The 144,179-nt window shown below is 37.1% G+C and overlaps 1 protein-coding gene across 1 annotated transcript; it reads right to left on the bottom strand.

The window, feature by feature from the left end:
- Positions 1–45,592: 45,592 nt before the first annotated feature.
- SLC7A11 (solute carrier family 7 member 11) lies at positions 45,593–121,149 on the bottom strand. Its single transcript, XM_047857392.1, has 12 exons — positions 120,543–121,149; positions 116,647–116,773; positions 111,715–111,830; positions 103,683–103,808; positions 100,084–100,183; positions 92,449–92,493; positions 64,805–64,928; positions 62,805–62,908; positions 61,807–61,903; positions 60,150–60,299; positions 58,716–58,893; positions 45,593–46,317 (listed from the first exon to the last, which is right to left on the bottom strand). Exons 1-12 carry the CDS (start codon positions 120,817–120,819, stop codon positions 46,250–46,252), a joined length of 1,512 nt encoding a protein of 503 aa, XP_047713348.1. The 5' UTR covers positions 120,820–121,149; the 3' UTR covers positions 45,593–46,249.
- Between the last annotated feature and the right edge of the window lie 23,030 nt (positions 121,150–144,179).

The following is a 144,179-nucleotide window of genomic DNA, read 5'->3' as shown; positions in this document are numbered from 1 at the left end:
GAAATATGGATTAAGTAACTATTTGTGTGATAGCATTTCTTTATAATAAACTGATTTGGACTGCTTCAAATATAGCCTACAAGTTTAGCCCCAAGCATGACATTTAAGCTTTTAATTTCATGAACTTTCACATGTGTGCCCTAATCAATTATAGATAGAAATCTAGGCGCCTGGGTGACTCTGTCAGTTAAGTGTCTGATTCGTAGTTTTGGCTCAGGTCATGATCTCATGGTTTGTGGGTTCAAGTCTGACAGTGCAGAGCCTGCATAGAATTCTCTCTTTCCCTCTCTCTCTTCCCCCCTCCACCCCACTTGCATTCTCCCTGTCCCTCTTCCTCTTTTAAAAATAAATAAATAAATAAACATTTAGAAAAATAGAAATATAGCCACACTGTGAGGAAAATTAACTTTTGATACATTACTTCTCTGTTCTAAATTGATTATTGGGGTGCCTGGGTGGCTCAGTTGGTTAAGCGTCTGACTTTGGCTCAGGTCATGATCTCACTGTTCTTGGGCTCAAGCCCCACATGGGGCTCTGTGCTGACAGCTCAGAGCCTGGAGCCTGCTTCGGATTCTGTGTCTCCCTCTCTCTCTCTCTCTCTCTCTGCCCCTCCCCACTCGTGCTCTGTCTCCCTCTGTCTCAAAAATAAACATTAAAAAAATTTTTTAAATAATTGATCATCTTGCAGATATAAGAGAATAATAGGAGAATAACATAATGCAGGAGAAAAATACAGTGCCAGTAAATATAATTTGATATTAAGATGAGATTGTTTTAAATGACTCACATTGTCTTTGCCTTTACAGTCTATATAATAAATAATTGCCAATCCACCTATTTTTCAGTTATGAGATTTTGAAATTGGTATGTAGATATTTCAGTAAAGTTATTGGGGTAGCCGAAACCACCAGAACATCCAGGTGAATAGCTTTATTACAATGAAAAGTTGGAAAACTACCAAAATGATCAAGGGGAACATTGAGAAAGCTCTCTTGCCTTTTTTTTCCTAAGTTTATTTTGAAAGAGATAGCATGAGCAGGGTGGGGCAGAGGAGGAGAGAGAGAGAGAGAGAGAGAGAGAGCGAAAGAATCCCAAGTAGGCTCTGTGCTGTCAGCACAGAGCTGGGCTTGGGGCTCCATCTAAAAAACCTTGAGATCATGACCTGAGCCATGATCATGACCTGATCCGAAATCAAGAGGCCAATGCTCAAGGTGACTGAGCCACCCAGGTGCCCTGAGAAAGTTCTCTTATATTAACTCCACCTTTAGACTATTCATCTTATTAGTGTTTTCAGAATACTGCAACCACGGACAATTAAAAAGGTAGCACTTGAAGGGGCCATAAGACGATCTGAGTCAGTCATTTACAAACGGGTAAGAATGCTTCCTTCCAAAGCTACTGTCAAGGTGCTAAGAAGAGAGAGCAGGGGGTTGCCCACACCTGCTTCACTCAGAGCCACTCCCACCGTTCTCCTCCTTTGTGTTTTGTTTTCTTTTGTTTTGTTTTGTTTTAAGCAGGGTCCTCTTGGAAAAATAAAATAGTATCACTAAGGGAAAAATTAAAAACCATGGAACCTGAGGATATTATGGCAAGTGAAATAAGCCAGGCAGAGAAAGACAGATACCATACGTTTTCACTCATATGTGGATCTTGAGAAACTTAACAGAAGACCATGGGGGGAGGGAGAAGGGGAAAAAAAGTTACAGAGAGGGAGGGAGGCAAACCATAAGAGGCTCTTAAGGACTGAGAACAAACTGAGGGTAGATGGTGGGTGGGGGAGAGGGGAAAGTGGCTGATGGGCAGGGCGGAGGGCATTGTTGGGATGAGCACTGGGTGTTGTATGGAAACCAATCTGACAACAAATTATATTAAAAAACAAAACAAAACAAAACAAAAAACCATGGATCTTGTCTAGGGTACTCCTCATTTTATAAGTGACTAAACTGAAGCTGAGAAAAATGAAATGATGAGGCCAGTGTCACCCCCCCCCCCCCCCCGCCCCGGCCCCACCAGTTAACGTCACCACCCCCCCTCCCCCACCCCCTGCCCCACCAGTTAATGACCAGGTCAGAACAGTAGCAGCTCTTCCCACTTCTGACGCTAGAACCCATCAGGCACTTTCAGAAGACCACGGCTTTCCTCGTGTTGTTGTTTCTTCTGTCTACATTTCCCAATCCTCTTTTTCTCCCGGATGCACCCTACTCATTTTTCCAGCATAAATCCACAGAGCCCTTTTGGAACCCCAGCCAGTTTTATTCACTTACCAAAGTCTGAAGCAAAGTACTGGAGGGATCTTGCTTAGGTGTGAAGGCAAATCCAAGGCTAGAGTGAAAATGTCACTTCATTTCAGGATCACCAGTACTATTGTGATCACCATGACTGCGTCACCATCAACATCTTCATCATCGTCCCCTATGTTATACTGCACTCCCTAGTGGTTTATTAACATGGATGTGACTTCACTTGATGACGGTCAACAAATATTTTTAAGTATCTTAATAAGCCAAATGCTAGGAAAATCATTATTTGTACTTTTATATTTTTTTTAATGTTTATTCATTTCTGGGAGAGAGGGAGAAAGAGTGAGCGAGGGAGAGGGAGACAGAGGAGCCAAAACAGACTCTGTCCTGACAGCAGTGAGCCCAAGGTGGGGCTTGAACTCACGAACCGTGAGATCATGACCTGAGCTGAAGTCAGACGCTCAACCGACTGAGCCACCCAGGTGCCCCTGCTTTGTGCTTTTAGACTGCTTTGTAACCAGCCACAATTTGTTTGGCATGTGCAATGGCTCTCATAAAATAGATTTTTAAATCTTTTAAGTCATCCGTTGTTATGCCTCCTGTTGCTTTTTTTTGAACAGGGATGTGTTTATAGAAAACAATCTGCAGATTACTGGTTAACAAAACTAGACATAAAACCAACACCCTCAACCACAGAATCCAATGGCAAAAAGTTAAGAGCTAAAAGCAGAATCAGCTGCCGGCTGACTGCAGGAGTGCTATAGCCTTGAGTGACCTCCCTGCAGCTCTTGATGCTAATGATCATGCCCTCCTTCCTGAACCTTCCATCCCCTTTGTTTTATATATCACTGCTCTCTTCGTAGCTCTTTGAAGCTTCCTTCCAAGTGCCATTTTATGGCTTTTCTGACCCTCCACATATTTTCATACTTTTGAGTATTTGCTCATGATCGTCTTTCCTTTCTTCCTCTCTGCTTGAACGTCTCATCTTCCAAGATTCATCTCAGATCCCACTTCGTTTCTAAAGTCTTTCCTGACCATCCAGACTGGAATGATATGTTCCTTTCTCTTTTCTTTTTTAAAAACGTGTTTAGTTTTTCAGACAGGTAATGCATTCATATGATTCAAAAACCAAAAATATAAATAGGCGTGCAGTGAAGAGCCTGTTTTACACCACCGTTTTCTGTCATCCAATTTTCCTTCTTGTTGAGTTTTGTGTTTCATAAAATACTTATGCATAAATAAGCAAAGATAAGCATAATTTTCCTCTGGTTTTACAGAAATGCTGCATACTATACAATATGTTCTGCACACTGCTTTTTTCTCACTTAATGATAAATGTTTTGGAGAGCAGTAGTTTTATATTAATACATAAAGTACATATTAATACTTCATTTTCTTACAACTGTATGGTATTTTACTGCAGAGTTATCGCATGATGTACTTAATCTGTCTCCTCCTGATGGAGCTTTGTTTCTAATTTTTGCTATAATGAGCAATAGTCCTATAGCAATTAATAGCCTCATAAAATGTCATTTTGCAAATATGGACTATTATACCTACAGAATAAATTGGAACTGATCTACCAGACAGTATGAAATTTTCATAAACATTTCCCATCGCCCTGTACATACGTGTGTATAGCAATTTATACCTTCTCAAGAAAGACGTGAAGTACATATTTAACCCATATTTTTGATAGCACAGGGTTATCAGACTTCTGTATCTTTATCAATCTTGATAGGTAAGAGATCTTACTTCAGTGTAACACTAATTTGCATTTCTTTTATTATGATTAAGGTTGAGTACCTTTGCACACTTCTAAGGATCATGTGTATCTCCTTTTTAATTAATTGTTTATATGATTTCCACATTCTTCTGCTGGGTAATCTGGCTCATTTATGGATGCTCTTTATATATTAGGGAAATTGGATCTTTTTCTGTTATATGAGCTACAAATGTTTTCCAGTTTGTGCTATTTGCTTTTAACTCTGTTTATAGTAACCCCCTTCATTCTCTAGCTGCCTATTAACTATTCATTTATTATTGAGCTCATTATATTATGTCATAAATGTTTCCATGTTTGCTATTATATAGGCACAAATATTGTTGCTATTAGCCTTTGAAAATCTCAAGAGCAGATATCGTTTCTTATTCAGCTGTCTTATTCAGGCCTCTCTTCATTACCACAATGCCAGGTGCCTAAAATTCAGCAACAAATTTTCTGTGAATGAATCTTTAGTGTTTGCTTATTTTTTTTCTTCTGAGTTTAAACTGCTGCTAAATTGGAATGATTAAATTGGTGTTAGCTACATTTAACAGCATTTACAGCACTGCTTTGTTGTGGCTCTACATCTCCTTTCCTGATTCTATGATACTTGAAACAATTTTTTTTATATTTATTCACTTTTGACAGAATGAGAGAGAGAACAGGGGAGGGGCAGAGAGAGAGGGAGACACAGAATCCAAAGCAGGCCCCAGGCTCCGAGCTGTCAGCACAGAGCCTGACGTGGGGCTCGAACCCATGAGCAGCGAGATCATGACCTGAGCCGAAGTCAGACGCTTAACCGACGGAGCCACCCAAGCGCCCTCTGTTCTGTGATGCTAAACTGAATAATAGCAAGCAGCGATTATTTAGAAGACTGACTTCTATCTGGAGTACAATTCAAAAATGTCATGACTGTGTGTGCGTGTATATATGTGTATGGGGTAGAGTGGAGGAGGCAGGCCCACATAACCATTTATGGTCCTAAATTTCTTTTTTTAGTCTATAAAATAAAATAAAGTTTCATTTTTTAGTCTATAAAATAGGCTTTACCAGAGTAAAGCCTCCTGGCTTGGCCCTTTGTGCCAAGATCCCTAGTCCCAGAAACCTGTTTAGAAATGATATCTTTGAAGTAAATTAATAGAAAATTCAAGAGAGTAAGAGACCGGCCTTTCAATGAATCCAACATCAGTTAGAGCACATCTGTTTGTTCTTTGTGTTCTTCCTGGCGTACCCTAAATACAAATTTTAGGATATCTTTTTATAGAAAAAAAGTGAAAATTTGATTTTTTTTTTTTTGTATCAGCCACTTCTTCTCATTTTATTGCTTCTCAAGTGTTTCTACAGTTGATTGAAAACACAGCAACTCCTCAGGCTGTCTCTAAAATAAAGGCTGTTATTTTAGCAGGGGTGGAAAGAAGGTATGGAGCCCCCACGCACATAGTCATCCATAATTGTCTCTTTGGTTCAGACCTCGATGAGGAGCCAAGATGTCTGCTTGCTTTGTTTGGTTTTTAGGTCTCCGTGCTAGCCTGCAGTGGCATAAGAGCGTTCACCCTGACTCACCTTCCCTTTGTGTTTCTCTCTTTCTTTTTTTTTTTCCCGCCACTGATGAGTGCACAAAAAATAAACAGTTTTCCTATGGTGCTTGATAGCACTCAAATGTGCCAGGGCGAGGACCCCTTTTCTAGAAAATGAAATAAAACATATGGAAGGAAACTAAGAACTCTTGTCAAAATTATTCCACTGTGAAATTAGTTACATTCCACAAGAAAATATAATCATGCCAAGGGTTTCTGTCTTCAGTGACTCTCATATAAACTGCAGCAGGGAAAAAAAAAAATCTGGTGCTCGGCTTCATAAGCTGTCAGTGCCATTGGCTACCTAAACCCATTCATATTTGATTATTTTCAGTCCACTGCAACTTCTATACAGCCCTGGTGGATATTTCTTTGCTTCATTGAATAAAACATTCACATCAGTCTATGATTGTGTTGCCGTTGTCCTTGCTATAATTAACACAGCAGCAGATTAAAAAATACTACTTAAAATAACTGGTGTACAATTCACTTCCAAACAGAATACACATAAAAAAAGATTATCCGACAGAGAGCTGCCAAATGTACTGTAAACTGGAAGGGTTTCAATATCCTTTAAACACTCGGCTAGAAGCTAACTGAACCACATCTCTGCTGTCAGTAGAGCATGAAACTCTGAGATTTGTTTCAGTTTCCATCCAGTCTCTGCCAGTTAAAACTAAAGACTTCCACCGCGTAAATACATGTTTCCATTTTTGCTGGCATTGTCTACTCTCTTTTATAAGCAATACATTTCCCTTTCAAGGATGCTTGAACCTTTTATGAAGATGACACTCTGAAAGGCACTGTGGCATAACAAACTTCCTCACTTTCATCATCATCCTCATCACCACAGTCTTTCTGGTGCACACACAGTTGTGAATGGCACCGTAAAGAAAATCTAATAGACCCCATCCTTTCCCCTATAAGAGCGTATCATGGAAAACACGCATGCACACACACACTCACACACGCACACATGCACCATCTAGAGAGGGAGAAATGCATGCAAACGGTAGACCCTGCTCAAAATCCTCTGTTGGACTCCCATTTCTTATCAAATCAAATACAATTTCCTCAGCCTGTCATTCAAAGACTTCTACTATATGAACCTAGATTATCTTTGCAGCCTGTGTTTTACCAATCTCCTGAGTGAATCTCCTATTCCTAGTAAACCAGATTACCTGCAGTTCCTGTATCATTGGTCTGGTTTCCATTATCTGGTCCTGCCTCCCAGATAAGCAGAGAATCAGAGTCCCAGAGTCAACTCATCCGAAGTATTGGTGCTGGCTGCCTGCTTCAGGGGAAGATGGGGAGAGGGATAGGGAGGAAGAGGTGCTCCTTGTAGTCTTATCACGAGGCAGCTAGCATGCCACTAAGAGCATGATCTGAGTCAGATCATCTCTCAGAGCTGCTGATAAGAAAAATCAGGCAGACATCTAAATAAGTTATTGGTTTAGATGAATGCTACAGAAATAAGGAGTCTGTGGTGGACCCGGGAGGACAGACATAGGACAGGAGACATGTTTCAAAGTGGAGAGATTGAGACGCAGTCTAACACTGTACAAAGGAGCGGGGAAATGAAATGTTTTTTCCTACAGTGGCTGCTTCTCTGGGTGGCTCAGGACAGAGAGGTAAGAATGTGAGTGGAGCTAAAAGCCACTTCAGTGCTTGATACATTCTTTCTGCATGGAACATTGCCCCCCACTAGTCCCACGCACATCCGTGATTCAAGACCCACCTCACATATCATCTCTTCCATGAAAACCTCTTCTACCCTTTCAAAAGAGGCCCTCCTTGCCTCTCTGCCACTCCATCAGACACATTGATAATACTTGGTGGCCTTCCTGAGGCAGATTGTGGATCACAGTCTTTGGCGTATTTGTCTCATATCTTTACTATATTATATGCACTACAAATTATAGAACTGCTCTTTTTAAATATCAACTGTAGCAACTACAAACTCTGACGTATAATCGTTGCTCACTAAATACTGTTAACATTAACTAACATCTGGATGGGGAACAAATATTTGCATGATCTATGGAACAAGGAAAAAGGTATCAAGGTCCAAATATTTCTCTGGATGTTTTCCTAGTTGGCCAGTATCATTGGCATTCCTACAATATGTTTTATAGAGATAGCTGGATACATTTAGCTTATATTCAATATTTACTTACAGTTCCGCAGGGGCCAGTTTGCTAATTTGTCAGAATAAAATTATCCACCACAATCTTAAGGGATATGGAAGATGTTGGAATAAATATTACCACAGATATATAGTAATGTCCACTTTCATATTCTCTTCAGTTTTTCTTGGCACAGCCAAGAAATCATTTCATCCCAACTAAAAGTCTGATACCAAGACTAATTTAGGTTATGTTTTCATTAAAATTTAGTTTGCTTTTCTTTTTTTTTAAATTTTTTTAATGTTTTATTTATTTTTGAGACAGAGAGAGACAGAGCATGAACAGGGGAGGGTCAGCGAGAGGGAGACACAGAGTGTGAAACAGGCTCCAGGCTCTGAGCTGTCAGCATAGAGCCAGACGCGGGGCTCGAACTCACGGACCGCGAGATCATGACCTGAGCCGAAGTCGGCTGCTTAACCGACTGAGCCACCCAGGCGCCCCTAGTTTGCTTTTCTTAATGTAACAATCTTTTTTCACTATATTATCCCTTTATTAAGTTCACCATTTTGGAAGTATATGTTTGAAATCTATATTTTAAGGAAGGAAAAATCTCGCAGTATCCAAAATAAAATGATCCTTGAATGCTCCTTGTGTTGGTTGCAGAAAGATTAAGGATAAAATTTCAGCCAAGCTCCTAGCAAAGTCTATTGGGTATTATAAAATATATTTTATGATTAAATATTATCCTCAAATTTATCTCATTTTTCCTACTTACTTTCCCATTCTCCAATTTTCTTAATTAATAAAAATGGTATCTTGGGGCACCTGGGTGGCCTAGTCAGTTAAGCATGCGACTTCAGCTCAGGTCATGATCTCACAGTTTGTGAGTTTGAGCCCCGTGTCGGGCTCTCTGCTGACAACTTGGAGCCTGGAGCCTGCTTTGGATTCTGCATCTCCCTCTCTCTCTGCCCTTCCCCCACTTGCACTCTCTCTTTTTCTCTCTCAAAAATATATAAACATTAAAAAGTTATAAAAATAAATAGTATCTTATAAGCCCCATTCAATACTTTTTATGTTAACAACAGTATTTATAATAAATACATAAAATTAAAGTGATCCACTGTTATTTACATTTTGACATCCTGAAGTCAAATATGTTACACAGAAGTATAATATTATTATATAAGAAAGAAATTTACCCTTTTAAGTACATTTTCTTGAAAGTACAATGAATTCAAAACCGGCTGAAAGGTTCAGGAAAAATCTGTTGGTCTCCTAATTTGCTCCTAACATTGAGGGAATCCATTTATTAATTTTATCTCTTACTTTCTCCTCTAAAGGGTAAGATAAATAAACCTTTCATCTGCCCATCTACCTTACTTTCATAATTCTAACATAAAGTACATATAAAGGTGAGAAATCTTGACTTTCAAAATACTTTGTAATAATTACAGAGCTGAAAGATGGTAAGAAATGCAGAGTGGTCATATTCATTATAGAACTTGCTTTCCAAGGCTATGGGAGTGCATCAAGAAAATAAACCATAAATATGACACATTCTTGGCTATGCAGCACTTAAAAGACCCTTTATAATATGTAGTTATTCCACTAAACTAAGATGAAAACTTCGGATGTGGAGCTGATTTACAGCATTTTGTCAAACCTTTTTGACATATATTTTGCTTTTGTTAGTTCACATTTAATGGCTAATTCATTTCTAATTAAAATGTTCAAAGATGTAATATTTTGTCTAAAAACAGTCATTGGAAGGCCAGCGCTAAATACGAAATTTCACAAAAGCAAAGTCCATCCTTTTTTAATACGTGCAAACAAACTCTCCACGAGCCTGTTTATGAACTGGTTATTTACATGTGTGGAAAGTGAGCAAATGTTATATTACTGCTGACTCTGAGGAAGGCACTTGCTGTGTGGGCAGAGAACATCGAAGCCATTTGTGAAGGGAAGAGTATGTCACCGAAATTAATGTAGTAGACTAGCCTCATAAGTCATCTCTGCCATTCTGCTCCACCATACTGCTGGCAAGAGTGGAGGTCAATATTCCATGCATTTAGAGCATACAGAGCCTATTTATTTACTTCGGGACTCACATTCCCTCATGTAGTCAGGATACAAGAAGACTCAGATTAAAAACTTTTTTAAGAAACCCATTATTCAAAGCAATGAATTAGCCATTAAACTTGAACAAGTATTTCAAAATTTTCCTTGTTTCTGAATGCCATGAGTCACCTGCCTATACAGAGGAGGTGGTCACCTACGGGCTCAGACTTTAGTGCCCTCGTATATGCCCCTCATCCAATGTGATAAATTGTTTTCTCTTCCATGTGTTCATTGAAGCGTGCGATCTTTTCATTTTTTTCCCCCAAATCCTTAAGAAGGGAACACGCCTTTCCTTTGCTCAATTAGACTTAAGATTTAAACTCCAGGGCATCTCGTTGGCTCAATCAGTTAAGCATCCAACTCTTGAGTTCAGCTCAGGTCATGATCCCATGGTTGTGGGATAGAGTCACACATTGGACTCTGCACTGAGCGTGAAGCCTGCTTAAGATTCTCCCTCTCTCTTTCTCTCTCCTGCTGTCCCTCACCTCCTTCCCTCTGACTCTAAAATAGTAATAAAAAAAATAACTCTTTACACAGAAGAAGTACTTTAAGCATTGCGGCCATGCTCACAAAAAGCAGAAAGTGAGGGTAGTACATGAAGAATGTTAAAGAAAAGGAGACAATGAGAGTGTCAAAAACAAACTTCAAGTGATCAGTGTTTTGTTTCTGTTTTGCTTTTTACTAAAGGTAATGTGGACCCAGGATAAGGACTGGAGAATTTTTCGGGATACTTAGATTGCTAATTGTCACTTACAGAAAGTGATTATGACTGCTCATAAAAATAACTGATTATTGAACAAACGGACACTTTCTGGCCCTGTGAACCAGTTTCCAACAATGAACATATTCTTCGTACTATTTTCTTCCCCATAGATGCACAAAGAGTTGCTGTTTCAGTCTTCTTGCCCAGGGAATCAGTCATTCAGCACATCCATATGGTGCCCTAGATTCTATTGAAAAGTCAATGAATCATGTGGGTAAATGGTGGTGGACGACTTCTATGTCCTCATTTTCGCTCCTTTTAGTTGGGGTTTTAAAACTTCGGGTTGAGTTAATTTTGATTGCTAATTATTAGGTCTCTGTAGCTGGTTAGAATTGTCGGGAAGGAGCTGAGAGGATGGTAGAAAAAAATAAAGCTGGGAAAAACTCAAGGCTGGTACAGGGATGCAAGGTTCCTAGTGCTCTACAGAGATCTATGCATGTGAAACCTCTTTCGCAGAAGTCTTTGCTTCAGAGTCAAACCACTCCTCTAGCAACTTCTTTAAGCTGATTTAAAAAATACTCATTGTAGCCACCATATGTTTTCACTCTTACATGGATCCTGAGAAACTTAACAGAAGGCCATGGGGGAGGGGAAGGAAAAAAAACAGTTAGAGAGGGAGGGAGCCAAACCATAAGAGACTCTTAAAAACCGAGAATAAACTGAGGGTTGATGGAGGGGTTGGGCAGGGAAGGGATAGTGAGTGATGGGCATTGAGGGGGGCACCTGTTGGGATGAGCACTGGGTGTTGTATGGAAACCAACTTGACAATAAATTTCATATTAAAAAAATTAAAAAAAAATACTCATTGAGCACCAGTTACACGGGAAGCACTGTGATAGATTTTCAATTACGAAAATATTAAAAGAATATGATTGCCATCCTCACAGAGCTCAGGGTCCCCGTGAAAGTCACCATGAAAGCTGTATACCTGAATACACACTACTATAATAACTGATGGAAGTTTACGAGTGCAATAGAAGAGGCTCGGGGCTCTAGATGGAAGGGCCAACTGGAAGAAGCAACAAAAGAGACAGTAAAAAAGGTAACATTGGAGAGGAGTCTTAAAAATGTGATTGGGAAATATAACGTGATTCTGACGTGTGAGAACCAGGGAATCCCTTCCAGTGCCTCACTAACTGAAGGTACCATAATACAAATCTGGGTTTAGGTTTCCATCCCCTGTGCGTGTAGCTGCTTCATGTTTCTATTTATGCCCTGTTAGCTCGTTGGATGGAATCTTTGCTGCCGTGCATTCATCATCCTTGCACTTCTTTTATTTCTTTATAATAAATGATTCAATTTCTGTAAACATATTTTCTCATAGGGCTCTATTTCCCTATCATTTTATCATCTTTAGGCTCTTCCCTGACCATTTGTAAGCTCTTTAAATTCAGTGTAATGATGCTCTCAAAAGGGCAGAGGGATCAGACCCGGGGCAAATCAAAATTGGTTTTTCTTCTCCCCTATAAAGTATGGTTAAAATAAACATCAAGAAAATCTATGAGGAAATGAAACAGAGAAGAGATCTCACAAAGCCAACTGAAATGAAGCAGAGAGTAAGCCCTGTTTCTCCAGCTTGTTGAAGGAACACTATCATCGTGGAAAGGGTGGGGACCCTTCCACTGGGAGTCTCTCCCACCTTTTCTTGTCCCTTGGCTTTTTATGTTAAATAAAGGAGCCAACTCTTGGCGCCCACCTCAGGCCTGTAGTCAAGTTGCATCCATGTGCTTGTCAAACTCCATTCCGACGGAACACAGGGGACTAATTTAGCTGCCGCAGCAGACAAGAAAGAGGAGTGGAGTTGCCGGAGAGGCAAGAACACATGAGTGTGTGGAGAGCTTCCAGAAGCAGGGACCAGAAGGAAGCAGGCAGAGCACAAATGTCACAGTCTGGCACAGAATCATCTCTGCATGTTCAGCGTGCATTCACGACCCTTCCCTTCTGGCTCATCTATTCTTCAATAACTCCACTCTAGGAATTGATGCTGTATCACTTCCATTAGTTGTATTTTTATTCACCCAAAACTACTTTTGCTCTCAACCCTCTCTTGGCATAAGAAACAGGATAGTAAAATGGCCACTATTCTCCTGAAAAATTGATTCCATCTTCAGTAGCTTGTTCAAAGGCTGACAATAATTCATTCCTAGCAGCCACTTCTAGGAAGTCAGGGAAGGAACAGCCTATACCGCTAAGAAGAAAGAAAGGTAATTTCTCTGTGACTTTTAAGTGTATGAAAAGAACAGTCTATTGCAGCATTGACTGTAAGCTGCACAAACAATACATTGTTTTGAAGATCGATTAAGCTTTCGAGTGTTGCTATCACTATTATTAATTGATGGCATTAGCAACTTACTACTTTACATGACATAAACCGAGCAATAGCAATAATCTAATAAGCACAACTAAATTCGGCTATAATTTGTTCAGGCGATCTTAGAATGCTCATGAAAATGGAAGAAAAAATGGATATTAAATGGCACAGAAATCTAGGCAGCCCGATTTTCATTACTACTACCCTAGCAGAGTTGGACTTTAAATTGTCAAATTGTAGGGTAGACTTTGGTTCCTAATGTGTTCTGGTTTTCAAAAAGGTAAAATTTTCTCATGCTAAAATAGTCTGCAAATACTGGAACCCCCCCCCATCTTTATGTATCTATCCTTCACACACACACACGCACACACTCACACACACACATGCACACCAAAACAAAAACAACCAACCAAGTTTATTTAACCCCTTTTCACACCCTTTGTTTTTTGCTGCCTACTGGCACAAATTTGAGCTGAATTTTTAATCTATCAACTTGAGCAAGTATTTTCAATCATTACCAAGCTAAGGTGAAGGTAGCTGAATGTGACACAAGCAAACAGAATGGAATAGTAGAAGCACCTGAAACTTCTGTCATCCTAAAGCAAAGGGGTCCACTCTCACCCTATTTGTACCTCTTCATATTGCCTACTACTGTCTATGGCATGTAAGAATTTCTCAGAATTTCTGGGTGAAATTGGTTGAAGGTAAGTATTCTTGTGCTGTAAAGATATAGTAAATCACAATTTGTCCCCCACCCCTTTCAATACAGTCTCTTGGGAAGCAAGAGATCAACCTCCCTCTTAAGACTAAGCCTTGAGAAGTAGATTTGCGAAGGTAAATGTCAATAAGGCTAGTTACAGGATCAAAGGGTTTTAAGTATGAGATCTGACCAGTAGTTTAGTCAAAATGTCTCTTCAAAGAGGAATAAGGCTGAGCAGAAAGAGCCCTGAGGTAGGCGTCGACTGATGGGACACTGCCCCGACTGTCATACTGAGTGAATCTCTCAAGAACTCCGGTTCTTAATTTACTCATCTGTAAAATGAAGCAAAAGTTGAACCCCAAAATCTATACATGTCAGGGTGGGATTTTCTAACTCATCTATTACTTTTCATCTAGTAAACCCACAAACAGAAGAAGTATTTTAACAGAGAGCTTTAAATTTATTTAAATTTAATAATTTAATTACTAAATAATAATTTAATTATTTAATTAAATATTTAATTATATTAAATATAATTATTTAATTATATTATATTTAATTATATTTAATTATTAATTAATTGTTAATTAATTATATTTAATTATTTAATAATCTCAATAACTGAAATAAAAATAAAGTGAAAATGGGTACCTTCATTTGACTCTTTGCCCATGGTCTTTTCTTTCTTCATCATTTCTTTCTCCTTTTTCTTTTTTCACCATTAGAACCTATGGCAGTGTGTGTACGAGCACATCTGGTCCCATTTGGGCTACCAGGAGGGGTTAGTTTCTTGGGCTTCCTGCAAGCGTCAGTCTGTCTGCTTGTACCCATACTTTCATGCTTTTTAGTAACTCCTTCTCTAATTCTCCAACATCCCTCTTCCAGAACATCACTCCCTCAGCAAAGCCCCCATATTCTTCCATAGTCTAATTTCTTCTCTAAATTCTACTAAATCCTTTATGCCTAACTGAAAACCAATTGGTACAATGGCATTATAGAGCATGTCGGTCTCCAAATAAAATCTCTGACCTTTTGCACCACATTTAGTCCCTACCTTTAAATCTCTTTATTCTCCATTTACTTTGAACTTCCCTGACGATGTAATACATGCAGAATCACTGCAAACCTACACATCTATTCTTTATACCACGTGGAAGACAAGGTCTTGAAGACTGCTTCCTGCTAAAACGAGTACCTCACCCATTCTGAATAAGAGAACAGAATTAAGTATGAAATAGAAACACTTCTGGGAAGTTGTCTTCTAGGACCACTCGTACAACTATTCTGGAAGGAAGGAAGGAAGGAAGGAAGGAAAAGAAGCCAAAAAATGGCCATGATGTGGAGCTCCTGTAAATGTCCCCAAGATCTTCACATCAAAACTCATTCTTTCTCTTCTAAGAAAAATTATAATGAAATGCGGAAAATTCTAGGAAACTGAAAAATAGCTATGAATAAAATAGGTGGTTAATGGAAGTCAGTGTAAGAAAATGTAAAATATATTTAAGAATAAAGCTAACACTGTATTTTGATTGGCAAATAGATGTCAAACTGTTAAATGGCACAGGAAACATAATCGCTGGTGGAAGTGAGGGAAGGTATGACTAACTACTTTGAAAGGCACTCTTTGACTTCTTTGTCCTATTGTTTTTCTAGTCCACTTCTAAATGGCAATACCCTATCAAATGCTCAAGTGCAAAAATCTGAGTTCAAATAATTGTCAACACTCATCTGGATTCTTTTTTATTTCATCTTACATTCCTAAATCACATTTATTTCATAATGCTAAACTCAAGCCAGATGAAATCCCTTGACAAAAGAATCGAACAAGTCCAAATTGATCTCTTAAGTGGATCAATAGAAACTTAACTGAAATGGATTGGGGATTTTATCAAACTTGATGTACTAGAACACTAATAAGATCACTTCCAATTCACACATATAGAACTAAATTTTCAGCACAAGTTGATCTGATTACTAAGGATGAATGGTCACCTTTAATAATGGATTAAGGTGGTAAAGAATTCTCTTTTTATACAAAAACACTAGTTTTTTTTAAACTCTTGGAGATTGCAGATTGCTTTAACTTTTCTTCTCATCCCAAATTTTACTCACTTCTTACATGGTCAGATTCAACCTTAGAATTGTTTTAATTTTCATAATTTCACCTGACTATTTTTGTCAGAAATATTTTCTGAAGCATTTCAGAGGAAATTGTGTAAGAGCCAGAGAAGCCAGGATGATACAGATTGCTCCAGTAAACCACAACAGCCCTAAAAGCAATTTGTAAAATAATGCAAGTATTAGCAAAGCTGTCATTATGGCAGAGGATTATATGTTTGAAGTGTTAAGTGTGTCCATTTTATGATCCTTAATTTGATAATTCAGATACATATTCCTCAGAAGATCTGTTACATGTTAGGATTTATTAATATTATTCATAAATTGTATGCATGAAAACTTGGTAATAAATCTTCCATTTAGTTGGGGTAAAGATTTAATGTTGTGACGAATCAAAGCCAAAGATTGTATCTCTATGAAAAAAGACCAGAATCTACCTCCAACCCATTTGAAATATTGGAAGATTCATTCATTTTAACTTCTATTTCTTCATTTCAACATTGGGTGACTAGCTTCTACAATTGTGTCAAGTTTTGACTACAGACTGTTTTGAACAAGTTTTACTTTTCTTCAAGAGAAAGCGTTGTCATGAAGTGCTCAGTTCCTGGGATATTTTATTGGACATTTTATTAGTGAACCCACGTGGGTATACCTTTCCTAGAGCTTTTTTTTCCAGGATCATAAAATAATGTCCCATAACCTAAAACCCTTGAGAAAATCAGTAACTCCTTCCCTTTCACTCTCTGTCTCTCTCTGTCTCTGTCTCTCTCTCTCATGCCCCCCGCCCCTTCTGTGTGTTTTTCTTCGGGTCTTTGACTCTATTGACTCTATCCCTCCTTATATTACCTCTGTTATGCAAATAGATACAAAAATAGAAAACTTCTCTGTGCCTAAGAAAACATTCAAACAAGCAGCCAAGTCTTGGTATGTTGTTTCCTGCACTCTCTTCTGCTGACTGGTGGGTATGCTTTTGATTACAAATTCTTAAACACATTTTATGCTTCAATAAGCAAGTAAGAAGAAAGGACAGGTAGTCTACTTTACTTCTAGGTTCTAGAACCTAGATAGTTTAGCTGGACAAACCACATCTAAAATGTTCAACTATTTGGTTCAGGATAACTCACACAAATTCTATGTTGGAGTGTGAGTCTGAAGCCCTGTAATCTCCAGTATTGTTTTGTTTTGTTTTGCTTTTTTCCCCTGGTGGTAGCTTCTCTGTTTATCTTTCCCCAGAAGTGCAAAAAAAATGGCTGATTTGTCTAGTGTAGATTTGGAGTATTTCTTGAGTCTGTCCCTAGGACTATTACCACCATAAGATCACATGAATATCTTTCAACTTTGGGAATTATGAAAAATATAAAAATGAACTAGATATTATATATACCCAGAAATGACCTTGAATTAGTTCTGATTGTCCTGATGCCAGTTTCTCCTAGCAGTACTTTTTTTTTTTCTTATGTTTTTTTTTTATAATTTTATTGTATTTTTTTAAATGCACAATAATTATTATATTTTTTTTCTGAATGTGACAGTAGTGAGGGGTTTGTTGTAAAGTAAAATTTGGAAAACTACAAAAATAAGAGAAATGAAAGCTCATGTATAATGCCACAAGACAGAGACAATCACGACATTTTAGAGAGAACCTACTATGTGTTAAGTCTAAAAGTTCTGCAGCTAAAGTGTTAAATAGGAAAATAGGAAATTTCTTTCTACTTCTAGACCAAAGCACAAATAATGGCCACATGTTTTGCACAGTAAATGTAGGGAAAAGCCACCATCTCAAAAACAGGCAGAAAGATATTCAAGAGACAAAGAATAGTTACCTCTATTTTTATTAAGGATAATTGGTTCTATCCCATTTCACACGCCTATCCTACCTGGTTATGTGGGGAAAAAATCCAAAAGGGGGAGAGAAGGTAAATCTAAATGGTCCAGCCATCTATAAGAAAGAAGATGCTTGAGTTGACCCACAGCACCAAACCACTCTAGTTCAGCACAAAGAAATCCCCTAACCATTTTCAAGTGGATGATAACGCATCTTTGGCTTCCAGCAACAACCCTCTAGGGGCTCATTAAATGAAGTATTTCCATCTCTTCTTGAATCAGAAGTTAGGAGGTTGTGTGGCTAAAGAGGATTTGAGCTCCTTTGAGAGGCTGAAACCATAGCATAGGATGCGACTTGAGTATGGATCATTAAAATCGGAGTCGTGGTGAAAGTTATTTAATAGGAGATACTGGAAGAAATGATAGACGAGGTCGCTGTTTACTGTGAGATCAAATGTTATTACTTCCCTTTTTTCAGTGTCCTTCTTGAAAGAGTGCTTCACATACTCACTCTGCTGAGCTTGGACTTTTTTTTGGCCAATTAAGTGTGCATGAAGTGATGTGAGTGGATGAGATGCCAAGGCTCTAAGAACCTGTGTGTGGCTTGCCTTGTCTCTTTTCTCTCTGCAGTGACAACTTTCCAGAGAGAGATGTCTCCATCACTCTGAGTTCCAGAGGAAATACAAGAATACAACTAGTGCTAAACAGTGAAGGAGAAATAAACAGTAGCATAAGAGAAATAATAATTTATCATTACAAGTTAACAAGATTTTTGTGTTGTTCATTACCGCAAGGCAGAATAACCTCTTCTGATGGACACAGGCCAGGTGCCAAAGCTTTCACAAACCGATGGGGGATGTAATAGAAGACACCAATAATAAGGGATAGAGCAAAACAGAGCTGTAAGAACTGAGCCTGCCAAAAAAGATTTTCTTTTTTACATAAGAGTGAAAGACACGTTTTTGGAAGCTGCACAGACTCGGGTTTTGCACTATTTGATTTTGATTCATACAGTACTCTTATTCAACATAATATTATGAGAATTCTTCATGTTTTAAATACTTTGGGAAAGCAACATTTTTAATGGTGATGTTCTGTATCATTGATTTACTTATTGTGCTAAAGATATTTAGGTTGCCTCCTATGATTTATCATCACCAATGATACTATAAAACATCTTCATTTTGACACTCAAATTTTGAATGTAATTTTATGGCCTTAGTTGACTCTAGATTTCGCTTATTTAAAATATCTTTTTGTATTGTCCTTTGCATGAGACTGTAGCTCCTTATATGCACATATTATGTTCATTATTTTCTCTTAATTTCCCTTGATACTTATTCCAGTAAATTACACAGAGCTAATACATATAATAATTATAACTAGCCAACTAACGCAATAGAGCAAAAACATGTTTTTCTCTGACTCTGATAGGGACAACTGAAAGGATGGTGGACTGTTTTCTTAACAGTAGCTGCTAAATGGGTGATCTAACTGCATAAATGTTTACATGTATTTGAGGAAAGCTAATTCCAGCATGTGGACTGAGTTTTACTCTACATTTGACATAGATGGCCAAGGTCTCATCAGAATTCTTTGGAAGACAATTGAAGGAAAACAGTAAAAGCCAATATTTTAATATGTCCAATTTCCTATTTCTCTCATTCAATAACTTAAAGCTATTAAACAAAATGTGATTTCACAAAACCAAGGTCACTATGAATTCAATTGTGAAACAGAAAGGTAATGTAAATAAAAGAAAAACTAAGGTCTCTAAAATTAATCACCTGTAAATGGTACATATTTATGCAATCTACATAATTCTAAAAGGGGGTCAAGGGAGATAATTTAGCTTTGCTCAACTTATCTTGTATGCTATACAATTAAATCTACAGTCACCAAATGTAATGTATGTAGGAGACAGAGTGTGGGCAACAGTCAAAAATGATAGCCAAATTTCTGACATGAGCAATAAGATGAATGGTTATGTCATTCTCTATGAGAGAGAAACCCACGCTGAGGGGTTTAGTTGAAGGGAGAAAAGTCTCATCTAGTTATGGCCATGCATAAAAATGTGTTTGACAAATGGATAAACACACATATGCACATCAGTGTGATAGCAGTTTCATACACTTATCAATCTAGTTGGTGTAGGCTCTCATTCTGTTCATTAGCTGGTTCCATCCTGAGGTTTAAACTTACAAGAGAACAGAAAAAGCAGTGGACAAATAGGAAACTGTTTACCAAGGCAGTAAAGTAGTGAAAATAAATGCTTACACAATAATATGCTTTAACTCATTTGGAGTAAGTGCTGGCCATTAACTATAGTCAAAACAGATACCATGCTGTGAATTACAGGGTCTTAAACATCCCTTTAACTGATATTTGACTTGTTAGAATGTAATGGTGGGTGGAGAGGAGACTATCACAATAAATAATAGAAGATAAATTCTAGGCCTGTCAGCAATGATTTCCTATGTGTTATTTTCACTTAAACACTGAAGGAAATGACAAAGGCATAAATAGAATGAAAGCCAACTTAATGAAGTCTTTTTTATACAGTTAGTAACACTGAATTTAAACCAGCTTCCAGACAAGACAATTTTGGCACTTAAATCAGACCTCAGGACTGGTTTCCTGGGATCAAAACTGAGATGCGCTTCCAGAATTGTCTTTCTTGGAATGTGTCAAAAGGGTCAATGTCTTCATAGCATCTACTTTCTGCATTTTTCAACTTGATGGTGTCTGTAAAGTCTTTTTCAATTTATAAGGTTTATTCCATAGTTTAAGAAGATGTGCTCTAGATTAGTGCATACTTAGTTACTTCAGAGTTTTGAAGGCAGCAGTAAATCTAACATAAAGAAACACTATAGACTTCCAAAGGTTAAGGGGCCTCCAGTACAAGGTTGTCTGCCTTTCAGCTTCTAAAAGTAATTCTATCCGAACTACCATCAATCTAAATTTACACTGTCACTGCAAAATGAAAGCAAGTCAAAGATTAGGTTGTGTTAACCTTCCATACACTAATAGTTGTCTATGAACAAAAGTTGCTTCAAGGAAGGCAATTAACTGGTACTGGATTAATCCATTTATTCAACCATTTTATTGAGGATTTATTTAATGCTAGACACCTTGCTAGACATCATGTGCTAATATAATCAAAATATTAAATCCATCTTCCTTGTGCCTCTTAGGAACCTGGATATATGGCCTGAATCACAAATTCTACAATACTAGTAAAGTCAAGGTCTTTCTCACAATTGCTAGGATTCCAGAGCCTTATTTTTTCTTGGTACCATCTACATCCAGACCGATCCATATCTGAAACTTAAACTTAGTTGTTTTAACAGGAAATACACACACACACACACACACACACACACACACACACACATTGGCCTAGTCTCAAGTTCAGTAATGCTGTTAAACACGTAGTGCCCACAAATATAGAATGATATGGCAGAACATATAGCTTCACCTGGCTCCCCAATTCCCTCCGTCTCTCCCCATCAGAACATTCCCCTTTCCTGAACCTTCCTTCATCTCTCAGAACCAAAACAAATTATTTTTCTTGTTACATTCTTAATATCTCTGCCTATTTTACTGGAATGCTCTAACTAAAAACCAAGTTTCTAACTTGTGACACTCTATGTCTCAATCATACCTCTAAGTTATAGAGCAGTGTTGTTCAACAGAACTTCCTGCAACGTTGGAAGTGCTGGATATTCATCTTGTCCATAGAATAGCTACTAGTCATATATGTCTATTGAACATTTTAAATAAGCCTAGTAGTACAAATGAAGCCCTGCATTTTTATTTAATTTTAATTAATTACAATTTAAATAGCCATCTGTGGCTAGTAGCTCCCAGGTAGGACTGCACCACTCTAGCTGAAGTAAGCTCTGCCAAACAATCAAGTACTTGCTTAATAATTAGGGCTGTATTAGCAATCAAGTTATTAGGCATATCTTCATAGACTTCATTTTCTCCATATTAAATATGCTACCCTCTTAATGAAAAAAAAATACAAAGGGCTGAATTATCAAACCAGACTTACATGAATTAGCATTTCAAGCTTCAGGGGCACCTGGGTGGCTCAGTCAGTTGAGCGTCTGACTCTTGATTTTGGCTTAGGTCATGATCTCGCGGTTAGTGAGTTCAAGCCCCGCATCAGGCTCTGCACTGCTTGGGATTCTCAGTCTCCCTCTCTTTCTGCCCCTCTCCCTGTTCACTATCACTCTCTCTCAAAATAAATAAATAAACATTAACATAATTTAAAAAAAAAAGAATTTCAAGCTTTAGTAATAATTTTGAGTTTTAAAATTACCCATGGCATAGGCAAAGCAAAGTGAAGTCTAAGATCCCTAGTGTGGCTCCCGGTGCTTCCTCATCATATCAAAATAACTTCTGGCCTTGATTATACATGAGGTCACTACTAATGTATGTTATGACACTGCTTACACAGAAGGAATCTATTTTAATTATGAAATATCTGCATTTTATACTAAATAGCTTTTTTGACATTTCCTTGAAGCCATGCCCACACATACATAGATTCCAATCTCTAAAACTCCACAGACTGCCATAAGCAATCATTGACAGGCCAAGTGGGAAAACGACAAAGCACCATCCAAGATGCAGTTCCAGAAGAGAAATGAAAATGAAATCTTAATATTGGCTGCAGATTACCTATATTGTGGAGACCTAGAGTTTTGATGTCCAATATGGAAGCCACTAACCACATGCGACTATTGAAATACCCCTTGGAAGGCGGCTAGTTCAAACTCAAATGCACTGCGAGTGTAAAATGCCCATCAGGTTGTGAAGATGTAGTCCCCCAAAAAAGTAAAATATTTCATTGATAACTCTTATAGTGATTGAATGCTTACATGAAAATATTTTGGATATATTTTGTTAAATAAAATTTATTCTTGAAATTAATTCCACTCTTATTGTTACCTTTTCAACGTGACTACAAGGACATTTAAAATTACATATGTGGCTTGCTTTTTTAACTCATATAACACTTTTATTGGGCAACACGGGTCTAAAATGTCCCGTTTCAAATACCCTTGGCCTATTATAGTACAAAGCCTCTTCGTGATAGCTTCAAATTCTCAGTATATTACATTTTCGTGGCACTTTTTTCAAATACCTCCTCCGCACACACTGTTTCTATTTTGGTTTATATTAGCTCAGCCAAAAATTCATAGCTTTTATCAGTTATTGAAGAGAAGGGTTTATAAGCATCGAAACATTATTGACAATTTAGGCAATTGTATGACAGAGTTGTGTCATACAATCTGCCTTCTCTTTGCGATCTTTCTTTCTTCCTTGATTCTTTGTTCTTTCTTCTTTTCTCTCTCTCTCCTTTTGCCTCAGGAACAAGACATTTATCTCTCTTTCTCATGCATAGCAATTTAGGAAGCATCCTATTTTGCTCGAGCATGCTTATGAGGTCTGTCGTCTCTGCCTGAAGACAGGCAGTGTTCTCCTTAAGACAAAGTCTAGTGAATACATTTTCCTTCATCTTTTTACACTTGGCAATACAAAGGTGAAAGTCACTGGTATGATGTTGAGTGTGTTTACAGAGTAGAGAGGGATACACAGAGGAGTTAAAACAAAAATGAAAATAGAGTGTGAAAAGGACCATGAGAGATAAAGATGCTCTGAGAACCCAGGGGACCAATAGCACTCACCATCAATTATCCAGATTGATAAAAGTAATCAGTAGCCACACTGTTTTTGGCTACATTCACAGGATGCTCAGCCAAACAACCATGTGACATTCATCATTCACTCTACCTCAAACTCTCTACTCTAGAGGTTTTCCAAACATAAAGGCAGTTTTATCACAAAACCCCTTACTTAAATTAAACCCCATGAAAAAATATTGCAGACCAATAACTCAAATAAAAGTAGCCTCTCTGATTTTGGTGACAGGCTTGGAGTCCCATCTACTCCCTCCTCTCTCTACCATGAAGTATAGCGACACCTAGTGGGACTTTGGGGGAGCACAGTGTCAACACCATTGCTCTGATCTCTTGGCTGCCGAGATACTCTCTTCTCCTGATTTTCCGTTTCTGACAAGTCCTCCCCAGCCAACATGGAGAGCTGCCCATTTTCCAAACACCTCTAAATGCTAGCTTCTCATTCTTGTGCTTCTCATTCTCAATCTCTTCCTGTGTATTTTCATCCAACATGAATCCAACCCTGCTCTCTGAAGGCTGGGAACATGCAAATCTAAACCTCCAGTGCAGTTTTCCTCCAGGCTTCGGGTTCGGAAAGCAACATACCTGCTGGAAATCTCCTGTTGGCTTCCACAGGCACCTCAACCTCCACATGCTCCACGTGGAGGAAAAGGCTTTTCCTCCAGTATTCGCCATTTTATTTTATTAAAAAAAATTTTAATGTTTATTCATTCTTGAGAGAGAGAAAGAGAGACAGAGCATGAGTGGGGGAGGAGCAGAGAGAGAGAGAGAGAGAGAGAGAGAGACAGACAGACAGTATCTGAAGCAGGTTCCAGGCTCTCAGCTGGCAGCACAGAACCCGACTCGGGGCCCAAACCCATGAACCGCGAGATCATGACCCGAGCCAAAGCCAGAGGCTTAGCCGACTGAGCCACCCAGGCAACCCTTGTGTTCTCCATTTTAGTTGGTAACATTTCTTAAAGTGAGATAAGTTTAAACACCTGAGAGTTTTTACTTTCTTTTTCATTCATCCCACACCATGTTCGTAAGAGACCAGTCCTCCTCAATACTTTTTTAACGTGTTCCCTGCAGTGGACAGAATAAGAGTCTGCCAAAGACGCTTGCATCCCAGTCCCCGACACCTGTGAATATATTACCTTACATAAGAAAACGGACTTTGTAGATGCAATTAAGTATTTTGAGATGAGATTATTCAGTATTATATGGGGGAGCCAGATCCAATGGGATCCTAGTCCTTACAAGAGGGAGGCGGGAGTGTCACAGCTGCAGGAGATGTGACAACAGAAACAGAGGTCAGAGTGATGCCGAGAAGTGGCGATGAGCCAAGGAATGCAGGAAAGCCAGGAAAGGCAAAGAAACAGTCTTCCTTAAAGCACCAGGAAGAACACAGCTCTGCTGACCTTGATTCTAGCTCTGTGAGACCCATTTCAGACTTCCGATCGCCACAACTGTAAGATAACACGTCCGTGTGGTTTGAAGCCACTAAGTATGCAGTAATTTATTATAGCAGCAATAGGAAACGAATACATCCCCTTATCTCTATCTCTAAGTCCTGCTCCTTGGCACTATACATGTTGCACGATGGCAGTGCACATGCTGAAACGTTTTCCACAATCCCAACCCTCCCATGACCCTTTGTTCACGTCACCTTTAATGCTCAGTTTATAAATCAATCCTCCAGGATTTCATCTCTATTCTCCCTAACTGGAATTCGGTGTTACTATTAAATGCTCCCCTAATGCCCACGCATGCCTCTAAAAGGCCCTTAAAATACTGTCTTGTATCTGTTTATGGGTCTCTTTCATCATCAGACTCTTAATTACTTGAGAAAAACTGTGCTTTATCTTTAACTACACAGCACTCAACCTGGCACATTGTGGTTGCTTATTCTTTGTTGAATGAATTAAATTTTTGAATTAAACTACATAATTTGCACATTTATAAAAATCATTTTCTAGCAAAGGGAAGGGACTTATTTAACAGCAAATTGAGGAACTATGATAGAACTAACAATATTGAGGAACTATGATAGAAACATATGCCACCAGTAAAAGAAACTTTAATGTATGTTATAAAACATCACAATCATTCATTTATTATAACCTGGAAAATTCAGCTAAGACAGGAAACGTTGTATAAAGCAAATCAGGGTTGCAATAGTCTATTTCCAGTTTAAAAGCGTAAATTACCTTTGCACTTGTATAATGGAGATAAGACTCCCATTTGGTGAATGAAGGAAAAAGATTTTATTGGATAAATCAGTAATTTAAAATCCATATTCATATTGGAACTCAAATGAAAGTCAGTGAAATGATCTTCCGTTGCCACATTTATTTTATCGTGTAGCTAAAAGGTTATTAAAGGTAAATTGTGGAGAATATCTGGGGTACCTGAGTGGCTCAGTTGGTTAAGCATCTGACTCTTGGCTTTGGCTCAAGTCATAATCCCACGTTTGGTGAGATCGAGCCCTGCTTTGGGTTCTGCACTAACAGCACAGAGTTTGCTTGGGATTCTCTATCTCACCTTCTCTCTCTTCCTCTCCCCTACTCACTCACTGCCCCCCCCCCATCAAATAAATAAATAAACTTCTAAAAACTTTGTGGAGAATATCTTGTGATTCATATGACATTAGTACTTAAAAATCACACCACATGGAAACTTCCAATTATTAGGTCAGAAATTCTGCCAGGCAATCTGAGAAGCCAGAAAGGTTGTTATACACTTGGTTTTTCTCTGAATCCTCAATATAGTAGTGAATTCCCTGGACAGTGAAATAGCAGATAGCACTAATCTATGGATAAAATAGATTAACCATCCTTATTCTTCTTTATTTTATCCTCTCTTTTATGAACCTCAGATGCATAAATGACTGAAAGAGTTGGGGTATTTTGCAACACGCCTTGACAATGATCTCACTGGGACATGCCATTCTGTCAAGTGCCTTGACATCATTTAAATTTCTTGTTAAATAACTTCCCTTCCTTTTTAAAAACCGATTTTAGTGGAACACATTGTTGCCTTATTATGGTTAATTCACTCAAAACTATTATCTTTTAAAAATACGATTGGGCTGGTCCTCGGTTCATGATCCTTCACCCAATCAGTGGGTGCAGTTCATCTCCTGTTTTTGTGGCTGCTGTCCTGATGTACTGTGCTTGTTATTTTCTGCTGTACCGACATCTACATTCCCCTCGCCTCCTAAATTTCCTGCTTAGAATGCTTCGCTGCAACCCAAGAGGGTTGGATTGTTGTTTTCTTCGCTATCCTCTCCTTCCAAGTATTTCATACATGGCTTCTACTCAGGAGTTTCTTAGCAGGTTATTTTTAAGATATACAAACTTTAAAAAAAAATGTGTATTTACTTTGAGAGAGAGAGCATGAGCAGGGGAGGGCCAGAGAGAGGGAGAGAGAGAATCCCAAGCAGGCTCACACTGTCAATGCAGAGCCGGAGGCGGGGCTCCATCTCAGAAGCGTGAGATCATGACCTGAGACTAAATCAAGAGTTGGTGGCCTAACCAACTGAGCCACCCAGGTGCCCTAAGATACACAAACTTTTTAAAGCTATCCATTTATTATTGATTTCCAAATTTGCTATATTATTGTCATAGTCTCCAAGATATTGATTCCTTGAGATTTAGTAGGTTTTCATTGAGTCCCAATAGAAACTCAGGTTTTATGAGTGGTCCATGGATACTCAAAAGTAATATTTGCCTAATGGGTATTACACATATATAATTTTATATATAACATATAAAACTAATTATATAAATATAATTATATGTAAATATATGATTACTTATATACAATTGTGATTTTCAAACATTTTTTTAAAGTTTATTTATTTTGATGGGGAGAAAGAGAGAGAGAGAGAGTGCACACATGAGCAGGGGAGGGGCAGAGAGAGTGGGATAGAGAGAGAATCCCAAACAGGCTCCATGCTGTCAGCACAGAGCCCAAGGTGTGGCTCAATCTCCCGAATGGTGAGATCATGACCAGAGCCAATATCAAGAGTCGGCTGCTTAACTGATTGAGCCATCCAGGTGCCCCATGATTTTCAAACATTCTGTATCTTAATGTCTTGTGGGTTTGAACTAAGTAACTTCTGAGGAAGTGTTAAAATTTCCCACTAAAAATGGCAAAATAAGAGAAAGAAAGAAAGAAAGAAAGAAAGAAAGAAAGAAAGAAAGAAAGAAAGAAAGAGGGAAACTCTGAGACCAAGAAACTAAGAGGAATCTGGAATCGTTAATTAGAAATAAAGTCATTTTGGGGTACCTGGGTGGCTCAGTGGGTTTAGCCTCCAACTTCAACTCAGGTCATGATCTTGCAGTTTGTGAGTTCAAGCTCCACAGCTTGAACTTGTCAGCTGTGCTGACAGCTTGGGGCATGGAGCCTGCTTCAGATTCTGTATCTCCCTCTCTCTCTGACCCGCCCCTGTTCATGCTCTGTCTCTCTCTCTCAAAACTAAATAAACATTAATTTTTTTTTAAAAAGAAGTAAAATTATTTTTGCTAGCTTCATGAAAGGATGTAGAAATGATGCCTGCAATTTGGCCTGAATTGCCTTACTATTAGCAGGACTTTTCAGTGGTGAGAGAATGCCACAAATTATGCTTCTACTCCTAACATCTCCTTGCAGCTAGGTAAGAATTGTCCAGATAAACCCTAGTATGTCCCGCGACCTATGGATATCCTAAAGAATCAGTAAAACTCATCATCAATACTCTTATTGATGGAAGTTTCTTTGCTCTTGCCCAGTAAGCAAGGAAATTTCAATACTTCACAAACAGACTAAAAGATAAAACTTTTGGCATTTGGAGAATAGGAATAATTTTCAATGTTTTTGTTTCAAGACATCTAAAATGTGCCAAACACTTTGTATGTGACTTTCAACAAGTTATTTGACTGCAACTTACCTCAGTTGCTTCCTGATAATGTGGACCTCATAAAGTTGTCATGAGGTTTAAATGAGTCGGTATATACTTAATGCTCAGAGCAGTGCTAAAGGCACACAGTATACGTTTGTTAAGCATTAATTGTTTTTATCTTATCTCTGGCTGCATTTGATTTTACTTCTAATTAACTTCCTATTTTTTTTCCAATTTCTTGATTTATTCATGCTCTATACGCATGTACATCTGAGTATGGGAGGGGGACCAGTATATATGCATCTACAGGAAACCTTTACGAGTTGGTACAATCTCTGGGCATTCTGCTACCTCAAAAACCATTTACCCCTTCACTTGTGAAGGGACTTGAGGGCTATTATTGAATTCTTCTTGGTGTTAAATTTTACAGATGTTACCTATAATTGTGACAAAAAGACTTGTGGCTTCTCAAGGTACCTGGCCAGACAAAAGATTTGGGTCTCTGGTTGGGTGGAGGTAGAAACTATGTCCATCAGTTAAATGGATGCTAGCTCGCTTTATTGTCTGAGTGGGGCAATAGAATATGCTCTGCCACTGGGACGGCCTGATGGCTTTGGCTCCAAACTGGGCAGAACTGCTGACCGAGCTCCATGGCCAGACAGGACCACCAGCTTGGGTCTGCATATGCTCACCTCTGCCAACAGGAACACTGTCTGCCAAGGTCTGCACGCCCGTGACTAGGAGCCTTGCTCCCCTTTTCCATCTCTAGCAGGTTTCCCTGGTGATCCCTCCCTGTGAGGCAAGACCTAAATGGGGCTCATAGAAAGCGTCTTCAGAACGCTGGTGAAACTGGGTGTCCACTTTGGGTTTTCCTTTTCCCACTAGAGAAATCGTAGGCTGGGGCGGGGGGCGGGGGGACCCCCTACGTGTGGTGTGGCACTGACAACATCTATCGGAAAGTAGATGCAATCAAAACAAAATCAGTCCTCTTACCTTTCTCACGTGATTTTTCTTGGTTTTGGTCATCGAAGGGGCTGCATCAGCCCCAACCTCAGGTTCTGGGATCTTCATAAATGTGTCTTATCTATGGGTCGTTGCTAGTTGTTCTTTCTGTGAAGAGAACTTAAGTTGGGGCCACCTGTTTTACTATCTTGCTCTAATAAACATTTTTCACACCCAGGTTTCCCTTATCTGAAGTTTCATTACCAGATGTTTCTCTATGCACTTATGGTGATATATTGATTTCCTTAAAAGAATAATTTGATATCATCCAGGTGTGCCTGATGATAAGAAAAGGTTAATGTAGAAAGTCTATGATTATTAGTAAAACGCTTTCTCAAATTAAAGCTCTCAGATTTTAGCGAGAGAATATTGAATCAAAGAACTGAAAGGGCAGAAGAAATTGAACAATGGTTCAATTTTGTAATAGGTGTTATTTATCACTTTTATTAAACTTTGTATTAGCCATGTGCTTTGCATTGACTAGGATACTCCTCACCACTCTTTATGAATAAGACCGATGACAAGTCTTATTTCCATTTTGTATTAAGAAAATGCATTCAGGGGCGCCTGGGTGGCGCAGTCGGTTAAGCGTCCGACTTCAGCCAGGTCACGATCTTGCGGTCCGTGAGTTCGAGCCCCGCGTCGGGCTCTGGGCTGATGGCTCAGAGCCTGGAGCCTGTTTCTGATTCTGTTGTCTCTCTCTCTCTCTGCCCCTTCCCCGTTCATGCTCTGTCTCTCTCTGTCCCAAAAATAAATAAACGTTGAAAAAAAAAAAATTTAATAAAAAAATAAAAAAAATAAAAAAAAAAGAAAATGCATTCAGAATTGCTAAAATGACTTGCCTAGAGCAACACAGAAAGTCAAAGAGGTCAGAGTAGAGATTCTGATTATCAGATCACTCTTAAATTTCAGGCTATTAAATCAAACCATTTCTTAGGTGAAGACAGGTTTGTTTTTTTTTTGTAAGTTAATCAGTCATTAAATATTTATTTTGTATCTGCTGTATAATTAACAATAAATGTTATGGTATGGAAAATATACAATGATTCTTCAGCCTTAGAAACTCATAGTAATTCAGCTCATATAAAGAAGAAAGATAAGCCACAGAAACATACAATTTAATACAGTATGTGGTTAAATGTAAAACTATGTGTTATAACTGTAAATGCACTAAAGGTCAAGAGTATTGGGCTTTGCATTGGTCCTTCAGCATCTGGAGGAGATGGTCCAGAGGGTAGAAGTTGATTTTCAATGATGTGTGTATGTGGTTTGCAATTTGAGAAAAGACATTTATGCTAAGCATACCATGCTTTTGGTTTACAAGAGTTAAGTCTGAGTAAATTCAAGGCTAGTAAATACAGAGGTGTTGATTGCGTCATGTCCACTTACAGCAAAGCCTGTAAGCCAGGAAAGTGAGTCTGATCTGAATATGGAAGCCATCGAAGGTATTTCTGAAGGGAATAATATCGTCAAAGTGGCTACTGAGCAAGGTTACATCATTAGCTCTGCTAGAGTTTGAGAGGAAAAGTTTGGGATCAGCAAAATCTAGCTGATGAGCTTTCCAATAATCCAATAAAGTCTAGATTAGGATTGGAGATAAAAAGGCAGATGAATTAGAAATTCAGGAGAAAAAAACAACAGGTGTTTGTGCCTGGCTTATGGAGGATGATGACGAAGAAGAATCCTAGGGAACTCCTAACTTTCAAGCCTGAATGAGCTGATGAATAAAGGAGCATGGGACTGAAGTAGGCAGGTTTGGTGGTAAACTCCTGATTTCTTTTTATGCAAATGCTCTACCCCTGAGTTACTACCACCCCCCCCCCCAATTTCTTTTGATGAAATGATTGGAAATTTGAGCGCATTTACATTTATGAAGTGCTGAATTTGAGGTAGTGAAAGTTCCATCTGGATACAGCCCCTAATCATTAGATTACAGGCAAGAGCTCAGGTGAGAGGAGAGGATTCGAGACACACATTGTTAATATTCTTGGGGAGGCTGATAAATACCACTTCTCTTCCCCACCTAAATTAATAAATCAAGAAAACATAAGTCAAGATTTTAAGGCAGATAAGGGCACAAAAACATCATCTTTATTGCTGATAGAGCTAATGTAAAAGAATGTGATTCATAGCTAAGGGCCAGTAGACGTTCTAATATTGAACTCTAGGATTAGAAAGATTTGCCCATCCCATTGCAGGCATTGTACCATTTTTGGCCTCTTCCCAAGGATTTCTGACTCTGTAAGGGCATGGAGCGGCGTGCGGAATTAATGCCCTCTGAGATCAGGATGGCTCCCAAGAGAGAATAGACACACACGTAATTAGTATTGTTTTGTTTTGGTTTTTGTTTTCCTTTCCAAGCTCACCAGTAAAATTAGGACACGACTCCTTTAGAATGAGGCTAAGAGTGTTTCCCTAACATGGCTCCTTCCACATGGAAGTAAATATAAAGTATAAGAACAAACCACCTCTTCTCCCCTACCCCATCACATTTAGGAGTACTCTACATAGAAATGAAACTTGAGTTCAGAAAACATGTCTTTTGCACTTTGCACCCATAATCTAACTCAAGCATGGTGCCTAGAAAATGTCAGTTACTCAACGGATACTTTTTGATTGCATGAGCAAATAAAATTGGCAGTTGAAGATTATGTGAATTGATGGTTTTCCATTGAAGAATATGTAAAAGGGAAGAGCATAGTTCCAGGGAGCAAGCTTGCACGAGCTGAGGAGGAATGGAATGAGGCAGGAATTAAAAGGGAAAACCACAATGGGAAACTACTGAGACTTTGGATCTAAGACGAACGTCTGTTTGGAACGATGACCCAATGTATGGTAGTCCATTGATGCTAGCCTCTATTTCTCATATTTTGTTCAAGTTGGCAGCTACCCTGGACTTGTGGTTTCAGGTATGTGGTAATTGAAAATATGTCCGGCGATGATTGCTGTATTGTCTTCTGCTCCCAGAAGCAGTCAAAAACATACTTTTCAGCCTTAAAGGTTGTGATGATGTATTATATCCTAGTATCTAAAACTCTTTGGGCTGCAAGGAACAAATACTAATTCAAGTAATTAAAGAGGAAACATGATAAGGAAATAACCATGTCTTAAAGAATCTTTTATCAGAAATGCAGTTTGAACTGGAAACTACAAACTTTGAACTGGAAAGCTACAGGAAACCAGGCAACATTCTCTCTCCATTTCTTATCTGTGTGCTCTGTGTGACTATTATTTCTTATCTCTGTGCACTGTGTGACTATTATACTATTATAGTTCTGTTCTTCCAGGTACTGGCCTCTGCTATACAATACCTAAATTTATACATCTCTTCCAATCAAGAGGAAAACTCAAAGACTTAAATCTTTTGTTGGGGTACTGTGGAAACCTTCAGGGCACATCCTAGAGCCCTCCTAGGCAGAGAAGAAAGTCAGTGCCCAATCCAGTTGCTGAGAATAGTCTCCAATCCTGCCTGACCAGCAAGCCTGGCCAGACACTCTGGGCAACTGTGGAGCCCATCCTAGGGCCTTTCTCAGGAAGAGTCAAACCAGCAGACTTGCCCAACTGCAGAGCTTAACCTCTGGCTTTGTCCGCAAGGGAGCCAGCGACCCCAGACAGACTTGGACCTGAGCCAACAGTATTTACCCATATAACCTGTGGTGTCTTCCAAGCACAGAGCCCAGCCAGTAGCTCCACCCAATCATGGAGCATAGCCAACAGTCCCACCCAACTATAAGGTACAGCTGGGAACCCTGCTTGACTAGGGACCCCAGGCAAAGGCCTTGCCAAAGAGTGGATCACAGCCAACTGACTGCCTAATCACAAAGCCCAGCCTACCGTTCAGCCTGAACACAGAGTCTAGCTAGTGGCACCATCTGGCTGGGGAGCCTAGCCTGATGACCACAGATTCAAAAATTCTCAACAAAATACTAGCAAACCAAATTCAACAGCATTAAAAGGATCATACATAATGACCAAATTGGATTTATTCTTGGGATGGAAAGACAGTGTAACATAAGTAAATAAATAAATGCCATAAACCACATTAGTAAAATTAAAGATAAAAATCATACGATCTCGATAAATGCAGAAAAAGCATTTGAAAATTGAACATCCTTTTATGATAAAAACTCTCCACAAATTAAGTGTAGAAGAAACATATCTCGGCCTATTAAAGGCTGTAATGTGACACACCGTAGCTGTCACCTTTAATGGTAAAAGGTGGAAAGCTTTTCTAAGACCAACAACCATTCTCACCATTCTTATTCAGATTGGTACTGGGAGTTCTAGCCAGAGTAATTAGGCAAGAAAAAGAAATGAAAGTAATCCAAATCAAAAAGAAGTAAAATTTTCTTTGTCTGATGATGACACTGTCATACATTCAGCAAACTCTAAATACTCTGTCAAAAAACTATTAGACCTAATAAATGAATAAAGTTGCAGCATACAAAATAACATAAAAATCGGTTGCATTTCTATGTACTAACAACAAATTACCTGAAAGAGAAATAAAGAAAACAATCCTATTCACAATAGTATCAAAAACAATACTTAAGAATAAGTTTAATCAAGGAGATGAAAAATTTGTACACTGAAAACCATAAGACAACGATTAAAGAAACTGAAGAAGACACAAATAAATGGGAAGATACCCCGTGTTATTGGATCAGAGGGAGTAACATTGTCAAATGACCCTACAACCCAAAGCAATCTATGATCCCTATCAGAATTCCATATCAAATGGAATCATATCAAATACAATCCATATCAAAATTTCAATGGCATTTTTCTATAGAAATAGAAAAAAATTCTAAAACTTGTGTGGAACCAACCATAATAGATCTTGAATAGCCAAAGCAATCTTGAGAAACAAGAACAAAGCTGGAGGGACAACCCGTCTTGATTTCACACTTTATTATGTAGCTTAGTAATCAGACCGTATGGTACTGGCATGAAAGCAGTTGCATAGACCAATGGAACAGAATCAAGAGCCCAGAAATACATCCATGCACATGCGGCCAACTAGTAGTTGACAAGGAAACCAAGAATGCTCAATAGGGAAAGACAATCTTCAATAAATAGTGCTGGGAAATCTGGACAATCACATGCAGAATGATGAAATTTAACCCCTATCTGGAACCACTCACAAAAATGAAATCAAGATGGATTAAAGACTTAAACGTAAATCTTGAGGCCATAAAACTCCTAGAAGAAAACAATAAAAAATAATTCTTGACACTGGTTTTGGCAATAATTTTATTGCCAAAAATAAAGTGACAAAAGCATATTAAACATGTGGGGCTCCATTAAGACAAAAAAGCTTCTGCACCACATAAGCAATAATCAACAAAATGTAAAGGCAACTTGTGAAATAGGAGAAAGTGTTTGTAAACCATATATTTGGTAAGGGGCTAATATCCAAAATATGTAAGGAACTCCTATAAATAGCAAAAAAAAATCCATTTTAATATCCATTTTTAAAATGGGCAGAGTACCTGAATAGACATTTTCCAAAAAGATACACAGATGGCTGATGGGTACATGAAAATGTGCTCATCATTCATCATCAGGGAAATGTAAATCAAAACCACAATGAGATACCACCTCACATCTGTTAGAATTGCTTTTTTCAAAGGGACAAGAAATAAGTATTGGTGAGGATGTGGACAAAGTCCTTGCACACTATTGGTAGGGATGTAAATTGGTACAGTCACTATGGAAAACAGTGTAGAGATTCCTCAAAAAAAAAAAAATAGAACTATAATATGATCCAGCAACCCCACTTCTGGATATAACCGAAGGAAGTGAAATCAGAATCTCAAAGAGATAGCTACACAACCTGGTTCATTACAGCATTACTCACAATTGTTAAGACATAAAAACAACCTAAGTGCCTGATGGCAAATGAATGGATAATGAACATGTATAGTTGAAATTTGCTAAGAGAGTAAATCTTAACAGTTGTTACTGCGAAAAAGGTGGTAACTATGTGAGGTGATGGATGTGATGCCTAATGTTAATGTGATAATCATTTTCACAATATATACATATATCACAACATCACATTATATACATTAAACTTATACAATATTATTTGTTAATTATATCTTAATGAAGCTAGGGTGGGAGGGATATCAGATAATTCCCTGTTTTCCATGTAAGCGTTTTTAAAATGATATCAAATAATGTTTATTTCTCTAATTCTTTAAACAAAATTCAGGTTATCTTGCCAGGAAAGTCACTTGTCATACATTGTGAATTATGAAGAGTAGAAAAAAACTAAAAATTCATTCTATTTCTATAGAACCAGGAAAAAAATGAAGTAATTTACTTTATTGGCATTTTTCATATTAAAACATTACATTCAAATGAAGAATTTTTTTCTTCTAAGATAGTAACTCTGTTTAATAATATGTCATGCAAGATATTTTTTTTAATATTTTCATTTGGGCAAAAAAATACATTTTAGAAATTATCACTAGGTTAAAAAACTATAGCACCAGAAAAATATTTCTCAAAAAAAAAATCACAGCTTGTCCTTGAAATAAATGTTGATGAGCACTCAGCAATGTGGGTCAGATGTAATCTAACTTGGAGGAGAGGAGGGAAAACATGCTAAGGAGAGAAAACAATAAAATTTCTGGAAAAAAAAAAAGATTTCCTGTATTTGTTGCTTATGTAATTCCTGCAAAGTATATGTCTCAAGCTTATTATTTGGCGATATAAACTAATTGGATAGAATAAAACAATAATAAAAAAGAAGTAGGGGCGCCTGGGTGGCTCAGTCAGTTGGGCCTCCAACTTCAGCTCAGGTCACGATCTCACCTCTCCTGAGTTTGAGCCCCGCACTGGGCTCTGTGCTAACAGCTCAGAGCCTGGAGCCTGCTTCAGATTCTGTCTCCATCTCTCTGCCCCTTCCCTGCTCGTGCCTGTCTCTCTTTCTCAAATATGAAAAAAATAAAATGAAAAGAAGTAAATGGAAATGATTTTTTACTATTTGAAATGATTCTTTTCAGGGATTTTAGGAGAGGATAAGATTTGAAACTTTGGTAAACTTGAACGCTCATATTATAAGTGAATTTCATTTGTCTCTGCCATCTCCATCATACTGGGTAAAAACCAAAATCTTGAACATTGACAAATAAGTCCTCCACAATTACTTCTCTCTTAGAGGTGCATTATTGATGTCTCCGTGCTCTGGTTGCACTGGTCTTGCTTTTATTTCCTTAAACAAGCCCTATTTTTTCTGGCTCAGGCCCTTTATCACACAGTTTGCTTTGCCTACAACATTCCACATCCAGCCTCCACTTTACCTGGTTAACGCTCACCCATCCTTCAATATCATTTCATACTGCATCTTCAGGAAAGCCTTCCCAATGTCCTAGGACTAGATCACATCTGGGTATACTGTTTATGGCACCCGAGGCCCTAATGTTATCAATACATTTGAACGATTAGGAGAAAAAAGTGGCGCCCCAACTTCATGAAGCAGACACAATACAAACTGCTAACCGTTTTCTATCTCTAGCACCCCTTACCCATTATATGGCTGGGGAGGTGCTTCTGCTTTCACTACTTCCTTAAGCAAGAAATTCTGAAAGAAACGTAGCAATGTGGGAATAAGAAGTAAACATAAGTTTAAGGCAGAATCCAGAAAATGAAACAAATCTTTATGGTGCCTTTAGCTTTTAGGAAATGGAAGGAATGATGATCGTAACATGTTGTTGTGTAATTACAATGTTAATTACTGTGACAAAAGCAAGATTTTCTTATAAGAAAAATTAAAGTGAGAGGAAAATAACTGGCTTGCTCACACTTTTCTAGGGTTATACTCATTTATACTTAGTTATTTTATTATAGCCAGAGGGTATTTCAATTTTTGTAGTATTTAACCTGAATTAACAACTTTGAAGTCCTGCTTCACATCTTTCAGAGATTAATAAATCTTCAAAGCTTAAGTTTTAAAAGGTAATGAATCCTAATTACATTTTTTGTTTCTGAATTCTTTCAGACATCAAACATTTTTTGAAAGCATTATCCCATGCCTGCTGGTGACCAGGTGTTCTTAGGCTTAAGACTATAAAAACAACAAGATGGCTATGAAGACTTGATTGTCAAAGTCAGAGCTCTAGGAAGTCTGCAAATATAATCTTTAGGGCATGTGGAGGCAAAAGCAATAGTAGTTATCCATGGCTCACCCACCCCATCCCAGCTTACGTAATGCTTATTACAGCTTATAAAGATCTCAAATCTTTATAAGTTAGACATAGGCTACAAATTCAAGTAGAAAAATTTTAGATGTGTTTCAGCAGCAAAAGTGTTTGTGAACCTAAACCAGCATATGTAACAGCCTAATGAGCGTTTAAAAGCAAATTATTATACATTATGTATTCTCTCAATTTTCCATATATTTTATTAAACATATATCCAGTCATATTCATTAATTTTAAAGTAAGTACATCTACATATCCCATAGATTATATTTCTCTTCAAAATTGTTTAAATTTAACAGGCGCCAAAGTTATTAGTTTAATATTTTTATTGTTTTCCCAAAGCATTTCACCAGGGAAAATGTTACTCAATCTCCTGTGTCTACTTCAAAGAGAGTTTTGGTCATCAGAACTTTAGGTTCCTTTTGCTCTACATGTCTGAGCATTTTTTAAGTTATTATGAAAATAGAAACACATAAATAATATATACATATTATTGAAAATATAAAAGCCTAAATGTCTTTTCATAGGAAAAGTTTGTAGTATAGGTCATTTCACTGTTTATTTCCTCCATCAAGACTCACTTACATGAACTGGGGGTGGAACAGGGGGAGAAGAGAGAAAAAGAGAGAATGGGAGGGGAGAGTAGGGGATGATGAGATGGGAGAAGAGTGGAAGAGGGGACAGAGACTGAAACTCTCTAGTTTTCTTACATTCTGAAGTTAAGGTATTCCATAGAAATATTCTTTCCATAGAATCTAATGGATTACTTAAATTTAGAGGTAATAAAAAATGCATTTAAGAAAAGCTTATCATGAAACCTAATGAATAAAAGTTGTTCATTCATTCATTCACTGAATATATTAATTTAATTAACATTGAATACCTATTTTGCTTTAGTCAGTGAAAGACAAAAACACCACACACACACACACACACACACACACACACACACACACACAAACACCACACACACACACACACACACACACACACACCCCATTTCAAATTTAGGCAGAGAAGGGAGTCAAGTCTATTGATTACACTGGTGTAATGAGTTCTACAAAAAAGGTTCATCCAAGATGGTGGAGGTATTCTGGGATCAGTCTTGGGGAAGGTTTCTGGAAGAGGTGACTTTTGGACTCAGTCTTGAACATTGTATAGAAATTTGCTATGTGGAAAGCAGAAGATAGGAATGGGGGAGGAAAATATAATTCCTGTAAGAATCCACAGTATGTCGAATGAAATAATAGCATCTTTTTGTTGCTGTTCAACTACTGACAAAACATTTAATATGGCTGCAGAGAATGTTAGAAGTGGTCATTTGTAGCTGGAGAAAGAAGGGTGGAAGATTATGGAAAGTCCTGCACTGTGCAGAGGCTTTTGGATTTTATCCAGCCAGAAAAATAAATACGTAAATGTGAAACCATGGAAGACTTTTAATATATTTGTGTTTCAGAAAGAACATCCTGGGGCAATCAGAGTCAATGATTGATAAATTCAATCATTAAAATGAAAGCCTTCAATTTATTGGGATGTATACTGCTTTAAAATTACAAAAAAAAAGCAAAGCAGGACTTTTATTATTCAAACTATAAAATGTTTATTTCATTTCCATTTAAGATATTTTCAAGTAAAAATATGGACAAAAATACATATATGAAGGTTGAAGCAACTAGAAGCATGACTGGTATGCATATACATAAATACAATTGAAATTAAATTCATTGCAAAATTGAGTGACATCATATTGCACCAAAATTTATTCCATCCAAAACACATGTTTCAAGACATGTTTCTACCAGATGAAAGCACTCTTATTTCATAGTATCTTACCACTTATACAAATAGCCCATAAACATCATCTGGCAGTGTGATTGCTGCAGCAGAACTCTCCCCAGAGGGAAATCATTAAACTATAGAAAAATCCATTTTATTTCACATCTGATGCTTATATGATGGCATAGGCATCAGTGCCAGAGAACCGTAAGCAACACAACACAATTCACACATGAAAGTCCCTTTACACCATTTATATTTTTATATCAAATATCTAAATAAATCAGTACTCCTAATATGGTTGGAATACAGATGCAGAAAAGGAATTTTGTTATTTAAGAATTTATAAATATAAGATGTTGTATAAAATTTGTATAAAAGATGCACAAACCCCTCTACCAAGTTTTATCATCATAACGCCAGAGTGAAGAAACCCCACCACAGATGAGGACCATTTAGGATATTGAGGCTCATTCTTCCTCAGCTGGATTTCTCTGTTCTTGTACTTTAGATCACCAGACCAAACCCTGTTCCCCCTGCTCCTTACTTAGGGAAATGGTACAAGGTCATGACAGATGAATTCCAGATTCAAGTTAAGGGACAGAGCTGGTCTGTAAATTACAATTTAAGCATAGATCAAAGAGATGGCTGCCAGCACAACCCTCCAGAGTACTCTACCATTTTTCACTGGGCTAATTGATTCCATGAGTGCAAATTATTGATGCTTGCCATAGAATGTCAGGCATTTAAATACATTCATATCCAGTACCTAATAATGTGTTGATACAAACATACCACCACACATATTTTCTACCCCTTGATAATTGAAGAAGAAGTCACCGTTACTAGGTCAGATTTTAACACAAAGCTCACTAAACCCATTTCCTATAAAGTAAATACAGATACACATACAATAAGAAGACGCAAAAAATTCATCATGAAATGAATTCTGAGTCAATAACTAAACACTATCTCTACCAGTGCATCACTACCATCTAATCCACTCTACGATAAGTAGAAAAAAAATAAGTTCTATGAAATCTAGAGTCAAATCTTCGTCAGAAAAGTAGGACAAATTAAGTTCGCCAAGCATTCAGTACGAGAGGCCATTTGTCTTGCCTTTTTCTGACTTGTACTTATTATAAAACCACAGGTAGCCAACTTCAGCATTAGTAAAACACAACTACATGTCTGCTCACCAATTTGGCACAGAGAGAAGACACTATATTTCATGATACTAAGCAATGCGCTTTTAACACGACTGATGCGTACATTTGCAAAGTTCTCAAAATGTTGAGGGTACCACTGAAAACTCATTACTATTGTATTGCAACCCATCTACAAAGGAATAGAAACTTGAGGCCCATGCCTGTGTTCAAAATAACATTGGCCCCAAATATCCTAAAAGAGTAAAGCCATATCTCAGTCTCTGTACATGGATAGTGTCAAAAGAAGAATCTGTTTTTCAAGATGTAAGAATCAAAAAGTTTAGATCCAGATTTACAGCATTAGTAATAATCCTAAAGGGAAACTATTAGCTAAAAAACTTCTCCAGGGATAGGATAAAAAAAAAAATACAAGACTACTTAAATTTTTTGGAGGATTCTTGTGGTTTGTGTAATAACCCTAGATATATATTGTTCTTTTGCTTCCAAAGCAATTCAAAAGTGCTATACGGTAGTGTTTGAAATCATTAAAACACACAGTTTCATGTAGATCACCTCTATTCTGTGAAAAGCATACATTCATTTGAAACAATCTGTTTTATTTCCCCAAAGCACTATTTTACTTGAATATAATATTTCTTTATATTGCATTAGTCAGTATATGGAAATTTGGAATGAAGGAGAAATTCTATGGAAAAAATAAATCAGAAATCCTTTGAAATAAGACAGTTCAAACCTAGAACCAGGGAACCACATTGCATTGCCTCCAGGTGTGATTACAAATGAGCTTCTGAGCAAGTGCTGAAGACGGTTAATTAGTAGGGTAAGTGAGGTCTATCTTCACAATCCTCATGCAAGTCAGATCCCTCACAACCCAACCAATTATACAGATGCAACACCCAAAAGCCTAATGTTTTCCCACAAGACTCTGTGCAAAATACACTGTCGCCCAAGGTGCTCAAAATACAGTCACTTCTGCAAAAGACGTAACTGTGCATTAGTCTTTTTTGTTTCTCTAGCGTTCGGCATGACCTTTAGAGGCTTCAAGAGGTAATAAGGACTCGGCAAGCAAGCCTGCTAACCAATAAATTAATTCACTTGAAAGTCATGCTTTGAAAAAAGTCAGTAGTGTGTATGTTGAGGGAAAAACAAGTATGTTCACTTTCAAACCAGTGCACCCATCTGCATGGCTCTCAGATGCCTACTGCTCCACAGTTTTCTTGAGAGATTTATACCACAAATGTACCCTTGATCCAAGTAGTTGAAATACACACATGTAACAGATAACTATTTCATATAACTACCTCCCAGTGATATTTTAAAGCCAATGGTAACAAAGAGATGAGAAATGAGAACTTCCGGAATGTAAGCCACGTGGTAGTTTCACACTAAGCATATCTAGGTAATTGTATAAATTCAAACTAAGACTCACTCCCATCAAAAGGATATCATGCCAAAATGTGACAAAATAAAGGAAATCATCGATCCATTAAAAAAACCCCAGAATGATTCAAAAATATCAAGCTAATATCCTTAGGAAGTTCTAAAGAAGGACAATATCTCACAACATGGAAACCTGGAGAACTTTCTGTGAGACCATGATTTATGACTTTGTGACTTTGAATATGATCTAAATATAGGCCAAACATTTTTTAGAAACCAAATAATTTGAAAATGCAACAAAAAGAAGCAAGGATTATCTTCAAAAATTGGCTTTTAAAATACCTTTTTAAGTGCATTAATAATACTACCTAGAGGTTACACTTTTAGGTATTATATATATTGAGATACATGTAAAATACTGTTTATGAGAAAATAAACCTAAAATACACTTATAGGTAATCAATTCTTTTACCTTATGTGTAAAGTATGTAAACAGAAGCTGTCAAGATGACTCATTATCTACTCTATATCCACCACAAGCTTCTTGCCAGTTACACAATGTCATACTTTAATTCCTGACTTTGAATTTTTAGCAAGTAAAATGCGACTCTGTAAACATCATCAGCACCAACATACAGCATATCATGTAGGGTAAAATGAAGCAAGATTACATTTAAGTAAAATCAGTCTTTTACTCATCTGCACTCAAATCCCAAATCTCTCGAGAGTTCTTTCCTAAGAAAGAGAGTTACAATGAAAACCCCACTCATTGTTTTTCTATCACTCAGAACTGAAACGTAAAAAAAATGTCAAAAATGAACTCCCTCCATTTATATCAAGTAATATATATTATAAGAAACTCATTTGTAGTTTTATATATAGATACTTAAATTAACTCAAAACTTTATTTAAAAACATTCTACAAATGGCCCATGTTTATTTCTAATAGAAAAAATAATGGAAGTTATTTTACCTTACTCACAGGGATAGATGCAGATTTTGTAGGGCCAGAAATGTATATACTTTTTCTGATCTCCGTCAAGAAAATTAATGAGAAATTCTTAATGCAAAATTAGGTACAGACTTGAAAGGGGCATGTCTAAGGGCACTGAAGCTACATCCCATTAGCTACTCAGGATATCCACCTTTCCACAACAATTAACATCCAACAGTTCTCTGACTATGCTGCACAATAAATTACACCAAAATATCATCACTTCCAGTCACGTGCTATCTGTCATTTCCTGCTACTCTGACGTTCAGTATTCTATCTTTTCATAACCTATACCTCAATCATAAGAAATCCACTATCAGTCAAAGATTCCCCCTTTCTTGGTTAGCACTACATTCATCTATAAATAGAGAGAAAATAATGAGTTTCCTGATGACTGATTACAGTTCATAAAAAATTATGTTAAGTAATTATACTCGCGTTAACCATCTGTTAATCTATCAAATAGCAACTGGAGAAACAACTCTACTAGACACAGAAAATAATCCCGAAATTTGTTTCAAGGTACATATTTTAGTGTTCAAGAAACCGCTATGCATTGCTAACGTAACCTAAGAACCTGTCCTACTTTTGTGCCAGCAAGGATGGGGCAGATACAGTATAAACACATGCGTGTATTTGTGCGTGTGCATACTTAACATTGATGTTCGGTATGGAGTCTGCCATCTTTTCTATTCCAAGTCTTTAATCTCCTAGAGACAAGAACAAGGTCTACTTCTAGGTAACCTAATCATTTACAATAGTCAAGTTTTCTTCATTTGATCCAAGAAAAATCTCGGGAAAATAATCCAACATTTTTAAAAATGAGTCAAAAACATTTACTGAAATATTCATAATTATGTAAGGAGAATCAGTCCATTTTTTAATCAAACTGTTTTAGTTTTAGGAGTCTTCACTAGATCTGTTTAATTCATAATGAAATACTTGAGACTATGTTCTCCAAAGAGTATACATTTGAAAGAGAGTATATTAGTTGTCTTAAACTGTATGGGCCACTTTGAGTTTTTGCGTTATAATAAATTCATAATATGTATATAAACATTTGAATATCCACACGGGTATGAGTATATTGCATATACTGGTTTATATATAATTCTCTCTATATATAATTTTAAATATATGAGAAAGAAAATTTTATTTACCACAAATAAAAATATACATTTTAGTGCGCAGGTGAGTTTTCAACTAGAATTGGCTTGATGTGATACCATCTGAATAATAATTAATGAATATCAATTTGCTGATTTCGGAAACCTTGCATCTTGCTGTGATGTATCTTAACAGTAAGCTGAAGAACAACTTAATCTTCATCACTTTTAAAAAAACTACTGGCTGACTTTCTCTGTGGTTAAAACGTTATGACGGTAGCATTAGAAATTTAACAATGCAAAAATCAGTTTTGAAAATGATGGAAAAAATAATGAATATGTATCCTAGTCAGTTTGTATAATGTTATATTAAAAAAATTTTAAAAAAGATAAACAAAATGAGACCTATATGCCACAGTAAGATATAGGCACATTATTCTCAAGAATAATCAAGAACTACGCAAACCTCTCCATGAGATTTTATCAGTTTTCTTTTCATTAGGGAAAAAAAAATCTCAAGAAGAGTTTGGTTTATATATATGGGCCTAAACTGTAAAAATAATAATAATAATAATAATAATAATAATAATAATAATAAAGGAAAATAAAGAAAACGTGTTTTTACCTCAGTAACAATATAGTGGGGAGAGATTCAGACAAATGGATACAGGAAGCAGAGACTACAGATCAAAATTTGAAAACCATATGGTAAGAGAAGAAGGAAGGAATTTTTATGAATTCACTTAGAGACCCAAACACAGGTTTGGCTGAAAAAAAAATGTCCATCTTGGATGTGTATTAAATGTTATCAAGAGCAAAAATTGAAATTAGTGAATTGGAATTGCCTCATATTATAAATCATAATTTCTACTTTGGTCAATTGTTTATGAACTATCAGCTCTTGATTATCTTAATCAGTGTAATTCTTTCCAAAATTGTTACTTTTAAAATTAAAGGATAAACATACTCAGGTATGATGGACTACTTGATCTCGGTTGTATGTAAATAATAATTTATGCTTTCTACCATTATTTGACACTTATTTGAAAATTACAATATTTTCCAAACTTAGCATTAAAACACCTGTCTGAATACACACACACACACACACACACACACACACACACACACACACATACACTTTCACCTTTCGGTGAATTTGTTATCAGTTATCTCTTTTGCAAGTTGAATGATAATTAAGGTGAGGAAATTACTGACAATGTTGAGATATAGAATGGGAAATTTTAGAAACATCAGTTGTAAAACTTATTTAACTGTGACATTTTCTTCCTCCATTTTTATGTAAATATATGCCTTTTCCTAATTAATCTGGACAGTTATATCTGAAGAGATATTTTAACAGAATATAAAATATATAAAGGAAAGGTATAAACTGTCAAAATTTATCACCATGTAAAAATAACTATGAAATTTTTAAAAAATGTTCATAATTACTAACACTGCATATAGATGGGATTATAGTGTTGGACATAATATTTTGGGTGTTTTCTTTCTTGGTGATTTCTGTCTTTCATGGACATGGCAATTTGAAGATTCAAAAATGCACATGTTTAGATATGTTATCAAGGGGCAAATTATTAGCGAAACAAGTGACTGTGCTTAAGATGATTTAATACCAAACTGAGTATTGCTTAGTATTAATACCAAACTGGTATTTAATACCAAACTGAGTATTGCTAAGAAAGATGCTACATCCTTTCCTGATCAAATGGGCTGCCATGAAAATAAAGTGGCCCATAACCATGGAGCTTCCTGATAATGAGTGAAAACACCCTAACATCATCAATTATCAATAATTTTTAGACATAATTCCTGGATTTTTCTCATGAACAACAGCCCCTAGAAGCTCTTTAATGTATTCATTAAAATTGGGCATATCGCCCCTGCCCTTTGTTCAAAATGCTCTGGGTACAATTCATTACAAGATGGTATCTAAGTTAGTATCTATGGGGAAGCAATACAATGCTGATGTGAAATAAATTTCTTCCTTTGCTTGGTCCATAATGATGACGCGTGCCTTTTATCCCCCAGAAGAATAGAAAACACTTTTCACAGTATAGTCAACTACAGTATGCAAAAATTGTCTGTTATAGATCCCATGTATACAGAAAACATCTTGGTGTTCAGTTTGAAGGTTCTTAGCCATATGTTATAAAGACCACTGAAGTAATGTGTCATGCAGTAGTCTTTTTCCTCTAACTTCATATAGGTATCAGGGATTCAAAGATCATGTGAGCTCATGGAAGGCTTGCATATCCACTTTCTATAACTACATGGAGTTATAACTACATTTCTTAGAAACCAGTTTGAATACACTAAAAGATACGAATAGAAATAACTGATTCCTTTAGTCCATCACCAAAGTTGAAATCTTCTGGATTTTCATAAAATGAAGTGAAGATCCACATTTTGTTTCAGCCCTTTGGGCAGAAACAAGGCCAAGCATAGATTGCCAAGATTTCAAATGCATTAATTCATAATTTATGACAATCTTCTTCTGGTACAACTTCCAGTATTATTTGCAATGTTCTGGTTATTCTGTCTACAAAGGAATAAAGAAGAGAAATTAAAAATGTACAGAAATCAGAAATGTATCAAAACAGCAACATGAGAATTATTTGGGGTTGAATACTGAAAATACACAACCGCCTATTTCACAGAGCGCTTTCAAGAATTATTTACTTCATTAGAATCCCATCATGCTCAATTAATTTATTTGTCACTTCTGCAACTTCCCATGATGGCTTCTCGGCAAGAATACATTAATATTTTGTATTCAAATAGGAACTTTAATTCATAGACCAGGAAGCCGAAAATATTTTGAGGCAACAGAAGGAAGATATAAATAAACATTCAAAACTACACTTCATATTCGGTTTCAAATTGTTTTGTTGTTTTAGTACCTGTGACATTACAACCAATTCCTCAGCAAAATCAAACTGACTCATACTGTAATGTCCAGTCTCAAACTTGTAGACTATTATTGAGTAAAACATCTTATGTCTCAGGGCTTTATTACTTCATCTGCAGAATGAGGGATTTGGGAGTGCCATCAGCAGCATGGAGGGCTAGAAGTCCTAACACTTGCCTCTACACACACACACACACACACACACACACACACACACACACGCACGCATGCACGCAAACTGAAGAGACCCAAGAACAATAAATAAACAGCTACAAACTGAGGAAAACAGCTCAGGGAGATTTCCAAACAACAAAGAAAAAGGAACAAAAGTGTGGCAGAGCTCAAAAATTGATGTCTACATAGAAATGTAGCATTTTGCCTGTATCACCCCATCCCCAGTCAGAAGCTGGAGGACCCCAGCAAGCCTCATCCTGTGAATGACTGCAGCTTTTGCTACTGAGGTCTCCCACAGTCGTCAGTGATGCTGGTCCCAGTTGATGCAGCATCCTAGAGTGCCCCCACTCCTCATCTGCTCCCTGAGGCTGGGGCTGCTGCTGAGGTAAGACTTGCCTTTGCGGGCTTTGGCTGTTGATGTACCTACCCTGCTGTCAAGCATTGGGTGCCACGGCACAGCACCATGCACTAAACTGGAACTGCCACTTTTCTTGGCCCACTCTAGCCCCAGAATGGGGCTTTATCCCATCATTACTCAGGCAAGCTCCCCTCCATTAAGCCCCAACCTCAGAGTCCCTAGCTACTTTTTGGCTATCATTATTGGGACTGTGCTATTGTAGCCCTGAGCTCTCCCCTCACAACTCGCCCAGGTCAAGACTCTGAACTGTCATTGCTGCTCAGAGACGGACTCTTACTGTGCTGCCCCCTGCCCCCAGGTTCCAGGTCCTGGCTCTGATTCATCATTGCCAGGGGCACTGCCACTACCCTAAGTGTCACTCACTCCCTGTGTCCCAAGTCACACTTTGGCTACCATTACTGGGGCTGTTCCACTATTGCTCTGAGAACTCCCATCCCAGGACTCTGAACTGTCATTGCCAAGATGGGCATTTGCTTCCCTGACCCCTGTCCTGTGGGTTCCAGGTCACAGTTCTGACCTATCATTGCTAGGGCCACTGCTACTACCCTGGGCCCCACCCCTCAAGCTTCAAGGCAGAGCTCTGATCCATCACTGCTGGAACAAGGCTACCGCTGCCCTTAACCCTACCCCCCAGGTGTCTGGTTGTAGTTCTGAAATGTCATTGCCAAGGCAGTGTTGCTACTGCTCTGTGCCCGGATCCCTGGGTCCCAACATGTGCCTTTAACAGACCACTATCAGAGTTATGCTGTTGCTATTGTGAGTGCACTGGTGCCAGAGTTGAGATTTTCACCACATCCTCAGGCTGTTCTACTACCACACTTTGCCCCTCTGGGCCCAAGCCACCACTGCACTCTGTTATGCCAGGACCTTTGTCACTGCTGCATTCCCTCCTGCCAGCAGGAGCCACGGTGGTGAACTTTTGAGACCCAGGCACCAGCTGCATGGGCTATCTGCAGATGCCCACACTGTAGACATCAGTGCTACAGCCACGGCAAGCACACCTATGCCTCAGGTTCCAGGCACAGTGGTCTTATCTGAGGATGCCAGCTCCAATGCTACTCTGGGGGCTCTGAGTGCCAGCATGTCAGACCAGGTGCCAAGGAGGGACTCCTTAACTAGAATTTCCTTCTGTGGGCAAAAAATCCCACTAAGGCTATCAGCGGACTTCTTAGCAGAAAACTTACAGACCTGAAGAGAATGGGGTGATATATTCAAAGGCCTCAAAGGAAAAACAAAACAAAACAAAACAAAACAAAAACAAAAAACAAAAAACTGCATCAACCAAGAGTACTTCATTCAGAAAAGCTGTCATTCAGAAATAAAGAAGAGTAAATATTTTACGAAACAAAAGCTGAAGGAATTTATAGCTGATAGACTTGGCTATAAGAAATGCTAAAGAGGGTTCTTCAAGATAAAAAAAATAGTAACATGAAAACATATGAAAGTGTAAAATTCACTGGTGAAGGTAAATATATAGTCAAATTGAAAATACACTCATATTGCGATGGTATTGTGTGAATGACTTGGAGATTTGCAATATGGTTAAGAGACAAAATTGTTGAAAGTAGCTATGGGTACAATATTTTGTTAATGGATACACAATGTAAAAGATGCAGATTGGGACATCAAAATTAATTGTGTGGGGGAGGCAAGTAAATGGGTAAAACTCTAATATGCAATTGAAGTTAGGTTGTTACCAGCCTAAAATAGATGGCTATAAATATAAGATGTATTATGAAAGCCTCATGGTAACCATAGAGTAAAAACCTATAATAGATACCCAAATGTTAAAGAGAAAAGAATCAAAACAAACCACTACAAAAATATCATCAACTCATAAAGAAAGCAAGCAAGAGAGGAAGAACTAAACATAGGAACTACAAAACAATCAGAAAATAATTAACAAAGAGCCAGTAGTAAGTTTTTATTGATCAATAATTACTTTAAATATAAATGGCTTAATCTCCAATTAAAAGACACAGTATGGCTAAATGGATTAAAAAAAACAAAACAATATTTGTCTACATGCTACCTCTAAGAGACACATTTAATTTTTTTTTCAACATTTATTTATTTTTGGGACAGAGAGAGACAGAGCATGAACGGGGGAGGGGCAGAGAGAGAGGGAGACACAGAATCGGAAACAGGCTCCAGGCTCTGAGCCATCAGCCCAGAGCCCGACGCGGGGCTCGAACTCACGGACCGCAAGATCGTGACCTGGCTGAAGTCGGACGCTTAACCGACTGCGCCACCCAGGCGCCCTGAGACACATTTAAGCATAAGGCCATTCACATGCTGAAAGTAAGGGGATGAAAAAAGATAATTCAAGCAAATGGAAACCAAAAGAGAGCAGGGGTAGCTATGCTTATATCAGACAAAATAGACCTTAAACTAAAAGTGGTAAAAAGAAACAAAAAAGATGATTGCATAATGATAAAAGGATCAATTCATCAAAATATACAATAATTTTAATCATATATGTACCCCAACCTGGAGCACCTAAATATATTAGGCAATTATTAAGGGAGAAATAGACAGCAATAGTAGAGAAATTCACTACTCCAATTTCAACAATGGATAGATTATCCAGACCAGAAAATCAATAAGGAAATAATGGATTTGAATGATACTTTAGACCAAATGAACCTAACAGACATATATAGAACATTCCATCCAACAACAGCAAAATACACATTCTTCTCAAGCACGTACAGAACATTCTTTAGGATAGATCACATGATAGGTCACAAAACCCTGTTAGCAAATTTAAGAGGATTGAAATTATACCAAGTATCTTTTTAACTGCAATGGCATAAAGATAAAATCAATAACAAGAGGAAAGCTAAAAAATTCACAAATATGTAGAGATTCTCCTGAACAACCAATAGGTCAAAAAAGGAATCAAAAGGGAAATCAAGAAATATAGTGAAATTAACTAAGAAGAGGACTCAAAAATTAAAATAATAAAGAAAGAGGGGGCATTTTAACTGATACCACAGATATACAAAGGATTATGAGAGACTTCTATGAACCATTATATGCCAATAAACTGAATAACCTAGAATAAATGGATAAATTCCTGGAAACATATGACCTCCTAAGATTAAACCATGAAGTAAAAGAATCTAAACAATCTAAAGAATCATAAAGTAAAAGAATCTAAACCAATACCAAGTAAGGAGATTGAGTCACTAATAAAAATCCTCCCAACACAGAAAAGCCTGGGAATAGATGGTTTGCACTGGCCAAACATTTAAAGAAGTATTAACACCAACCCTTCTCAAACTGTTCCAAAAAATTCTAAAGGAAGGAACACTCCCAAATTCATTTTATGAGGCCAGCATTATGCTGATACCAAAGTCAGACAAAGACATTATAAGAAAAGAATACCACAGACCAATATTCCTGATGAATACAGATGCAAAAATTTTCAACAAAATATTAGCAAATAAAATTCAACAACCTAATAAGAGGATCATTTACCTATCATTAAGTGGGCTTAATGAGATGCAAGGATGCAAGGACGCATTAAACATAGTACTGGAAATCCTAGCCAGAGCAATTAAGCAAGAAAAAGAAATAAAAGGCACTCATATCAGAAAGATATAAAATGATCTCTGCTCACAGATGGTGATCTCATATATAGAAAACTCTAAACACTCCACTAAAAATCTGCTAGAACTAATATATGAATTCAGTAAAATTGCAGGATACAAAACCAACATATAGAAATCAGTTGCATTTCTATACAGTAACAACAAATTATCTGAAAGAGAAATTAAGAAAGCAATTCCATTTACAATTACATCAAAAACAATAACGTATTTTAGAAACAAATTTAACCAAGGAGGTGAAATACTTGTATACTGACAATTATAAGACATTGATGAAAGAGATTCAAGAAGATACAAATAAATGGAAATATATCTCATGTTCCTATACTGGAAGAATTAATATTGTGAAAATGTCCATATGACCCAAAGTAATCTACAGATTTAATACAATCCCAATCAAAATTCCAAAGACATTTTTCACAGAAATAGAAAAAAACTATCCTAAAATTTGTTTGGAATAACAAAAGACCCTGAATAGCCAAAGGAATCCTGAGAGAGAAGAATTAAACTGGAGGCCTCAAAATACTTGATTTCAAGCCATTTTACAAAGCAACAGTAATCAAAACAGTATGGTAATGGCATAAAAAGAAGCACATAGGTCAAGGGAACAGAATAGAGAGCCTATATATAAATCCCTACATATATAGTAAACTAAGTTTTGACAAGAATGCCAAGAACGCACAATGGAGAAAGGAGAGTCTCTTTAATGAATTGTTCGAGGAAAACTGTATATCCACATGCAAAAGAATGAAACCCTAGCTTGGGCCCCTATCTTACACCATTCACAAAAATTAACTCAAAATGGATCAAAGATTTAAGCGTAAGACCCAAGATCATAAAATTCCTAGAAGAAAACATAGGGGAAAAGATCCTTGACATTGGTCTAGGCAATGATAAGTCACTAAAAGTACAGGCCACAAAAACTAAAACAAGGGTGGTTATACTAAACTAGACAGCTCTGCACAGCAAAGGAAATAATCAACGAGTTGAGAAGACAACTTACTGAATGGGAGAAAACATTCACAAATCATACATCTGATAAGGGACTACTATCCAAAATAAAGAACTCCTACAACTCAATAGCAAAAAAGAAAATAATCCAAATAAAAACCTGAATAGACATTTTTTTCAAATGTCATACCAAGGTATAGGAATGGCTAACAGGTAAATGAAAAGGTATTCAACATCAATAATCACCAGGGAAATGCAAATCAAAACCATAATGGGACATTACCTTACACGTGTTAGGATGTTTTTTTTTTTTTCAAAAAGACAAGGGATAACCAATATTGGTGGGGATGTGAAGGAAAGGGAACCCTTATACACTACTGGTGGCAATGTAAATTGCTATACCCACTATGGAAAACATAATGGCAGTTCCTCATAAAACTACCTATGATCCAGCAATCCTATTCCTGGTGATTTGTGCAAAGGAATTGAAGTCAATATCTCAAAGGAATATCTGCATGCATACCTAAGTTAATTGGAGCATTATTCACAATAGCCAAGATATGGAAACAACCTAAGTGTTCATCAACAGAAAAACGGATAAGAAGATGTGATTATACACACACACCCACGTAAACACACACACAATGGAATATATTCAGCCATGAGAAAGAATGAAATCCTGCCATTTGCAATAACATTATGCTAAGTGGGATGAGTCAGAGAAAGACAAATACTGTATAATATCACTTATATTATAGAATCTAAAACACTGAACTTGTTAAAATAGATGGTAAAAGGATGATTGCCAGAGTTTAGGGGGTCAGGGAATTGGAGAGATATTGTTTAAGAGTACAAACTTAGTTATGGAGATCTAATGCAAAACATAGTGCTTATAGTCGACAATATTGTATTGTAAAAATTTCTAAGAGACTAAATATGAACTGTTCTCAATAACAAGAGGGAATGACAAAGATGTGGCATGATAAAAGGTGTTAATGCTAGTGTGGTAATATTGCAATATATAAATGTATCAAACCAACACATTCTACATCTGAAATTTATACAATGTCATAACGTCAAGTATAACTCAATTAAAAAAACAACTTAACTAAAAGAAGAAGGGGCTTAGATTAGAAAGTAGTTCCCAAAATGTAATCACTGGACTGGGATCACTAGCATAGGCTGATATACCAGAAGTGCAACTTTTCAAAGCCTTATTCCAGACCTACTAAGTTGGAAACTGAAGGTGGGGCCCAGAAATCTGTGATTCTACTAGACACTAAAATATAGAAACTAGCGGGCTGGATGATCTCTAAGGTTATTTTATCTTGGCAATCCTAGAACTCAGCAATGCTAGTTTCTCGGCGTGTTAGTTCTTGTTCATCTCTGATCTTTGTAATCAATCCCTACAGAACCTCTTCAAACTGTACTGATGCTGGAGCCTCTAGAGCCTATCTTCTTGATAGTTTCAGACCCACATCGTCTCTCATCCAGACATACAATCTTTCTCCCCTTTCATGACTTGTCAACTGTAATAGTCCCTTCCAAGCACTATTTCATGTCACTGCAAAAGGTATATTTTTTATCCTTTGCTTTGCAATAGTGTTCTTCAAAGTTGTTTTCCTTCATGCACTAATTTTTATAATATACATTAATTATAAAGAGCCCAGCACAGTTCTGGCAAATGGTAACCTCCATGTAAATTTTTCTTGAATAAATTACATTTGTTAACAGCCTATTCTACACTGAGATGTGTGTGGAACACAAGGGAGTGCTCAAGGGTAATAAAAATCCATGTTTACAGAAAAGGGAAGTGGTAAAATTACCTAAGAAAAATAGATTGTGGGAAGGTAAGTATCCATCAATAGAATGGGATATATGGCTTTTGTAAGCAGAGAAGGAACCAGGGCTATCTGGTAGGTTGAAACAGTAGGAGAGTTCAGGCATCTGCAATAGTGGATTGCAAAGCAGTGAGGTTAAATTTACATCCTCTCCAACTCTTCCTCCCATGACTGGCGTGTGTGTGTGTGTGTGTGTGTGTGTGTGTGTGTGTGTACTCACTTCCATGCATGGGGGGGGGATGCAGGGGGAGGGTCGCCTACTCACATTTATCTACTGAACAAAAGCCTTTTCCAAAAGTCTGTTTCTGCATTCTGGGACCCCCAGCCCTTTGCTTTCTTAGACCTCTTACTTACCCATGTCACAACACAGCATCAGTTTCAGAGAAAAGGAGAACAACTTAGAGATCCTGATGCTTTGCTAGTGTGACATTCTCCTTTCTGAAAGCTCAATTTAGATCTTCTATTCAGCAGCACACAGAGGGGCAAAGAATCTGTCTACTGGTTCTGCACACCCATTCCCTTCTTCCGTGTTCAATCAGTTCTGTTACATTCTCTCTTCTGACTCTCATATTCTCTCCTGGCATCTCAAAATTTGAATAATTGTCATCATAAAGGAGGTTTGGGCAGAAGTGACTGATTTTGGCCTGAGTAAGCTGTTAGAGCTAAACCATCTTTTCCTTCTAGGTCATCTACATCCATGGGGTCAGACAGAGGTACTCAGCAGACCCAAGTAACCCGCTATAGAAGCTTCCTGCTTGCCCAGAAAAGCTGCAGAGCACGTGGAACTCAGCTGCATCCATGCTCATTTAAGGCTTTTGCCTTTGGAGATAATAAACTCCATGACACTATCCTTTCAAACAAAGTTGGGCCAATGAGTCTGCATTGGGTGTTTTCAGTATCTGCAAGCCCCAAGAGCAAATAGCAATTGCAGTATTTTTAGCTTTACTTTTCACGTTCAGTCATTTTTGAAATCAGCTGAAACAACTAACCTTGCAAAAGCTGATTTACCCAAGAACACTTGGTACAAGTATGGGGACCTGTAGCCAAAACGGGCTAAGTCTGTGAAGTATTAGCACAAAACCAATCTTCTCCACAAGCCATAGTAAAAATAACAGTATGTGTGTTGTTGTTTGTTTGTTTGTTTATTTGTTGTTGTTTGTTTTTGTTTAAAAAAAAACAGCTTCCAAAACATTTCTCATGCATGGTTTCATTTCAGCCTTACAGTGAAGATGGTCTGGGCCCCTGAGAAATGTAGGCAAGCTTAACTAATTTAAAATATGGCAATGCAGTCTTCTTGAACAGCCAGTCAAATGCATTACACAGCTTTCAAGGAGGTATCATAAACGAAGTTATCGTGACAGACTGTAAGAAGCATATGCTTTTAGGACCCCAGAATTACAAAGTCCTTGTCTACAAAGATGGACTAGGATCATTTTGCTGGTGCTCCCAAGTACCCTTCTTCGTAATCAAAGATGTTGCTTAAATACAGTCGCCCTCCATATCTTGCCCTGACAAGAGGGACCAACTTCCGGTCACCCCACTCATCTCAGCCCTGACACAGTTGGGCTGATAAATAGGGGCAGCCAAGTAAAACAGCTGTTGCTGGCCCTAGCCAGAGCTGGCCACGTCTAGCTACCTCTGTGTATTTGAGTATGTCAGTGGGGTGTCTGCCCCATTTTCCTTGGGTGAGAAGCTCATGTTTCTATAAATACATTTAAAAAAATACCCAGAAAAATTCACTACTCTGTCACAGATGGCAGAAAAATGTGTTCTGTGTATCTGACTATTCCCTTAAGAGCACATTTTCTTTTCACCCTAGGAATGCTATCAAACAAAATGTGGTTCAACACTGGCATCCTGTGGCCAGAGAAATTCATCAAATCTCAGAAAATCTCAGATCCTCTGGTTCTGAACATTCCTGGCTATCTGTACCGTGTGGCTTTTTTCACCATTTTCTGAAGGCTGTTCGGTTACCTCACACTGTTTGCGGAAGCACCTTACGCAAGATGTATTTTGGTCAACTATCATTTCGGAAGGCTAACCTGTTCATGTATATTAGGGTGAAAATAAATGACAACAGAAGGTCTAAAGAATGTTACCCAACAACAACAACAAAACTTTGATATCAAATCACAGATGCTCTCCAAGTTCACACTGAGGTTTTTTTTTTCCTAATGAGGAGGCAGTTGGGAAAAGAGGCAAGGTAGTGGGCAAGACTCTGCTGTTTGTGTGTCTGTGTATGAGTGTTTTGTTTTGGCCAAAGGCGAGGAAAATACTTGCTATCGCAGCAATAAATATTATGAATTTTCTTTATTTTACTACAAGAATGCCGCCTAAGAGGAAAATCAAACAAAATTATGGAGGATTGTTGTTTTTGCTACTCACTTTCAAGGCAGCTATAAAGATAAAGGGTTACAAGGCTCACAGTTTAAAGGCAGAATTGCCATGCTCCCTGGTAAGACTTAATGGCATTTTTGAGATCCAAATAACCATTAGGGGACTACTGCATGGCGGCTGCTTTCACAAATGGCTACACTAAATTTGGAGTCCTTGGAGATGTTTGAAACATCATTAGAGACAGAAAAACAACAAAAAAACTTCAGCATCACATGAGCGTGGAAAACCATCAAAGAGGGGTCAAGTGTGAAAAGTGGGGAGCTGGTATGCACTGACAAAGAAATGGTGCAAAATACGTGCATGTTAGCAACAGGAAAGGGCACTGAGAGTTGCCTGCCTCCCAACAGGAAGAACACAATCCCTACTATGTGGGGGAAAGCATGGAGTTGGCTCTTTCATCATGCTCCTTCTCATCATAGCCCAACTGTAGGAGTACTAGCTCTTTCTTCCTCAGTTCTCTGGCTTTTCCATGGTGCTCAGGGGTTTGAACTGTCTCTGGCCAGGATCTGAGATAGACCCAGTCCTCACAGTGATGAACGCTAATTCGTCTTAAACGTTGGTCATCAGGATGGTAGTTATTGTTCAACAAGATTCTTTTTCCTTTCAGAAAAGTTTCTATATTTGCTGCCTACCATGGAGAAAACGGAACTAAAAATATCCCACAGAAAACTGGTGTGATCTAACAAGAAATCGAGCTTAAATACCCTGCTAGACAATCAGTGTGCCCGTGTTAGCCTTGAGGAACCCAATTTTTTTTTTTTCAATGTTTATTTATTTTTGGGACAGAGAGAGACAGAGCATGAACGGGGGAGGGGCAGAGAGAGAGGGAGACACAGAATCGGAAACAGGCTCCAGGCTCCGAGCCATCAGCCCAGAGCCCGACGCGGGGCTCGAACTCACGGACCGCGAGATCGTGACCTGGCCGAAGTCGGACGCTTAACCGACTGCGCCACCCAGGCGCCCCGAGGAACCCAATTTTTATAGTAATACCTCTTCAGGGAATAGTGTTACCAGCTAGAAAACAAAATTCAGATATAAATAGCAGTGTATGGTCTAAATATACCAAATACCAATTAAAAGCTAATAAAGAGTAGTATCAAAAGTCTATTTTAAATGGCTGACTTCTAAATGAGTTTCTGTAGCACGCTAGAGAGTCAATATGTAGACATATTATTGCAGGGGTTTTGTTTGTTTGTTTGTTTGTTTTTGAGTTTTAGTAACACTGACATTATTTGTTCACAATTTTATCAGAGATATCAGAAACCTCCCTGAACTTTTTACCAGGTTTTTAAAAATTAATTACAGTAAAAGAAGTAAATTCAAGCGGGTGAGAACAAAAGTTGTTTTCTAAACTCCCCTAACTCAGTAGCAAGAACATGGTTGTTCCTCTGGCTATATTTTTTACTTCTCTCGTGTCCTTCAGGTGCCCACTCTAGAAAGACCGTGGACTTTGACGTCCAGCAGATGTGGGTTCAAATCCTGGCTCAATGGTTTAAAATCTTTACACTCAAAAATAAATTCTCCGTCTCCCTGAGTCCTGTTTCCCATCAGACATAGGACTAATAAGCACCATCTCACAAATGGAGCTTGTGCAAGACAGAACAAGATGAGGTAAGGAAAAACCTCACTCAGCAGAGCCCTGACAGATAGGTAGGCTGTCAACAGAGGCTGTCCTAAGCACCCTTTCTATCTACTCTCCCCGATATTTCCTCTCCTATATTTCCTCTCCCCGCAATTTACCTGGTCCCTGAGACCTTTTAGGTTTTCCTCTTTAATATCTTTCACTTTCTCTTGGACCCTGCCAGCACCGTCCATGATCAGAGCCTTCTCAGTCCTTATGCAGGGTTACCGTGGTAACTACCAGTCCTGGGCCCTTTCAGCCTTGACCCTCTGTAATCCATCCTCACTGTACCCACAACGATTTTTATAAAATACAGCACTGCCTGAATTTGAATTCTAGCTGGTCTACCTAATATCTGCATGACTTGGAACAAGTTATACGAATTCTTCCACTGTATAACTCAGTATCTGGAAAATGGAGATAATGATTTTTCCTACTTCAGAAGGTTGTTACAAGGATTAAATAAGGTCATATATGTGCTAACACATAGAAATCGCAACATAAATGTGAGGTATAATTCTTCTCTTCATTGTTCTTGCTCTTCTTACGACCCTTTAGCGATTCACCAGGCCAATGAAATAGGGTTGTGTCGTAATCATGATATTTGAGGCCTTTGTAGGGCTCTGCCTAACTCCCTATCCCTCAGCAAGAGCAGGTTATGCTATAGAATCAATAAGCTGAGCTCAACCCAGAGTAAAAAATAATTAGGTTAGTAAGGGATTCGAGAAAGCAATTAGGTCATTTATAGAACTGCTGATAAAATTCTATCTAAAAAAGCTCTCTTAAGAAGTGATTAGAGCAGCTCAAACTAAATATCCTGAAAGGATTGAGTGGCTCTACCCTAAACATCCTTCCTGCTTCTTCTTCTCCTAGTTCTAATTAACATGTAATAATGTATTTAAACTAGCAGTTACCTTACTTATACTTTTAAGGTGCATGTGTGTATGTACACATAGACGGGTCTTCTACAATATAGTCTCTCAAGAGGTCCTGAAACTGTGTAAGAGTCTTACCTGACATTCTTCTAAACCACTTGGGCTTCTTGTCCCATATGATAAAGAGATAGTATGCAGGGACCCCAGTCAGAGTAATGATGAAACCGATCCCTGTACTAAATGGATCCGAATACAGGGAAAGGGCCACCATGAAGAGACACGTGAAGGAGAACAAAGCCGGGATGAACAGTGGCACCTGGAACACAGCACAAGGGGGAAAAAAAAAATCACTTCAAACAGTTCCAGAGACAGAAGATGGGTTCAAGAAGAGTGTGTCGGTCAAGTCATACGATCAGACGATCCCCGCTGGTCATGTGAGCAGGTTACAGGCACCATCCCACCTTACCGTAAGAGCAACAGCTCTTTAATAGGGCACAGAGAATGTAGCAAACCTACTCCCTGAAATCTTTTTAAAAAAATCTTTGAAAAGAACAAACCTAGGATAATGAAGTATGTTTCATGAGAGATGTTTTCTTTGAATTGTTTCACTAGTTAAATACCAGTGTGACTTATGTTTTTGATTTCAAAAGGTTGGCTCTTTGATAATTATGACTAGAATCTGCTTGAATGTAGAGTCAAGAGCACGGGCTGCTTGTTACGTGTTAAAGCCTTTCAGTGCATATTGATTTTCTTTGGGAGACTCACAATAAGAACTGACAGGAATAAAACAGACCAACTCCTATTCAACCGCTAATAAAGATGTTGCCAGCATTAGGCAACGGATGTAATTAGAAACAAATTCTGACAACATGACTGACAACATTATCTGTGTTATTTCTTAAAAGCAAATAGATAGTGAGGTCAAATCAATCCGTGAATGTTCAAGGCTAAAGGAGATGAGAAACATATTCATCAACTCTCGCAAAAGGAAATGCTTAGTCACAGTAAAGGGTATTCTATTAAGGATATGTTGATACATCTTCACCTTCCCTCTTTATTTTACATTTTTATTCCTTCTAGAATATACCTTCTAGAACGTATAAGAAGAGCAACATAACAAGTCCTAACATCTAAGAATACTTAAAGTGCCTGTTTTGTAAAGCAGCATCCTTTTTAGAGTTTCAATTAGTGACAATTCCATATGTATCTGCCTCTGTCTTTCTCAGCATGGCCATCCACAATTACTCAGCATAAAAACACAAGTATCCCGTACTTTGAACACATCAGGTCATTAGACACATTCAAGAGAAAGCAACATGACAAATGCCCTATGTATCTACTACTTTTCAGAAATGTGACATACAAAGTTAGGCACCGCACATAAACAACTTGCTGAATTATTTTTCCAAGCTAAAATAAATCCGATAAGAAGGCACTGCCTGCAAGACTTAAGCATTTTATTCCAGAGGATGCTGCCCCCCGCCCAAGTTCCTCATCATCAAGTTATGACTAAGGGAGGACTAGGTATTAGGGGAAAGATTTATGTAAACCCATCAAGATTACTGAGGTTACCTTGAAAGGACGATGCATCTCTGGGCGTTTGTATCGAAGATAAATCAGCCCAGCAACCGCCAGCCCAATAAAAAGCCACCTGGCAAAACTGAGGAAATTCAACAGACTGTAGAGGTCCCCCGAGAAGAGCATTATCATCGTCAAGGGGTGCTGGGGGAAGGGGGAGAAAAACCACACTCACTGAGTTAAGAGAGAACACAGCTGATAACAAACAATAACATCACTACAAATCATGATGATCTTTTTCATGATTATTTATACTGATAATCTACCACACTGATATTCTGTATTTTCTGCTCTTATACTCCATTACGCACCAGTAGCGGCATGAGAAGAACACCATTACCACTTAATCAGAGAGAATTCTATGTGGATGTTTAGTTTTTAGTCGGTTTATTTATTTATTTTTTCATTTGAGAGAAGAGAATGTGTTTTCAAAGAGTAAAACACCGGATAGTCAATGACTTAAATTTAAAGATCTAGAGACTGAGAGGATTGGTAAATAACTAATGCCTCAGATCAAAAGTGTCCCCAATTAGAAAATGCGCAGAGGGCTCTGTAAATGGTTTCTGAGAGGCCCTTGGCTATGCACACACATGAAACACAGCCACTTCTAGGGGATTCTGCCGTCTCCCGAATGCAAAATATTGACCTTTTCTTCCTCCACACTTACTCTGCCCGTGTGCTTGCCATGTGTGACCCTCAAGACTGCAGAAAAGAATGAAGCACAGAGACCAGCTTAGCAATGTCTCTGCAGCTGCACATGCCAAGGACAGCACCACTGATAGCAGAGGCTTAAAATGAAAGCCCTCTTCACCGAATAATACATTCTGTTCCCACAAGTGACGTTAACTTCCAGATTCGGCACAGAGAGGATGCATACTTTACAAAGAAATTTCAAGGAAACATTCTGAAACAGATTAAATGCATAGAGCAAAGTGTCCGATGTATTCTACTCTGCTCCCTGACAGCAGATTCCATTTGACAAAAATGTTACAAAGTAGTAGGTAAAAGTGAATATAACATTGCCAATGGGTATTTGAGGACTTTTATACCTTGCACAGTCTTCTGTACCCGACCCTTCACAACTCCTTTTCTCTGCATGGTGAATTCTATAACTCACATCTCAGGTTTGGTGCTTTTATTTCTTCCCTTTAGAGGTGCACTCAAATATTTCCCTTTTTTATCACAGAATCACTGCACTGTCTAGGATTTCATCCAATTTTGCCTCTAATTTTGCGTGCATTTCATTATAAGGGGCCTATGATATGACATCTTGGTGCTATTGGACTGTGGCTCTTAGCTCCACTTTCAGTATGTAGAAATGGGACTCGCTCTACATTCTTTTCTGTGAGACTCTGTGTCGATGACAGAAGCCAAGGTAATCACTTCCCTTAGACCTCACGCATTTCTACAAAGGTGCAAAAGAAGTGATGTGCTTATTGTCCCATAGCATCAAATACGCATCAGAAATACTGAATAAGAAATACTGGGAAGCGATGGAAAGTATCCTGCCTCTCACTCTCCACCGAGATATATATAGATCCGATTTAGCAACGAATAGAAAGTAAAGCACTAGCTACAGTCTGGTTTGAATTCCTCTTTGCTAACCCATTATTCAAGCTTCTATCTAGGTATACTTTTTAATATGCATTACCAAAACAATAACAGCTGGCAGAGGAGTGTGCTTGCGGACATGAATCATGGAGAGGATTTCTGGAAGGTGACCCTCTCGAGACGCAACATAGAATAACCTGATGGGAGAAAAATGTGGATGGAGTTGACTGGATAATTGATCATTTCAAAGGGAAAAATCCAGAAACCTAAGAGAACACTTGCATCTAATTTTATACCATATGGTTTGTCATTTCTTAGGAGATTACTTCGGTTTCGCTTTTCAGATAAGGCAGAGACTCAAGAGAAATCTGACTTCGAATTTCAGAAAATCTACCAACACATTACATTATGCTTTGAGGGGAAACAATAGCAACATTCGACTCAGCATAGCTCTCCCTACATGTAAATAGCTGACGGTGAATCTAGTTCTAGATTCTTAGTATCGTATGCGTGCTGTCAATCCGATCCAGCCCAATACACACAGCTACACACACATACGCGTGCACGCGCACACAGACATGCACACGTATGACCTTATATTTGTATTTTTCTGATTGGATTTTAATCTTATGTTAAAATAAAGGGGACTTTGGCATGAAACAAAACAAAAGGGATGCACGTGGTGGGGTAGTGATTACTGGCGTCTCTGGCTTTACTTTTTCTCTTGTCACCTTTAGAGAAACAGAGATTTTATCACCAGAAATAAAATGCTGTTGTTAGACTCTGTAGACATACTATAAAAAAAAAAAAAAAAAAAAAAAAAAAAAGAAGAAGAAGAAGAAGAAAAAGAAAAAGAAAGAAAAGAAAAAGAAAAAAGTTCCCTGCCAGGCTTCAGTGTAGGCTATGAGTAGACAAGCAGTGCCCTCTACTGGGCAGAATGAGACATGCTACTGATACTTGGACGAGGACTTTGATCTTACATGTCTCTTTAAAAACAACAGGTTTGGAGGCACTATTTCTTTTCTTTTTAAGCCTACTCTTATCACATCCAATCTCAAAAACAGAAATGCATTTCTGGAAATGCTTGAACTCGCTCACCTGGAGACAGCAAACACACCACCATTCATGGAGCCAAAGCAGGAGAGGGCAACAAAGATCGGAACTGCTAATGAGAAATTTCCCAGTAGCCGCTCAGAAAAGGTCTAGTGAGAGACAGAACGAAGCAAATTAATGCTCTGCCAGAAAGTGGAATAAAATGAAACAATTTAGTCCAAACTCGCTCTCTGACTTTCTTTTTTAGTCTGGTGATACGTGTATGCTTTATAATCTTTTTTTGTGGTGAGGGTCAGGCTAACTTCTTAGACAATAATCAAAAGCAGTATCGTGGCATTGCTTTTTGCAAAACTATGGCCAAAGGTCTAAATAAGCACCTTCTCTCTACTTCCAAAAAGCAACGATCCATTTATTGACTCTTTATTAACTACGATGTCTATCATCTCTGATTCTGGTAAGTAAAAAAAAACTCGGTTCAGAAGTTCTCCCACTGGAGACAGAAATCCTTCAATGCCTTCTCTTCAACCTGGAAAGCCACATTTTTATAGTGAGGTACAAATGTACACTGAGAAGTATTACAGATAACTTGTTTCATATCCCAATCCTCCTGTTAGGACACAAAGTATAGTGAGAAATAATTGATGACTTAATCGCTTATCTCACCTATATACGAGCAGTTCCAAAAATCTTGTGCCTAGAATAATCACATTAGCTGAATCTCCCTGTATTGAGTCACTCCCTCCCTCTCAGGGATCTGCCAGTTCCTTCTGTGGTTTCCCATAAAAAGGCTAGAATACAAATACAAGCTTGAGAAGATCAAGCCACAGAAAATATGAAAGAGAAACAAAACTTCCAAAATTTCCTTTCATGCCATAGTATATGCAACACTGCAAATTTCCATGAAGGATGTATTTTCAAAAAAAACCCAAAAAAACAAAAAACAAAAACCCAACAACCACGATGTGGGATTCTTTAGTTGTCCTTGATGCAGCTGGTGCTATGTAATTAATGGGCCATGTTGCACTCAAAGAGTAAGTGCTGCCCTTTGTCTGGGAAGATGAGATGACTGACCCGACATTAGCAAACTTTGTACATTTGGTTGTCTGTTAGGACTTACAGCAGCGGCAAAGTCTTGTTTTAATACAGTGAACACGCATGGAGGTTCACACGAAATGAGATAATTTGTTCCCTGTGGATGTTGCTGATATGAGGTAATAGTGACTATTTTAAAAGGAACTGACATCTAGCGATGGGAAGTTATATTTTCACCCTTCATTGTTATGAGGTCACAAAGAAATGCTCCTTTACCAGCTAAGTTTTGATGCAAAATAAAAGTATGTGTCACAGAATAACATTCCTGTAACATGACCTTTGAGAGCAAAGATGGTCCTGAGGTCAAATAAATTTTGGAAAGTGTTGTAAAATTATAAGTATCCACTTCTTAGGGAGTTAAAATGCACATTAGCATCTTTAGTATTCTGAGAAGTGCTAGAGCAATGACATCTGCTTAACTTTGAATAACTCAGTATTTCCTAAAATTAATAATATCCCATTACTGGTATTCAAAAGGATAGACTAGAAAAAACAAATACGTATGGTCCTTTGGAAATTCTTAAGTGGTACTTTGGAAAAAAGATTTGAACTCAGCATTTGAAAAGTTTATGAACAGGAAAGATTAGAATAAATCACAATTTGCATGCCAAAAAATACATTCATTTAAGTTCAGTAACTGCCCACCTATCCTTAAAGTCACGTTGGAAAAGTATCTTCTATTCAACATGCACATGTGGAAATGTGTTTCCCAGCACGTATATGTGGAAATGCTTTACAGGAAACGAACAATGCAGGAAACCATATAGGACTTTGGCTGTCTCAGTTAAATGGAATTGCTAAGGTGTGTTCTAAATTTTTTATATACTCATTATCATTCAGGTCAAGAAAAGATTACTGAATTTCAAAACACTTTCTGCTGGAGGGAACTACTGTAAAATTGCATCAACTCATTAACCTAAATTCAAATTGGCATGTTCCCAACTTGGACTTACCACTGCCACTGCATTTGAAAGCAACAGCTCCTCAGCACTAATGGTCGTAAAGTAGGCCACATTTGTTAGCACGTAGCCGGTGGTGACGATGGCCATGGATATACAGATTGCAAGGGGGATGGTTCTGAAATGCACAAAGGAATTGCTTATTAGTCATCTTTTGTTAGTCATTCTCTGAAAGCAAAGACGATAGGATAACAGGCTGATTCAGACAAAGGCTAAAATGGTACACACGATAATTACAGGATCTGTTGTTGTATGTGTGTTTTACTGGGGAGAAGTACTACATATTCCTCTGTAATTTGATAAGGTCCATGGGAGCAGATACTTCATTTGTCTTCTCTACTTCTCTACCCCCAGAACAAATGGGTCTATCCCATTCTGGTCCCCCGTAAATGCCATAGCAGGGTCTCTCACACTTGAGCATACAGCCACCTCCTGGAAGGCCTCTCAAAACACAGTTTGCCGAACCCACCTTGAGTTTCTGATTCAGTAGGATTTGCATTTCTGACAAGTTCCTGGGCAATTCCCATGTGACTGGCCAGGGGACCATTCTTTGAGAACCATGGTCCTCTATACCTCTCTAATACTAAGTCACTGCCTTGACACCTCTCTAACACTAACCTTCAGAAAGGTCTTTCCCATTCAGTTTTTCCCCTTCGGTAGCTTCCCTCATCAGCAAATAAGTTGCACGCTTTTGGAAGCATGAGAGCAAGATATATCTCCCTTTCTCAATGATAGTAATAATAATTTTATATGTAACACAAAAAGCACAGAAGTGCTTACAATAATGACTTTGCACTGCCCTGCTGTGAGTTCAAAGGAAGCTGAAGATCATGAGTATCTATTAAAGCAACAGTGCAGATAATCCCATGAAATTAGAGGTGACATGCTGTGAAGTACATATGACCGGTCAGTGCTGACACTCGTGGCATCAAGAAGAACCCGGCACAAATGCAATGTTATGTCTTCATTTAATGCACTGGGAAAGCCAGGAGTTACTGACCCTAATAATTTGATTCCATGTTACCGATACACATTACTTGCTTAACATAATCACCTCTTCAGACTCTTTCCAGTTCAAGCAACTTAAACCTTCAGCTCCCTGCTCAAAGGCTGATGGGTTTTTTAGCCATAGAGCTTATCAGCCCTCATGGAGCCTTAACCCTGCTGGGTGCCACTAATGAAGATCTCAATATAATTTCTTCCAAGATGAAAATACAGTTCGGAACTTGGAGGTGGGGGTGGGGGAGGCAGAGTCTGCCTCCCTCCCCAAGCTGGGTACGTTTAGCACACAGAGACCCAGCTCATTATGCTGAACAGCACTATCCCCCCGTTGAGAACAGGCAAACCTCGCCAGTCAGCAACTGCCATTCATTATGCTGCTTGGAGCCTGACACTTCCCCTGATCCCCAAAGCCTTAAGCCTTGATGGGGAAACACATTGACCTCTAAATCCTGGCATCCTAATATGAAAGTAGCAGATGTTCCCTTTCCCCAGTGTGAAGAGGGTCCTGTGGAATTTTCTGTTAACACCATAACATGCATTGCTAGTTGTGATTGATAAATGCTACATTTAAGCGGAGGAAATCACTGGGCCAATTAGATATAAAGGAGTGAATGGCATAAGACATATTAAAGATGAATTGTTTCTTTGAAGGAAAGGCTACATGTAAACGCAAAGGACTAAGAAGGCGAACGTGAAGGTAGATGTGCAGCTTTTCAACCACTCGCTATATTATTTTAAACTTGAGTCTTTTCCATTTTTATAACATCCCAAATGGTGTGTTAAGCTCTTTCTCTGGGGGAGAGAAGTGGGAGGGAGAAGGGGGGAAAAAGATTCTCTTTTCCTTGCAAGAATGCGATTAAGAAGTGTAAAGTTCCTGTTAATAAAAATTGAGGTGCCATTGTTAGGTGCAGAGGAGTCACTAACCTCTCCAGGACAGGTGGTACAGTCACATCATATGATGCTACAAATTAGCAGGGAGAAGGCAGTCTGAGACTTGGGCTGTGGCCCTCCCCACACAGAATCCAGTCTCCAAACTCTGCTCTTCCAAGGCTGCCTGTTTCCTGCTTAGAGATTATGGTATGTCTGAGGGAAGTTTTCTAAATTGACTTTAGCAGAAGGAACACTAAAAAAAAAAAAATGCAACTTTTTTTCTCAGCTTGTCAACAACAAAAATCACAGCAATAGCTGCTGCCATTAACTTGGTGGGTATTATGTGCCCAGTATTTTATTAGGTGCTTTACATATTCGCCTCATTTTATCTCCCGAATATCCTGTGAGTTCAGAACATCATCACCATTTCATATGTGAGGAAATGAAGTCTTGGAGAGTTTAAATAACTGTTTGAGGATAGACAACTGGTAAATGGGAACCCAGAATTCAGCTGATCCATGCTAGCTAAAGTCAGAGCATTTTAACCACTAAAGCGTACTCTCTCTCTCATCCATGTGGACCCTCGGCCTCTTAACTACTCATTTTCAGAGAAATCATAATTGCTGAATATAACGTTTATTGCAAAACTCTTCTCAAGCCTGTATGTCTCATGCAGTCATTGAAAATGCAGCTTTATTTACTATAAGGGTGGGGAAAAAAACTTATTCCATGATTTTTATAATTTTCTGTGCAACATGAACTGGAATGTCAAGTGAATGTTTTCAGAAGTTTCAATGTTTAGAAATGGGGTATTTTTTTTAGATTTTAAAGACAATAGAGGCTCACTTAATACATTTCCCTAGACAGGGGCACCTGGGTAGCTCAGTCAGTTAAGCATCCGACTTTGGCTTACGTCACGATCTCACGGTTTGTGGGTTCAAGACCTACATTGGGCTCTGTGCTGACAGCTCAGAGCCTAGAGCCTGCTTCAGATGCTGTGCCTCCCTCTCTCTCTCTCTCTCTGTCCTTCCTCCCTTCCCCCACTCATGCTCTGTCTCTCTCTCTCTCTCTAAAAAATTAAATAAGTAAATTTCCCTAGACAATTTTTACAGAAAAGGAGGAAAAGCAAGCATGTCTGCCAGAGAAGCCAAAATGTATAGATTATTAACAATTTTACTATCAGCTCAGATATACTATATAGAGACTAGACCGAAAAATCAAAGGCGCTTACAGCAGAAGACAAAAGTGAGAGAGGGTCCAACCTTGTGGCAATGCATATGTCCAGAAGTAATTCCTCTCTGAGCAAATTAGGCCATGAGAATTGGAGGGGGTGTGGCAAAAGAGCCACTATCTTCTGTCCTTAGGTTCCATTTCACTTTGACAAAGGGAAGGAGGAGAAGGGTTTGTGGCTGCCTTGGCATAAACAGCAATCAATTACGGAGGAAAGCAGTTGACGTGTTCAGAAGGGCTTGGCACCGTGTGGTTAACTCCTGAGTTTCAAGCATCAAAGCTTAAGAGCCACTGGGTGAGCTGATAAAAGCTATTAGGCCATGCCAGAGCAATCTTTCTGGAGGCTTTAGATGCAGAGGGCAGATAAGCACGGTTAGCAACTCCAGATTAAGGCAAATGGCACATGATAATAAAACGAATTAAAGGAACTAGCAGACCACTGGTATTTCAAAGCCTCTGTGTTCTTGTGAGGTATCCTTCAACTCTAAGTGCAACAAAAGCATTGTCTTTAAGCTGAAGAAAAATGACTCGCACCTATGAGCTCTACTCTTTTTCAAATGTTTATGCATGTTTGTGATGATTAACAAAACACAAATGTATTTTGAAGCGTTACTCCTTAAGACCTCTAGTCATTGTACATAACCTTCTCAATTAAGGGCCATTAAGTATGTGAGAATCCAATAATTTTATTAGCTGCACTTAGTTTTCAGCCAAAAGGCCTTGGAGAGTCTTCTTTTCCCGCGGGTTTATTTTAAATTGGCACCTATAACCAGTCTATGTCACACATGGATAAATATTTGTTTTATTTGAAATTGTTAAATAGAACTGTCTGGAACATCTGCTTAAAAATGCTTCATTCTAAGGAATAGACTTCCCCAGGAACCCAAAAGGTCCCCAAAGTAATGGCTGGTAGCTTACATTTGTGTAATCTACAAAGCACTGACAAATACATTTTATCTTCAAATATACACATGCCATTTCAAATCCTTTGTGGAATGAGAGAGAATATAAACAAATAACAAACAAAATTCACAACAACCGAATGAAATAGGTTCCTGAAATGATTCCCACCATTTCCAAATGAGGAAACCAAGGCTCAGAAAGGTTAAGTGCTGTGGCCAAGGCCACAAAAATCCTAAGTGGGAGGGCTGCTACTTCCAGCTCTAAGTTTCACATTCACGGTATATCGTGCCATGATACCATGGCTGCTTTGTGCCTACTTTACCTCCCTGTACAAGATCCCTAGGATTCTTACATGCTGACAAAGATGTGTTATATTTTATGTAAGTAGCACAAATATCAGAAGGCTGAATGTAACAATGCGACACATTTTAAGCCAAGTGTATTTCTTCATGCACCAAACAGTGATCACAAATAAACTTGCAAATAATGCAGCATAGAACGCATGTTTTAATATGCTTTGCAACTGTATGACAGAGCGTCAGAAATGACCATTGTTTCCAGTGCTTTACATTGGCTAAAAATAAAACTCTTGCTACAAACACAGAATGAGTAAATCTAGCTTGATTCTCCAGATACCTGAGGATACCTGAAGGTTACAGGGATTTCTGATTTTCAAACCATATGAGTAATTCGGTAATCGCTTGAATTTGGGATAGTCCTAAAATTGTTTTATAACTTGATCAAAATCTTCTGAGATTTGTGTGAACCAAAATAAGTTTCACACAATCCCCTGTGTTGGATACACACAGTGGGGACCACAGAATTCACTGATCCTAGGGCATCTAAAATTGTCTTTGAGCCGTGGAACTGGGCATGATGACAGTCAGTTCTGTTAAAGCCTACTCTTTTGTGTTCAAGAATCTTCTACGAGAAGTGATTGATGCTTCACACTTTCTATTTAAAAATCATTAATATTTTAACATGCACTTGTGACATGCAGGAGAAAGGAGGGAGGGAGAAAAGGAAGGATTAAGAAGAACAAGAAAATGGTAAACTTCTCAATATGTGAGATAGAAAAAAAAAACTAAAACATTAATTTTCAGAATATTTTAATTCTATTAATAAACTAGGCACTATTTATTTATATATAATTGAAACATAACTGTGATTCATCTCAACACCAAGTATTCGAAATTATATTAAGTACCAGGGGCGCCTGGGTGGCTCAGTCGGTTAAGCGTCAACTTTGGCTCAGGTCATGATCTCACAGTGTGTGAGTTCGAGCTTCACATCAGGTTCTGTGCCAACAGCTCAGAGCCTAGAACCAACTTCAGATTCTGTGTCTCCCTCTCTCTCTGCCCCTCCCCTGTTCATGCTTTCTCTCTCTCTCTCAAAAATGAATACACATTAAAAAAATTGTAATAATAAAAAATAAAATTATATTAAGTACCTTTTTTTTTTAATTTTTTTCAACGTTTTTTATTTATTTTTGGGACAGAGAGAGACAGAGCATGAATGGGGGAGGGACAGAGAGAGAGGGAGACACAGAATCGGAAACAGGCTCCAGGCTCCGAGCCATCAGCCCAGAGCCTGACGCGGGGCTCGAACTCGCGGACCGCGAGATCGTGACCTGGCTGAGGTCAGACGCTTAACCGACTGCGCCACCCAGGCGCCCCAAGTACCTTTTGATTCCAAGTTTTTATTTTAGAATCATACTTGTTTCACACTTTCTTTATAATTGCCCTATGAAGACCTTGAAAGCTTTTCTGTAGAACTGACACAGAAATGACTCAAGCATCTCTTATTTCCCTTTTTTGTATCCACTGATCAATTAATTATTTTTTGCTGAATCACTCTGTTTACACACTGCTGTTAATTTCATCTCACTCCTCAAACTTCAGTCATACGTTATGGACAAAAAGATAAGTAAAAAGTATACCTTAAAGAAAACCAATCCATATTTTTCATTCACATGGTTTTTCTTCTATACATTTTTATACACTCTCCCTGATTCCTGCTCATACCGAACTCTCCAAAGAGCCCTGGACACATAATTGTACTAGATGGCTATGTGATTTCTGACATTTCTAGCAGGGATTGAATTACAAATAAGTGTATTTGATAATTTTCCAGGACTTGAAACAATTAGATTACAGATGGCTGGAATCACAAATTCCTTTGTGTGTTTTCAATGATTTTGCCTCATTGTCATTTAGTGCTATCGCTGTATCTCTAGTTATCCACTGTGAGTGGGAATCGGGCTGTTAATAACATGAAAGAAATGCACTTGAGGAAACATAGTAAGTAGTGGGGGGAAAGGTGTGGGTTGTCACTGAAAAAAAATGTAGCAAGAGGAAGAACCACGTTCATGTTCTAACTTAATGACAATTTCTGGGCCAAGGATGAACACAGAGATGTGACAAGCAGATTGTCATATAAAGGTACACGGCGATCCCACTGACTTCAGGCATTAAACACCTGCCCTCTGCTCCTTACAATAAGTATCACAGCAAGGCTATGGATGTTTTCACTGAGACACTTTAAATTTCAATACCGCTGAGGTCTAATCTAAATCTCACCATTCTCCATTGTCCACAGATGAAGAACTCCATAAACAGAAAGAGAAGACAGAGAGACCTGTAGAGAGACGTAAGAAATGAACAGACACAGATTAAAAGGCGGCAGGGCTGAAGAAGGCTCATGGGAAAATGTAAGGAGAAAGGTACAGCGAAACCAAATAGAAAAAAGAACATGGAAACTTACAATTCAGAAACATAGGGTGATAAGCAATCAGAAGAATTGGTATAAGCATTTAATCCCTAAAAGAACCCTTCACTTTTTTATCCTATTAGAATAAATTCATCACTAAATAAAATTATTCAGCAAAACGTAGCTTGAGAGTAGATTTTCGTTTGCCTGAGTTTCATACAAAAAAAAATTAACACTGTCTACATCTCATTTTTTTCTCATTTTCTAGAGATTTATGGTATGTCTTCTAGATATATTACAGTTATAAGTATTTATCGTAAGCATAACAATATTAGTAGGCATGTTTGAACGTACAAAACCAAAATTGGTTTCCAATAAGATGTTAGCAATTAAACTACCAAAAAGATACATTATTTAAATAACAATGAATTTCACACTGATGTTCAATTCTTATTTCTGTTACACTGTTTTTACAACCCGCCTTTTAAAATTTCATTATTTCCCTCAGGATTTGGCCTGACATACACTAGAAGAATGCAACATCTCAGTGAACCATTCTATCATAACGGAGTTCCCAAGATTCAGATGTATGGCTGAAACATTTAACTCCCTACCACAATTTTGTGTCCCTCTTTCCAGAGCAGAAGTTATTCCCAAGAAGCAGCTACCCGGATAGGCTACATTTGCCAGACTCTCCTGTATCTAGGTGGGAATGGGACTCATTCTTGGTGTCGATTGATGTGGCAAGTAAAGGCCAAGGTGGTTGTAAGTGACTTGACCTGACACCCCCCTCCCTAATGGACAGCCATTTGCAGAGAATCCATACAGTGGCAAAGCCACACTAAGGAAGGAAGCGAGGTCACAGAATCAACATGCGTAGGAAAGCCCACTGGTTAGCGAGGGACACCAACTGGAAATCAAAACTGAAATTTTTGATTTTTTAAAGTCCTTGAAAATTTGTCATTTGTTTGCTGTAGCAGCTGGCATTGCCCTAATAAAGGAATGAAATGCTGCTCATTATATCAAGATCTCAGTTAATTAGTTCATATAAGACTTGAAATTGGTCGTCACCAAATTGTATCCTACATTATATTGTTGTATAATATATAAAATTAAGATATAAAATCCTTAAAATAAGGTCCCAAATTATAAAAATCAACTAAAAACATTCATATCTGAAAACAGTAGGATAGGGAAAATTCATCATTATTCAATAGAGCAAAGATAGACCCCACCGCTCTCTACTTTAAAATACAAAATCCCTTGGGGCGCCTGGGTGGATTGGTCGGTTAAGCATCCGACTTCGGCTCAGGTCACGATCTCACGGTCCATGAGTTCGAGCCCCGTCTCGGGCTCTGTGCTGACAGCTCAGAGCCTGGAGCCTGTTTCAGATTCTGTGTCTCCCTCTCTTTCTGCCCCTCCCCTGTTCATGCTCTCTCTCTGTCTCAAAAATAAACGTTAAAAAAAAATTTTTTTTAAATAAAATAAAATAAAATAAATAAAATAAAATAAAATACAAAATCCCCTACACTTCTGCCAGTTGCCACCAATTCAACAAAGGTCAGAGCACAATTGCCTCTTGTTTTGACCAAGGACGTATAACAAGACAGTGCAATGTTAAATAAATGTAATCTTATGCCAAGAACAAGGCAACATAAAATAAATATACCCACTTTGGCATAGTAAGTGGGAATTAGAGTCAAAACCCACTCAGGCCATAAACACATATCTTAGAAGGAACTGATACTATTTCTCTTACTCTGTGCATAAATCAGGTCCGGTCACACTTCTGATCAGTCTCACGGTAAGAAATGGAACAGGTCAACCTGGAGACGTTCAACCGTGATGAAAAACTACTGCTTCTACACCAAAAATTGTCTGCAACATTTCCAACCAACAGTGAAAAAGCTAATTATTAGTAATAATTTCATTTGATATCTGCTGGTCAGGTAGATAAGTGAGTTTCCAGTTGGGTGTTCTGGGAGTCGAAACAGATACTGGACAACTGGTAAGATTACAGACCCCCCCCCCCCCCGGTCTCACTCGCTTCAACCAGATCAGTCCTCTTTTACTTAGTTTATGCACTGATGTTCTGCCACACAACAGAGGCTTTCAAATAGTTTTAACATCACTGCTATACACTCTACAAGTCAAATTATGTCTTTGGATCAATTTTTTTTGGATCCAATACTGGCTTCTTAAAGTACAGTTTTGAAAATATATGAATTGGTTTCATAAAGGAGCCATATGTGACTGATTATATAGGTATGTCTATATATATTTGACCCTATAAAGTTGAAAATAATTTTTTTACTGCAACAAGTCCCTATTTATACTCTTAGGGTGATTGAGGGAAAAATCTTTTTTTAAAAAATTAAGTTTATTTATTTATTTTGAGAGAGAGAGAGGAGAGAGAGAAAAAAAATCCTAGGCAGGCTCCACACTATCAGCACAGAGCCCCACACGGGGCTCGATCCCACGAACCATGAGATCATGACCTGAGCCAAAATCAAGAGTCAGACGTTTAACCGACTGAGCCACCCCGGTGCCCCGAAGGAAAAATTCTTAGAGGAGCCAATAGCTATGGCCTGGCTTTAGTAAGCGGCAAATCCACATGGTAGGGCCACAGAGAACATGACACAACAACCTGAGGGAGCAGTAGGGACAGGCAAGGATGAGAAGAAGTAGGGTTGAGGGGCTAAGTGCCTCGCCCGCTGAGAGAGAGAATGTGCCACCGTCAAGAAAGTGGTGATGAAGACGCCAGATTGGAACAGTTCATAGCTCCCTGAAGAGGTCACAGAGGTCCACAGAACATCAGAATTGCCCACAAGCCCTCCCTCTCCTCTCCGCAGGCTGTCTATTCACCAAGATTCATACGCTCAGCAGAAATGGAAATTTCATGATCTTTTATCTTTCTGCTCAAAAGTGAATCCCCTCCAACAATAAGCTTTTGTGCTTTAGTTTATATTTATTAGCACCTTTTCTTAGGCTACAAGCATTCATAGGCAAACCTCTCACTAGGGATAATTTTTTCAAGTCAGATACACTGGGCAGTGACTGAGGGACTAGGAAAATTAAAGTCATCCTGACATTTACCCACCCTCTCCTTCATAATTGCTCTCTTGGCCCTATTCCCCAAATACCTACAACCAAGAAAAAAATTGTACATACCATCCCAGGTGTAAATTTTCTTTTAGCAACATCTTTCCTCTGGAGTTTTTACCTTTGATTTTGTTTTAACTTCATAGAATTTTGAAAATTTTTCTGGACTCCAATCCTAAGGTGGAGTCTAGTCACATTCCAGTCACTATAGCAAGGGACTCAAGAGATCACTGGATCTCTCAAGGTTTAAACTTCCTTAACAGTTAAAGAGGGTATTGAGTTAATAGAGTCTAAAGTCCATTTTACTTGAAAGTTCATTATTCAACCACTTTGGCAAATAAAGCTAATCCACAGAGATTGTTTAACAGAACACTTTAAAAACTCAGTGGAACTCATGTACCAGAGCATTCTAAGGAAATGCCTGCCTTTGCCTTGTTCTGTCATTCAGAGGAAGAAATAGGATGCTGACTTTACAATCTCTTCTCCTGAACACTGAAGATTATGATTCTATTCTCAACCAGGAATACCAGCACATCAAAGCACCTTCCATCATTAAAACTTCAAAGTGTCAGCCTGGCTGAAAAAAATTGATCATTACAAAAGATCATTTAAAGGAAAAGTGGTCCGTCCATTCTTCCAGATTCTAAAATGGTATCTGTGGATCAGGTCAGACCTCTGGAAGGCCACATTACAAGGTCGTATTATCCTAGGCACTCATGGAATGTCTTTGCAAGTCACTATATTGTATGCCTCAGCTTTTATCCTAACTTCATTGCAAACACAGTTTTAAAAACCATCTGAATTTTAGGAGGACATTTGTAGCAGTATTGTCATTTGCATCCATCAAGCTCTTTATAAAGACTTCATTCATTTCATCAATGTTTATCAAATATCTTCTTTATGCCAGACATTGTAAGTACAGGGATAACGACATCAACCACAACAAAAAGTTTATTCTCTCATGGATGGAATCTAAAATTCAAAGAAGACACAGAGGACTCCCCATCCCCCATTCTTAACATGGTTGCCTCCTTCCTGTCAGTTAGGCTCATACCAAGTCTTCCCCTCAGAGAAATCTTCCCTCCTTTTTCTAAGTATGCCTCCCCCAATGCCAGAACTACCCATTCCCTATCATTTTCAATATGAAGAAAAACAAAACAAAACGTCTTCTAACTCCTAATAGTTTTTTCAATATCTTTATGCATTCATAATACACCAAATCCTACAAAGAAATGGAGGCCATTCACTGAGCATTACGAAGTGTCCTCAAAGTATTGCCTCTAAATCTCTAGTGCAAACATTTTTTAGAGCTGTTGCCAGGACTGTTCGTCATCCTCAAAGATACCTCTGCTTTTTGTGTAGCTTGTAACCACATAGGGAGAGAGTTCCTGGCCTCCTTGGTTTCTGGGTTTTGTTGCTGTTGTTGTTGTTGTTGTTGTTTTGTTTTTTTGTTTTTATTTCTTTTTGCTTTTTATCAATCTTTTATTTCTAAGACATGTGGTTCATTAAAACAGTGAGAGAAGGTAAGCATTTCAGAAGATACAACTTGGGATTTAAGAAATTTTTTGAATAGAAGTTTGTTTACAATAGTGATGGGAGGACTCATAAAACTTATAAATTTAAATTACTTCAACCAAACTATGTTATCATCTTGACTCTTTCTTTTACCTTGTTTTCACAGCCATGAGACCAAAACTGCACAATCCTCCCAAAAGAAAACTTGAAAAAAATTAATAAATCAAGCCACGAAGAGAAAAAAGGGGGGAAAAATGTTAAGAGGCAGCTTTAACACAGAAAAGAAATATTTATTCTACCAAACCCTCATGAGAATTCTAAATTATTAAATCTCTGAGTTCACCTGATTTATGAACAGGATAACACAGCCCCTAGCCAAAATCATTTTTAATAAAAAGCAGGAAACCTCCTGAAGTTCATCTCAGATTTAATATCAAACACAGCAGCCACACATGAACATTTCCCCATAAAACACAAACACAGCACAGCACAATCTTCTGCCAGCCATCAGTGGGGCGTCAGCAATACAAACAAACAGGGTGTTTGAACCATGGGAGGGATCAGGCCTCACAATCTAGACAAAGCAGCCAATAGAAATGAAACACAGGCTGAAATGATGTCAATGAGGAAGGGAGAGGAGTTCAAGGAAGACTCATTTCTAAATATATTAGAGCGGGGCGCCTGGGTGGCGCAGTCGGTTAAGCGTCCGACTTCAGCCAGGTCACGATCTCGCGGTCCGTGAGTTCGAGCCCCGCGTCAGGCTCTGGGCTGATGGCTCAGAGCCTGGAGCCTGTTTCCGATTCTGTGTCTCCCTCTCTCTCTGCCCCTCCCCCGTTCATGCTCTGTCTCTCTCTGTCCCAAAAATAAATAAACGTTAAAAAAAAAAAAAAAAAATTAAATATATTAGAGCAATCAGCTCACACTTCTGGCCAGAACACTGAGCTTCCTGGTGGACTGTGACATTTGAGAGAGCAGCACAAGTGTATTTTTGTGTTGAGTTTTACGCATACATTTAGAATATACCAAAGGAACGGAAACCACCACGAGAAAACAAAGGCTAGTAATTAAATAATCCAACATTGTCATTCTCATCCTGCAAAAAAAGTAGTAAACATCTAAAAGATGCATAAAAATATGATTCAAATATTTTCCAACAGGTATTTGGTTCAAAGGTAAGAAAGATGTCAAGGGGGAAAAAAAGTATCTTATTCTTTTTCATGTATGTTTGCTTAGGAACTGTGTTTATTACCATGTTTATAACCTATGTGGTAAGGGATTTCTTCTCAGGAATATAAATTCAACTAGTTGGAGATATATAAAATAATTAACTTCATCCATATTTAATCCCATATAGGGAAGTTTCAGCAATTATAAGGATCACAAGGAAATGTTTTTTTTTTTTCATGTTTCCACTGATATTTCCATTAATATTTTGGTATTTGGTATTCAGTTAAAAAATATTCTGGAAAACAGAAAATCATTATAAAAAGTACTCTGTTAGTAGAGTACAGGGATTAAAAAAGAAAGGCCAAAAGGGGAAAAGTAAGACTCATATCACTGGCAGATGCCTTGTAGGTTACTTTAATTAGTTAGTATTTTCAAAATCTGAAAGAAGAAAACAAATCAATAATTAACTATAGGATACAGGGAAGGAAATTTTGGGACTATAAAGGATTTAACCATACATGTAGAATAATTTGATTTAGGGCAAATTATATTGTAAAATAATGCTACCTAGATAATTTGAAAATTATGAACTTTAAATTTCTAAGAATGATACAGTTTTTCCTCATATTCATGAAAAGCCACCTCCGTATAAATACGTTATACTAATTTATTCAGGGAATTTATTATTTATATTAATTTGTTCAGAGAAAAAAAAGTAATAATTAAGGCCATCTTTCTGTCCAGATAACAATATTAAAACTTTCAGTAAAAATTGTGTAGTAATTGGCTGATGTATCAATAGAAAGACAAGTAGAACAGAATAGATCACTTTGAAATACAACAGTATATAATGTAAAAACAATATATAACAATTGTCATACTTTATGAGTATTATAAACTAAGTAAGTAAATATCATAAACTAAGGGGTGATATGACTATTCAGTAAATGCTAGGATATTGGAAAACTGGCCGGCGGGGATGGAGGGGTGGGGGGGTGATTAAAAGCCTACATTCATTATGTCATGCTAAAGAAATCCATGCCAGATAAGTTAAAAGGCTTAATGTCAAAAAGAAGAAACAAACAGAAAATGTGAGTGATATTTAAATGATCCAGGGATGAATAAAGATTTATGATATCAAACCAATATACAGAAATATTAAAAAACTCATATTTAAATGTAATCAATATAAATACATAACTTATTAAATTACTACATATAAATTCAAAGTTCTATAAGCTAAATCATAAAGAAAATTTAGTTACATGAAAAACTGAGGCCAAATTTTGCAATCAATATAACAAGCAATTAGTACCCATAATATATAAAGAATTCTGTTGGGGCTCCGGAGTGGCTTAGTCAGTTAAGCATCCGACTTTGTCTCAGGTCATGATCTCACAGTTTAGGAGGTCAAGCCCCGCATTGGGCTTTGTGCTGACAACTCAGAGCCTAGAGTCTGTTTCAGATTCTGTGTCTCCCTCTCTGTCCCTCCCCTGCTCACACTCTGTCTCTCTCTCACTCTCTCTCTCTCAAAAATAAAATAAACATTAAAAAATTAAAAAAAAAAAAAGAATTCTGTTGAATCACAAATATTCATGCCTCAAAATGGCAATCTCATACAGCTACTAAACTTGGGACAGGTATTAAGCCTTATATGTGATTTAAAAAATGTAATTTAAAACAACGAGCTATCACTTTTGCTTTTCAATTAACAAAGATTTTTGTAAATTATAGTCATTGCTGATTAAGTGTTCTTAACTATTGCTGTTGAGTGAGGAAATGGATGTACCCAATTTGGAAAGCAACTTGGCAACACAAAAAGAGACTTTTTTGAGAGTCCATCACCTTTGACATAGTACTTCCCTTTCAGCAATCTTCTTAAAGAAATAATTGAATATACAAAAAGATTTCTATATTATGTGTATAATACATCACTTTCACCCTAAAAGAAATTGGAAACATTTTAATGCTCCCAGAAACATGAGTAATTGTTGGTATACCTACCCAATGACATATTATACCACCATTAAAAATGGCATTTACAAGGATGTTAGAGATCTAGGAAAATCCAATGAAATGACATTAAGTGAAAAAAAGCAGTATAGGTCTAGATGAATAATAAGTGCAAAAAACTTGGGGTGCCTGGGTGCTTCCGTCGGTTAAGCATCATGGTTCGTGACATCGAGCCCTTTGACAGGCTCTAAGCTGACCAGCGTGGAGCCTGTTTGGGATTCTTTCTCCCTCTCTCTCTGCCCCTCCCCAACTCACTCTCTCTCTCTCTCTCTCTCTCTCTGTCTCAAAAATGAATAATAAACCTAAAAAAACAAAGAGCTAAAGCTGAGCAAATCTGGAGGCAGACAGACTTCATGGCGCCATTGAGCTGCGGGGGATACACAGTGAATGACACAGATGGAGTCCTGTGTCAGTAAACCCCCTGACCCCCACAGGGGAAACAGACAGTAAATAAACACATAAATCTATAATGTAATGCCAAAGTTACAAAGAAAAATGCATATGTGCATTTATCCCAATATAATGCAATACAGACGTGCATGGAACAAACACATGCACATACACCCATGGGGGGAGGGGAAGCAAAACATCAGAGTAACAAGTGTTTTTATTTTATGTAATCATAACATAATAGGTGGTTTTACTTTTCTTCCACATAATTTTTGGTATTTTAAAATTTAACTATTATTTATTATTAAAATAAAGGAAGACAGACCACACACTATCATGAAAAAATACTATGAAAATCAGAAAGTTTTAATTTTTCTAATAGGGTACAGGATACATAGAAAGAAGCTTCCCTTTCAATTACTTGATTAAATGGATCACCTGACCGTAACTGCTAGGTGGAAATTTGTATCCTAGACACTTAAAAATGGGACAGACAAGATGTGTCTGTTAGGAGAAATATGAGAACAAGATAGTCAGGATGTCCCGTGCTCTGGGCTGCCTCTTGGATGGGAGATGTGGAGCTGGGAAGGCCGGGCCAAGAGGTGAGGGAAGTGTGCAGGGAGATGCCTTAGAAACAGCAACACCGGGAGCAGAAGTAGCCTGTCTTTTGGAGAACAAGAAACTCTGGCCCTGCCTGGTCAGACTTGCATCATAAACTTGGTGGTTTGAAAGCACCTACATATCCAGGCTGAAGCTGTCTCTCTCACTGCAGTTCAGAGTTCAGGTTGTGGCCCAAAAAGACAAAGGGCTCCGTGTACCAGGGAGGGACGTTGCTGAGTTCAATCTGCAGCTGTCTTCTCTCAGCATTTGCCACTGATCACCTCTCCTTGGCCAGAGGCCATGGCATTACGAGGATCGAATAGCTAAACACTTACATACATTTAAAATACATTTAACCTTTCTTCCACCGGACCCTGAGCAGCTACAAAACAGCTTTTTCGAATCATGATCTCCTCTTGCTATCTATCTCACTCATTTCTTTTGTCATTTTCTGGCTCAAAATGAAGTTAATCGTGTCTTCTATATCAATTTCTCTTTTGCTTGCCTCCGGCCAGAATATGGGAAGTGAGATTTTGATTGTTTGACAATATCAATACAGAAAAATTAAATATTGTTCCCCCCAAAGAGATATCAGAACTATTTTAAGAATCGGTTTTATCTGTAAAAATGTTAGAGAAAATAAAAAGTAGCTATTTCCCTACAGGATCCTAACATTTCAGCATTTCCTAGTCATAAAGTTTCTGTTTTAATCTTGTAACCAAATGACCTTCAATAAACGACCTGGAATAGATTATTTAATTCAGCTAGCCTAGGACCCCTTTCATTACGTGTTTGAAAAACAGCTTTAGAAAGTCGAATGCAGGCAAACGTTAATGCTTTTATACATTTTAAAAGGCAGTTTTGTTCCATTCTCAAATAACATACAGGTCACTCCTAATGATTACATTCTTCCCCCAGCTAATTTCGAGGCTACAATCTTGCCATATCCATCACTCTTAGATCCGTAGTCAACAAGGCTAAATGTTTGAAAAGAGGACTAGAAAGGGATCAGTATTTTAAATATAAACAAATGTAAATACAGACAAATTAATCCATCTCTCTGGCTTCAACTCTTTATCTTTACAATGAAAGGGATAGGAAATTTGATGGCTACTTTCCTCCCGATTCAAAAATCCCAGGCCTTTGTGATATATTTTCTCAAGGTCAAGTTCACTGTGTTTTTAATGGTAACAGTGAGTTAGTCTAATAAACTAGGCCAGCCATGCCAGCATGTGAATGGAAGAAGGTAAACGAGTGGAGAACTAGTTATTATGTGCACACAGGTAACGTGAAAACTGAAACAACTTGGAAATTTAGAGACATCTTCGCATCCCTTGCTATCTATCCCTAAAAGAATGACCGTGACAGTAGAATGTCAGGGAAAAATAAAAAGGTGCCATCATGAAAGGCCAACAGGAGAGATACTCTGGAGGAAGTGAGACATGAAGGGTCTATATAAAGCTGTGTGATGAGGCAACCAACGAGGCTCTAGAAATGACTCTGCTCACAAAGTCATGCTTTATAATCTTTAGTCTCTCTTATTTTGTGATATATGAATATATGTCAAAAGCTTTAGTGTAACATATTATGAAATATCTGAGTGCTATGCCACAGACTTAATTTCATAAATTATCTTCCCTGTAATATTGCATATCTCACTATATGAAACGGTGGCCATGGTATTTGATCACTGCATTCTCAACTATTAATGCATTAGTATCGATTATTATAAAGCTTTTGCCACAGATAGCTCTCCCTACCTGTTTCACACATCTAACTTTAAAAGAGAGAAAAAGAGAGAGAGAGAAAATGAGAGAAGGGACAAATGAGAAAATGACACAGTAGTAAACAGTTATCCGGGTAAACCATCTGACCATTAAAAGCTATGAACATGTCTCCTTAGAAAACCAACAAAGCACTATATGTTTTTGAAAAACAACCTCCAGTATGAGAGATTAGAAATGCCTAACTCTGAGACTGAGAGAATTTGTGATTCCCGTGGCAAAGTATTTCAAACAAGGGTGTCTTTTACCTTATAATGATGGGATTTCAAACCCAACATTTAAGTAGTGCAAAAGAAAGAAAGAAAGAAACAAACAAACAAACAAACAGTTTGGCCAAATTCACAAATCCTGATCTGATAATCCCTCTTTGATTACAAATGAGCTAATGACATGTTTCATAACAAAAATAAGAAGTAAATGGTTTATCATTAAATAAGTGTCCTCACTGAGCAAAGTATTGTCAGACGCATCAGTATATTATTTCTAATTCTCATAAAAACTCTGCAAGGTAAGCATTAGAATATCCATTTAACAGATGGCTAAAGCAATGAATATATATATTTTAAAGTTATCACAAATCTCTCTCTCCCCCTTTCTCTTTCTCTCTCTCTTTCTCTTTCCTCCTTTCCTCTCCCTCTCCCTCTTTTTTCTCCTTAGGTAGGCAACATAAAATATTTATTATTATGAATAAATAAATCCATCTGGACTGTTGGAAATGTCTAATGCTTAAAGTAATAGACCTATCAGAGAAGATACCTCTTTACATAGGCAATTCCCTCATAATATATATCTAGACTCTTGAGACAAATAAGAAACACATAGAAAAAGACTAGTACTAACAACAACCTGCAGCACACAAGTTTATAGACCATTTTATACCTTCTAGGCACATATTATAAAGAACAATAAACAAAAGTCAGGATTCATCATCACACACATTTGATAATTTGATACTCTACCATTCTTTTTCCATAGCTGAGAAGTCAGAGGCTCAGAGAGGATAAATAATATAGCTATGATCACAAAATTACATAACTCTAGAACCAGAACTAGAACTTTAGTCACTAGACTCCAGGTACAGAGCTCTTTCCACAACACCAACGTGAATCTCACTGTGCTTGTTGGTTCCCAGCCCAAATCTTCTCCTGTAATGGCATTGCTATTTCCCTCTCCTCCTTAACCCACCCTTCCCTCGAATACCTAATATGTGAAAGTCAGGTTTTTGACACACCTTGTTTGAAATATTTCCAAATTTGACTTAGGATTCTATTTGACCTTAAAATTTAAGAAAGGGTTTCCTTTATCTCCCTAGCATGTGACATCCCTCCCCAATAACACAGACCATAACACAGTACATGATTCCCCACATTGGTTCGTATATATTCACTGACTTAAATGTAGAACCAAAATATAGAATTAGAAGCAAACTTAGGCATTGGTCTGCCTCATTTTTCCACCTCAGTATCTATAGAATCACGGCTAAATGGTAAGTTCTTTTTTTCTCTATTTTGGGATTTCCAATGCCTAATGCAATTCTCTTGTTTCCATACTTTTGAATATAATTGTATCTGAAAATGAACTTTCTTCTCGTTTAACTTGATTTCAATTGTTCTTCCTCTGGCATAGAGAATAAATGATCCGATCTTTTTCATTAAAAGAAAAAAAAAAGAAGACAACTCTATTTTTTCAAGAGTATATGAGCACCACGTTGACTCATCCATGTTCTCTAAGCAGTTTAGTTCATATCTTTGAGCTGGGACAATGTGGCCATTATGATGCTATTTGCCAGAAAATTCTATCACATGATTTGCCACCATGTCTGACTGTAATAATGGGTTATGTCCAGGGGGCAATTAACTTTTCACAGACATTTGCTTTTATTGAAAATAAACATAAAACAAGACTTAAATGTGACCTTTTGGATTATAACTCTCCTTAAACTGTACATATGTCAAAAAAAGGAAAATCCACTGAACCTGCCATCAGGTTCATCTTCCCTAAACACAACTTCATATACCAAAAACTTGTACCATACCTCCACTCACCACATCCCATTGGCTACTGGATCAGGTCCAAAATCCTTCTAATGGAGGCTCATCCCATACCAGCATCCACATCGTACCGCCATTTTGTCTTCTCTTCTTTACAATCTTTTGCTTTAGCTAGAGCAGTCTACACATTATTCCTTGAAACCATGGCTTTGTGTACGCCCATCCCCTGTTGAAATAGTTTTATTTCTCTATTCTACCTTTGTAAATCTTACTCTTCCAACTTCCTCTTCCACACCAAAGTTACTTTCTTAGTCATTACAACACTTTGTACACCCATGGGTCACTTCTGCTTTGCCTCTCAAAGAGACTAGTTGACATGCTGGAACTAGTTGACAAGCTCGGAAGCCAAACAATCCATGCATGATATCACATTATATCAAACATGGATTATAATCCTAATCTTCTCATGTACTAATTACAGGGCCATGAAAAGTTACTTCACTTCTCAAAGCTTTAACTTTCTCAACTGAGGAATGGAAATAAAATACATCATCTTATTAAAAATAATCTGAAGTGCTACCTTGTAATCCATCTATCACTCAGACAACAAACACTGTTTATATTTTTAATGAAGGCTGTGCATTTTTAAGTTAGGCATAAATCTTAAAAAAAACATATGGGGGGGGGCACAAACTAACACCTGTTCTCCTGTTTTAGAATAATCCCATAGCTTCTTTTCCGGAAATAAAAATAAAAATTTAAATACATGACACCAGCCACTCAGGTCAAAACCTTCTTTGGCAGATTTCATAAAGGAGTTTCTTGGTAAGATCGTGAACCTAAAATTAAGTCGCTGCAGTGGAAGTACAAATAGTCCATCCATTATATCCGCACCATCAGCCAGCAGTGTGGCGGTGACAGTGTGGGTGTGGGCATACAAATATTTGGTTTCGAAGGAAAAAAAATCTGCCAAGAAATATATTCTGATTATGATGAGTGAGCATATTGCCACCTAAGGGAGATCAGAGACTACTAAATAAAAAGCAGTTCTCATCATCTTTTGAACCTTTTAACTACTAATGATTGGGTTCTTTGCTGATGATGCAGAACAACTTTTCAAGCTGATTAATAGGTCATGTGTGTAGAAGAGGCACCCCTGTTCATAAAACAATTATGCTAATCCTCTCATTTTTTTCAAAAATTATGAATATTGTAATCTTTCAAGAATATGGGTGTTGGTTGCAGATGGCATTTGTGTATTACTTGCCGAACTCATTAACATTTTTGAATTTCACATATTTTATCCTCACAACCCCATGAGAATTTTAATATGGGGATTATCACCCTCTATTTAAAACTGGTAAACAAAGATTCAGAAGCAATGTGGAGGCCTGCCCAAGGTCAAACAGCTAGTTAAGAGGAGACAGCATTAGAATTTTGATTTTCTAAATGAGTACTCTTTTCAAAGACTCAGTAAGTAAATATTTCCACAGGTCATAAAAGTGAAGGAAATCTTTCTTTACTGGAAAGTCTCAACTTCATTTGACTCATTTTAGATGTTTACATTGGCAATACTGTTTTAGCTTGTGCCTATACAAATTCAAAAGTTGCTCATTTTCCTGAGTAGATCGATAAACTGAGTCAATGTTTGATAATGACTAGAACAAAATTAACAAAACCATTCTTGTGTTTGGCCAGTGCAGATATAATGGCCTGGATGCATATTGTCTCTGTGCCTAAAGAACAACACAGGATATTCTATTTTTGTGAGGATCTTGAACAACGTTGTATCTGAATGAATGCCAAGCAGCAGGCCACAGACTAGATATTAGTGGTCTAAGAAATTTTTCACCAAGTATAACCCAGAATGTAAAAGGTATTTATGAGCCACTTTATGGGTACAAACATTAATATTCAAATCCAGGCACAGAGAAAAGTAGCTGATTTCCATAAATGAGAATATGGATGAGGGGAGTCGCTAAAGTGTGAACTCAAAAACAGGAGACAATGTAATGACTGACGTTTACTTCTGATTGCAAAAGTAATTCCTTTCCGATAAAAGGATTCTAACTCTGTAACCTCTGACTTAATGTCATTCAGTTTCTCATCTGGGTTGTACCTATTACAGTCAAACATTTGCCCTACTCCGTTTATGCCACCCAACCAACATTCATCAAACCTTAAAATGGTCATAGAAATTAGCAGGTTCCTAATCAACATGTGAAAGTTAAAAATAATTGTAGCCCAGCTCAGGGAAGTTATAGTCAGTTTCTCATTTTATGTTATATGAATTACATCTGTTTAAAGATATTATAGAAGACATTCATGCATCTGGTGGAAAGCTAGATTACATAGTATTCAAGGTCCCCTCTAATTCTCAAATTCTTTGATTCTACTCATTATACCATTTGTGGTCTCTTATTTTGTAAATAATGAAAGGAAACAGAAACATAAAGTAAAATTAAGACAGCTGCTGTTATTGTACCTAAAACATGAGTTCATGATTCTAAACTCAAAATATAAGCTCCAATAAAATTCAAATTCAAATTTAGATACAAGTACTATGAAAGGATGTAAAACAATCAAAAGCATTGACCTTCAAATTTTTTGGCCACACAATGGGGTTAGCATCCTTAATAAAGACGTATGTGAAACTGAGAAATGCAAGAATTTCGATCCTAGGGAATATCAACTACATGTCCCATCAGTGAGAAATTTTTAGACTGAGCAAAGGCAAGGAAGAGTAACTTGGTAACCTTGTTCTCTGAACATAGGACCATCTCTTCTCTGTGACATCTGGCCAGATACCGACCAACTGCCTCAGTTGCTCAACCAGTATAATTGTACACATATTTTGAAATATATTGAAAAATGGATTCACAAAAATTTTCACATGTATTTCCAGAAGAAATGCACAAAATTGAATGAGCTTAACTTAGGTATCAATTATCAATGGTTAAAGAGAAGCACTGTCACATATTAAGATAATTCTAACAATTCCTTATTGTTATTAATAAAGTGATGTCTCATTTTGCCAAAGAAATCTTTGTTAAGTTGGGTATAAATTCAATTTATGTATTAACTCAATTAGCATAAAATGAATGAATCATTTTTGAGAGATTCCTCCAGCAAATACTTTTACAAATTAATTCTGCTTACTAGTCCAGATTTTTCTAAATGCCTTTATTTACAGTGAGGTAATTTTCTGGGAAATTAGTTTATATACCTTAAGAACATATATCACTTGAGTATTTGTAAAATAAACTCTAGAAATGGTCTAAGAATGCAGAGAACCTTGCTTTGTAATAAAAAATCATAACATTACTATAATCTACACATACATAGTCAAGACATTATATGCTATTTTCTAGCAACTGTTAGAAAGCTATAAAGCATATAAAGATGAAATTTGCCTCTAATAGAAAACTGCATCCTTAAAATGCCAAAAATGCAAAATAAAAGACCTCAAATCAACCTTTAATGTTTTGTCATGCAATTAGCTATAGCACATTGGGACAAGATTTTTAGATTGTTTTGCTTTGCCATGTTTTTCTAATCAGGTTACCAGTTTTACATGTCCTATAAGCAATGGGCCTTATAAAACAGTATGATATTATTAATAAATGCCTTTACACTGGCTTAATACAAGTCAATAGGAATAAAAACATATATACTAAGAATTTAGAATGTCAACATTTGAACTGAATATAAATTACGTGATTATCGACCATTTATGAATCAGTCTGATCAATTACACTGCCTTAAAGGTCTTTGGGCATTTTTCCCAAGCCAAGTTTCTCTTCTAAGTTATCGTTGGTACAAGGTGCGATGACTTTCAGGCATCAATTAATATAAATTGAAAGCAGGCAAAGTATTAATTAAACATGACACTCTGATTATTTAAACCTTCTATTAAAGTTGATTATTCAGACCATGCTGATAGCCTGTTCTTCAAAAATGACTGATGATATCAAGCTTTACTGACTTTCACCAAGTCTACTATTTCCAACTCTTCAAGACAGAAGGAATAAATGAAGTGAGAAGAACACTGGAACAAGTCTAATAGACAAACTGACTAATCTCAGACCCCCAAGGTCAAAGAAAAGCAATTCATTTCTTGGCTTTCATCAACACAAGACATGATTTATCAATTGAAGGGCAGGATTACAAACATTATACATCTCAATGATATGTTCTTTGCACTGTGTAACTTTGCAAACAATGATAGATTGCACTGTCGCCACACAAATAATGTCATAAGGCAAAACTCATTATATTTGCAAATAAAAACACTGATTTTTAAAAACAAATGTACACATTACCAATCATTACTACTACCCATTTCATTTCATGGGGGGACATTTTAAATTTCAGAGATTCTTTGGGATTCTATCACCTTCATGATCCAAACTTTGGACATTCCAACTCCTCAAAATACTATTTTTACTCTTAGAGAGTCAGCCACCATGCTATAGGTAATTTTTAAATGTAATATTTTTATATTATTACAAAAGTTTCAGTGATAATTACTGTCATTTTACATAAATATGTTAAATGCCTCTTAAAAGATTGCTACTCCCATAGATCCAAAGCCACTCTTAGAGAAGAAAACATTATAAAAGGACACTGGCAACATTTTTAACATTATAAATGTAATCATATAGCAGGGATTTTGCCCCAATTTTTAGGATTAGTGCTTTACAAGCTTTAAAGAGGAACTGAGACCTAACAGAAGAAAGAAGTCATGAGCTAGTTATTTTGATTCCATGAATCTCTCAGTTTACCTCTCACTTGTGGTAACACTTAGGGAGCTGTTCTATAAGTCATTCTCATAATAGCAGTTCAGAAATGACTCCATAGAGTGATGTTAGGTAATCTGAAAAAATCGCCACTGAAATTAAAGTATATGTAAAGGGCAGTCAATTGTGATCATGAAACCTCATTCTACATCCTATATATTTTAAATCACGTTGTTATTTTCAGTGATCTAAATTAATGATCACTTTTTCTATTAGGGCACAATCGTAGCAAAATTTTATTGCCTAGGTGGAGAAGGATAGTAAAAGGTGTTGTATGTTCAGCTGATGATTCATTTCACCAGCTGCCAGAAAGTTACACGTTGCAGCACACCTGGACACATGCACCCGTGACTGATTGGGAAACACATTTATCTTGGCATGTCACAAAGGAGATGGAATTCTAATTACTCTCCCTTGTAACTAAATACATTTTGGAGCTGTATCTACCTACAAAATAATACAAATTACACATCTGGATGAGGTTCACATAATTTTACCATCTGTTCTCTATGTTCAACCATAAATATTTCCCAAATCATTCCTTGTGTTTAAAAAATAAGATTTAGTTTTAAAAGACCTGGACTGATTGCCAACATTATAGAGAAATGTTATTTTTTTTAAATTAAGACACTTGAATACGTTGCTTAAAAGCTTGAACTTCTTTGGTTTGATAAATACACAGTGCAAATTCAATCTTTACTTTTCATTAAGGGGATTTTGTGGATTTCTCATATTCTGACTTTGAGAAAATAAATTTGTTAGCTAAATTTTACACAGAATCATTCAGACAAAAACTGAATATTTGAGTACCTTGTATAACAGAACAAAAAGGTACCAGAGGTTTCCTTATTCACCTTAAGTATTAGCAATTATTAATTATCTCAATCCCAAATTCCACAGATTCTTACTTAATTTCTCCGGAGAAGTTCCTTAGTTTAAGACCTTAAAATATCAAATTAAAAGTATTCTAGGAATATTTAATGAAGTTTGCAAAATCATAATTTCCAGGAAATGAAAACATTTCATCTGGTATAACCAGTGATAATAATCAGTCTAAATCAGTTTTGATAGCTACTTTTAAATTATTATAAACCTCTTATTTTCTCTAAATATAAAATGTTATATGAAATCTGTACATAAGAATAGGAGAGATCATAAAATACATATTCAATTTCAGTGCTGAAAGTTTATAGAACAGGCTTCAACAGGTGTGATATACTTTTCATTTTTCTTTCAAAAACACTGAAGAGAGAGAATTGGCTAGGATATTGTCGCTTAGGAAATACTCTTCTGTGAGTAACATTTTATGTTGTTCTTACAATCAGGAAATATAATTATAGTAATAACCAATTATGTAGTGATTAAAAAGTACAGTCCCTAAACTAAGTACTTTATACGTATTAACTCATCGCCACAACCCAATGAGGTAAGCGCTACAATTATTCTCACTTTTCGAGATGAGGAAACTTCTTCGCAACAACAAAAAACCACTGAATCCATACATCACTGTTCTTTAGTAGTTGTACATACTGAATCACAGACATTATCAATGTGTGAAAATAAGACCCTTAAGAAAGAAAGAGAGAGAGAATCTTGAAAAGCATACTATTCTTGTAGAATACATCAGAAATTCAGATCAGGGTAATTATGGCATAAAAAAATTTAAAATATACTCAATATACACAAGAGTAGTGTATACACAGCAAATAGACCTATATTTAAACCGTTAAATACCATTACAGGAGAACATGAGCTATCTCTATGCCATCGATGTACCATACAATAAATGTTACATTATAGGTCACATCCACAAACCTACAGTTTGCCTTTTTTTTTCATAAGAAATATTCTCCAATACTAGTTTTTAGTAACTAGACTCTTTATAATGCCTTTAAACTTAAAAGACATAAACCATAGTAATCTCTTTTTTTGCAATGGAAATCCAATAAATATTTTACATATATAAAATCTAGTAAGAACAGCCTTTTCTCTGTGTTGCCATTTACACACTTCTCAAAAATAGTAAAAACAGGGCAACCTATTTATCTGTGTCATCAATAGATTTAGAGCCAGAAAGTGGCTTATCATTTCAAAGGAATGCTAGAAGATACTAGTTCCCGGTAAATGTGTGTACTGTACCACAATTCCAATTCTAAATATGAAAGTACTATCACAAATTTCTCAATAAAATAAACTTTTCACATGTTTAAATTACATATTTCCTTGTGTCACGGTTGAATCAGATGGTATAAGATGTCATTTCAACCTTAGTTGCTGGTGTGCGTGTTCAAAATTCTGACGTGGTACTTCGCCAGATCTAACTGGCTTACCATCTCCTGACAGACAGACATACTCCCAGGATTTCTCAGTCCACCTTAAAGTGAATGCTGAACACTTGAGCCTCGTCTCTGATGTCTAGGCAATTTTATACTGACTCATCTTTGTACATGTTTTGTTTCTCAGAAGTCTTTCTCCCTTTCCCCTTTCTCTCTCTCTCTCTCTCTCTCTCTCTCTCTCTCTCTCTGTCTCTGTCTCTCTCTCTCATTCTTTCCTGTTTTTTTCCTCCCCTGAAAAATACCTGTTTATCATTTGAGACTCGGTATAGGTATATCCCCTTAGACAGAGTTAAGTGTTTCCTCCTTTACTCTCTGTCAGATGAGTAAATAATCTATGATGGCATCATACTATGTCACTTTCATTTGTTTACACATTTGACTAAGTGACTAGACCATAAAATCTTAAATATAAGTTTTATCGTCATGTAAGAAATTTCTACCACAATGGTTGAAATATGGTAGATGTATAATCAATGTCAGATTAATTAAATTACTTTATAATTCTGTCCATATCTTACACTGTACTTCTTAAAATTTCCCTCTTCTGCCCATAGGTTATGCTGTTTTGCTGTATAAAGTCAAGCGTTTGTATGCAAATCACAAAATTCATTTGTCTAAGTCCTGAATTAAAAATAATTCATTTTAGGAATATTATATAAATCATCATCAAATTACTTAATCACCAAAAGTATTACCTAGGAACAAAAAGTAAAAGCAATCATCTAGCTACTAAAATTTGTAAGTTCTTATAATATTCTACAGTCACTTCTAGGCTTTCATAACTAATTGTTCATTAACTGCATTATTCTCTTTAATAGAATAGTTATGAAAAAACTCACATGAATATTAGAAATAATCCATTTTTGGAGCTCATGTCTTACAGAACATTTGTGGGCAGCTGACTTATCATATGCTAACATATGTAACATATGTAGACTTTTATGAAATTGGTTATCTAAAACATAACTATATGATAACTTTATATTTTCAGGTTATCAGATAATTTAGTGTTGAATGTGGAATATACAATAAAGTTGTTTACATATAATCTGTAGCAAAGTCAAATAAAATTTTATCTCCCTGAGAAAATGATGATGATAATGATAATGATGATGATGATAAAGTTAATTAGCCCACACTAAGGATCTTCTTTAGGTCTACTTTTTCAACTCTATAATCTTACATTTTATTCCTCATAAATATTTCAGAATAAATACGGCCACTTACTTCTCAGGATTTTCTACTTCTTCCGTAACAAAGTTGAGATAAAACCTAAAAAGATATAAACGAATTATAAATTATCAATATATTTTATGACTATAAACCAAAGTTTCAAGTTTTAAATATCTACAATCAAACTCAGAATTATAAAAAATGATAAACAAATAATTATTGTGAGATGAAAATCTCCAATACTCAAAAGCCCCAACAAATCATTTTTCTATTAAGCCATATTTCTTATTTTTCTTATTTTTTTTATTTTTGGTTTTTTAAATGTTTATTTATTTTGAGAGAGAGAGAGCGCGCATGGGGGAGGGGCAGAGGGAGAAAGGGAAAGGGAATCCCAAACAGGCTCCACACTAAGCATGGAGTCTGACATAGGACTCAATCTCACGATCGTGAGATCATGACCTGAGTCAAAATCAAGAAGAATCAGGTGCTTAATCAACTGGGCCACCCAGGCTTCCCCAGTTATTTTTTATTTTTTAATATTTTTACAGAGGTATAACATATGAATATTTAAGTGCACAAATCTTAATCTATAATTTGGTGAATTTTTACATATTTATATACCCATGGAACCAACAAAAAGATGAAGAGATAAAACATTCCTAGAACCCTAGAAGGTTTCCTTATCACCTTTTCTAGTCAATATCATCTCTTTCATTCTCTTGTAAAGGCAACCATTATTCTGACTTTTGCTAAGTCAGAATAATGACCATTGCTAAGTTTTGTTTGTTTCATCACACTAGACTAATATTTGCCTGTATAACTATTATACAATATTTATTATTTTGTGTCTGGATTTTTTTCTGAGCTTTATTTTCATGAGCCTCACCCATGCTGTTGTATGTAACAATAATTCATTATTTTTATTGATGTTTTCTATTGTACTGTTACACTATACATTCTACTGTTGATGGTTTTAGATTACTTCCAATATATAGCTATTATGAATAGATACCATAAATATGCCTATGCATGTTCTTTTGGGGACCAGGCAATCATTTCTGTTCGGCAAATACTCAGAATATAATCACTGAGTCAACAAGTGGATGTATGTTTACAGTCAAACTATTTTTTTCCATTTTTGCATTCCCAGCAATATAGGAGATTATCACGTGTCAGCCACTAGGGAAAACAAAGTGGGAAATCCACACTAATTCTCCTCAAAGAGCTCATAGTATATACAGTGGAGCATAGACTCGTGCAATGTAGCATAGGAGCTGGTGCTGGAGTGTGCACAGGGTACCATGGGAGCCAGAGGCAAGATCTAACCCAGACTGGCAAGTCAGGGAAGATTTTCTAGAGTAGCCATCACCCAAGTTGAGTCCTCAAAAATGCTTAACGTCTAGCCCTAATGAAGTGGTGTAAGAACGTTCCAGACTGAGTATAGCACACAAGCACAGGGGTGGAAGCCACAGTTTAGTATTTTGCAGCTCAAAGTGTGTCAGGGGTAGTGAGAACAGACTTTAAGTACCAGATGGCCCTAGGCTTCAGGAATCCAGATTTTAGTAGTGGTGGCAGGTCAATCAAAGCTTATAGGACAATAGAAGTGTGACACTAGCATTTCTCAGTTTTAGAGTTCATGGCTTCATACTTGCACACAAGGGCAAGTAGGAACCGACAACAGGATCAAAGATAATAGATTCTTAATCTTCACTTCTTCCTTTCAATTCACTGTTTTCTGGTATGTACCTATCCAGATCCTCAAGTCACAAGACTATGAAATTGCATTTTTAGACATACAGTCATTACACTGTAAGTGGATAACTAAACAGCAGAACAGTTTGGACACTTTTCCCAAGTCCTGAATGCTTTTCTGGGTCCCTTCCATGACAAAAAGTATTCTAGGCACAAAATAGTTCACTTTCAAGTTTGATAGGATTACAAATATCCCCCTAAAGTTATGGCCCTAGAGAAAGAAATTCGGATTCCTTTCCTTGACTTTGTGACTCTACTCACCCCACCCAGAAATGTCTACCACCTTGCAACCTTGACTTCTTTTTCCAATCTAAAGGGATTGTTGGATACTCTTTTAAGCCCTTATAGTTCTTTTTCAAGGTTCTAAGATGTATGACCGAGGCAGACTCCATCCTCAAACAAGCATATATAGATAATTTAATTGCGAAGATGGGAAAGCTAAGAGATCATAATGGGAGAGCTAAACATATGAAGACAAAGACATTTCTCTTCTTCATTTCATACATTTAGGGCATTTCCACAAAATTAAAAAAAAGTCATATTTTCAAAACACTTTTCTGTTCTCTTATTCCATGGAAGATAAAATAGCTATTAATATAGGTACACAGAAGCTTGGGTCTATAAGTATGAATTTTCTATAACCTAAAACCAAACGGCTAGAATATTAGCCCAACAGACTTTAATATCAAGTATGTCATAGCTTAAAACAAGAATGAGAAAACCTGTCTTATCCCATCTTTATAAAAACCCATCTAAATTCACAAGTAGAAAGTTGATGTTCATGGTTGTTAAACACTAGACAATAAGCTCCAAATGGAGTCACTTATGCTAAGCTCCACAACACCAAGCCAAGGCAATTATAGTTTCAACTCTCCCAGTAATGGAACTTTAAACCAGCCACTCAGGAATCACTTGATTAGTACTAGTTAGGTAATCTGCCTGATAGATCTCTGTCATTGTTTAAATGAAAGTAACCTTGCAAAAACCAACTGCTTTTTTGCCTACACTAACTTCTTTGTTCCTGCTCCCTTCTGCCTGTAAAAGTCTTTCATTTTGTACAGTTCCTCTGAGCTCCATTCTATCTGCTAGATTAAATGCTGACTGATTCAAATTGATTTTTGCTCAAATAAAGTCTTAAAAATTTTAATACGCTTCAGTTTATCTTTTAACAAGGTGAAGACATCTAATATTTTAAGAACTGTGTCTTAAGTAGAAACATTTGAATAGCTGACAGAACAGTAGCAATAAAGGTGATCTACAAAGTTAGCAGCCAAGGATATTTTTTAATGACTGGAGAGTAAGTTTCTAAAAATAGAGGCTGTAGTTATACCAGGAAGGCAAGTAACAATCAATACTTATATCTGGAATATGCACTCTGAGGGATTTCATGTGTTTGTTATAAGGCCAAAGCAATGGGAAATACAGGAAGAACATGCAGGGGGAAAAAAGAAAAAAAATCCCCCCAAAATGAAACAAAACACACACACACACACACACACACACACACACACACACACACACACAGAGAGAGAGAGAGAGAGAGAGAGAGAGAGAGAGAGAGAGAGAGAGAGGTTTCCAGGCTTCTCACATCAAAAATATCCAGTTCCTTCTTAATAGGTGTTTTAGAAACTGGTGTTTTCCCAACAATGTTTACAGCAAGAAAGGAAATATTTTGGGGGGAAGCAGGGAGGCCACAATTTCAAATATTTGCCATACCTCCAGAGAATAGAGAAAAGGAAAAGGCTGGGTGTGGGTGCAAAGGAGAAAGCTTCCTATTTTGGTCCAAACATTCACATCCTATGGGAAATACACCTTTATGCTCTCCTAGTTTCCAGCAATGAGTCCACAGCATTCTCCTTGCTGTACATCTCCTCAAGGCCTCTAGAGAATGTTCACAAGATCTATTGTTTCAGCTCTTCCATAATTGTGTATAAAAAGCACCACAAAGCTGTGAATGCATCCCAGTACCCAACTATGTGAATTATTTTAAAAAGAAGCTTATTCTTTAGATTAGATTTGACACAATGGTACAAAATAATCCCAGCAGGTGCTTTCGAAAGACTAAATCCACTAGAGGATAGGATTTAAAAGGGAGAAGAAAGACACCGGAAAACTTTCTATTACACAGTTTAAAAAAAAATCCCACCAAGCAATATTTAGCTTTGGATCAGGATATGGGACTGAAATTGGTTGAGTTCCCTTGGGCCACAGGGAACACTGGCAGACCTATCTCTCTGAATGCAGACATTGGCGATGATATTAAAGTTGCTCTGACCCAACTCTGTGACCTGGCTGGGTTAATGATTTCTTTCCCCCTAATCATGTTTCTGTGAAGGAGTTTTCATCATTCTAAAAAGGTTCTGCACTCCTCATGGCCAAAAGCCTACTTTATTCAGACCCAAGGTTTGGCAGGATCTTTTTCCCATTCACCATGGAGGAGTTGAATTGCTAACAGAGCAAGGCCTCCTGGACAACAAAGGTCTTGCTGCTTTTACTTACACCCTAGGTGGTTGAGTTCTGATGACAGTGGCTGCTTCTGTCTGACTTATTTGCAATGCCCCCCACACTTTTTGTTTGCATCAAACGTTGTCACAGCAGCAGCACAGAGAGCAGAGGCTCATTTACAGGGCCTCATTTATAATTCCGCCACCTAGTCTTGTAATTATACCGTGAAAGACAGACAGAGGTCAGAGAGGCAGGATCACATTTGGGAAGGGAATAAATACCCCTCTCTGTGAACTCTTTTAGTCTCCATCTTGTTCCATTTACAGCCAGATATTAACTTTTCCTCTGGAACTCCAAACTGACAGACTGTTTCTTCTAAACACAGCTTCCTTTTTCTAAGACTGATGGCCATAGATTAACAACCAGATTATTTCTGCCTATCCACAAAGCAGCATTCAGGTAGCATAAAAACCTTGTTATAGAAATACAGTTACTTATCTGTCTCTCCACAAACCACTTGTATCAGATAACATTCCATTTAAAATCCTGGCCTTAATTTCTAGTACTAGAATTGATCCCTTAAGAATATGAGAAAATCAACAGTTTTCTGTTCTTTAAAATTGGGAGTGGATATGAGGATTATATGTGTAAAAGTATAAACAAAAGTTCACGTAAACCCCACTTTCTCTGTAAACAGAAATTGAAATAAACTTCTAGGCCCAAGATAGGGCCACTCAGTCCCCAAACACCAACTCTGGGATCTATCTTTATTTCCTTGTTCCTTATTCATTTTCTATCTTTCTCTTTCTTGTTCCTTATTCTTTGAAACAATTCTAAGAATTCTAATTAATTCTAATTTAAGCCCATCCTATAAAAGTTCCCTGTCTTCCATCCCATTTTGCACTTCTCTGGACTCTTGAAAGTGGAGACTGCCCACTTCATGAATTGCTAAAGAAAGTTGATCCGTATCACCTAAATTGCTTTCTTAAATCCTTTTAACGAGAGGCACATGTTGGGTTCAGCATCAATCAAACAAAATATTCAGATAATAAGATAATTCAAAATGAAAAGAGTGAGAGAAATGGAGAAATCGATCAGCTCTCAAAAGCCTACAGAAGTGGAGAAGGTTTGCTCTACATGAAGCAGGTGACCTGAATATTTGGTGCTGGTAGTGGGAGAGTGAGTTGGGGAGAAGAGTATTTTAAGATTCCGTGGGAACAGATGCATGGTAGTCACAGGCAAAAGAAACTTCATTCAATAGAATTAATCAAATCTCCCTTGTGACTATCTCCACATTCCACATTCCTGAGTGAATATTGCTGGGCTCCCAACACTTGGCTCTAGCTGAAAGCTTCTATCACTTCCCCACTTCACTCTGGTCTCCGGGTGCCCTTCCCAGTAGCTTGGCTGCTGCCCCAGGGCACCAGAGCTTTGATCCAAGCTGAATGGCCATAGAATAGTTGATTCTGCTACGAACCCTGTGATCACAACTCTGTTCTCTCTGCCCAGCATCACATTGTGCTTTGGACGAAAATAAAAAGATTTCAAACATACTGTGTGATTCAAGATTAACACACACAATGGCTATAAGAATATTTCTTGAATATACAAATATTTTACACTATACTACTTAGAGCTACAATCTTTGAATGTCTTTCAAAAGCTAGGTTAAAGTTTTTTTTAAGTTCCTGTACCCTCCTGATTTTCCTCTAATGCTATATTTTCATAATTCATTGAGATTTATATGGTAAACATTCCATTTATTTTGAAATACATCTTTATATTCCATGCACTAGCTGGAAGGTACGAATCTAAACAGTAAAGGAATGAAAGTACATTTTATTTGCATTTGTAATGCAGTTACATAATTTTTGAGCTAGTGTGGTTTCCTGATACTATTTTTATGTTTACAGAACACTCTCATAGCTAAAATTGTACAACTAGTAGCTCCAAAAATAATAATGAGATTTTGCCACTAATTATGCCAAAACTGTGAAATGTAATTTTACTGCAAAGATTTTGATGCTTAAGCAATACTTTGCTACCTGGTGGGCTTTCTCGTAATAGTCACTTCAACTGAATCTTACATCGATAAAATTTAATTAGAGAAAAATCCCATTCTTATCCATGAGTATTGTTATTCAAGTTATTGAATAAAGTAAGGCATAAATTAGAAACAAAGTTCTAATGCTTCAACCAGAATGGTTATCACAGTTGGAAAGCACAAAGGCAATGTACCCATGGCAGAGTGATTCTAATCATTTTTGCTGCATACTTTATTTTTCAAATGTGGAGGAAATTTTAAGGAATTTGTAAGAACCAGTAAAACGTAGATTATCTACTATGCCTGATTTCATTATCTTAGTTTTCCTACCCTGCCTTTAGAGTACCATTTTACCTCCTGGGTACATCTTACTTATTTCTATATCTGAATTATTTCATTCTCATGGGAAAGCAGAGAAAAATCAATTAATCACTATTCACAAACAACCTTGGAGCTTCAGCTGAAAGGCCTTTTGACAAGCAAAGAACTCATCTCTAATTTCCCGTGGCACTGTTATGTCCTCACTGATACAGACTTCTAAGTGATTTGTATTGGTTCTTATTGTCAGCAAGCCCTCTTGCTCATAGACCCCAGCAGTTAAAACCGGAAATAGATAAGACCATTTAACTCATGCTCTAACTAAAACCCATTGTGCTTATTTCTTATCGCACTTTCTTGAGGCATTGACAAAGACATTTTGCAATGACCAGAACATTCTAACCACCAGACCAGAAAAGCCCTGATAGCAACGGAATGCCTAGAAGACCACACCCCACACATCCCCGTCCCTACCCATGATCATGGACTGAAAACATACCCACTGTCCGCTCTTTTGCACAGATGCTCCAACCTCTCCCTATAAAATTCTAGGTGTCCTTCTTACCGGTGGAGAGGTGGATTGTTAACGCTTGAGCTTGTCACCTCCCCCCGCTGCCAGCACCCAAAACAAATTTCTCTCTTCCTCTTTTCCAAACCCTCATTGCATTTGGCTTCTCTTGTGACACGTTTATCCAAGTTTGTTCGGCAACAGTGTTGGTAAGTTCAGCCCAGAAGGTGTACTTTCAATTTGTCCAGCCCCCTCAGGAGTCACCAGGATGGAGTAGTTGGTCTTGGCAACATGCACCAGGGTTCACCCATTTGTTTCCTGACTTAATGGCTGTGATAGATCTTTCAGTAACATTAAGGCCCACATTTGTTTGTTTTTTTACAACACCAGGCTAAATCTAATAGTCACCTTGACTGAAAAACTCAGTTATGTTTACGTTAAGTCATATGCACAGTAATTGCCCTGGTGGAGGAAGCCACACCATCTTTCTCACTTTAAGAAAAAGTAGATTGTGCTGATTGTGGTTATTCACACTGTCTAGCACCTTGCTTGGCACTTAGCCAAACTACTTGAAGGAATTAATGAACCATACAAACCACCAGATCTAGAGATGTCAACTTACCAGCCAGCGTATGCATACATCCCGTAATAAAAAGCCAGTGGCAACCCCATGATACTTGCATCTCTTCCTGAAAAGGCATCTTGAAAGTGTTGTGTTTGCCCTGCAATGAGAATAGAAAGATTTTAGGACTTTTCAAAGAATAAGCCATAAACATGGGGAAAGAAATGGGAGGGTTGGGGATGAACTATGCTATTCCAGGTCCAGATTTCTCACTCCCTGCTCATTGCCAGATTTATCTACTAATACTTTATCCATTCTAGAGAAGGAGGCCCAAAAGTATATGGATCACCACTAACACTAACTACTTCACATTTCTTTTCTAATAAAACTATAGCAAAGAGGAAAATAGCATTTAAAAACCATTTCCTTGAGTGTGCCTCTGCTCTTTTAGAGTTTGAGCATGAAAGAAGACTAAAGAATACTCTGTAAGCTATAGTTCATAGGAGTATAGTAGAATTCTTTTAAATGAAGATAATGTAAAGCTTGTGTTGGGAAGCTAGAATTTCCTCTACCCTTCCATATCCTTCTAGCTGGACTAACACTTAAACTGACATGAGGCAGATTAACAGGAGAAAATCAAATTTAGTAAACGTATGTATGGGGAACCTCCACAGACATGGAGATTCCAAAGACAGTGAGACAATATGACACTTAGATGAGCTAAGAAGAGGGGTAGTATTCTGAGGATACAAAGGGGAGAAAGACATTTGAAGGAAGGTAAAAGGAGATGTTTGGAAAACAAAAGTTGCCCTGTTATGCAGATGAGTCTCTTAAGTAAAAAAGAATCTCTGTTAATATCTCTCTTCCTGGTATAAGCAGGTAGCTGAGGCGGATGGGGTGAAAAGTGTTTCCTGAATCTACTGGGTTTGGATTGTTCTTAACTCAAAATAATGTTCATGCCAAAGTGTCTCATCTTGCTGGCAGACTGCTCTGTCTTCTATACTTGGAAAGAAATATCGACAGGTCTACTCTCAATGAGGAGGTAGCAAAAAAACCCAAGAACCACCTTCTCATATCATTTAACTTTCTTTCTTCTTTCTGTTTTCAACCTGTAATCTATTAGGCATCCATCATTGTTGGTAAACCCTGTGGGCCCAATCTGGCCTTTCAAAGCTTCCGTGTTAAATAAAATTTTATTGGAGCACAGCTAGGCCTACTTGTTTGTGTATTAGGATTGATATTACCAGTCTATGGCTGATTTCACCCTGCAACAACATAATTGGGTAGTCGTGACACAGACTGTATAGCATGTAGAGTTGAAAATATTTACTGTCTGGCCTTTATGGAGAAAGTCCACTAATACTACGTCTTAGAGAATGACATAGTTTCCTTTTACAAACACTGAAAAGGAATTATACTAAATTTTAAAATGGATAGATTTTAACAAATTATGCATCAACATGTGGATTGAATGCTTTAATTCTTAACATTTTTTCCTACTTCATGAATGATACTGGGCCTTTTTCGTGTGTATCTTTGGATAACTACCAAGAAAAACCCTACCAAAATTCAGATTTATTCAGCCAATATTCAAAGTTAAATACAAAAAAAGTCTCTTTCCCAAAGAAAATAGCAAATGAGATCACCCAAAGGGGAAATGTGACTTTGTTTCAAAATTGGTCTTCACTTAAGTAAATAAAAAGAGGATGGAAGTTGGATGATGTATGTGATTACGACCCTCTCTCTTCAATCAAATCTCAGTTCTTACCTGGGTTGCCCAGACAACAATATATATTAATATAATAAGTATGAGTTTTGAGACTAAAAATGGAGAAAGTTGAATTGTGTGCTAAATAATTTTTCCCTCAAAGTGTCCAGTTCCAAAATATAGTTCATTTAAAAAAAAATGACACAGTGAATTTAGAAATGCCTCATAGAAGGAAAATATAAATACTGGGGCTCAGATAAAAATATCTATTGAATATTCTTTTATCATGACCTATTGTCTCCTTGGCCAAAAGAGATAATATTCTAAAAGTACAGTACTGAATAATCAAGAAGAGAAACTAAACTTTGTTAAAAACCAGGTCCTAAAGCATAAATCCTAAAAAATGTCATTTTGAAAATATTACAAAAGACAGGCTTTTCTAAACTTCAGGAATATTTTGGCTGCATAACAGAGGTCTCAGGAATATGAAAATCATAATATTCAAAGGAAAGTTTACCAAATCCTCATAAATAAATATAGACCACACAAATATTTTCAAGATCTTATTAGAGTGGAAATAAGTGCATAATCTGTATCAATAAAGCTTTTCTCTTCCTGGAGTTTCAAATTAATGTGAAAAATATGTGATTAAGTTAGAAAGAAAATCAACATTTTGTAGTAATAGAGTAAATACACTTGCTACAAATGATCTCCAAAATATTAAAATTTACTTAAAATGTAGTAATATTCTTATGGTATTTCTCTACTAGGTGAACTAGAAGAGGAAGCCTGTTCACATTAAGCACCGATAGCATAAGTATTAATTAAAAGATCATTCTATTTCAAGTGTCAAAAACGATCCAAAAAATACACTCTGATCTCTGCTCTTAAGGAATTTGCAATAAAATAACCTTTGGAAAACCTCACTTCATACATATATCAATAGGTGGAAAATAAAATGACTATAGTCTTATATTACACCAAAAAGAAAAAAAAGATCTTAGTTTTAAAGGATAGTACCTCATCTTTTGGAACCTAAACTAGAACTAAAGTAGGGTCAACAACTCAGAGTCTCTGCACTTTCCACAAATGGAAGAAACCCCTTACAGAAGACTAACGAGTTAGCCCAGAAAAAGAAAGCAGCAACAAAACAGATTATTTTCTCTGCATTTCTAATTGATCAGATAAAATGAGCAGGCTAGCTCTATGGGGACCAATGTGAATTGGAAAAGTGAGCTCATGTCTTCTCTTTCTTTAGTGTAAGCCATGGCATTAAAATCTTTATCATATCTCCTCTGAGTTGGCTGAAGTTGCTGGATTTGATGCAAACATTGAGCCAGGACAGTTCCAAGATCTTCTATTCACAAATGGACAATTAGCAGTTCCTAATTATTGTTAATGTAACAATAAAAATTAAGTTTTACAACTTTTTTTGTCAGATAATATTTGGTTTTTAGGAATGCTAGTCCCATATCTGACTCCCTTTCTGTCAAGACTCTATTCTCAAGATAAAAGCAGTAATAGCCATAGAGTAAGAGAATTATTGGTCATCTTTCATCATTTTCCAGATATCCTTTCTTCTCTAGTCTTTATTACTATTATTGAACTATTTTAAAGTAAAACTAAGAGGATATAGGCATCTGTAGTTAAAACTAATTGCAATTTTTTTTTCCACTTCGAGTTTCACTCCAAAGAGTTTATAGATGGAGAGAATTCACTAATGCCTTATTTTGTTGCTTGGCCCGGTCTTAATCTTCTTGTTGCCATTCAGCTGTAAATACCAACACACCCCAATGCAACCGTCTTTCAAATCAATTAGATGACAGTATAGAGTCTAAGTTCCACAAGCAGAGACTAATTAAGGGATTCTGCTAGTACAAGCAAAAGTTAGGGCTAGAAGAGATCAAAAGCAGATACGTATTTTAAAAAGCATTTACTTTCCAGTCCATACCTTTAATTAGCTGCATAACTCCAGGGACTATAATTATCAGAATTGCTGTGAGCTTGCAAAAGGTTAGGAAAATCTGGATCCGGGCACTCCAGCTGACACTCATGCTGTTTAGGACCATCACTACAGCTGCAAACAAATAAATGAAAGTTATAAAAGGTGAATTCTCATTGGCATGAAGACATGAAGACCTTGCTATTCAAAGTGCCATCCATTAATCAGCAAAGTTGGCATTACCTAGAAGCATTTTGGAAATGTGAAATCTCAGGCACTGCCCCTGACCTAATAGATACCTTTCAACAAGATCTCTAGGTGGTTTTTATGCACATTGAAGTTTGAGATGCTTGAATAAAACCAGTGGACAGTAAAAATTTATCTCATTTTTTTGTATATGTCTATAAGATTGGGCATATATTATAGCTTCCTAAAAATCAGATAAAAGTATCTTCTAACAAAACCCTGAAGTCATCACAATATTCAATCAAATTGCAGAATATGACTTTCTAGCTTGGTAGGTCAGGCAACTATTTCCTCCTGTGATGATGTTAACCATATGCACCTGCCAGTATGGAACCACTCAAGAAGGGGTGAGATGTCAAGAAGTTGGCTACAACTCTATTCTTCACTCTCAAAACTAGCCCTATCTAGCACTCTTTGGTTTTCCTCTCCAGTTTCCAATCAGCACATGAACGACTGACTTTCAACCTTCCTTAAAAATATAGGCTTCCAAAATGTGTTTGGGGACTTGGAAAAATAAGTTGTAAGTTAATGAGTCCAAAAGAGTGCCCAGTCTAGGACACACCTTGGGTCTGAAGCCAGCAGCATTTCCCTTTCTTACTGATGCTGTCTAGTTTCCTGAGTAGCACTCAACTATCCACTTTTCCCATGTGGTAGACCATGAGAATCTGGAGACTAGAACAAGTATATTTGATCTCTGTATTGCTTGTGTTCAACTCTATACTTAACCCAGAAAGATAATCAACACAGTTTTATTGAATAAATGATTGAGTTGGATCCTTAGTTAAAAAAGAAAAAAGAAAAAAAAACTACCTTCAGGCAAGAATGCATGAAATGAATGACGATACTCTAAGACTCTGCCTACTATCCTCTGCTGGAATAACTTCTAGAGGTTCTTCTAGACCATTGAATTCAACTTTATGCTCTTTCTGATAGTTAATATTCAGTGTTAACCACCCCTCCAAAGCTGTTTCATACCTGATATTTGCAGTTATTATCTTTAAGCTTTATTTTTAAAAAGGTGTATCCCTCCTAAGCAAATAACACACATGTATGAATATACTTCTCAGGGGATAAAACAAAACACAGGATTTTTATAATTCAAGTTGCTATAGGAAGTATTCATATTCTACAGTAATCGGTTATCTCCATAGTTTCCACTGCTTCATATAATCACTAGCTCATTTCAGAATTTTAGAATCAGTGAAATGTTATCGACATACAACATATACAGTAATGGCAAAAATTTAAAAATAACCTAGACCCCTAAAGGAAGACTAAAGTACACTTTTTTTAATGATTTGTTATGTAACCATTTAAAATCATGATGCAGTTAAATATGTATTGCACGAAAGGATATTCATGATATATTTCTGACCAATGCAGCAAGTTACAGAGAGAAGGATGGATGGATGGATGGATGGATGGATGGATGGTTGGATGAATGGAGACACAAAGGCAGAGAGATATAAAGGTGGGGGGGGGGGAATCTGAAACAGTGTTTACCAAAACATTAACAGAAGGTATTTATAGATGATGGAATAGCCAGTAATTTTCAATTTGTATTTCTTTTTCTACATTTAATAATTTTTATAATGGACCTGCAGCTTTTTAAAGTGAAAATCAATAAAGCAATTTTCATTTTTGAAAAATCTCAAAGATGGGAAAATAAGGGATCAGGAGATCCCACACAAAGTTAAACAGGAGACTACTAATGAAGAAATGTCTCAAAGGAGTAATGATAAGAATGATCAGGAAGGCTGGAACCCCATATAGGATCCATGCGAGGCTAAGGGAAATATTTTACCTATGTTTGAAGCTAAAAACATGAAGAAAAGCAGGTCCATTGTTAATGGCAGAGTGCATTACTTTGTCAGAGGAAGGATAAAAAATAAAATTATTTTTCTTTCTCCAACATAAAGCACTTATATGTTGGAAATAATTTAATGCAGCTCTGTTCCCCATTTCATCATCCACTTATCCCTTTCTTTTTTTCTATACAAATGACTGTGATAAATGAGTCATCATATGAAGAGCATTATTTTGTTAAAGGGACAACACTGACCTAAAAAAAAACTGGACTCATGTTCCTACCACCAACAAAAGAGCACTGCTTTCTTTTAAATAGAGCTCCTAAAACCTGAAACACTATGTCTGAAAGTACTCCACAATAGAAAAGAGTTGTATATAGGGGAAAAAAAGTACAAAGGAAAGAGAAAGAGAAAGAGGGGAAGGGAAGGGAAGACAAGGGAAGGCAAGGGAAGACTAGGGAAGGCAAGGGAAGGCGAGGGAAGGCGAGGGAAGGCAAGGGAAGGCAAGGCAAGGCAAGGCAAGACAAGGGAAGAGGGAGGTAGGGAAGGAGGGAGGAAGGAGAAAATAAAGGTGGATGGGAGAAAGGAGAGAGGGAGAGAGGGAAAGAAAAGAGAGGGAGGGGGGAGAGAGAAAGAGGCACTCTTATTTTTGGAACCTCTATCTGAGAAGAGGAAAGAGGATTTGTTACTTTCATAAAGAGTGTAAGTCTTAATGTCTATTGAAAGAGAAAAAAAGTGAGCATTTGGGGTTTTCTTTTATACTTTGCAAAGTTTTCTTAGAAAAATCAAAGCAATCTTATGAATTGATAATCTCACCTTGCTTTCCTCTCAGGCAGCTGAAGAAAAAATTCTGGTTAAAACTGATTTCTCTCAAAGGTTTCTCAAAACCTCACATTATCTGAACATGCAGACATTGCACTCATTATTTGGTACACCAAATTCCAGCTGAGATGTACCTTTATGACCCTGAAGGATAAGGCTTAACAAGTAACAAGGCAGCAAGTACAGAGGCACTGTGAAGGTCCTCAAGTGTCTAGAAATGCTGCTTCATCATGTGTCTTTACACAGAAATTTAAGTCTACATATGTTGCTTATCCAACAATATTGAAAAGGGGATTTGGGATTCACTAAATGCAAGAGCTTTCTCTGTTTCTGAAACACATCATACCTTCTTTGTTTTTATACAGACTATCTACCCACATTGTAATAAAAGAAATTTGAGTAAGTTCTGTGGTCCTACCTAGCTTTACTTCATTTGAATAATAATTGTAAATTTCACAATTAGAAAATATTTATATCAACTTTGGCTTTTTCTCTTGCCCAAATGAAAATACTGTGATATATAATTTTTATTTACTTACTTATAGTGCAGTCTGCTAAGAACTGAAATGCAAGAATGAAAGACAGATAGATAGGTAGACAGACAGACCGACCGACCAACTGACCGACGTACCAACCAACCGGCCCTGGAGATAAGAAATACATGTTTAGAAGGGAGCTGTATCTGAAGAAGATGTTTAGGGGAACACAAAACTTACACTGGGATTTAAGGACTGACAAGGTTTTCTGTCTGTACTTCTCTATTCACGTCTATCTTTGGATTTGCAGAGTGAGATTACTGCAGCTGGGTATACTGGGTTTTCTCTCAGGTTTAGGTTCTCTCTGGCTTCTGGCTTCTGACTGTTTCATGCTAAATCGATAAAATATAGGGATGCTGCATGGTGAGTTAAAGTCGATCAGTCCACTGGTTTTCATAACATCTGCCTGAGTTACCACTCTCTTTGTTAGCATTCATTGCCTGAACGTACTAATTTCTGAGAGGATAAGCCCCTCTAGCTATAAACATCTTTAAAAACCAGAGAGATCTAGAATCTCAATGCCTGGGATAAAAATGCAAGCATCAAATAATTGTAAACTATTACTATATGGCAGATAATGTACCAAGACTTTACGTGGATAATGTTATTTAATCCTTATCTCTCTATGATGTGGTCACCATCATTGCTGGCATAATTTTTCAGATGGGCAGCTGAAACTTGAGATAGCATTTAACTCGCTCATGTTCACACAGGTAAGTGTGAAGATAGGATTGGAGCCTAGGTAAACTGACCTCAGAGTCCACACTTTTACCCCTAGCTCACAGGTGATAATGCAGGAATAAATAGCTCAAAACACATGATCTCACTAATATACCTAGTCCTTTCAAACTCCTAGTGGCTCTGTCTCTCGCTGTTAAGGTTCATGTTTACCTTGGCAGCAATTTCCCACATTTTGTTTGTCATCCTCCAGAAGGATATGGTTATTGTTTTTCAGTCCTTATATATATCAATACCATGTATACCTACCTAAGAACTCATTGTCTTGGCAATTTAGCTATGGTGAAAAAAGGTGTAGGCATAGCCAGTCTTCAGAATATTTAAGCAAAACCACTCCACAAGCTATATTTGAAATGCTAGCTCAGAACTGGTCCTGGATTTTCTTTCATGCAATTCAGTGATGGCAGGAAAACAGTTTGGGAAAAGAAAGTACAGTCATATAGTAATGGAAGTGGCTAATTTGTTCTTATAATGCGCTCACGGTGTTATTTTCTTCCTTCCTCTAATTATTCCCGCAAGGTATGAGAAGCAGGGTGGGGCTCTTTACTCACCTATACACACTAAGCCAGGAAGGAGCTTGGGATTGAAGATTGTTAGGAATGGATCTGGCACTAGATTTCATATTTTAAAGAAAGTATTTTTGCCATAATATTCTGCCATTGAATTGTATACCTACATAGGGAATAGTTTCAGGAGACCAGAACAAAAGACTGGATATCATTTTAAGTATTGAACATCCTTCAATTTTTACCAAAGCCACAAGGACAGCGAAACTTGATGGTGTCGCACAGAAGGGAGTAATGTCAGACTGGGCTAGCAGAGAGCACCTGATGCGAATGCCTAAGATTTCCCAGCTTGACTTCCCTGTGCCTGACATGTTTACTCGAATGGAAAGGATTTGGGATAAGCAAAACCTTTTCATTTTTATTAATTTGCTGCAAGGAAGTCCAGTACTTTAAACAAAGGGCAGATCGATTAGCATTCAGTAACTGCCCACCCCTACCCCAGCGTCTCTTCTCAAATGCTTGATAAACATTTCACAAAACTTGAAATCTTTCTTTCTGTGACTTGATTGTAGCAAGATCTTTCAGGTTTCCTCTCTTTTCTACACTTGAACTAGCCATTCCAAATGATCACAAACTCTTTCCTTCCCTAAAGAATACACGGAAGCAATTCATGCAGTTAAACTCTATTTTCTACATCTCACCAACCTTCCACCCTTAGCACATACTCACATGTAACAACTGGAATGTGAAAGATTTGCCCCCCGGGTACATTTCTCCTTCTCTGTCTCCATCTCCACCCCTGGTTGTTGCCCCATTAAAGCTAAATTCTTCTTAAAGTTAGTTTCAGGGTTCCAGACAGACCACTGATTTACATTACCTACCACTGAGTCATAACAATACCTTGTTTTCTCTTTCAGTTAAATCTCCAAATTATAGGAACCCTATTCCTCACAGTCTCAAGCTTGCAAATGGAACATCAAAACTTTTAAGCTGATGTTATAAACAATGGCAAAAATGGAAGAAAATGTCTAGGTTCATCCAAGATTAACACAGGCTTTGTGAACTATTTTACCACCAATCTCTACTACTGGAGTTTGGTAAACTGGAACACACGTAGTTATCCTTCCCTATAATAGTGACAAAATTTTGGTCTGTACAGTGTCCATTTCCTCCTCCAAAATACAGATTTTCCCTCCAAAAAAGTGTAATAGCATTGGGATAAGGAAAAAGAGTCATCTAGACTTACCAAAATACTAATATATTGCTGTTATCTATCTCATTTCAAGTCCAAAGCAGGTAATATTTATAGATTTATGTTTACGTAAAATCTACTGAACCCGTGCTAATTATAACCTTTATTTAAGTTGAGAAATACGTACGCCCACACGAGAGATACCTTTTAAAACTTTTATTGTAAATTTACAAACCTCTCAAAGAGATGACCTCTGTCTTCTTTTCAAATATAATAATCACGGTATGATTCTGCCTCAGTTATTTGAGGGACAAGAATATAATGGTTACAATAATGGCTATTAGTCCAATCCTTCAGTGGGACACCAGATATATTAAGTACTTTCTATGGGCAAGGCACTTCGCTAAAGGCCTTAAAAACCTGGCGTAATTTCACCTCTCCGCAGCCATCCAAGACAGATTATCTTTTCACAGGTATCTTACTAATAAATAAAAGTAATGCTTAAGAAGGTTTAATATTTAGCTCCAAATCACACAACTAAGAAATTGTGACACTAAGTTTCAACTCCAGGTTGTTTGCCTTCAAAGCCTAAGCTGTAACTACTATGCTAAGATAGTTCATCCCACAAAAGCTCATGGTATTAGTTCTGAATATCACATTGAGCAAACTGTATTTCATTTCCCACCATTGTCCTGCTGCGTGAGAAAACTGAAGACGTGTAATCCTCTAGGTTTAACGAGTAGACTTTTCTGCTAGAGAAAATTTCGTAGATCTCTCCGCATAAAAATCAGTCAACAAATATTTATTGAACACAAACGCCATACTAGGAGCCATGAGAAGGGCTGGAAATATGGCAGTAAAAGGGCCCCCGGTCTCATGGAACTTCCAATGATGTTTTCCCACAAGAGTATAAATAGCTACCATTTGTAATTGTTCTGAATAAATTGCGGGCATGACCTAAACACTACACATACATTGTCTCAGTGAATATCATTTAATCCTCACAAAACACTCTCTGAGACTCCACAGGATCTGCAGGTAAGAATACTGAGATGTGAAAGGCTAAATGATTTGTCCCTGAGTCTCACATCTACAGTGTGCATGAAGGGCATGATGAGTTCAGCTTGCCATTACCTCTCCCAAACTCAGATATATGTACTTTGAGTATTTTTCTTTGTCTTTCTTCAGAGATTTCACAGAAGAAGAATGAGTACATGTTTGGTGGATAAAGTAGGAAATCCGGGATGAACCTAAGTTCAAAAATACATGTATCTACACTAGAGATATTTTCACGTGTAATTCCTGCAAACGAACCACTCACCGTACATCGTTCTCTTCATCGTTGTACTGAAACACCTTAGACACGCCTAACTGAAAATTCTTCATAAGTACGCAATTAGTTATTCCTGCGTTGCTTGCTATTTCCAAATAGTTCAAACTTAATCAAACATGATCATGTTGATTCTTCAAACTGAGTCAATTAGCATCTGGAAGTATTATTGTTTCCCATACTATTCGAAGGTTTGGCTTCATATCGCTTAGGTAATGTTGTGCATGTTCCCCTTTTCCATTTCTTTTAAACACTATCCAGAATTTGGGCACAGTGATAAACGTGAACAAATTTCTAACTTGGAGATCCAATTTGAGAAGTGCTACTAGTAAGCGAATATGAAAAAGAAGACTTTTTATCGTGACCATCAACGGGCAGCTAAAACCATAACACTGAGCGTGACAGTTTGCTAACAGTATAAAATATATCAACACAATGCACACACCCTACACATGAACAGCACTCCGTGACAATGAGTTATCACGTAACATGTTATCAGTGAGAAAGGATAAAATTCTAATTCAAAAACCCATGAAATAATTGGGTTTTCATCTGTAAAATTCTCTTCTCATGTACTCCACGAGAACTGTTATTTTACTAATAAGGTGGTTTTTGTTTGCCTATATCAGAAGATTGGCCATCATATCTATTGACCCAATGCAAAACTGGCATGTAATGTAATACCAGGGATCACTCCAAATCCTTAATCTTTTCTTTATTTTCCAACATAAATTTGGCAAGGAACTGAACGGAAAAGAGCATGATGTGGAAAGCAGTCCCATCATATATGTCTAAAGAAGCTTTGTTATCAATCACTTTTGCTCTTTTTTTTTCTTTTTCATATTTAGACCTATGATACTCACTTATGCCCACGGCTGTAATGAGCTTGATTGCAAGTTCAGGAATTTCACACTGAATAAAAAATGGTTCCAGAATGTAGCGTCCAAATGCCAGAGAAATCACAGCAGTGGCTGCAGGGCTGGAAAAGAATATTCAGGTTAACAAAGGAAAAAATAAATAGCATCTTTGCTAAACTTTTTCTACCTTGAGGTAATGTTATTCAACATATAGAACATGTTAAATAGGAAAGCCTATAGTTTTCCAAACTCCACATTTGATTAGGTTGTCACAGATAGTCCAAATGAAATATTGCCTATAACTTTGGTGGCTAGCTTACACTTCACATATTCATGGAAGCAAGACTGGGTGCTATCACTTTTGCCCCTGCTCTCCTATATTTGACTTTTTTTTCCTTAAAAATTTAGTTTATTATTTGAGATCCTGGCAGAACTGGGCTATACAAGAAGCAGTCTTCTTAATAAGTCAACAACTAGGGGGTGCCTGGGTGACTCAGTCAGTTGAGCGTCTAACTTCGGCTCAGGTTATGATCTCACAGTTCATGGGTTCGAACCCCACATTGGGCTCGGTGCCAACAGCTCAGAGCCTGGAGCCTGCTTTGGATTCTGTGTCTCCCTTTCTCTCTGCCCTTCCCTACTCATGCTCTGTCTCTCTCTCTGTCTCTCTCAAAAATAAACATTAAAAAAAAAAAAATAAGTCAACAACTAAACTCCAGCCACAGCATGAATGGGTTAAGGGTGTAGATCTAATGAGTTGGAGCCCAGTCAAGAAAATGAATACAAAACTCAGATTAAAAAAAAAATTAATGTTTATTTATTATTGAGAGACAGACAGAGACAGAGCATGAGCAGGGAAGGGGCAGAGAGAGGAGGAGACACAGAATCTGAAGCAGGCTCCAGGCTCTGAGCTGTCAGCACAGAGCCCAATGCGGGGCTCGAACTCACAAACTGTAAGATCATGACTGGAGCCAAAGTCGGATGCTTAGCCGACTGAGCCACCCAGGGGCCCCCAAAATTCAGATTTAAAAATTAGTATTAATAAGTATTCATTGAAAATACATGCTTATGTCCTTAACATTACGTTCTTATTTTTCTAGTACAGACAAAAACGTGAAGAGGCAAGTGATTATTCTTAATTTCTTCGAAATATTTAGATGCAAAGTAAAAGTCAAAAAGTAAAAATGCTCTTGTAATTTTATACAACTGAGAAAACATGAATGAGAAAATGAAATAAGTGCAGGTTTATAGTAAATAGGTAAGAAACCATTCTATTTTAATTCTTCAAATATTTCTATGAGAAAATTACATGTGCCTTTAAATACATGTATGTATGAGGGGCGCCTGGGTGGCGCAGTCGGTTAAGCGTCCTACTTCAGCCAGGTCACGATCTCGCGGTCCCTGAGTTCGAGCCCCGCGTCAGGCTCTGGGCTGATGGCTCAGAGCCTGGAGCCTGTTTCCGATTCTGTGTCTCCCTCTCTCTCTGCCCCTCCCCCGTCCATGCTCTGTCTCTCTCTGTCCCAAAAATAAATAAACGTTGAAAAAAATAATAATAAATAAATAAATAAATACATGTATGTATGAATATATATTCTTTAAATACACAGGCAAGTTCATGAAATTATCTAGTTTCTCATGCCATTCTTCTCTTTCAGCTTCTCTTCCCATAGTTGCCCAACACCTTAGATTGTCAGAAAACCAACCACAACTATGTTCCAAACTTGGCCTGCTTGTACTCAATAGTACCACACTTTTTTTTTCATTTTCTTTTTTTCCCAAGGACCCCCTCTTCTCCCTTACCCCAACAAAAGACTGTTTTTCCTGTTCTTCATCATTTGTAAATTTTTGATGTATAAATTAAAATCTGATCACCTCATTTTAGTGCTTTCAAAACATGCTCAGAATATGCAAAATCCTTCCGTCAAGGCTCCATCTAGTCTATGTGTTCCCTTCCTCTTAGTTTGCTTCTTCCCACTGGAAGGAGCTGAACACCCTTTACCGGGAGCCCCTACAACTCATTGGTAGTTTTTTATACCCTATACCTTTTTTCAGTCTTTCTTGGCCCAGGGAAATTCCTTTACCCTTCTGGTTGGGTGAGAGGTCTCTGAGTATACTCCCTTACGAAGGCCCATGGCTTCCCTTTCATAGTGCTGATCACAGTAGCAACTTTATCTTCACTATGCGATTTCTTGATTGATAACTCTTTCCCTAGCATGACACTGAGGATCATGAGTTCAAGACTGTGTCCATCTTAGTCACCATTATTTGCCAGTGTTTAGTATAGTATCTATCGTAAGTAGAAACCAAATAAACATTGAATATATGGTTAATGTGTGAATTCAATCATCTAATGACCCTGCTATGTACTGATATATGGTATTTATTTTCTTGAAATCTGTGTTCTACAGATTATTTCTGACAAGAGTGACTTACCCTGAAGCAAAATTTTAAGTATTTAGGCATCCTGGGTGTTATGAGCAGATGAGAAATATTAAAGTACCTAGGTATCTTGTCACTCCACAAGTCATTCATTACTCTGTTTATTTAGAAGACCAACCAGGCAATGGGAGTCTCTTATTACAAAGGGATATATGAACCCTTTAAAAAAAGCTTCTAGAGTATGTCTGGATAATTTCCTCTGTCAGTACACACACACACACACACACACACACACACACACACACACACACACACATACACACACACCCCATGAAGCAGCTGTCTTGCAATGTAAATAACACTTGATTATGAGCTACCTGGGAGCAAGAATTGTGGGTCATTCCATTTACAGTCTCTTTAACTTACCATTCACCATTCAGTAGCTGTTTAAGGAATGAATAAATAAGTGAATGAACACTGTATCTGTGCTATTGTGAACACAATTATCACATTCATCAAAATGCCCAGTAATTAGCTAAAGCCATGCCACATATACCTAGCTGAAGAGGGATTCAGGTGCAGCTATATCAGGCTCCAAAGCCCACCATCCTAACAGCCCAGCACCCTGAATAAGTAGTGTCCTCACTTAATGCTTATTTATTTTTGAGAGAGAGAGAGCAAGGGAGGGGGTAGAGAGAGGGAGACAGAAGATCAGAAGTGGGCTCCTTGCTGAGAGTAGAGAGCCCAACAAAGTGCTGGAACTCGTGAGCTGTGAGATCATGACCTGAGCTGAAGTCAGATGCTCAACCGACTGAGCCACCCAGGTGCCCCAAGTGTCTTCATTTGAATGCTGAGAATGTCAAATCCAAAATATTGTAACCTTAAACTTTCAGTCAAAAACAATTAAATTCTTCAAAAAGAATTTAATATTGTTGTTCAAAAAGAATTTACTGTCTGTAATGCTCAGGACACTGATTAAGAAGTATAATGGTTTCAAAAGTGTGAGGCTTGGTCTTATGCACTTAAAATGCCTGTAATTCTAATGGGTAAATAGAACATAGACACCTGACATATTGGGGCGCCTGGGTGGCTCAGTCGGTTAAGCATCTGACTTCGGCTCAGGTCACGATCTCACGGTATGTGAGTTCCAGCCCCGTGTCGGGCTCTGTGTTGACTGCTCACAGCCTGGAGCCTGTTTCAGATTCTGTGTCTCCCTCTCTCTCTGACCCTCCCCCGTTCATGCTCTGTCTCTCTCTGTCTCAAAAATAAATAAACGTTAAAAAAAATTAAAAAAAAAGACACCTGACATATTAAGTAAGAACACAAGATATGTTGAATGCCAAATAAAAATGGGAGACTGAATTTTTTTCAGAAGAATTAAGAGAGAAAAGAAATAGAAACTAGGGTAACCAGGAAATTAACTGTGGAAAAGGTAAGATTTAGGCTAACCTTTGAAGAGTAATATTCAGATAAATCAAAAAAGAGCAGAAGGTACATCCTAAGCAAATCCCAGACTTTAGAAAAGGAACAAAATACTTCTTTAACATTATTTTCGTTACAACAGGTTTGAAATAATGCAGAATTGTCTAAAATGAGAACAGACTTAACAGAGAAGTAAATACCAATCTAAGCTCTTTGTTAAAAAATAAATGCCTGTGACTATAAAAATCATGGCTAGTGTTAAATTGATACTTATTAGCTCTGCATTTGCCACTTATGCCCCAAATATTAGGATAAAAGCTCACTGGCGCTCTCAGCTGTGTATTTCTGATTAAGTTTACAATAAGAACAAGTTTCTCCAGTTATTACCATTAAGCTCTACAATCAGGATGTGTAAGTTACATCTTATGGCAGCAGTTACCTTAAGGAAGCGTGTTACTCTAAACTGTACACATGACATCACAGGTTTCCCACAATGTGAAAGGAAATTTGCTATTCAGAGTGACTTAGCAATATTTGTTTGGATTTTAAACGAAGACAATTTTTTACAGCAATAAAACATTTTTTTTTTTTTGGCAACTATAGTTGGCTGATTTGCTTAACAAGAGGAAATGAGTCATTCATGTCAAGTCATTTTTGTGTGCAAAGTATAAAACTCAGTGACACACTAGGTTGTTAGGCACAGAAGTTTCCTAGTCACGACAATTGAGGAAAGTTAAAAGACAATGGAATCTACAAGAAGAAAAACTCCACCTACTAGCATAACATTTAATTTTGTCTGGCCAGTCAAAACGCATGATTTATCAAGGTGGATTTTGATGCTTCATATCCTTTCGAGTCAACATACTTTCTAGAAATGTCAGAAGATAATTGAATATTAAAGAAAATCAGACATTTTAAAAGTTTGGCAGGAACGGAGAACTATTGCCAGTGAGAAAACTGCATTAAAAACATTGAGAGAGGTATCTTATCATAGATTTCACATCCTGAAATAGACATGTTTACAATATAGTCACATGACACACATATTTCTAATCAGTTAAAAACAATTAAGATGATTTAAAGAAGGGTGTAATGAATGGATTTATTTTTCTTTAACTGTTTTCTTATCTATGCTCTCACCGTATTATGAGCAGTTCCACCCAGACTCGTACGAAAGCTGGTAATGGGCCAAAGACTTCCAGAATGTATGTATAATGACCACCAGATTTCTTTATACTTGTTCCCAGTTCAGCATAGGACAAGGCTCCTGTGAAGTATTCATAATAAAAAAGGTACAAAATTAAAATATTAATTAGTCATCCGAAGGTAGAGTTGTAAACAATATTTATGTTTAGGTAACATGTTACTACATCCTTTGGTCTGAGTGAGGTGTTTATTTCAAGAGAAGTAACAGTCATCTGATTGTTAGGGGCCATCAAATTCCTTTTCTAACTTCCGCATGGTTGAGATCTAGTTCATTCTGTTCAAACAATGTAATTTTATTTGAAATGGTAAAGCAAACTTCTAAAATAATATCATATTAAGAATTATGAATCTCAAACCTGAGAAAAAGGGAAGATAGATGCCAATAATACCAACCTATTTTTAAAGGAACTACACACCAAGACAAGGAATTATCCCAAATTGACCTTATTATATTAAGAATCCTTTTAATAAATAGTATTTCTGTTGCACATCAAAATTAACAAAATTTATTTGTGCTTCAGAAAAGTATAGACTCTTGGCCTTGCAAGACTTCATTTAATTTGTAGGATATGATTTGTCAAGAAAATGAATTTTGACTCCAATATTCTATTTCTAGAAAAGATTTTCTTGGATATTTTTTGAAAACTACACTTCTGAGTAGTTAAAAGAACATACTGTTTAAAAAGAGATGCTATAACTTATATATATTAGGTAAAATTAATTATAAACATTTAGCCATCTTAACATTTAGCAATGCAATCCACATGGGCTTGAGCAAGTTATGTAACCTCCCCAAATGTAAGTTTCTTTATCTATAAAATGGAGATCTCAATTCTTACCTCATAAGGGAGTTGTGTTTATAAATGCGATATTGGGCTCCAAGGACAGTACTGGGCCTGATACATTGAGAATACCTCATGAAATATGCCTATTAATTTGAGCAATGAACTACCAAGAAAATGAAAAATACATCTTGGTACTACGTGAAAAATTCTATTCATTCCGCAAAGTACTCAAATGTAACACAAATTTTTGCCTGAACTACTTCAGAGACTAGAAGTGTGGGAAATTATTATAGTAAAGCTTCATGCAGAATTGTCAACATGTATAAAATTTGGATATTCAGTTATATCTTAGTATCGTTGATCCTATTCCCAAACCTAGCTCTGTATCAGAATCACCTGAGAGTAAATTTCCACACACACAAAAGCATACACACGAAAACAGAATCTAAGGCCATACCCTACAATTTGTTCGCTACCAAGTCAGTCCAAACTCTCCAACAGAGAGAGCCAAACAAGTCTATTATTTTAAATTTTGTACAGATGATTTTATTATTTTTTTAAGTTTTTTATTTATTTTGAGAGAGAGAGAGAGAAAGCAGGGGAGAAGCAGAGAGAGAGACAGAATCCCAAGGAGACTCCCATGCTGGGCTTGAACTCATGAACCATGAGATCATGACCTGAGCTGAAGTCAAGAGTCAGATGCTTAACCAAATGAGCCACCCAGGCACCCCTATACAGATGATTTTAAAACACCTAGTCTGCAGATTAATATTTGAGGACCACTAATATAGTTTGCCTATTTGTAACTAATTGTAACTGGTTGCAATTCACTCTGTTGGAAACCAGTCGCCATGTTGGTAGCCTGTATAAAAGAGCTTCCCATATAAAATGTTATTGGAAAGTCTTAAGTACCTCAGAATTTATTGCCAGACAATCAATACCTAGACCTGTGTCTGCTTTGCTGAAACTCCAGGAAGGTTGCCCTAGGTTTAAATTGAGTTCGGGAGGAATGAGATTTTCATTTAAAAGTCTCAAGCTCCATAACCATTTTACCCAGATGAAAAAAGTTCAAAACAAGATGTAAAAATCCATGTATTGACCCCGGCTTTAAAAAAATTGTAAACCAAATATACAGATTCTTTACTCGTAGTCACCGAGTTCTAGAGTTCTAAGAGAAAGTATTTGTTTTCCTTACATTTTGCTTTGCTTCCTGTTAGGAAGGCACTCCTGTCAAAAAGCTCCTAGGAACTTAAGTGACAAATAAAATGTAAATACAGATAAGAAGATTAATACAGGAGCATGCTCCCTGGGATTAGTAATCAAAGAATATCAACTCAAATGTAACCTGAGCTAGTCCTTTTAACATTTTTTTTTTAACCTGAGCTTCTGCTTGAGTTGATATACTTACGCAGAACCATATTTTCCTAGTGGAATAGCATTTTAACTAGTTCAATCCTCACAGCAATTCATTTTACTATATGTGAATAACCTTTTATTATGTATAAAAATCGAATCACATAGTGGGAGCTGCATGTATAGAAGTATGAAAAGTCCAGGAAATTGGCTATGGTTTTTCCTATCAGACATTGATTTATTCTCAATTTACAAGTACTTGTAGAAGAGTAAAGACTGAGGGTGCACAAAGTCAGTTAAGAAGAGCAATGAATAGGTTTCTCTTTGTCTATAAATGTACATGCCAGAACCATACAGAATACCACCAACTCTTTTTAAAAACCTAAAATAATTCTTCTACACATCTTTCTATACCACAGCGTTGTTTTAATGAATTTTACTTCTTCCTGATGGAAATCTGACTTCTCTAGATGAATCCCCAACCCAATGCACTAAAACACCACAAGGCCTTAAGAATGAATGGATTGGTACATGTAGGACCAAGAGTTAGTACTTAGTCCTAGAGTTAGGACAAAGCTTTCTGTTAGTACCTTTAAAGAGCAGGGCCTTTTGGAATTAAAACATACTGGTTGCCACGAAAGAGCAGATGCATCTTGGACATTTTCCCCCATAGTGTAGATAAAATTTTATTTTTTTTTGACCACTGGCCAGCTTTTGTCACCTTCGTAAGGAACTCAGGTAGCTTTCTAGTAACTTGCGCACCCCGTGAAAGGTATCTATTACCTCTTTGCTGGCAATATCAAATCAACAAAAGAGATCTAGAACTTGAAGCAAAATTAATAGTCATCCTTCTACTGCTAGTTCTGTGCAGGGTAACTCAGTGTACCGGCGGGCAAGTTATCTACGTCCGCGAAGACCCACTGAACTATAAATGAAGAAAGTAGATCTGGGCAAGCACAGCAAACTAGCACCCAGTACCGGTTTTACTCTTCATGTTGCAAACATTTAGGGGTGACAGGGAGAGACGAGAGATTGAAAAACTTTGAAATGCGCTCAGACCCTTGCAATATTCCCACTTATCACAGGAATTGAGTTATGTGTCACCACACGTGTTTCCACGGCAAGGACTTTTGAAATAATAGCAGCAATGGACAAGCACGCCAAGTTAAAAAAATTAAAAAGAAGACGACTGCCTTCTCCCCCCTCCCCCCCACCCCCACCCACGGTTTATTTTGCCAATCAAAACACTGTCAAACTTCTGCTAAATACTAAGCTCTGTGTCTAAATAGGCCATGCCGGGTTTCACTTCACAGGTGTTTCATTCGGCGGGCCAGCTGCCAAGATCCCTCAAACACAAGTCACTGAGAACAACTGCCCGGTACAGAAAGCTCGCATCTATTTTCCCGGGTCATCAAAGTGAGCCTTTGCTCTCATGGCCACAGGGAAAAGTCAGAAAAGAGTCTGCCGGAGTCAGGGGAAGAGAGTAGGGGCTGTGGAAGCAAGTCGGTGGAATGCAGGATCCTGCCAACAGTGGACGCTGTGTTTGGGTAGTTCGCATACTTCAACAAGAATCAGAGCCTCTGGCGTAGCCTTTGCCATTCATTCACTCCTTAAAAAGTACTCTTTGCTTTCCCAGAGAGCAAACTGCCCGGCTCCACAGACATACCCCCCCAGAGAAGAAGCTGCACTCACCAAACAGAGACAGGACCCCACAGACTGTCCAGATAATCAGAGACATGCCCACGCTGCCCGTGTTCTGGAGCACGCCCTTAGGAGAGATGAAGATTCCTGCTCCAATGATCGTGCCAATGATGATGGAGATGCCCCTCAGCAAAGTGATTTTCTTCTTCAGCACCACTTTCTCCTGCCCAGGTGGCTCCTTGCCACCCAAAGAAGGCAGCTTCCCATTAACATTGCCCTGCAGGTAACCTCCACTGGAGATGGTGGACACAACGGGCTTTCTGACCATTGTAGTGACACGCGGGGAAAAAGGAAACACAGGAAAAAAAAAAAACAAAAAACAAAAAACAAAACCAAACAAAACCAAACAAAACCAAACAAAAACAAGAACAAAACCCAAAACTTTCCACTTTGGTCTCTCTTGGTGTGACTGACCAAATCTCTTCCTCTTTGCTTTCAGATTGTCTCTCTCAGGGCTATTGTGTTCACAGGTAAAAACTCAAAGGTGCCTTTTTCTCCTTCCCAGCTCTCTGATTACTGCTCAGAAACACCTGTGTGTTCATGGTGCTCTCGCTCCTCCACCACCTCCGACTCTACCTCTGCGGCTGCTGCTGCTGCTGACGCCCTATCATTACAGACCAGCTCAGCTTCCTCATGGGCTGGTATTTAAGCTCCTGCCTGTCACACCAACTTATTCCAGCTTAATGATGATGCAAATTCTCCAGGTTTGCATCAGCCACATGAGAAGGCTCCAGCATTACTCAGCTCTTTTTTTTTTCCCCCAAACATTAGCAGCATGTTGCTCAACTGACCTCAGCTTTTCAGAGAACAAAGCACACACTTAAAAGGGATCTTAACCAATCCAGGAGGAGTAAATTCGGAACAGACCTTCCCAGAGATTTAAAGCAACTCCTAGTGAGGGACAAAAGCTCTTCGCGCGAAAAGAAAATGAAAAATGAAACAGGAAATGATCACTGCTTTGCGAGGAGTTTCTTTTTTAACTTACGTATAAAGACATGTCACGCACAGCTGTTTTGATAATAGAGCATAACCCAAAGCTGCATTCTTTATAACAAAACATTTTGAGATTTCATGTTTTCTGCTTATTTTTTTTTTTTTACTTTGGGTTTCTGAACAATACAGTCAAGCGAGACTGATTCTGTATGGTTGCTGTCAGACATACCACTGTGAGACTTATTCAACATTAAAAGAGAAAAATTATTTCTTGCTACCAGTAGTAAACTTGTATTTAAAGTCACTACCTGAGTGTGACAAACTTAAAAATCACAGTGACTCCAGAAAACAGCTGTTTTCTGATTCTCATCAGCTCTAGGTGTTGTCCTAAAGTAAAAGATACATATTCTTCATTTGCATGTTGTTTCATTGAATTACCAAAAAAAAAAAAAAGTAATTTTAAAATTAAGCAGTAGTTACAATGACATAAAACTATGCATATAGCAAAAACTTAAAAAGGAACACATAGAATAATAGTTTGGGAAGGTGATGCTATTAGGTATGATTTTTTTTCTAACATGTATGAAGTATTGTTATATCATGATTATAAATTTAAAATGAATTGGAAATATAAGCTAAGATTAAAATGTTTACCTAAAATGGTAAGAAAGGCAAAACACTTTAAAACCCTACTAACTTTCTGAATCTAGTGTCCCTAAAACAAATACCAACAGAAAAGGAATTCTACCTTCCCCTATGATCATCCGTCAAGTTTCTCAAATTCCACATATGAGTGAAATCATGTGGTATCTGTCTTTCTCTGACCGACTTAATTTGCTTAGCATAATACCCTCCAGTTCTGTCCATATTGTTGCAAATGGCCAGATTTCATTCTAGATGTCACTTTTGGCTGTGGTTGTAGGTGGTTTTAGATGCAGTGGGAAGAATTTGACCTTATCATTATCCTGAAGCTACGTTTACAAACACCATCAAATATACTTCGAAATGTCTGAACAAGAATAACAAACAAAAAAACTTGTGTGCAAGAGGTGGGGGATGAGGTGGGTGGGAGGTCCAGAGGATGCAAGAAAGAAATAGCCACTAGGAAAGCAGCGTGGAGAAAGAAGGTCAGAACCATTTTCTGTTATTTTGGCACCTGAGAAAATTATACCATGTCAGTGCTCTATCATCCAAATACATGCAGCCGTATCATTTCCTTTTCATATTTTCCACCTAATTCCTATATAATTTGCTTTAGGTATCCCAAGTCAGGGTTTTTATACAGCCCAAATAGTTTTTCCCTGTCGTTATGCCTTTCATAAAGTAAAAATGGGTAGTTTCCCTCATTTAACCTTGTTGATATCCCTAAAAGAGACAGCTAAAGGAAAATTCTCCTCCTCCTCCTCCTCCTCCTCCTCCTCCTCCTCCTTCTCCTCCTCCTCCTCCTCCTCCCTACCTTTTTTCCCCTCACACAAGTGAAGGGAGAGGCTTTTTTGTTTCCCCAAAAGGAGAATAGATTAGTGCTGAAGAAATAGGACTTACAAGTAGAACACTGGAAATCCCAGGGAATAACTTTTTATCTGTACCTCACACCAAACCACACTTCAATTTTAAATTTTGTGCTAAATGACTGAATTAATAAGCTGAGACTAAGATCTCACTGAGACAGGAAGTTCGACAAATTCTAAAAGAAGAAAAAAATGTTTTTTTCAATATTAAATAACATTCTCCTCCTTTTCAGTATTTTAAACATATGTACAGAGAAAACTTGAAGTCAGACTAATGGCCAAAAGGATTATTACTGTCATGTAAGAAAGTCATATTCAAAAATTCTGCAAAGCTGCAGACATGAGCATACCTCATCCAGCCACCCACAAATTTGCAGAAAATTCAGGTTACACAGTAAATTTTAAGTTATCTTCAATATTAACAAACCCTTATAATCAACAGTCCTAAACTTATAAACTAAAAATTTATAGTCTTCAAATATGTGTGTATCATAAAAACGAATTCCAAGCAAATGCATTTATATTCTTCCACCTGCTTCAGTCCTTATTTTAAGCATTCCTGTCAAATCAGGAGGTTATCCCAGGTTATCCCTATTTACAAATATTTATTTAGTGCTTTTTGTATACAATGGATAACCCCAGATCTCTAAATTATCTTATATAAGAAGCAGATGTGATATACTGTGGTAGCTTCCCTTTTCTGGTAATAATTTCTGTCTCATGATTATAAATATGGACACGTAATGACTTGGCAAAAAATAATCCTAGGGGCGCCTGGGTGGCTCAGTCACTTAAACGTCCTACTTTGGCTTAGGTCATGATCTTGTGGTGTGTGAGTTCGAGCCCCACGTGGGGCTCTGTGCTGACAGCTCAGAACCTGGAGCCTACTTCAGATTCTGTGCCTCCTCCTCTCTGTGCCCCTCCCATGCTCATGCTCTGTCTCTCTCTCTTTCTGTGTCTCAATAATAAATAAACGTTAAAAAAAAAAGTTAAAAAAATACCCTTCCTGGCTAGAGGGTTTAGGAATGTGACCTGAGCCAGGATATTATTAAACAAAATTAGATTTATCTTTTTTCAACTATTGAAAGTTGTAAAGATGTGACCCAGAACAACTGGTGGCCATGTGTCCTGCCATGTTTAGTAAATCCTCATGACATAAAAGAGAATATGCAGAGATAAGAGACACTTACAAAATCCCAGCATCATCAAGGCCAGGTATAGTTCCTAAGGGACCCAGATTGGCTCTAGATCCTGAAGATCTTTCTTCAATCCTATAAGCTACATAGTTTCCTTGTTAGATAAGCTACTTCATCACACACACACACACACACACACACACACACACACACACACAGCAACAGGAATGGTGTAGCTAAATGTAAATGGCGTATCATTAAAGCTTCTAAACTGGGCTGGTATATAATATATGATAGTCATTAGACACATGTGGTTATCAGCATCGGAAATGTGGCTAGTCCAACTGGGATGTGCTGTAAGTGTAAAATATCCACTAGAATTTTATATCTTGTTTTTAAAAAAAGAACAAAATAATCTCCTTAATAATTGTATTATTCATATTAATTTCACCTGTTTCATTCTATTTGTTAATGTGGCTACTTAAAATTAAAAATATATATGTGGTATAAATTTCTTGCTCACATTATAGTTCTAATAGACACTGCTGATCTAAAAGAAAATATAAAACATATTCTTCAATGGGTGTAAGCAGGGATTTCTTAAAAGGGACATACAAAGTACTAATCATAAAAGAAAGATATATTTAAATGTAGTAAAATTAAGAATTTCAGCTCATCAAAAGACATGATTAACTGATTACAAAAGCAAACCACAAAATAAGAGAAAGTATTTGCAACTGGCAAAGATCTCATGTTCAGAATAAATAATAAATTCCTACAAATTGATAGGGAAAAGACAGACAACCCAATAGAAAATGGGCAAGAAATATGAACAGACAGTTGATAAAATGGTCAATGTATTTTTTTTTTAACATTTTTATTTATTTTTGGGACAGAGAGAGACAGAGCATGAACGGGGGAGGGGCAGAGAGAGGGAGACACAGAATCAGAAACAGGCTCCAGGCTCCGAGCCATCAGCGCAGGGCCTGACGCGGGGCTCGAACTCACGGACCGCGAGATCGTGACCTGGCTGAAGTCGGACGCTTAACCGACTGCGCCACCCAGGCGCCCCGTTCAATGTATTTTTAAAACAACTGCAAAACCATACTACTCATTAGGGGAATTAAAACTAAAATCACAATGTGATATTAATTCCTATCATCATAGTGGCTCACATAAGAAAGAGTGACAATAGCCAGAGTGTTAAGAGTGTGGTGCAACACTCTGCTGGTGGGAGTACAAACTGTTGCATTCATTATGCAAAATCGTTTAGTATAATCTACTAAAGTTAAACATACACGTATTCTTTGACCAATAAATTCCATTTCCCAAATTCAGGATATCCATGTGCAAAAAGACATAGATGAAAATATTCATAGTAGCTTTATTTATAATAGCCAATAATGAAAATAACACCAATGTCCATAAAGGGTAGAATGAATAGATGTATCCCTTTACTTATTCAGCAAAATACAAGACAACAATAAAAGAGGAACAATGGCTGTGTACAACAATATAGATAACTCTCACATAATGTTAGGAGACATGCAAAATAAGATACATACTATATGACTTAATTTACTATTTAAAAACAAGCAAATGACTCTATGGGTAAGAACTCTTATGGTTTTCTTTGGAGATAAGTGGATTCTAGTGATTGAGAGAGGGCACAAAAGCAGTTCTAGGGTCCTGGTAATGTGCTACTTAACAACCTGTGGAGTGATTACATTCATTTTTTAACTTTGAGATAATTCACTGGACTGTACACATATATTTTTGTACTTTATTTATATAAAAATTCAATTTATTAAAACAAACATTTTAGTTGAAATTTTATGATATCCTCTCAAAAGCAGAGCAAGCAAACAAATAAGCAAAACTACAGAAAATATGAAGAATATGATTAACAACCTTAGGACAGTATCTCTATAGAGAACTTCCTGTCCACAAAATAGAAAATACAGACCATTTTGAATTATATATAAAGCTTTCATAAAAAAAACCATGTCTAAGATACATGAGAAATCCTAATAAGTTCCAAAGAATTAACATGAATACTATACACCCTTGCCATAATGCAACAAAATTAAAAATAACAATTGTAAAACTAAAAAAAATACATCTTGCATGTCTGGAAATTAAAAAAATATATACACACACACACGCATATATATGTGTGTGTATTATATGTGTGTGTGTATATATATATTATCAATTTATCTTTACATTATATGTGTGTGTATATATATTATCAATTTATCATTACATTAAAGAAGAAACATAAGAAAAAATCACAAAATACTTAAAATTAAATAATAGATATATGTTCAAATTTGTGAGACTCAGTAAAAAATTATAAGAAGAAAATTTAAAGCTGTAAGTTGCATTAATCAAAATATTAAGAAACTATCATTCACTGTTAGTGGGAATGCAAATTTGCACAGCCACTGTGGAAAACAGTATGGAGGTTCCTTAAAAAATTAAAAATAGAATTACCATATGATCCAGTAATTCCACTACTGGGTATTAACTCAAAGAATATGAATACACTAGGGGTGCCTGGGTGGCTCAGTCGGTTGAGCGTCCGGCTTCAGTTCAGGTCATGATCTCATGGTCCATGAGTTCGAGCCCCAGGTTGGGCTCAGTGCTCCACAGCTCAGGGCCTGGAGCCTGCTTTGGATTCTGTGTCTCCTTCTCTCTCTGCACTTCCCCTACTCATACTGTGTCTGTCTCTCTCTCTCAAAAATAAATAAATATTTTTTAAAAATTTTGAAAAAGAATATGAAAACACTAATCCAAAAAAGATATATGGATCTCTATGTTTATTGCAGCATTATTTACATTAACCAAATTATGGAAGCAACCCAAGTGCCCATCAGCAGACGGATAAAGAAGAGATAATATGTACACACAATGGAATATTATTCAGCCATAAAAAAGAATGAAATTGGGCCATTTGCAACACCATGGGATGGATCTGGAGAGTATTATGCCATGTGAAATAAGAGAATGACAAATACCAGATGATTTCACTCATATACAGAATTTAAGAAACAAAACAATGGAAGAAAGAAAAAAGAGGCTAAAAACCAGACTCCTAACTATACAGAACAAACTTATTACCATAGGGGAGGTGGAAGGGGGGATGGGTGAAATAGGTGAAAGGGATTACACTTACCAGGATGAACACTGAGTAATGTATGGAATTATTGGATCACTATATTGTATACCTACAAGTAATACAATACTGTATGTTAACTATACTGGAATTAAAATGTTTAAAAATTTTTAAAAATTAAGGGTGCCTGGGAGGCTCAGTCAGTTAAGCATCTGACTTCAGCTTAGGTCATGATCTCTCGGTTCATGGGTTCAAGCCCTATGTCAGCCTGTATGCTGATAGCTCAGAGCCTGGAGCCTGCTTTGGATTCTTTGTCTCCCTCTCTCTCTGCCCCTCCCCTGATCACACTCTGTCTCTCTTTCTTAAAAATAAATAAGCATGAAAAAAATTTTAATAAAAAGTAAAATTTTAAAAATTAAAAAGAAAGATTTAGGCAAATAAGCCAATTATCCAACACAAAATTTGAGAGAAAAAGACTATATTCAAAGAAGAAAAATGATAATTCTAGGAGGCAGGGAGGTAAGAATAAAAAGGTAATAGGAAACATTTCCACCAGCAAATTTTAATTATTTGTAAAAACTAATACAGATAAAAGTCTAACAAAAGTGAGCAAGGAAAAATTAGGGAATTAATTAAATCTATAATGAAAAAGAGAAACTATCTTAGAGAACTAGAGAGTTTTTATGTAATAAAGAGATATAATTACTATGTGCCAAATAATATGAAAACCTAGTATAAATGGACATATTTCTGGAAAACAAATATTGGACTCTGAAATGGCACTAGAAAAAATATAAAAATTGAGTAAATAAAAAAATTGAAAAAATGAATAACAATTAAAAGTGGTACTCAAGGATACACTTGACTCAAAAAAAAAAAGAAAAAAAAGAAAAAACAAACAAACAAAAATGAAAAAACTAGGCCTTTGTTTTACATGTAAAACCTACCAAAATTTCAAAAAATAAGTAATCCTTTCTTAGAGAAGTTATTTAAGAGTCTTAAGAGTTCTTCCTGTAGGATCAGGCTGGAACTTTACATGAAATTGTATCTTTGTTTTCTTTTCTCTCTCTGACCTGCTTTCTGTATTCCCTTACAAGTAGTCATTAAAACATTCTTTAGTAGATCACTTGCATATGATTCTTTATCTTACAGTATTTTTATGGAGAATCTGACCTAAGATGGTGGGTATTGAAAGTAGTCTATAATGCAAACTCTAAGAAAGAGATTTGTAGTTTACTCACTCACCTGTCAAATGGCAGTAAGGACCCCAAGACTAGTGGCAAGTAGAGTCCTAATAGCCCCTATCAGGCTGCTGTATTGCAATTACTAAGACTTTCATTTGAGATGAACTGGGATAAAACCAGTTGGAAAGGGATGCACTGCCTTGCACAAACTCTTTGGTATTTGAGAACACTAGAAGCATTCCCCTTAATGTCAGGAATAAAACAAAGAAATTCACTGTCACTGTTATCATTTAACATTATCTGTTTGGTACTAGCCACTGCAATTAGATAAGAAAAAAGAACTCATACATTAAAAACACGAAAAATCAAAAGGAAAATGTCTCACTATTTTATAATTACTGGAAAAAACAAAATGTTTAACAACAACAATGAAAAATCCATACTATAATCAAAGTACATGTAAGGTAATGAACAAAAATAAATCCATAGAAAAGCAGATTTCATATATATGTATATATGTAAACAATTTTATAAAATAACCAAAGTACTTATGTCATTTATAATAACGAGTTTAAAACCAAATAATGAAATTAACAAGAAATTGGTAAAACCTATATTTAAAAAAATCAGCTTGATCAAATAAAAAGATATTGAGATTTTCTCTCCCTCTCTGTCCCTCTCAAAATAAACAAATAAATTTAAAAAATTGAGGCATTAGTACTTTAAAAATACAGTGATAGAACAGAATATAAAACACAGAAATTGTCCTAAATACATTCAGAGCTTTATCACATGATAAAAACGTCATCTCAAACCAGAGATGAAAATATGAACAATTCAATAATGATGCAAAGAAAGCTAGATATCTATTCAGAAAAACATAAAGTTGAATCAGTTCTACACACCATAAACAGAAATAAAATCCTAATAGTCCCAGGGTGTATGTGAATGTAAAAATGAAATCACAGAAGTCTTGTAACAAAACATAGTATAATTTCTATAGAATCTAAGAGTGCAGAAAGTTTATCTAACTGACACAGAATTCAGAAGCCATAAAATGATGATATTAAGAAGATACAAATTTTAAAATGCATGTCACAAAAAAATCAAAAAGTCAAAAACTAAAATGGGGATGATATATTTAATATTACAGCTAAAGATCTAATCTCTTTAAACTTAATAATTTTATACAAATCAATAGGAAAATAAGATATCCAATGCAACAGAAAATTAGCAAAGGCTATTAATAAATTACTCACAGAAAAGGAAATACAAATGCCTCCATACATATGAAAAGATGCTCAAGCTTACTCATATTGAGAGAAATGCAGTTCCATAAATCAAGGATGTATTCAATGATAAGTAGAGCTGATCAAAAAGAGAAGCTTTCTTGAAGCAGCTCTTATTTGCCAAACTTGGAATAATTTGAGCATCAGCAAATATAATGATGGCAAGGAAAAATAAATTTTTAAATAATTTTTAAATCATTAAAAAAAATGATGGTATAGCTTTCCTAGGAGAGAAAGAGAGAAGAGGGAGGAGAAAAAAAGGAAAGTTTTTCTTTAATAACTCACAGCTAAAATATGTAAAAAGAGTGAAGAATTAGAAAATCAATTATTTTGCAATTCAATGCAATAATTGATTCAGATAAAGATCACCACTGGGTGAAACCGTGTTGAAAAAGAGAATATTCACATGATCTTGAATTATGTTTCCAAATATTATTTATAATATTACCAAAATGACTCAGGAATAGAAATTTTGACCTCTTTAAGAGTTAGAATCTAATTAACAGCTTAAAAACTCATATATGAGAAATGAATAGAAAATATAAAGGTAATTTTGTAGGAAAATCTACAAAGAACACATTTTCTGTCTTAAGCAAACTGTTACCCAAAGTAGCAAAAGAGAAAAAAAATCTCAACTCTTCTTATAAGTTAGTGTAGTCTTGATATCAAAAAATAGACAGTGAAAATAAAGAATGTGAGAGTCCAGTTTTACTTGAAACAGGTAAGTGCATGCTAAAGTATTCACATTAATCATAAAAATATTATTAAACTATAGTCAACAATGTATTTAATAATTCATAATAATCAAGCCATGCTATCTCAGTAATATAAAGTTAGTTTAACAATGAAAAATCAGTGCAATTATTAAATTATGTAATTAGTGGATGCTAAAAATTATAAATTTCATTTCCTTTATATATGTTATATTTACATATGCATATATAGTAAAATAAACACATACATATTCTATTCAATGTTTTATTGGAATTCCTAACCAACAAGAAAAGGACAGAAAAAGAAATTAAAAGTATAAGAATTATTTTTTTTTAAAAATCTTTGTTATTCACAGATGACATTATTATCTAAATAGAAAGCCCAAGAGAACCTACCAATAAATATATTAAAAGTAAGACAAATGTTTTAGTAAGGTTGCTGTATAGGAAATCATTATATAAAAAGTTTACATTTCTAAGCATAAAGAATTATAAAATATACTCTTTTAAATAGTGTCATTAATTGAAACTTGCTAAATGATGGCTCTGCGGCAGAGAACTAAATAAGCTAATATATGGAAAAATATATTGTTTCCATCTAGTGAACAATCAACAAAAGTGTTAGTAAGAAGAGGATTCAACCAACTGGAAATCATGACTTATTATAATAACAAGGTAATTCGATTCATGTGATGTTAGTTCCAAAAAAAATAATAATAATAAGTAGACCAATGGAAGAGAACAAAGAGTTTATAAAAAAGACTTAATTATATATGGAGCTACTGGCATATGGCAGCCAGCATTACAGAAGAGCGGAGACAGAGTGGCCTATTTAAGGCACAGTGTAGGAAAAGATGTCCATGCAGAAAAAGTTTAAATGATACCCCTACCTCACACCACACACACACACACACACACACACACACACACACACACTTTAGACAGATATATCCCTAAATAATGAAAAGCAAATTTAAAATATATATCTTTTTTATAAGAATATATAGAAGTAAATTTTGTATCACCAGTTAGTGACAGATTTCTTACACAATACAGATATCTACATGACTTGTTTTCTCACCTAATAAGTTCTCTGCTCTAATGTCGCCTTATCGTTAAGGCCATCTTTGTCCACCAGATGTAGAGTACTAGTCCTCATACTTGATGCTTGATATTCTCTATATTATTACCCTGCTTTATTTGTCATCATAGAAATTATACCACTGCTCAAATGTGAGTAGGGACTTTATTGTGTTCACTCCTCTCTACCCAAGATCAGGTACCTAGCACACAGTATGCTGTCAATCACATTTGTAGAATTACAAAAATTATTTAAAAATTAAGAAAAAGATTTCTAAATTTACCACAGTGAGTTGAAATTTTTCTGTAAAAGTCTTCATAAATGTGGAAATAGGCCATATATGAAAGATCTTTTATATTCCCCATCAGAGAAAGACTTCAAGTTCAGAATATATAAAGATATGTGCAAATCTATAAGAAAAGGAAAACAAAAGTATGATTTAATCAAACTATACACAGAAAAGAAAATCTAACTGGCAAGAAACATGAAAATGTGTACCACCTTAGGTACATGACTACTTTACTGACAAATGGCAATAAGAAATTTGCCACTTCCAGCACCATTTGGAAGAATCAAATGAGGTTTACCTACCTGAAGCATAGAGGAGGAAGCAAGTATACTCAAGACATTCCTTAGAGATCTTAGCTATATTCTCCAGCACCAGTGGAGGTTCTAGTTGCCCGGTTGCAGAACATAACATATAAATGAGTGAGGTCCCCCTGACTTTCTGTTAGCATGACATCTACTCTCCAGACCTCACCTGACCTAAATAATCCTGAGTAATTCTACATGTAAACTAATCTGGGTAAGTGCCAAAACCACCACATCTGGGCCAGGTTTATCTCATCAATCTCAGAAATATACAATCTACAATTTGATTGCAATTTACCTACATTATGCCTAGACATGAAGAAACTTCACCCAACTTCCTCACCCACCCTAGGCTAACATAGTCTCATTCAAAATAGAGTCAGAAGAAAAACACATTATTCTTGAATACATGTGAAAGGGTTACCACAGTTGACCACACACTAGGCCATAAAACAAACCCCACAACTTTTCAGATAAAAGGCATCATACAGGTCATGTTCTCTGCCCACAACAAAATTAAGTTAGAAGCTGAAAGCAGGAAAAAATAAAATCCCCATTAAGAACTCATTGGTCACAAAATGCATGGTATGAAATTTTAAACTTCGTAAAGATTAATAAAAATCAAAATGCTGTATTTATTTTTTTTTTCAACGTTTTATTTATATTTGTTTTGGGACAGAGAGAGACAGAGCATGAACGGGGGAGGGGCAGAGAGAGAGGGAGACACAGAATCGGAAACAGGCTCCAGGCTCCAAGCCATCAGCCCAGAGCCTGACGCGGGGCTCGAACTCCCGGACTGCGAGATCGTGACCTGGCTGAAGTCGGACGCTTAACCGACTGCGTCACCCAGGCACCCCCAAAATGCTGTATTTAAATTTAGACACAGGGGTTAAGGCCTCACTGAAGAGAATGTATGGCCTTAACAGCTCATGTTGGAAAAGAAGGCTACAAAATTAAAAAGTGTCTAATATAAAGAATTAGAAACAAACAACAAGCCCAAAGAAAGTAAAGAAGATCATTAAAATAATGAAATCGAATAGGACCATGTAATTGTGAACTTCCATAAACCCAAAGTCAGATCTTTGAAGGGTGACAAAATAAAAGCAAACTTCCAGGAATACTGAGGCATAAAAAGAGACAGGGAATACGTAAATAATATGGACAATAAAGAAGACAGAATACTAATAATGCAATTGAAATTTTAAAATAAGTGACTATTATCAACAACTTTATTCAAACTTAATGAAAACCTAGGTGACAAGTTTTTCGAGAAAGTCAACTTAACAAAACTCACCTGTGAAGACAAAATGTCTGAATGGCACTGTAACTACTAAAGAAATTGGAACGCTGCAAAAGCATAACAAAGTAACACAGATCAACATGGTTTTCCAAGTGAGTCTTACAAAAGCTTTCAAAGATTAGTACAGCTGCCAATTTGCACACCTTACAACCCACCAATTTGACTCATAGCAATTTAGCTAAGAGAAAGGCTTACAGACATGCACTATGAGATGTCCATAAGAACAATCAGAAAGCAAAACATCACAAACAATTCAAATTCCTTTTGCTGGAGAATATTTTATTTATTTATTTATTTTTTTAAATTTTTTTTTTCAACGTTTATTTATTTTTGGGACAGAGAGAGACAGAGCATGAACGGGGGAGGGGCAGAGAGAGAGGGAGACACAGAATCGGAAACAGGCTCCAGGCTCCGAGCCATCAGCCCAGAGCCCGACGTGGGGCTCGAACTCACGGACCGAGAGATCGTGACCTGGCTGAAGTCGGACGCTTAACCGACTGCGCCACCCAGGCGCCCCTACTGGAGAATATTTTAAAAACTATGTTTTCTTGGGGCACCTGGGTGACGTGGTCGGTTAAGCGTCCGACTTCGGCTCAGGTCATGATCTCACGGTCCGTGAGTTCGAGCCCCGCGTCGGGCTCTGTGCTGACCGCTCAGAGCCTGGAGCCTGTTTCAGATTCTGTGTCTCCCTCTCTCTCTGCCCCTCCCCTGTTCATTCTCTGTCTCTCTCTGTCTCAAAAATAAATAAACGTTAAAAAAAATTTTTTTTTAAAAACTATGTTTTCTTCACACAATGGACTGTGATTATGATGAGACTATAAACTGCTTGCAACAACATGGATGAAGCTTACATAATGTTAAGTAAAATAAAGTCTCCACAATCACTGAATATGATACTGTCTTCGTGAAGTTCAAAAAGCAAACACACAACACACACATGCACACACACACACACACACACACACAAATACACAATTCCTAAAAAAGCAAGGAAATGATAAACACTTTTAAATTCAGGGTTATATGGGGCGCTTTGGTGGCTTAGTTGGTTAAGAGTTCGACTTCAGCTCAGGTCATGATCTCGTGGTTTGTGGGTTCGAGACCCAAGTGGAGCTCTGTGTTGACAGCTAGGAGCCTGGAGCCTGTTTCAGATTCTGTGTCTCCCTCTCCCTCTGCTCCTCCCCCGCTCACACTGTGTGTGTGTGTGTGTGTGTGTGTGTGTGTGTGTGTGTGTGTGTGTGTGTCTCAAAAATAAATAAACATTAAAAAAATATTTTTAAATAAAAATAAAATTCAGGATTATATGATGCAAAGAGAGAGGTTTAAAAGTTCAAGGGTGTCCATGGCATTATTTATAAATAAACAGGCAAATAAAAATCTGATCATGCATGGACTATTAATGATTTTGTATCATGAACCTAGGAACATGGTAAATGTAATTCCTTCTGCTTGAGATCCTCAAGGAAATAAGAGAACGTAACTGTACCTTCTGGTGTCATAGTAACAAATCTTAACCAGCTATTTTATGCAGGGAAATGAGAGAAAGAGGGGTTCATGTTTCACCCCTCCCAGGCTGGCAAATATTTAAGATGGATAACACCCACATGTTGGTGAGGATATGAGAGAAAATAAACCTTCATGTTGATCTGAGAGTGTAAATTTATACAACAACTTCAGAGAACTATGTAGAAATATCTAGAAAAGTTAAAGTTGCACTTGCCCTATGAGTTATGAATTTTATTTCCAGAAATCTGTCTTAAAGAAATTCCCATGCAACTGCTCAAAGGAAGCAAGTACAAGGATCTTTCCCTGCAGTACTGTTTACAACTGCAAAAATGTGGAAATGCCTCCTGCATTCATCATAAGGAAATGGATAAATTGTAGTTTATTCCTATAAAACGTAATACAACTGGAAAGAGTATGAACTAAAGTTGCATGCATTAATATCTCAAAAACACAAGCTCACATGAGAAAAAGGCAGTTGCAGTAAGATACACAAAGTGTGATACCATTTATGTAAAGTTTAAAAGTACACAATACAATTTTGCCTACTGTTTATGAATCTATTCCATGCGTAGTAAAAGAATGAAAACACACATGGGGATATAACTAACTCTAGAATAATGGTTACCTTTGAGGAGGCAAAAGAAAAAAGGGTTACAAGGATGAGGTTTTGTGGGGATCTTTAATGTTTCATCTCTTTCAAATAAAAATAAGGTATGAACTTAAGGAAACATGGCAAAATAATATCTGTTAAATCTAAATCATACATCGCATCCCATATTTATTATATATTTTCTAACTTTCTCTGTAGATTTGAATTATTTCAACAATAAAATTTAATTGAATTATATAACGAAACATTTTCATACCTCAGACTCTACCTAAAGTCCCAGTGAGCACCATCAACTCCAGTAAGATTTCATAGCACACACATAAGGGAATCACTGGAATCTTTGGAATAATACGATGTGGCCAGTCTTGCCTGTAACTCTTTTGCTCAACTAAGCCTAAATTGTAACATGAAAGAGATTTGGGGAAGAGTACTTAATGTTCTATAATATAAATTCTTATCAATCATCAGGGAATTCCAGAGAGTACTCTTTTGTAACAGACGGTTGACAAACAAAAATCATTCATATATGAGCAATTCCAAAACACCCAGGGTACTTAAAATCTTCAGATTTTTGTACTGCAATTTTTTATAGAATGTTTGAGCTCCAGAGAAAATTTCAGAATCAATGAAGGAAAATTATAAATATAACTTATACATTTAAATATGGGTCAGATATACAACTGAACCACCATGATTCTTATGGTATTTCCATTTCAAGAATTGACACTATAAAAAAAAATCATGTGCCTTGATTTCAATCATGATAATGAGTCATCACAACATAGCTACAGGCAAGTCTCAACTTGTATTTCCACTCCTTGTCCTTTTAAGAAGCAGGAAATCTTATAATCTCTGAAAAGGATACACCCTTCATTACTACTGACAGCATCTCTGTAATATGACTTATGTCAACATTCATGAGAATAATTTGTTAGAGGCCCTGTATCTCATACTTTTACTGGGGTGAAAAAAAAAGGCTTATTAAAGGAATTTGCCAGAGAATAGTTGCAAATAAAATAAAAGTTTTCCTGAAAGGAGGAAAGGGTGGAATCCTGTCTCTAACATAAATAAATTCACATACTTTATCTATTAAACAAAACAACTAACAAACTGAATTCAAACCTAGTTCATTCAATTATGAGTTGTATGGAAATCTCAATGTAAGATTCAGGGCCAGAAGTTCAATAAAACAAGTTCAATAAAATGGCTGACTCACTATAGCAGGTGTCACAAAGAACAATAAATAAATAGTCAAATCAAAAAAACATAAAATTCTTTTGCTAAAATTGAATTACTTTTCAAATCTGTTTCTGTTAGTAAATTTTTAATTAATTTTGCAAAACAAATACTTTTTCCACTTGAACATCATTTGGAGGCATATAAATGAAATACAAAGTCATGTCCTGACTGTATACAGCCACTTTGGAAGACCCAATACAACTCACTGACCTCTTCAGTCTATGCTTTTCTCCCATGCCTCTGTCCATTCATTTCTTCCTTCAGCAAATATTTGGTAAATATTTACCATGTGCTGCACATTATATTAGGTGAGAATATTTAGTGGATGATGATGATGATGATGATGATGATGATGATGATGATGGTGATGGTGATGGTGATGTGTTATGTGCCAGGCACTGTATAAGCACTTTACAATCCCTACCTTCATGAAGTTTACAAACTAGTAGGGGAGAAACAACTAATAAATTGATTATAATGATAATAAATACTAAAAGGGAATCCCATAAGAGTCAAAATGACAGGGAGATGATCTGAGATTCAGGGATGATGTCCCTGAGAAGGCACAGGAACACTCCTAGTTTCCACTAATCACCTTATCTTGTTCCAGTTGTGTAATACTTCTTGTCTCTGGAAGTCAATGCTGTTCCCCTATAGACTTTACTCAGCCCTTTCTTCCCTCTTACCCCTTTCTTTCCCACATCCTAATCTGTTCTACAGGTGAGCCCATACTTGGCCTCCAGCTCCAAATTTTGGCAAATATACTTCATCCACTTAATATACAAAGACTCATAATGGGCACTCGTGCTGTTCTTTTCTGTCATATAAGTAAAACCAAAGAGAATGCAGTAATTGCCAATGGCAAGCTACCTTTCCCCCCACATTCTTCCATGTAACTCTGACCTGTCAATGTCAGGTCTTTGATTTCAAAGAAGAAAATGAGAGCAGAAGGGCACAGAGGAAGAGGGAATGAAAGAAGAGAAAGATAAAAAGAAGGAAAAGGAGAAGAACATCACCAGGAAGTTCATGATCAATTTTAAAAGCATAGGAGAACTTTGACATTCCTTTCCTCGCTCTCATTGTTCTTCTTTCCCTTCTTCCTTTCACCTTTTCCCCATGTTCGTCTTTATCTCCTGTGGCTTTCAGTAAACATACATGAAAAATTTAAAACTTATATCATGGTATTAATATAATCAGAGATCCTTCCTCCATAGATTGCACAGCAATGCATTAGTCAGCCCCCAGATGCAGTAAGTGCTTCATGGTATTGAGGTCATCTGGTCCCTTAAGTAAAACCGACCAAACCTCTCATTTCCTGTATGTTACAGATTTGGAATGAGACGAAGGAAGCGCTTATGTTTCTGCCACCTGTCATCAGCACTGTTTATTCTTCTGAATTTTATATTACTGTCCTTCTTTTGCTTATTATTTTATTTTGATTCTCCTCCCCTCTTCACCTCATCCCATTTGGACTCTGCCCTAACCCTTTCACACACACCCAAATGGCAACCTCTCAAACTTGTATATTTTACATGTGTCTAGCAGACCAGAGTGAAATTTTGGTGCAATCAGAGTTGGAGGTGGGGGTTACCTATCAGGGCAACATAGAAAACAACTTGAAATTAAACATTAGATATACCCGTTTTTACAATCTCTTAGCCATTCTTGACACTGGAGAATTTGCCTGGCTACCTTCCTTCTGTGTAGGAAGTTGCTAACTGTCTTGTCTCCCCTCACTTAGTTTCATCTTCTCTCTCATTGTCAGGCTGCCTGGAGAAATTAAAACTTCTTCATTTGCCATTCAGAGCAACTAGTTTGCTTTTGCCTTACTCCTAGCCCAGCCTACTCTTACACCAAGAGACATCATTCCACAAACCAAATGGCTCCTCACAACACTTAAGAAATTCATTTGTTTCCCCGAAGAGGAATTCTTAAGCTAACAGTTTATTTTTTTCTCCTAACTATAATTTGGAAAGCATTATTGTAAATAAAAATAAAGCAAAAACAAACAGAAGAAATCAATTTTAAAGGAGTAATGTTGAAAGGTGAAAGGTGCTGTCATAAATATGCTTAAAAGTTCTGACTAGTACCTTATAGTAACAGTGCTTTATTAAAATAATTATAATGGAATTCTCTCCAACAAATACAAATTTATAGATAACAGTATACGTGTGTGTGTACCAATCAGTTTCGAAAATAGTAATAAAAGTCTAATATATGGCAGAACACAATGTGAGGACAAAGAAAAAAGAATGGTAAGTCTTTGGCTAACAGGCACACATAAGCAGAAACCTCAGGAATACAGGCATAGATATGACCCCTGAGAGTTAAATATATTGTGTAAGTCTATGTGTGGAGGGGTAGGGAAGTTTTGGTTGAAAAGGCAAGGATAGTAAACATGAGAACCGCTGAAGTAGCCACTCGAGCGACAATCATGCAAAACATATCAATGTGGTGCACTCGTTTTGCCTTCATGGAAACTCTAAGAGAAATTTGACTGATTAATTGGCCAAGTTAATGAGCAAACTGCAACCTAGCAGTCTGTCCCATCCAACCCTACAATGATCAAATGCATAATGTCTTGTGGAAGAACCAAGAAAGAAAGCCAGGCTAGAGCTAACCAAAAGCATATATCCTGTCCTAGGAAAGTGTCAATGAATCCAGAACCAACACTTTTTGAAAAAAAAAAAATTACAGGAAAAAGTATCAAGACTCTACTGGTGTTCATGAGAAGGCTGAAAAGGAAGGGAAGATGAGAGAGTAAAGCTGACTCAGAGCATGTTTGAAATTTTGAAATAATGCAGGTAGTTACGCTACGCTTAGGATTACACACTCAAATGCAGCCTGATTGACAATAACTTAAATTTGCAAAGCTCTAAATTGGAAGCAAGTTTTTAATTTGGCAAAAAGACCGTTTCGTTCCACGAACGTCAAGTCAAAACGTAGCCATTTTAGTGAAGCCATTTTAGTGAATGTCTGCAACATTCAGTGCATTTGTCATAACTAATTATTTGACCACATCTTGGTCATTTAGATTTCTTGATAAGAATGGTAGAAAATTTGAGCAATTATAGCTTGGAAGTTTTGGTATTCAACATGCCAAAGAAATAAGGGTTCAAGCTGTTCCTGTTGGTGTCAAATATCATTTTCGAATAAACTGAGTCAATACTAGTTTGCATTTTAGGAAAGCAGAAAGGAAGAAAGGGAAGGAAAGGAAGCAAGGAAGGAAAAGAAAGGAAGAGGAGGAAGAAGTGAGGGAAGAAAGACAGAAGAAACTCATCCTTTTAAAAATATACACACGACTGCGTGTTTTGTGGTCATTTGAACTGAGAATGCCACACGAGGAAAGTGTCCAATTACAAGAACTCATTTTCCTCTGACACATTTTAAGTATAAGAGGGAAAGAAATTGTAATCAACCATTTTTATTATTTTGGTAGTATCAAAATATTTTTGCTGGTTTCAAAGATGAAGGACAGGCAATCTGTGGCATACAGAGCCTTCCCGAGAGAACAGCTCCAGTGGCACACTTAGGAAAATGATAAATTGGGAAAAAATTATTGCTGGCATCCTTTAGTCATCCTTTGCCTTCCTTTTAGCTCAAATGTTTTTGTTTTTGGTCTATTGAAATCCCCCAACTAAATCCACTTTTCACTAAAGTGTCCCAAAACACAAAATAACCCTTTCTTCAATGAAAATGGCCATTCTTTTAAGTATGATATAACAAAAAAAGCAATCGTATTGGAGACACTCATACTAAGTATGAACCGGGCTGATACAAGCCCAAACATCAAAGGCATATTTTCTAACTAAAATCAACTGATAGTATGGTATGTGTAGGAAGGTCTTTTTATCTATTTGTCTGGTTGGTTTGGGGGTTTTCCTTTTGTTTTGTTTGTTGTTTGTTTTTGCTCTTTTGTTTGGCATGGAAACTTCCAAAGCACCCCTCGCTTACTCTGATAGAGTAGTTTTATTCCATGTATTTTAAGAGTAATTACACAACAATTCAACAGATTTTTTTAAGTAGACTTCACGCCTAGTGCAGAGCACAACATAGGGCTAGAACTCGCAACCCTGAGATCAAGACTTAAGCTGAGATGAAGAGATAAAGAGCCAGCCGCTTAACTGGCTGAGCCACTCAAGCGCCCCTCAATAGATTTTCTAATACGTTGTTAAACTTGCTAGAAACCAACAACATATCATTCTGTTTGTCCCATACTGGCCTTGTCTTGTCTCCACAGTATTCCTCCCTCTCTTAATCAACCCAGGTGCTACTCGGGACAGGTAGTGAATTTTAAGCCTCACTTACTAAGGAGTTAGGATGAGAAAGTCTTGTCCCATTTCCCCCACAGGCCAGTATGAGTAGATCCTGTTCATCCACAGGTCCATCCTGTTACTGAAGTTCCAACCCCATAACATGCTAGCCCAGTCCATATGAGTAATTTTCTATCTGTTCCTCCACATCTTCTCTTCTGCTATAATTAGAGCCCGGCAATGACTGTGTCTCTCTTGTGAGCCCTTGTCTTTGCATCACACTCAGAAGCCAGGGTTCTGTAAGCATCTCACCTACTACCTTGAGCAAATCGAATATACTCAGCCCCAGGCTCTTTATTTGTCACATGTGGCTAACATATCCTCATAAGGCTATTTAGAATACTTGACCAAACGGACACAAATTACTCAGCACAGTGCCTGATATACAGTAAATGAAATAGCTTTGACTTCCCTTCAAAATAAGAGAGGTCTGTCTTAAGAAAATGTTAAGTATAAGTTTGTACTGGGACAGTAGTTTACTAAGTGTTCATTAACAATTCTAGTTTCAAAATCCGTAAGTAATGTATATTTGTTTTTCCTGTATTTATCCCAAACCTGTTTTAAAAAAAAAGAAAAAGAAAAAACACTCCATTCCAAGATTTTCAAATATTTTAAATGATATTAGAAGATTCTGGGAAGAGATAGCAGTGGTGGCATAGTTTTGGGATCTCCCTAAATCCCCCATAAACAACAAGCAAAGACTCAAAGCCCACAGACAATATCTACAACAAAATTAAGTGACAGAATATCCTTATAAATCTCAAACTATGAGTCATTGGCCACAAGCCACCCAAAGTGGAAAGAACCACATAACATCAGAAGCTATTAAGCAGAAAATAGAGGTAAGGCACAGGGGGTTCTGAGGGCCCTGAGAACTGGAGAAACCAAATATTGCCAAGAGGTATTCATGGAAAAGCTTAGTAGAGCCAGCTGTAAGCAGCCACCAAAACTTCAAGGGAGCTCTTCAGCTTCCAATCTATGGATGAGAACAAAGGGGCCATAGTAACGTGTGACTGTGCTGAGTTATCCAGACCCTGTGGACTCCTGAAACTAACCAAATGAAGCTACCTTCCAAGATGAAACCCTGTACTAAGGAGAGACTCAACAACAGAGTGTAAAATGAAGAGGAAAGTTGCCATAGAGATGACAGGTGGGTAGGAAGAGTGTAGCTCTTCTACATAGGGAGTTCAGGGAAAATCTCACCTATAAGAAGACACTGAAACAAAAACCGGAGGGAAATAAGGGAGTGTGTTAGTATCCTATGACTGCTGTAGCAAGTTACTACAGACCTACTGGCTAAAGCAACACAAATTTATTACCTCACATTGCTGGAGGTCAGAAGTGAGTTCAACAACTTTACTGGGCTAAACTCAAGTTGTCAGCAGGGCTGGTTCTTTCTGCAGGCTCCAAGGGGACAAGCCATTTCCTTTGCCTTGTTCAGCTTCTGGAGGCCACCTGCTTCCCTTGCCTCATGGCTATTTCTGTCTCACTCCAACTATTGGCTTTGGTCATCACATCTACACTCCTCTCTGATCGCCTGCCTCCCTGCTGTAAGAACACTTGTGATTGCATTGGGCCCACCCACATATTCCCAGATCATCTTTCCATCTTAAAAATCCTAAACCACATCTTCAAAGTTCTTTTTTGCAATGGAAGATAACATATTTACAAGTTTCAGGCTAGGATATAGACATCTTTGGGGCATATTATTCAGTCTACCACATGGCGCATAAGAAGACTAACCTTTCTGTATGAAAAGCAAAGTAAAAGGTGCCTTCTACTCTCTTAAAGCAAGAGAGTCCTTATGTTCATGTTTCCACTAGGATTTAAATTAAATTAGTTCCTCAGGGCTCTCGAAAAATGTTTAATGTTTTGAAAACAATCACTGCACTTTGGGTTTTCACTGTCACTGGAACCTGAACAGAAGACATGTGAAAGAGAAGAAATTTAGATTAAAAGCGATTCAATCCATTTGTTTCAATCCATTTCAAAATCTGCCCTTTTCCTGGCAAGACTTAATTAGTATACCGAATTTCGTGTCAAAATGAAAAAAAGAAACACTGTACATCAAAACCCAGCATGTCTGTTTCACCTGTACTTGCTAAAGACTGTCAAGACCTAAAAAAAAACATATATTTATGAATCGGTTTGAAATATCTTCCCACTGCTGAGCATTCGTATGTTAACTTAAGTAATTCTCATATGATTTGCTCTAGTCACTCAATGTGACTCATTAGCCCTGTAATCTTAGTTGCTTACACTATAAACTCATTTTCAGGTCTATAAAATGAGGATAACATATGTACTGCTCTTACATTAGTAAGGATTAAATGAGATGATGTAATGTGAAATCTATGCAAGATTTAGCCAGAAGGGAAAGTTAACAAATATAAGCAACTACTCTTATCATTTAATCTTCAGTTTCACATTTGAATATTTTAAGTAAGTCATCCCCCCCACCCCCGCCAATAACCTTCACAGATCACTGAGAACTTGAAACCCAGAAGCCAGAGTGATTGTGGTTAAGTTAAAATATTAGGTCCTATCAGATCTGTCCTCTGGTTTCCATCTCACACTAAGGGAAAGCAGAGATTCTTACAATGGCCTAGAAGTTTCTGCAGCTCTCTGGGGGCAATTACTCCTCCACCTCCTCAGTCCTTTCCCAGGTTGCCTTTTCTGCTGATGCTGGGGATGCCACTTCCTTCCTGCCTCAGGACGGTTACCCTAGCTCTTCCCTGTCTGGAACACTTAGCCCAGGAATTTAATGGCTTCTTCCCTCTTTCAAGTCTTAAGCAAGAGGCTTTCCCTCTTTACCCAATGAACATTTTCACTTTCTGCTTGGTTTTTCTCCAAAGCGCTTATTCCATTTCTATTATATGTTATAAATTACCTAGTTATCTTATCTATTGTCTGTCCTTTTCACCCATAAATAAACTCTAAGAAATCAGGAAGTTTTATCTATTCATTGCTCCATCCCTTTGCCTAGAACAATGTCACAGAGATACAAGATATTCAGGTGCCCTGTTAAAATTGATGCTTTCATTTTTGTTCTATTGACAGCAGACCAGAGCCCAGTCATTCACTGCAAACTTCTACCATCATATGAA

This window comes from Prionailurus viverrinus, chromosome B1, assembly GCF_022837055.1.
Source record: "Prionailurus viverrinus isolate Anna chromosome B1, UM_Priviv_1.0, whole genome shotgun sequence".
Classification (NCBI taxonomy): Eukaryota; Metazoa; Chordata; class Mammalia; order Carnivora; family Felidae; genus Prionailurus; species Prionailurus viverrinus.
This window is presented reverse-complemented; position numbering and strand designations above follow the sequence as displayed.

Bases quoted from the DNA above. Each gene is read 5' to 3' on its own strand.
- SLC7A11 (XM_047857392.1), bottom strand. From the start codon at position 120,819: ATGGTCAGAAAGCCCGTTGTGTCCACCATCTCCAGTGGAGGTTACCTG. The intron at 64,929-92,448 runs GTAAGTGGCCGT...TGTGCATTTCAG, and splicing joins GAAGTAGAAAATCCTGAGAA to AACCATCCCCCTTGCAATCT. The intron at 46,318-58,715 runs GTAAGACTCTTA...ATTCCTTTGTAG, and splicing joins GTGGTTTAGAAGAATGTCAG to ACAGAATAACCAGAACATTG.